The 144,179-nt window shown below is 36.0% G+C and overlaps 5 protein-coding genes and 7 non-coding genes across 13 annotated transcripts; 11 read left to right on the top strand and 1 right to left on the bottom strand.

The window, feature by feature from the left end:
• Nucleotides 1–1,791: 1,791 nt before the first annotated feature.
• Nucleotides 1,792–5,526, bottom strand: LOC105262094 (uncharacterized). Its single transcript, XM_011295943.3, has 5 exons — nt 5,242–5,526; nt 4,865–5,156; nt 2,698–2,771; nt 2,211–2,628; nt 1,792–2,150 (listed from the first exon to the last, which is right to left on the bottom strand). Exons 1-5 carry the CDS (start codon nt 5,469–5,471, stop codon nt 1,974–1,976), a joined length of 1,191 nt encoding a protein of 396 aa, XP_011294245.3. The 5' UTR covers nt 5,472–5,526; the 3' UTR covers nt 1,792–1,973.
• Nucleotides 5,527–9,395: 3,869 nt separating this feature from the next.
• On the top strand, nt 9,396–15,336 carry LOC105262101 (uncharacterized). Its single transcript, XM_020038482.2, has 5 exons — nt 9,396–9,648; nt 9,708–10,005; nt 14,376–14,449; nt 14,524–14,944; nt 15,025–15,336. Exons 1-5 carry the CDS (start codon nt 9,428–9,430, stop codon nt 15,214–15,216), a joined length of 1,206 nt encoding a protein of 401 aa, XP_019894041.2. The 5' UTR covers nt 9,396–9,427; the 3' UTR covers nt 15,217–15,336.
• Nucleotides 15,337–28,373: 13,037 nt separating this feature from the next.
• LOC101893397 (uncharacterized) lies at nt 28,374–37,945 on the top strand. The gene is made up of 5 exons (XM_005175884.3): nt 28,374–28,649; nt 28,750–29,074; nt 33,860–33,927; nt 34,014–34,428; nt 37,545–37,945. The coding sequence occupies exons 1-5, from the start codon at nt 28,426–28,428 to the stop codon at nt 37,860–37,862; spliced, it is 1,350 nt and encodes a 449-aa protein (XP_005175941.1). The 5' UTR covers nt 28,374–28,425; the 3' UTR covers nt 37,863–37,945.
• A 3,582-nt stretch (nt 37,946–41,527) lies between these two features.
• Nucleotides 41,528–108,064, top strand: LOC101893121 (uncharacterized). 2 transcript variants are annotated; one of them, XM_005175882.3, is made up of 3 exons: nt 41,528–41,869; nt 73,705–73,790; nt 106,695–108,064. In XM_005175882.3, the coding sequence occupies exon 3, from the start codon at nt 106,697–106,699 to the stop codon at nt 107,741–107,743; it is 1,047 nt and encodes a 348-aa protein (XP_005175939.1). In that variant the 5' UTR covers nt 41,528–41,869; nt 73,705–73,790; nt 106,695–106,696; the 3' UTR covers nt 107,744–108,064. The 2 variants fall into 2 exon arrangements, with proteins under 2 accessions (XP_005175939.1, XP_005175940.1); XM_005175883.3 differs by lacking the exon at nt 73,705–73,790.
• Nucleotides 108,065–117,775: 9,711 nt separating this feature from the next.
• LOC101892943 (uncharacterized) lies at nt 117,776–119,296 on the top strand. Its single transcript, XM_011295930.2, has 2 exons — nt 117,776–117,919; nt 117,977–119,296. Exons 1-2 carry the CDS (start codon nt 117,908–117,910, stop codon nt 119,147–119,149), a joined length of 1,185 nt encoding a protein of 394 aa, XP_011294232.2. The 5' UTR covers nt 117,776–117,907; the 3' UTR covers nt 119,150–119,296.
• An 8,269-nt stretch (nt 119,297–127,565) lies between these two features.
• TRNAW-CCA (transfer RNA tryptophan (anticodon CCA)) lies at nt 127,566–127,637 on the top strand. Its single transcript has one exon. It is a non-coding gene; the product is annotated as a tRNA-Trp (tRNA).
• Nucleotides 127,638–127,863: 226 nt separating this feature from the next.
• On the top strand, nt 127,864–127,935 carry TRNAW-CCA (transfer RNA tryptophan (anticodon CCA)). The gene has a single exon. It is a non-coding gene; the product is annotated as a tRNA-Trp (tRNA).
• A 219-nt stretch (nt 127,936–128,154) lies between these two features.
• On the top strand, nt 128,155–128,226 carry TRNAW-CCA (transfer RNA tryptophan (anticodon CCA)). Its single transcript has one exon. It is a non-coding gene; the product is annotated as a tRNA-Trp (tRNA).
• Nucleotides 128,227–128,441: 215 nt separating this feature from the next.
• On the top strand, nt 128,442–128,513 carry TRNAW-CCA (transfer RNA tryptophan (anticodon CCA)). Its single transcript has one exon. It is a non-coding gene; the product is annotated as a tRNA-Trp (tRNA).
• Nucleotides 128,514–129,943: 1,430 nt separating this feature from the next.
• Nucleotides 129,944–130,015, top strand: TRNAW-CCA (transfer RNA tryptophan (anticodon CCA)). Its single transcript has one exon. It is a non-coding gene; the product is annotated as a tRNA-Trp (tRNA).
• Nucleotides 130,016–131,210: 1,195 nt separating this feature from the next.
• On the top strand, nt 131,211–131,282 carry TRNAW-CCA (transfer RNA tryptophan (anticodon CCA)). The gene has a single exon. It is a non-coding gene; the product is annotated as a tRNA-Trp (tRNA).
• Nucleotides 131,283–132,527: 1,245 nt separating this feature from the next.
• On the top strand, nt 132,528–132,599 carry TRNAW-CCA (transfer RNA tryptophan (anticodon CCA)). Its single transcript has one exon. It is a non-coding gene; the product is annotated as a tRNA-Trp (tRNA).
• Nucleotides 132,600–144,179: the final 11,580 nt, after the last annotated feature.

The following is a 144,179-nucleotide window of genomic DNA, read 5'->3' as shown; positions in this document are numbered from 1 at the left end:
CCCATGAGAAACGGCTGCAGCCAGAATCTTGAAACTTCGTACGAGGGACAGTCTTGTCCCTAAGTTTCATAATAATATGATGATGTATCAAGTTTGCATCAAATCGGATATTCCCTTAGAGAGATATCTTACGCATCAGCCAGACAGACTGACAAACAACCCTAGATCGACTCCAAATGTTCTGAAACGGATTTGGTCCGAAGAGGTCTAGGATCTACACGCCAGGCACGTTTCAAGTTGTTATGATATCATAAACAATGTAAAATAATTTTAACCGCTAAGTCGATATTTAATAATTTGGTAATCTTAATGGAAACCAGTGTCCGTCCCATAATTTTGGTCCACTGTATCTGGACTATATCACGCTGCTCTTTCGTTTTTGTCAGAAACGTTTCTCCGTCATGAGCTGTTCATCTACAGGGTGAGATAATTTTAAATTTTACTGAATGAAATCAAAAAATGTCGGAAATAGCATCAAATTTTAGAATAAGTTTAGATTTGTTCGAATTGGTCACCTTTGGCACGAATTATGGCCTTCAAACGGCCAATGAAACCGTCACACGCTGCCCGAATGTTGCTCTGCGGTATTTTGACTCATTTCCGGCGAGGCACTTGCTTCAGGTGATCGATATTTTGGTCTTTTTTAGTGCCAACCTAGCTTTCTAAAATACTCCCGGCGAAATAGTCCAACAGATTGGTGTCCGGAGATTTCGGTGGCCATTGTGCGCTGGAAATGAAGCAAGGAACCACATTTTATAATCATTCTTGGGTGGGGCGTGCTGAGTCCTGTTGGAATGTCCAAGGTCTGCAGCCAAAATGTTTGCGTGCCCAAGGCTTTAATACACCATCCAGAATATTTTCGCGATAATATTCGGCATTTATTTTGATGCCAGGGTCGATTAATACAAGCGGAGAGCGACCATCGACAGTTATGGGGGCCAAAACATCATCATGGCCGGCGCTTGAGTTCTGGTGGCCAACCGAAGGTCCACATTTTCAGCTGACCTCTTTGACAAGTAAACACGATCATTTTGTTTGTTTACAAACTGCTGGACAACGAATGTTTTCTCGTCGGAGAAAACCAAATTCGGCAGTTCACCACTTTCGGCCAAGCGAAGCAATTCTTTATTTTTTTTTGAGTCTATTTTCTTTCTGTTGCGGTGTAAGTTCTAGCACTTTTTGGAATTTCAATTGTTTTACCCCGAGCTTATTTTTCAATATCTGCCGTATGGAATATTGAGATATGTTCAGCTCACGAGCCATTTTTCGGCCACTGCGATGCGGGTTTCGATCAAGTTGCTTCTCTACTTTTCGAACCCTTTCTGCTGATGTTGCTGTTTTCCATCTGTCTTCCGTCCACTTCCTTGACGTCGAGCTACGCTACCAGTATCACGGTAACGAGCGATGGTACGAGACACAAAAGATTTATTCACATTTAAATTTTGGAGTGCTCAAACGATAGCCACTTGTGGTTTTCCAGTCAAATATAAATAAATCACACTTTCACGCTTGAATTCCACCACGAATAACTTTTTTTCCGGAAAATTCTCACCAAAATGCTTTTGTATGCTTGTAAACAATCTAATGAGCTGTCACTGGAATAATTTTAACAGCTGTCGGACGAGTGGCTTAGAAATGACAGCAGTCTAAAGTTGGTTGCAGTTTTTTCATTTCACTCTGTATATATATATTTAGTTATATTTTTGCCTATGGGCCACAAATAAGTCAACATGTCAGACATATCCGTTCGTTTTTATCCCTCGAAGAAATATTAATTTTAGTCGCTCTCACTTGATTTTTGTAAATATTTATTGAATGTGCTTAAATATTATTCGAAAAATATATGATTTTTAATATAATATAGAGCTAATTCTCAACTATTTGATTTCATAAATATTGATTCCAAAAAATTATCATATTCCTCGTTGGCCCATTTCAAAGATCGCGGGCCGGAGTTATTTTCAAACATTTAGTTATTCCGATGCCAAGGGAAATCCTTCCAAATGGCTCGAACGTCTTACTTCATTGACATCACAACAGAATATCAGACCCATTGTCTTGTAACGGAACGTGGAACGAACCATTTTCAACCAATCGATTTGATGGCAAATGTCGGTGCAGAAAATCAAATCATTTTCATCGTTGTAGAACTATGAAAAATATTAAAAAAAAATGTTAAAAAGAAAAAAATACCAAAAAAATCTACTCACATCAATGAATGCCGAATTGACACCAATCACAACCAAATCTTTGCCATTTTCCCGCGGTGACTTCAAATAGTGCCACACATAGAGGGGCACCCTTTGATTATAGCCATAGAACATATCGATCATTGTGTAATTTTTAGGATGTATTTTGTTTTGAGAGGGTACAGTAACTGCTCCCGACACCCCAGCTAAAATATCATAAATTGCCTTGTCGTCTTCAATGTGCTGTCTCAGAGCCTTCTCGTAGAAATACCAATTGCCCAAACGTAAACTTGGCCACCAATCCATTTCCAATAGGCCACCAAATCTATCAAAATAATCTTTATATAATTGTGGATCCTGTATTACGGCATGATTTTCATATTTGGCAAATTGCATAAATTCTCGGGTTTCCTCGCTACTGAATTGGGAGGCATCGATGCTGGAAAGATCAACATTGTAGTTTTGTGAAATGAAGAATGAATCCGATATTGCATTCAATGCCACTCACCGACGAGGTATAAATTTTTTAGGTATATCCTTTATTTCCACTAACGGGGAATAGTTTTCAAGGCGTGATGGATGCTGAAAAATAGAGAAATTTTAATGTTACAAATGTTGGTGAATTTTGCACAGTTTAATACAATATTTTAAGAAATATGGACAATTTTCAATATTATTTTATAGTTCTTTTAAAAGAGAATCTTTCAATTTCTCTAAAACTGGAAATGATTTGTTTAGCACAAAAAAAAACAGGTCATAATGTCCGACAAAACCAAACTAGATTTCTGACCGAATCGGCTACACTAAAATCTTTAAAATTTTGAAGTTCCATTATAAGAGGGCTGTACATACCCATATAAAATATTCTTAACTTTTCTTTAAATTGAGAATCAATACAAATTTCGTGCTACACCTCTACAACTGGGAATGAACTTTTTAGTAGAAAATAGAAAAAAAATAAAAGTTCGGCTGGACTGAACTTAATTTTTGGCCAAACCTAAAAATTTGTAAATTTCATTATTTGAGGACCACACATACTTATTTCAATATTCTTTTCAGGATACATTAAATCTAACCGAAAGAAACACACAAAATGCTGGAAATCGTTTCCGAAGCCTCAAAAATCAGGATATATTCTTATGTTGAGGCAATGTACAATATACAATGTAATACTACACATCTTTGATCTGGAGGGACTGGAGCTGAATTTTTTCCTTAAAGAAAAATATACCCCTAAACGGAAAGGGGGTTGAGTTTTTTCTATAGCCCCATTGAACTGATGTTTAACTTTTTCTATAGAAAAAAATCAAACCCCCGTTCTATCTGGGACAATTTTTGTCTATAGAAATAAATTGATCTTTAGTTCATTGGGGCCATAGGAATAACTTCAACCCTAGGAAAATTTATTTAGGAGAAACAAGTGAAAAGCTGTAAGTTCTGCCGGGCCGAACTTTGAATACCCTCCACCATTTGGAACGAATTTGGCAATTCTCAAAAATATCTGTTAAAATCTTAAGAATAGCGAATGTAGCTGTTATATGTTGGTCTATATGACGACATAGACCTGCATGGTATTACTTGTCGTAAGCCATTACAATATTCAAATGTGAAAAAAATGGGTAATAATATAACTTAAATCTTCAAAATACCGAATATCGGGAGGTACCGATATATGGGGGCTATACGAAGACGTGGACCTGCACAGACAATTTTCCGTCTTAGACTGTAGTATCCATTAAGAATTTCAAATATCAAATTTGAAACAATTCCGGTGAATAATGTCGCTAAAATCATTAAAATGCCGAATATCCGGGGGTACCGTTATATGGGAGTTATACGAAGACGTGGACCTACACGGCTCATTTTCGTTTTATGCTGTAGTATCTATTACGAACTTCAAATACCGAATTTGAAATAGTTCCGGTAAATAATGTCGGTAAAATCATCAAAATACCCAGTATCGGGAGGTACCGTTATATGGGGTCTATACGAAGACGTGGATCTACACGGCCCATTTTCTGTTTTATGCTGTAGTATTCATTACGAACTTCAAATACCAAATTTGAAATAATTCCGGTAAATAATGTCGCTAAAATTATCAAAATACCGAATATCGGGAGGTACCGTTATATGGGGGCTATACGAAGACATGGACCTACATGGCCTATTTTTAATACCAAAAGTCCCGCAGACATGATACACATTTGAATAAAATTTTATCAACCTACTTCATTTCGTTCGGAAGCTAGAGTGATTTCCACAGAGGGATAGACGAACAGACGGAGGGAAATCGTTAAATCGTCATAGAATTTTATGCAGATCAAGAACATATATATACTTTATGGGGTCTAAAATGTATATTTCGAAGTGTTACAAACGGAGGAGGTTGTACAAATTGTACTATGGTGGAGGGTATGGAAAATGCGTATGCAGGTCCACATCTTCTTATAGTCCCCATATAAAGATACCTCCTGATTTTCGGTATTTTTTTGATTTTAAGAACATTATTCACCGGAATTGTTTCAAATTTGGTATTTGAAGTTCGAAATGGATTCTACAGCTATGACAGGATTTTATTATTCTTGAGAATTGCCAAATTCGTTCCAAATGGTGGAGGGTATTCAAAGTTCGGCCCGGCCGAACGTACCGTTTTTTACTTGTTATTTCTAATTTACCTTATATTTTGAAAACTGGTAGCCGGCAGCATTATATAATGACTGGATTTGTTGTTGCTCAAAGTTGTAACAAACACCGGCTAAATATTCGTAGACATTATCCAAAGGTCGGGCCAAAAGATACGATGACATCGGCGGGGGGCACCAGTCAAAGTGTTCTGAACTTTCATATAAATTCCATTTAACCGAATCGCACCAAACCTTGATATTGCTAACCGGATAACCGAATACTGGCATGCGGCTGTCGGTACAATTTAAGTCAAAACTTCGTAGGCCTTCGCCTTCAATGGGACTGAAAGATGAAGAATTTTTAATTTGAATATTTTTTTCAAGATTTGGGTGAACGGTTCTGATTCACTTCAATTCCAAAAACTTACCTGAGAATACGCGTCTCACAATCAATGGTTATTACCTCGCCATCATTTATATCATAACGAGACAATCCATCGGTGTGTATCAAAGTCTTACGACTACCGATTTTCTTATACAATACCGGTCTGTTCGAATCATTTTTGGGAAAACTGAAATAACAATCACCGGAGACATGGGTTACAGCGCAAAAGTAACAACCAAGGATGGCGATGAGAAGGAGCGATTTAAAATCCATTTTTTTGACAACTTGTTTTTCTAAATGTGAACTAGGAAATGATATGCCATTGAAGACCTGCAACATTATTTATATAGCTAGACATTTTCTCTAGGAAAATATGTAAATATCAAAATTAATAGAAAAAGAGGCAAAGTAAGTAGGTGACAAACAATGAAAGAAAAATCCAAGAAAAATACCTTGGGGAAAGCCAATCAGTCGGTTTTAGGGTATTATGAACCGGTACTGGATTGAATGACAATTATTAGCAGATTAGGAATGGAGTCTTAGAAGGACAAGGGCTCAAATCCTAAAGAATTATCACATCTACATGGATAATCATTTGAAAAAATAAAATTTTAAAATCCGTTTCTGGGTTCGCCATGGGTTAATAAGTTTACATCTGCTCAAATACACCCAAAAAAATGCAGATATGCGGATAAGTAATCTCTAAATTAATGATACACAAAGTTGATGAAGATTCTCCAATTTGTACGAACATTTTTTTCTGAGTGTAATCGCTGTGGTCGCTCTAATTCAAACAAATCAAAATTAATTAAATAAAAGTTACTTTTTTTTTTCCTTGGCAATGGGGCATGGAAAACCCTCTGAACACTTCTGGGAATTTAATCAGGGAATAAAATTCGAAAATTCGATGCAGACCAATGAAAAGTTAGAAGGAAGACTGGAAAACATAAATGAATTAAAGAGGCGGGAATTTCTCATTAGCGTTAAGGAATGACATCAGTATAGGCACACGCCGGCCCCCAAATAATTTGTATAGGTGCGGCAAAGAAATGGATCACCTTGGTAACATGGATATGAGGAGTGGACCTTAGGTAACACTGGACAACAAAATTCATTTTTTGTTTTCAATAATTGAAGGAAAGATCCCAGAGATTAAGAAATTAGAGCTAACAACTAAAATAGTAACTGTCGGTTTTGTCGACAGATTTATACCCCCAGCCTTGAGTTATACCCTCCACCAAACATTGTATGGAGGGTATGTTAAGTTCGTCATTCCGTTTGCAACACATCGAAATAATCATTTTAGACATGACAAAGTATATATATTCTTGATCAGCGCAGGCAGGTCAAGTTCGAAGATGGGCTATATCGGTCCGCGATATCATATAGCCCCCCGATATTCGGTATTTTGATAATTTTAGCGAATTTATTCACCGGAATTGTTTCAAATTTGGTATTTGAAGTTCATATGGGTACTACAGCCTAAGACAGAAAATAACGGTGCCACCCGATATTCGATATTTTAATAATTTTATAGACATTTTTTCACCAGAATTGTTTCAAATTTGGTACTTAAAGTTCGTAATGGATACTACAGCCTAACTTAGAAAATTGTCTGTGCAGGTCCACCTGTACCTGTAAAGTACCCATATAACATTACCTCCCGATATTCCGTATTTTAATGGTTTTAGTGATATTTGCAGATAGATACTTGCAGCTTTTTTACTTGTTTTTTCAATTTTCGTAGTGCCTATGTCTTCGTATAGACGCCAATATAACGTCCATATTTTAAGATTTTAACAGAATTCTTGGCGAATGTTTTTTTTTTTTTTGAAAATTTCCAAATTTGTTCCAAATGGTGGAGGGTATTCAAAATTCAGCCCGGCCAAACTTACTGCTTTTTTACTTGTGCTTATTCAAACTTTTGACCCTTTATGGGGGGTTTTTCGAAGCAGGTGGCCAATATTAACCACTTCATATCTGACCGAAGACCGATAAAAATAAAACTATGTGCCAGATTTCGACTATACCGACTACTTCCTATACTTTATAAGAAATATGTGCAAATTTTTGAAAATGTGGAAATGTGCGTGAGTTACCAGATATAGCGGCCCGAAGTATTCCATTTTCATAATTCGTCTAATACAGATAAAAATTTTGGTTTGTGCAACATTTGCAGGAAATCGAACATATATCCATTTTTATGCGAATCCATAAATTTCGATTAATAACATATTCATATCAGATTTGTGGTTAAGAGAAATATTAAAACACAGAAAATTGTGACCCTTTGTGTGTGAGGTAAGAGAAGGCAGATATATATCATCTTCGCAACAGCTCTTGCGATAGCAAAAAATATTTGGATGTGTGAAATTTGAAAAAAGTTGGATGTTTATTTCGTTTTTTTTGCGCATTATTTTAAATCTTGAACCCCTTGTGGGTGAATTATCAGAAGAAATGGTGCGACCTGTAACGTCTTCATACCAAATCTTGTGTTGATGGAAATATTGAGATGTACCGAGTCTGAATGGAATCGGATGTACATTTCGCGTTAGGAGCTTCATGGATACTCCAAATTTTGGCACCTTGTGGATGAGGTACAAGCAGGAGTCACGTCAGACCTTTGGTTGATAAAAATGTTGTGATGTGTACAATATGAAGAGAGTGTAATGCTTATTTCGGATTTTATAATGGTTTAGGTTATTCAAAATGTTGGCCCTTTGTGGTGGAGGTACCAGAAGGAGCGGACCGAAGTACAGGGTGAGATAAAAAACTGCAACAACGTCAAACGCCATACTTTTACATTTTTTATACCCTACACCACAAGGTGGTCAGGATATTATGTCTTTGTGCATTTGTTTGTAACAGGCAGAAGGAAACGAGATAGACCCATAGTTCCTTTTGATGATCTGCATAGAATCACATTCTGAGTCGTCTGTCCGTCCGTCCGTCTGTCCATGTATTTTTGTATTGCCCGATCCAGATGAAATTTTGCAAAGATCTTTTATTTTGCCCAAGGACGAACCCTATTGAAATTGGAGATAATCGGTCAAAATTTAGATATAGCTCCCATATATATCTTCGTCCGATTTGCCTTTTATTGTGCACCAAACGTGTAATATCAGCCAGAATTGTATGGGATTTTGCATATACACCCAAATTAGGCCTGGAAATATGTATGCCAAATTTGATCGAAATCGGTTCAGATATAGCTATAGCTCTCATATATATTGTTCATCCGATTTGTTATTTTTGTCCACTGCCGCCGTAGTATGCACTCTGCAACAACAATATCTGGGGAAATATATCAAATACAGCTCAGAAATACATTTGCTAATTTTTATCGAGATCGGTTCAGAATTGGATATAGCTCCCATATATAACTTCGTCCGATTTACATTTTATTGTGCACCAAACGTCTAATATTTGCCCAAATGGGATGGAATTTGGCACATACGACCGAATTGAATCTAGAAGCTAGTATGTCAAATTTGGTGAAGATCGGTTCAGATATAGCTATAGCTCCCATATATATTGTTCATCCGATTTCTAGTATTTGTTACCCACAGCCGTAATATCCACTCCGTAACAACGATATTCAGGGAAATATATCAAATACAGCTCAGAAATATCTTTGCCAAATTTTATCGACATCGGTTCAGATTTGGATATAGCTCCCATATATATCTTTATCCGATTTCAAATTAATTGTGCACCGAATGTCCGAATTTAAAAGATACAAATGCTTCGGCATATTTAGTCCTTTGAATTTTAAATTATAATTATAATCATAGAGTGTATGATTGAATTCTCCCATAAAAACTTTTAATTGTTATGTGGAGCTCTACTAAATTTAGCGGCCCCGCCCGACTTTAAGGCTTTCTTTACTGGTTTTTATCTCACCCTGTACATCTGTCAGCAAATACTTTTAAACTGCTTTTAATTTCTATTACCCTAAAGTGGTATTTTCAACCAATTTCTAATTTAACCTGAATTCCTTTTATGCTTGTTATTCAAGTTCATTCTCATCCCCAAGTAGGTTTTCCCTAAATCGTACATCATGGATTTCCCTCGCATTAATTCCTAAATTTTTTCTTCTAAAAAAATTGAATGAAAATACCCTCTTCTTCAACAAACAAAAGGCAATATATAAATATGAATAAATGTTCGGCACACTTCCAACAGTAAATCATTTCTATTTTCGCTTTTCCGCCGACAAGTAGTTTGAAATGGATTTGAACATTGTTTTACTCATTGTTTGTTGTAGTTGTTATATTACGACAAATGTGTGCGGCTATTGCACATATTACTACTCTCACTACGAGTCCAAACGACCCAAATTGTATCGGAATTTGGGTGATCGTAAAGAACTTATCCCTATCGAAGGTCTTGAGTATCGAATCGAAGAAGGTGACTTGATAACGGCTGATTGTGAGACACGCATTCCCAGGTAAGATTGGTATAGCGAAAAGAAATTAAAATATGAAAAAAAACATCTCTTCCCCACAGCATCAATCAAGGCAAGGGCAAAGGTAGTAGCATCAATTTGACTTGTTTCCGCAGAGACCTCTTTGCTGATGGCACTAAACTACGTACTATACTACAGACCTACTGCGAACCAATATATTGGAATTTATTTGAATCGTCAAGACCATTTGACTGGTGTCCCACGCCACTGACGTCATATCTATTGGCAAGACCTTTGTACAATCTCTATGAGTATTTAGCTGGTGTTTGTTACGATGCCGAACGACAACAAATCCTGACAGTTCTGTATGCGGAGGCTCATCTTGGGTCGAAACATAAGGTAAGTTTTAAGAGATCTAAAATGATTTTGGAATGAGGTTTGAGTGTGGCAAAATTTTGAATACTCATACTGGTACCACCTCCACAAAAGGTAAAAATATTGAATGTTCAAAAGTGGTTTCTTTTATACTTCTGGGAGGCTGGAACCGTCACTCCAAATTTTCAAACAGCCCCCATATAACGGTACCTCCCGATATTCGGTATTTTGATGACTTTAAAGACTTTATTCACCGGAATTGTTTCAAATTTGGCATTTGAAGTTCGAAATAGATACTACAGCCTGAGACAAAAAATTGTCAGTGCAGGTCCACGTCTTTGCATAGCCCCCACATAACGATACCTCCCGATATTTGGTATTTTGATGATTTTAGCGACATTATTCAGCGGATTTGTTTAAATTTGGTATTTGAAGATCGAAATAGATACTACAGCCTGAGACAGAAAATTGTCTGTGCAGGTCCACGTCTTCGTATAGACCCCACATAACGTAACTCCCTATATTCGGTATTTTCATGATTTTAGCGACATTATTCACCGGAATTCTTTCAAATTTGGCATTTGAAATGCCACAGCCTGAGACAAATATTGTCTATGCAGGTTCACGTCTTCGTATAGCCCCCACATAACGTACCTCCCGATATTCGGTATTTCGATGATCTTAGCGACATTATTCACCGGAATTGTTTTAAATTTGGCATTTGAAGTTCGAAATAAATACTACAGCCTAAGGCAGAAAATCGTCTATGCAGGTCCATGTCTTCCAATAGCCCCCATATAACGGTACCTCCCTATATTCGGTATTTTGATGATTTTAGAGACATTATTCACCGGAATTGTTTCAAATTTGGTATTTGAAGTTCGAAACAGATACTACAGCCTGAGACAGAAAATTGTCTGTGTAGGTCCACGTCTTCGTATAGCCCCCATATAACGGTACCTCCCTATATTCGGTATTTTGATGATTTTAGAGACATTATTCACCGGAATTATTTCAAATTTGGCGTTTTAAGTTCGTAATGAATGTTACAGTCTAAGGCAGAAAATCGTCTATGCAGGTCCACGTCTTCCTATAGCCCCATCTAACGGTACCTCCCGATATTCGGTATTTTGATGATTTTAGCGACATTATTCACCGGAATTGTATGAAATTTGGCGTTTGAAGTTCGCAATGAATACTACAGCCTAAGGCAGAAAATTGTCTATGCAGGTCCAGGTCTTCGTATAGGTTCCATATATCAGTACCTCCCTATATTCGGTATTTTAATAATTTTAGCGTCATTATTCACCGTAGTAGTTTCAAATTACGTATTTAGCGTTCGTAATGGAAACTACAGTTTGTGGCAGAAAATTGTCTAAGCAGGTCCAGGTCTTCGTATAGGTCCCATATATCAGTACCTCCCTATATTCGGTATTTTGACAAATTTAGGTACAATACTCTACTAATTTTAGCTACATTATTCACCGTTTATTTCAAGTTTCGGCTTATAACAAACTATGCCTATGTAGGTGCACGTCATACAGACCCTAATATAACGGCTTTATTCGGTATTTTTAAGATGTTAGCAGAATTTTTGGCGAATGTTATCTTTCTCTAACATTTTCAAACTCGTTCTAAATGGTGGAGGGTATTCAAAGTTCGGCCCGGTCGAATTTACAGCTTCTTTTACTTGTTTAATTTATGGGAGGATCCAGAAGGCTCTCAGAACGAGATATTTTATAATAGTTTCTAAATTAATCAAGAGGCCTGGATTTTTGATTATTTTTTGAGAGGATCCAAATATTTTTGGGCTCTATGAAATTGGGTTTTAAATACTTTTGCTGGGATCCGAGAGGCTGCCTTTTTTAACAATTTTCGGGAGATAAAATAAAAGTGGATTTTCAAATATATTGGCCGGAATTTAAGAGGCCCAAAAAAGTGATTTTTTTTTAATATTTCAAATTCAAAGGAGCTCTATAAAAGTGAATTTAACCGCCAGGATTCAAGAGGTGAAATTTAGGTGATTTTTAAATATTCAATTTTAGGGTTCAAAAATCTAAATAATTCTAGATTTTTCTTTTAAATTTTTAATTTTTTAATTTTGTCTTCAAATTGTTTGGAAGTACTCGAGAGGTCTTATAAGAGTGGAAATTAAAGCATCCATGGAAGTATATGAACGTGAATTTGAAATAAGTTTGCTAGGATCCCTGTGGCTCTTTAAATGTGTCTTTTTATACCCTACACCACATAGTGATAAGGGTATTATGTCTTTGTGCATTTGTTTGTAATAATGAGAAGAAAGAGTGATAGACCCATAGCTACTTTTGAGGATCTTCATAGAATCACTTTCTAAGTCGATTTATGCATGTCAGTCCGTCTGCCCATGTATTCTTGTGAATATCAGGTTAAGCTGAAATTTGCCAAACAATAGTTGTTTTGCCGAAGGACGAACCCTAATGAAATTGCTGATAATCCGATAAGATTTAGATATAGCTCTCATATATCTTCAACCGATTTCGGGTTAATTATACTCGAAATGGCCAAATGACCTGAATTTTTTCACATCCGACCGAATTCAGTCTAGAAGTAAGTGCATCGAATTGCGAGAAAATCGGTTCCGATTTGGGGTTTTAAGTCCTTTCAATGAGATAAAAAAACAGCAACAAAGTCAAACGCTTAATTTTTTTACATTTTTTTTAAATTTTACTGAATGAAAGCAAAAAATGTCGGAAATAGCATCAAATTTTAGAATAAGTTTAGATTTGTTCGAATTGGTCACCTTTGGCACGAATTATGGCCTTCAATCGGCAAATAAAATCGTCACATGCTGCCCGAATGTTCCTCTTCGGTATTTTGGCCCATTCTCGGCGAAGCCCTTTCTTGAGGCGATCGACACTTTGGTATTTTTCAGTGCCAGCCTTGCTTTTCAAAATACTCCAGACGCAATTGTCCAACGGATTGGTATCCGGAGATTTTGGTGGCCATGAAATGCGCTGGAAATGAAACGAGGAACCTCATTTTGTCACCATTCTTGGGTGGCGCGTGCTGAGTGTGATGGTGCTGAGTCCTGTTGGAATGTTCTAATATCAGCCCATATGAAGTGAAATTCGGGACGTACTTTTCCGTTTTGTGGAACAGTTTTTGCCACATCTTTCTTTAGAATTATTTCAAATTCAAAATTTCGAGTACACAGTGGCTACTACTTCCTATGACAGAATATTTGATATTTTTTTTTTTTTAATTTTTTTCATACCCTTTGCAACCGAATAATATTGAACTTTGTATTTGGAGTTCGTCGTAGGAATCTCCTTTTCTGGCAGATAATTGGCAGATAAGAATCCACGTTTTAGCAAAGCCCAATACAAACTCAAAATCTGATATTCAGAGTTTTCAAAATTATAGCGGCATTTTTTAATAGATTTTTATACCTTCCACCATAGTATGGAAGGTATATAAAGCTTTTCATTCCGTTTGTAACACATCGAAATATACATTTTATGTCGATTTAGCGATGTCCGTCCGTCTGGGGAAATCACTCTCCGAACGAATTGAAGTAGATTGATAAAATTTTACTCAAATGTATATTATGTCTGCAGGACTTTTGGCATTGAAAATGGGCCAGGTTTTTGTATAGCCCCCATATAACGGTACCTCCCGATATTCGGTATTTTGATGATATTAGCGACAATATTCATCGGAATTGTTTCAAATTTGGTATTTGAAATTCGAAATCCATGCTACAGCCTACGACAGAAAATCGTCTGTGCAGGTCTACGTCTTTGTATAGCCCCATATAATCCCTATGTAGGGTATTTTGATGATTTTAGTGACATTATTTACCGGAATTGTTTCAAATTTGGTATTTGATGTTCGTAGTGGATACCACAGCCTAAGGCAGGAAATTGTCTGTGCAGGTCAACGCCTTCGTATAACCCCCATATAACGGTACCCCCCGATATTTGTTATTTTGATGATTATTCACCGATTTTATTTAAGTTTCGCATTTGAATATTGTATGCAGGTCCATGTCGTCGTATTGACCCTAATGTAACAGCTACATTCGGCATTTTTGAAATTTTAACAGAATTTTTTATTGGATTTTATTGTTTTTGAAAATTGCCAAATTCATTCCAGATGGTGGAGGGTATTCAAAGTTCAGCCCGGCCGAACTTTCAGCTTTTTTACTTGCTTTTTTTTTTTTTATTTTGCAAGTTCCTCCCGAATGGTGGTGGTAAATGCAAAATATTTAAATATTTTGGGAGTATTTAAGAAACAATAGAAATACAAAATTTAGTTTAATACTTTTGGGAGAGGCTCTACTCGGCTTGAATCGAATGCATTTCAACCTGAAAGTCGTTAAATAGGACAACACTTTCACTTTTCTTTTTTTTTAGTATCCGGCTTCCCTTCAGTACTATAGTCCTAAAGTGGAAATTCTCGATGTACCCACGAAATTTGGAACCCGCCGGTGAGTGGCATCTATCCCCATATTGGCTTTATAATTTTAATTTTTTTTTCTATTTCATATTCTCCATTTATTAGCATCAACGCAACGCATTTCAATAATTCGGAAATTCGAGAATGGATGCAATTCTACCAATATGAAAATCATTCCTTAATACAAGATGATATTTTATACCGACAGTTTTATGATAAATTTGGTGGTCTATTGGAGTTGGATTGGTGGCCAAATTTCCGTGCCGGGAATTGGCTTCTCTATGAGCAGGCTCTGAGGGAGCATATTGAAGCAGATGGGGCGACTTATGATATTATGGCAGGTGCATCGGGAACCGTTGCTGTGCCCTCCCATGAGAATGCTAGTCGTCGTGAGAATTACGCCATGCTTAATGTGATCTATGGTGAAAATCAGCAAATCCCTCTGTATGTATGGCACTATTTGAAGTCACAGAATGAGAATGGCAGCGATGTGGTGGTGATTGGTGTTAATTCGCCATTCGGTGATGTTAGTGTTGTCATTATTATTTCAGAAAAATGTTTTTCTTATTATTGTTTTTTTTTTTTTTTTTTTTTTGGTTTTTGCAGTTCTACAAGGAAACCGATTTGATTTTCTGTACCGACATCTGTCATCAAATAGATTGGTTGCAGGCAGTTCAATCCACATTCCGCAACGAGTCGATGGGTCTAATTTTCTGTTGTGATGCCAATGAGGTGAAACAGTCGAAACGTCTGCACGGATTTCCATTAGGTTCCAGCAAAATGTGTAGTGTAACATAACTCATGTCACTGTTTGGGCAGATGGTCGGAAAGAGACAATAAATCTAGACAAACGAAATTTTAAACTGAACCCTCAAAAAAAAGTTTTAAAGAAATTAGAAAACTGTGAATAAAATTTTATTATTTATCAAAAAAAAAAAAAAAAAAAAAAAAAAAAAAAAAAAAAAAACAGTAAAGAAAGTCCTAAAGTCGGGCGCGGCCGATTTTATGATACCCTACACCACTTTGCTAATTTAGTTGAGCTCCACATAACAATTAAAAGGTATTATGGGAGAATTCAATCATACAAGCTATGATTATAATTCTAATTTAAAATTCAAAGGATTAAAGATGCCGAAGCATTTATATATTTTAAATTCGGACTTGGATTGCCCATTTGGTGCACAATTAATTTGAAATCGGATAAAGATATATATGGGAGCTATATCCAAATCTAAACCGATCTCGATAAAATTTGGCAAAGATATTTCTGAGCTGTATTTGATATATTTCGAGGAATATCGTTGTTACGGAGTGCATATTACGGCTGTGGGTAACAAATACAACAAATCGGATGAACCGATCTTCACCAAATTTGGCATACTATCTTCCAGACTCAATTCGGTCATATGTGCCAAATTCCATCCCATTTGGGCAAATATTAGACGTTTGGTGCACAATAAAATGTAAATCGGACGATAATACATATGGGAGATATATCCAAATCTGAACCGATCTCGATAAAATTTAGCAAAGGTATTTCTGAGCTGCATTTTATATATTTCCCCAAATATTGTTGTTACAGAGTGCATATTACGGCTGCGGAGGACAAAAATAACAAATCCGATGAACAGTATATATGGGAGCTATAGCTATATCTGAACCGATTTCGATCAAATTTGGCATACTTATTTTCAGGCCTAATTTGGTTGTATGTGCAAAATTCCATACTATTCGGACTGATATTACACGTTTGGTGCACAATAGAAGGCAAATCGGACGAAGATATATATGGGAGCTATATCTAAATTTTGACCGATTATCTCCAATTTCAATAGGGTTCGTCCTTGGGCCAAACAAATGATTTGTGCAAAATTTCATCTGGATCGGACAGTAAATGCGAACTGTACTTTGTTTACAAAAATACATGGACAGACGGACTGGCATGCATAAATCGACTCAGAATGTGATTCTATGCAGATCATCAAAAGGAACTATGGGTCTATCTCGTTTCTCTTTGCCTGTTACAAACAAATGCACAAAGACATAATACCCTGACCACCTTGTGGTGTAGGGTATAAAAATCTGTTTAAAATGTAGCTAAAGTCATTAAAATACCGAATATAGGGAGGTACCATGGGGGTTATAAAACGTGGACCTGCAGAGACAATTTTCTGTCTTAGGCTGTAGTATCCATTACGAATTTTAAATACAAAATTTGAAATAGTTCCGGTAAATAATGTCTGTAAAACCATCAAAATACCGAATACGGGGAGCTACCGTTATATGGGGGCTATACGAAGACGTGGACCTGCACAGACAATTTTCTGTCATAGGCTGTAGTATCAATTACGAACTTCAAATACCAAATTTGAAAGAATTTCTGTGAATAATTTCGCTAAAATCAACAAAGTACCGAATATTGGGAGCTACCGTTATATGGGGGCTTTACGAAGACGTGGACCTACATGGCCCATTTTCTGTTTTATGCTGTAGTATCTATATCGAACATAACGATATACCAAATTTGAAACAATTCCGGTAAATAATGTCGCTAAAATAATCAAAATACCGCATATCGGAAGGTACCGTTATATGGGGGCTATACGTGGACCTACATGGCCCATTTTCAATACCAAAAGTCCAGCAGACATAAAATACATTTGAATAAAATTTTATCAATCTACTTCAATTCGTTCTGAAGCTAGAGTGATTTCCACAGACGGACGGACATTGATAAATCGACATAGAATTTTATGCTGATCAAGAATATATATATACATTGTGCGGTCTAAAATGTATATTTCGAGGTGTTACAAACGGAATGACGAACTTAATATACCCTCCATACTATGCTGGAGGGTATAAAAATAGTAGTGTTTTAAGGAACTGTAAATTGTAATTCTACCCTCAGCCAGAATATGGCTCGAGAGGGTATATATCATTTGATACGTCCAAAACGTGCCTCATCGAAATAAGGCGTTTTTGACCCTCTTTATGCCAAATCCCTCCGACCGTCTGTGTATCTGCTGGTTGGTGCGCACTATAACTCTCGAAATATTATTATCAAACGTAGATCGAGTTCGGTGATGGGCAATATCGGTCCACTCCTTCTGGTACATACCCCACAAAAGGTCACAACTACTAAATCCGTTCGTTCGTCTGTCTGTCTGCTGCTTGGTGCGCACTATAATTCTCGAAGGGAGTATCCAATTTGGCCAAAACTTGGTACATCGAAACATAATTATCAAACTTAGATCGAGTTCGGAGATGGGCAATATCGGTCCACTCCTTCTGCCACATTCCCCAAAAAGGTAAAAATCATCTAAAGAAAATGTTTTACTTCATCAAAAGAGAAGAGATCACCCGATTTGGCTCAAACATTGCAAATCTTAATATTTAAATCAATGGTAGGTTAGGTGCCAAAATGGACAATATCGGACCCCACTAAGGGTTAAAGTTTTAAATAATTATCTATGAAAGAGGAAAATCTTTGTTTGTAGTTTATGGACTCGAAAACCGCTGTAGAGATTTTCCTGGAAATTTCCAAGTTTACTACAACATCGCCTGAAAGTAACATAGGCTATAAAAAGTTTTAAAATTCCACTTGGAACTGGAGATATAGCATCAGCAAAAAGGAGGTACCTACCAAATATTTAGATTTTATTTTTTTCTATACCCTCTACCATAGTACGGAGGGTATATTAAGTTTTGTCATTCCGTTTGTACCACCTCAAAATATAAATTTTAGACCCCACAAAGTATATATATTCTTGATCAACATAAAATTCTATGTCGATTTAACGATGTCCGTCCGTCTATCCATCTGTGAAAATCACTCTAGCTCCCGAACGAATTGAAGTAGATTGATAACATTTACTGAAATATATATTATATCTGCAGGACTTTTGGTATTTAAAATGGGCCATGTTGGTCCACGTTTTCATATAGCCCCCATGTAAGGGTACCTCCCGATCTTCGGTATTTTGATGATTTTATCGGCATTATTCGCCGGAATTATTTCAAATTTCGTATTTGAAATTCGTAATGGATACTACAGCCTATGACAGAAAATTGTTTTTTGCAGGTCCACGTCTTCATATAGCCCCCACATAACAGTACCTCCAGATATTCGGTATATTGATGATTTTAGCGAAATTATTTATCGGAATTGTTTCGAATTTGGTATTTGAAGTTCGTAATGGATACTACAGCCTTTGGCAGAAAATTGTCTGTGCAGATCCTTGTTTTATAACCCCCATGGTACCTCCCGATATTCAATATTTTGATGATTTTAGCTACATTATTCACCGATGTTTTTTCAAGTTTCGCATTTGAATATTGTAATGGCTTGTGACAAAAGTTACCTATAGCTACAGTCGGTATTTTTAAGATTTTAACAGAATTTTTAACGGATTTTATTGTTTTTGGGAATTGCCAAATTCGTTTCAATTGGTGGAGGGTATTCAAAGTTCGGTCCTGCCGAACTTACAGCTTTTTTACTTGTTTTATCTCACCCTGTATTATACCACTCCATACCTTCCTCCCCCTGCAAAGGCTCTTAATTTTAAATAATAAAATCTCTCATGAATAGAGAAATAACCATAACGATTCTCTTTAAATTTCACACACCTATTTCGAAGATCGAGTGTGAATATGGAATATATCGGACTACTTCTTCTGGTACCTCCCCCACAAGGTGTCAAAAATTTTAATAATTAAGTCTCACATTTAACGAGAAATAAATATCCCATTCTCTTCAAATTTCACACATCTCAATATTTCTTTGAACGCAAGATTAGTTGTGAAGATGGATAATTTTGGCCGACTCCGTTTGGTACCTCTCCCATAACGGGTCAAAATTTTGAATAACCATGAAGCTCTTAAAATTTGAAATTAGCATCCGATTATATTCGAACTTAACACATCTCAATATTTTTATCAACACAAGATCTGGTAAGGAGATAGAATATGCCCTACCACTTCTTCTGTTACCGTGATATTGGTATCGTAGGCCGGCGTCAAGAAAGTGGACGGAAGAAAACAACAACATCAACAGAAATAGTTCGAAAAGTAAAATATCGCAATATTCCATTCGGGAAATATTGAAATAATGAGCTCGGATTAAAGCTATTGAAATTCCAAAAAGTGTAAGAACTTGAAAGAAAATAAACTCACAAGAGCTAAAGAGTTGATTCGCTTGGCCGAAAGTGGTGAACTGTCGAATTTGGATTTCTCCGATGAGAAAAGATTCGTTGTCCAGCAGTTTGTAAACAAACAAAATGATCGTGTTTACTTGCCGAAGAGGTCAGCTGAAAGCGCCGGCCATGGTGATGGTGTGGGCTGCCATAACAGCCGAGGGCGCTCTCCGCACGTATTAATAGACCGTGGCATCAGAATAAATGCCGAATATTATCACGAAAATATTCTGGAGGGTGTATTAAAGCCTTGGGCACGCAAACATTTTGGCGGCAGACCTTGGACATTCCAACAAAACTCAGCACTATCGCACTCAGCACGCGCCACCCAAGAATGGTTATAAAATGAGGTTCCTCGCTTCATTTCCAGCGATACCAATCCGTTGGACTATTGTGTCTGGAGTATTTTGGAAAGCAAGGTTGGCACTAAAAAATACCACAGTGTCGATCACCTCAAGCAAGCGCTTCGCCGGGAATGGGCCAAAATACAGCAGAGCAACATTCAGGCAGCGTGTGACGGTTTCATTGGCCGTTTGAAGGCCATAATTCGTGCCAAACGTGACCAATTCGAACATATCTAAACTTATTCTAAAATTTGATGCTATTTTCCGATATTTTTTGCTTTTATTCAATAAAATTTAAAATTTTTTTTTTGAGTTATGACTTTTGACTTTGTTGCAGTTTTTTTATCTCATCCTGTATATCACCCAAAAGAGTCAAGTCAAAATATTTTAAATAAACGAAACTTAGCTGAGGGCCATTATTACATCCCAGGTAACGAGACTGCAGACGAATTGGCCAGACTGGGACCCGAATCAACTACAATTGAAGTAGACTACTCGGTTAAACCACCACTGTGCCATTTCCTACAGGTCAGTCACAGACATTACTCTGAGAGAATCAAAAAAAAAAAAAAAATGGCTGGACGAAATGGGATGCACCATCTCCAAAAGAATCTGGCCCACACTCTCAGAGAAGAGAACAAGGTCGCTGATGTCATTGTCAAAACCTGATTTAAAACTTGTGGTGGGTATCATCACAGGTCATTGTAAGGTGAGGGCTATGACCTCGAAATGGAACAGCGAGGACATTGACTACTGTAGGATCTGTCAAGATGAAGAAGAAATCGAGACATTTGAACAATTGCTCTGCCACTGCCTAGCACTCATTAATGCGAGACACAGGCTAGTGGGAGAACTAGTGTCACATGATCTGTCTTCGTTTTCTAACACTGACCCTATAGTAGTCCTTCAATTAGCCAGAAGATTCAAGTGGCTAAAGACGACACGGCAAACTCCTCAGCCGTAGATCACACTCTACAATTTTATCTCTTATCTTAACCTCTTCTACCAACCACTTTTTCCTCTTTTCTCAACATTCTTCTAGGATGAACACAATGGACCTATAGGTCTCCGAGTTGAGCCGTTGCCATATGGTAATCGCGCGTCCTTTAAAGTAACCGATACTTTTTAACTGGTTTGTAATGGAAATTATTTTTAATATCTGTTTTGTTAAAATCTATTTTGTAGTCATAACATATAGTGTGGAAAGGTGGATCTTGTGGGTGCGACTGTGGTATTGTCCCAGGAAAATAATGAAAAAACAAACTTTTCTTAATGGGGAAATCACCGTTTTCATAGTCGCGAATCTTAATCTCAGTCATTGATTGAATAATTGTCAATCCATTTTTTTCTTTATTTTTTTTTTCATTATAATTTTATACTTTGTATTTAATGAGATTAAGACCCAGTCAATTCTGCTGATTACAGCACTTCATTCTTATGGAGCATAGCAATGCCTATGAGAGTTAAGTAGGGACGAGATGAAGCTGCACTCCTACAACATTCAAACGTACCAATGCACCTAGAATGAATGAAATTCTTATCATTGCAAATGCAAACTCTGCAGACCCTTTGCCTCAAGGAACAAAAAACATATGTCAGCACATAGCATGGATTCAATAACCTTATCGCTTGTTTACATTCCAGTGTAATGTGATAGCTTTATATGGGGCATTCCATATTTAATTACCAAAAAATCACCAACTTTTTTATAAATTCAACAAAGCAAATAAATAAACGCACAGAACAAACGGTTTTTACAACAAGTTAAAAAGTATCAGTCGATTTGGCCTACAGATGTATACCCTCGGCCAATGTTCGATAAGAAAAAAACTGCAACACAGTCAAAGGCCATAATTTTTACATTTTTTTTAGATTTTATTGACTGAAAGCTAAAAATTACGGAAATAGCATAAAATTTTAGTATAAGTTTTGATTTGTTAGAATTGGTCACCTTTGGTACGAATTATGGCCTTCAAACGGCCAATGAAACCGTCACACGCTGCCCGTGATGGTTGCTCTGCGGTATTTTGGTCCATTCCCGGCAAAGCGCTTGCTTGAGGTGATCGACACTTTGGTAATTTTTAGTACCAATCTTGCATTCCAAAATACTCCAGACACAAAAGTCCGCAGAATTTGGTAGCCATTGTGCGCTGTAAATGAAGCAAGGAACCTCATGTTGTAACCATTCTTGGGTGGTGAGTCCTGTTAGAATGTCCAAGGTCTGCGGCCAAAATGTTTGCGTGTCCAAGGCTTTAATACACCTTCCAGAATATTTTCGCAATAATATCCGGCATTTATTATGATGCCACGGTCGATTAATACGAGCGAAGAGAGACCATCGGCTGTTATGGCGGCCCACACCAATACCGTGGCCGAAGGTGCACATTTTCAGCTAACCTCTTCGGCAAGTAAATACGATCTTTTTATACCCTCCACCATACTATGGAGGGTATATTAACTTTGTCATTCCGTTTGTAACTCCTCGAAATACTCATGTTAGACCCAACAATGTATATATATTCTTGATCAGCGTAAAATTCTAAGTCGATTTAGCCATGTCCGTCTGTCTGTCTGTCTGTCTGACATAATTCACCGAAATTGTTTCAAATTTGGTGTTTGAGATTCGTAATGAATACTACAGCCTATGACAGAAAATTGTCTGTGCAGGTCCAGGTCTTCGTATAGCTCACATATAACGGTACCTCCCAAAATTCGGTATTTTGATGATTTTAACGCCATTATTCACCGGAATTGTTTCAAATTACGTATTTAGAGTTCGTAATGGGAACTACAGTCTGTGACAGAAAAATGTCTATGCAGGTCCAGGTATTCGTATAGCCCCCATATAACGGTACCTCCTAAAATTCGGTATTTTGACGAGTTTAGGTACAATACCCACTAAAATTGTTTGAAATATTGTATTTGACGTTAGTAATGGATGCTATAGCCTGTGACAGAAAATTGTCTATGCTGGTCCAGGTCTTCGCACAGCTCCGATATAATGGTACCTCCCTATATACGATATTTTGATGATTTTAGCCATATTATTCACCGTTTATTTCAAGTTTCGAATTTGAATATGGTAATGGCTAATGGCAAACAATACCTATGTAGGTCCATGTCGTATAGACCCCAATATAACGGCAATATTCGGTATTTTTAAAATTTAACAGAATTTTTTAAGGATTATATTTTTTTAAATTTCCAAATTCGTTCCAAATGGTGGAGGGTATTCAAAGTTCGGCCCGGCCGAACTTACTGCTTTTTAACTTGTTTTTTTTTTTTGTTTACAAACTGCTGGATAACGAATGTTTTCTCATCGGAGAAACCCAAATTCGGCAGTTCACCACTTTCGGCCAAGCGAAGCAACTCTTTAGCCCTTTTGAGTCTATTTTTTTCTGTTGCGGTGTAAGTTCTTGCACTTTGTGAAATTTCAGTTGTTCTACCCCAAGCTCATTTTTAAATATTTGCCGAATGGAATATTGCGATATGTTCAGCTCACGAGCCATTTTTCGGCCACTACGACGTGGGTTGCGATCAAATCGCTTCTTTACCTTTTCGAACCATTTCTGCTGATATTGCTGTTTTCTTCCGTCCACTTCGGGCTACGCTACCAGTATCACGGTAACGAGCGATGATAGTTCGAGACACAAAAGATTTATTGACATTTAAATTCTGGAGTGCTCTAACGATCGCCACCTTTGGTTTTCCTGCCAAATATTATGAAATCACACTATCACGCTTGAATTCCATCACGAATAACTTTTTTTCCGGAAAATTCTCACCATTATGCTTTATGTATGCTTGTAAACAATATAATGAGCTGTCACTGGAATAATTTTAACAGCTGTCGTACGAGTGGCTTAGAAATGACAGCAGTCTGAAGTTGGGTGCAGTTTTGTCTTCTCACCCCGTATATCCACTGTAGCTATATGACTGAGGGCATAAACAGATTGTGTGGAATTTCTTTAAGGAATGACCCATATGCAATGTCTGTTGTGATAATGAAAATATGTCTGGACACCAAAAAAGCAGACTATGTGATCACTGACATATATACAGTCTCGAAAAATAAATAGCACTATATGAAGCAAAAAAAAAAATGGAAATATAAACAAAACCGCAATATATATCAAAAAGAAGGATCCGGACTGATTTCGTTCGGAAATGTCACACTTCACTCTATTTGACCAAGAGAGACCATTAAACGTGGATCTTTAAAAAAAAATTTTTTAATGACCTTTTGAACAAAAAACGTGGATTTTTTAAAGTTTTTTTTTTCAAAGACCAAGAGACCTATAAACGTGGATCTTTTAAAGATACCAATAAATGTTGATTTTTAAATATTTTTTTCAAGGACCTTTAGAATTTTGTTTTTCAAGGACCTTTACAACAATAGACGTGAATTTTTTAATTTTTTTTTTCAATGACCTTTAGAACAATAAACGTGGATTTTCTAAAAAAAAATTTTCAAAGGACCTTTAGAACAATAAACATGGATTTTTTAAAAAAAATTTTTCAAGGACATTTACAACAATAAACGTGGTTTTTTAAAAAAAATTTAAGGACCTTTAGAAAAATAAACGTGGATTTAAAAAAAAAAAATTCAAGGACATTTACAACAATAAACGTGGTTTTTTAAAAAAAATTTAAGGACCTTTAGAACAATAAACGTGGATTTTTTAAAGAATATTTTTCAAGGACCCAATGTGCAATAAACGTGGATTTTTTAAAGAATATTTTTCAAGCACCTAATGTCCAATAAACGTGGATTTTTTAAAGAATATTTTTCAAGGACCCAATGTCCAATAAACGTGGATTTTTTAAAGAATATTTTTCAAGGACCCAATGTCCAATAAACGTGGATTTTTTAAAGAATATTTTTCAAGGACCCAATGTCCAATAAACGTGGATTTTTTAAAGAATATTTTTCAAGGACCCAATGTCCAATAAACGTGGATTTTTTAAAGAATATTTTTCAAAGACCCAATGTCCAATAAACCTGGATTTTTTAAAGAATATTTTTCAAGGACCCAATGTCCAATAAACGTGGATTTTTTAAAGAATATTTTTCAAGGACCCAATGTCCAATAAACGTAGATTTTTTAAAGAATATTTTTCAAGGACCCAATGTCCAATAAACGTGGATTTTTTAAAGAATATTTTTCAAGGACCCAATGTCCAATAAACGTGGATTTTTTAAAGAATATTTTTCAAGGACCCAATGTCCAATAAACGTGGATTTTTTAAAGAATATTTTTCAAAGACCCAATGTCCAATAAACCTGGATTTTTTAAAGAATATTTTTCAAGGACCCAATGTCCAATAAACCTGGATTTTTTAAAGAATATTTTTCAAAGACCCAATGTCCAATAAACCTGGATTTTTTAAAGAATATTTTTCAGGGACATTTAGAACAATAAACGTGGATTTTTTAAAGAATATTTTTCAAGGACCCAATGTCCAATAAACCTGGATTTTTTAGAGTATATTTTTCAAAGACCCAATGTCCAATAAACCTGGATTTTTTAAAGAATATTTTTCAAGGACCCAATGTCCAATAAACGTGGATTTTTCTAAAGAATATTTTTCAAGGACATTTAGAACAATAAACGTGGATTTTTTTAAAGAATATTTTTCAAGGACCCAATGTCCAATAAACCTGGATTTTTTAAAGAATATTTTTCAAGGACCCAATGTCCAATAAACCTGGATTTTTTAAAGAATATTTTTCAAGGACCCAATGTCCAATAAACGTGGATTTTTTAAAGAATATTTTTCAAGGACCCAATATCCAATAAACCTGGATTTTTTAAAGAATATTTTTCAAGGACCCAATGTCCAATAAACGTGGATTTTTTAAAGAATATTTTTCAAGGACCAATGTCCAATAAACGTGGATTTTTTAAAGAATATTTTTCAAGGACCCAATATCCAATAAACCTGGATTTTTTAAAGAATATTTTTCAAGGACCCAATGTCCAATAAACGTGGATTTTTTAAAGAATATTTTTCAAGGACCCAATGTCCAATAAACGTGGATTTTTTAAAGAATATTTTTCAAGGACCTTTAGAACAATAAACGTGGATTTTTTAAAGAATATTTTTCAAAGACCTTTAAAACAATAAACGTGGATTTTTTAAAGAATATTTTTCAAGGATGGATTTTCTAAAAAAATTTTTTCAAGGACCCTTAGAACAATAAACGTGGATTTTTTAAAAAAAAATTTTTCAAGGACATTTACAACAATAAACGTGTTTTTTTAAAAAAAAATTTAAGGACCTTTAGAACAATAAACGTGGATTTTTTAAAGAATATTTTTCAAGGACCCAATGTCCAATAAACGTGGATTTTTTAAAGAATATTTTTCAAGGACCCAATGTCCAATAAACGTGGATTTTTTAAAGAATATTTTTCAAGGACCCAATGTCCAATAAACCTGGATTTTTTAAAGAATATTTTTCAAGGACCCAATGTCCAATAAACGTCGATTTTTTAAAGAATATTTTTCAAGGACCCAATGTCCAATAAACGTGGATTTTTTAAAGAATATTTTTCAAGGACCCAATGTCCAATAAACGTGGATTTTTTAAAGAATATTTTTCAAGGACTTCCAGAACATTTTTAAAAAAATATTTTTCAAGGACCCAATGTTCAATAATCGTGGATTTTTTAAAGAATATTTTTCAAGAACCCAATGTCCAATAAACGTGGATTTTTTAAAGAATATTTTTCAAGGACCCAATGTCCAATAAACGTGGATTTTTCAAAGAATATTTTTCAAGGACCCAAAGCCCAATAAATTTTTCAAAGAATATTTTTCAAGGACCCAAAGCCCAATAAATTTTTCAAAGAATATTCTTCAAGGACCCAAAGCCCAATAAATTTTTCAAAGAATATTTTTCAAGAACATAATTTTCAATAAACAAGGATTGTTTTAAAAATTTTACTTCAAAGACAAAAACACGAATAATCACGGATTTTTCAAAGACCTTCAGAACAATAAACGCAGATTTAAAAAAAATCCAAGCACCAAAAGGGAAATAATCTTGAATTCTTACAGAATATTTTTTTCAAGAACCAAAAGGGAGATAATCTTGAATTCTTAAAGAATATTTTTTTTTCAAGGATCGAAAGGGAAATAATTTTTAAGAATATTTTGCAAGAACCAAGAGGAGTTTCCACTCATTCGGCAGCTGAAAAAGAGCTATTCGTAATGGAATTCAAGCTGAAAAACCACAAGTGGCTATTGTTAGAGCACTCCAACATTTAAATGTGAATAAATCTTTTGTGTCCCGTACCTTCGCTCGTTACCGTGATACTGGTAGCGTAACCCGAAGTGGACGGAAAAAACAGCAACATCAGCAGAAATGATTCGAAAAGTAAAGAAGCGACTTGATCGAAACTGGCGTCGCAGTGGCCGAAAAATGGCTAGTGAGCTGAACATATCGCAATATTCCACTCGGCAAATATTGTGAAAATGAGCTCGGGGTAAAGCCATTTAAATTCCAAAAATCAAGAACTTACACCGCAACAGAAAGAAAATAGAATCCGATGGCAAACAAAAATGATCGTGTTTACTTGCCAAAGAGGTCATCTAAAAATGTGGACCTTTGGTTGGCCACCAGAACTCAAGCGCCGGCCATGAAGATGGTGTGGGTCGCCATAACAGCCGATGGTCGCTCTCCGCTCTCCGCTCGTGGCACCGTCGCATCAGAATAAATGCCGAATATTATCGTGAAAATATTCTGGAGGGTGTATTAAAGCCTTGGGCAAGCAAACCTTTTGGGCCGCAGACCTTGGACATTCCAACAGGGATCAGAACCATCGCACTCAGCACGCGCCACCCAAGAAAAGTTACAAAATGAGGTTCCTCGCTTCATTTCCAGCGCACAATGGCCACCAAAATCTATTGGACTATTGTGTCTGGAGTATTTTGGAAAGCAAGGTTGGCACTAAAAATACCAAAGTGTCGATCACCTTCGCCGGGTCAAATTACCGCAGAGCAACATTCGGGCAGCGTGTGACGGTTTCATTGGCCGTTCGAAGGCAATAATTCGTGCCAAAAATGACCAATTCGAACAAATCTAAATTTATACTAAAATTTGATTCTACTTCCGACAATTTTGGCTTTCATTCAATAAAATTAAAAAAAAATGTAAAAATTATGGCGTTTGCCGGTATGGGTCCACTGCTTCGGGACCTGGCCTATAACGGTACACATAATACATTAGAACATTTTTTTTTGAAATTTTGAATCAAATAATCAAATAAGTGTGAATTTTGGTGCTATTATTTTTTCTGCAACTGTACCTGCCAATCTACATCCAAGCTTATACATATATATTTCTAGTAAGAAATATATGTTTATTTTTCCAACAGAACACAAATAAATATCCGTTAGTCGAGCAGTTTCAGATTAGTCTTATTTTGAGCTTTGACAGATCTACATTGCCATCGGTGCAGCATGAACTGGAATATAATTGTTCTAAGTGCAGTTATAGCCAACTTTGCTATAGCTGGTGTTGAAAGTTCCTGTTCTATACAATTACCTACAGCGGATGTTTCGATTCGACCAAAAATACAGAAAAAAATTGGTACCCACTATGTTGATGTATTGGACGAGTCGGAACGAATTTATCTTACAGTTGGTGAAGAAATTGCAGCAAGTTGTGACACCCGATTTGCCAGGTGAGTTACAATTTTGATGCAGATTTTAAGAGAAATTCGCATCGGGGTAAAATCGATAATATGAAAATCTCTATATGGCAAAATAACTATTTCATTTCAGTCCCAGTTTTGTAGATAGCTACCTAGCGCACAATTTCTTATGTGAGGATAGTGGCTTCTTGGCGCCGACTAGCGAGAATTATCGCAATTATTATGGCGATCAATATCATAATGATTTCCTACTTTCATGCGAGGCCGTTAAATGGAATCTATATGAATCATCATTTAACTATTCGTGGTGTGAAAATTCTTTGGTGTCATATATTTTAGCTCGACCCACACCAGACGGCAACAATGAATACTTGGCAGAAATCTGCTACAATTTGAGAAAACGTCAAATTGTATCGATGATTTATTTGGCTACAGCAAATAAAACAAATCATCCGGTAAGTTATGACCCAAAAAGGGGAAACAAAATCAACAAGTAAAAAGACAGTAAGTTCGGAGCGGGCCGAACTTTGAATGACACACCCCCCCTCCATTTGGAAGGATTTGCAAAAAAATCTGCTGGAAAATACTGATAAAATTCAAACAAAGAAAAAAGCAACTAAGTTCGACCGGGCCGAACTTTCAATGCTCTCCACCATTTTGAAGGATCTCTAATAGTTAAATATCTTGAATAATTTATGTGTGGGCTTTATCAAGATGTGGACCGGCATAGACAAATTTCGGGCTCATTACGAGCTTCAAACTTTAAATATGAAATTTAAAACCAGTCCGGTCAAAAGTGTCGCTGAAGTCTTCAAAATGCCAAATATGGAGACGAGACTATCGTGGAGACTATCGTGGACCTATATAGATAATTCTCTTAGAGGGGGTAAAGTAGCCAGAAGGAACTCTTTGTGTGGATATTCAGACGAGTTCATTGGGAAATTTGGCTAAAATTAACAAGTAAAAAAACATTAAGTTCGGCCGGGCCAAACTTTTAATACCCTCCACCTTACGGTAAAGGAAACATTAGAAGAAATGTGGCAAAAACCATTAAAATGCCGAATATCGGAAGGTACCGTTATATGGGAGCTCTACCAAATCATGGACCTACACATGCAAGGTTCCGCCAACGGAGCTAGAACCCATTATGACCTACAAATACCAATTTTCAGACAAATACGTGAAAAAAGGGGCAACAATAATCAAATTACCGAATATCGGGAGGTACCGTTATATGGGGGCTATACCAAAACGTGGACCTATAATTACAATGACTCGCCACACGAACTGGGACCCATTATGATCTACAACTACCAAATTTTTAGTGAAATTCGTGAAAAAATCTGTCAAAAATCATCAAAATACCGAATATCGGGAGGTACCGTTATATGGGGACTATACCAAAACGTGGACCTATACATACAATGTTTCGCCACACGAACTAGGACCCATTATGACTCACAAATACCAATTTTTACACAAATCAGTGAAAAAATGTTGCAAAAACCATCAAAATACCGAATTTCGGGAGGTACCGTTATATGGGGGCTACACCAAATCATGGACCCATACATGCACTGTTTCGCCACCGGAGCTGGAACTCATTATGACCAACAAATACCAATTTTTAGACAAATCCGTTAAAAACTGTGGCAAAAATAATCAAAATATCGAATATCGGGAGGTACCATTATATGAAGGCTATACCAAAACGTGGACCTATAAATGCTATGTTTTGCCACACATACAGGGACCTGTTATGACCTACAAATACCAATTTTCAGACAAATCCGTTAAATAATGTGGCATAAATCATCATAATACCTGATATCGGGAGGTACCGTTATATGGGGACTATACCAGAACGTGGACCGATATATCTCATTTTCAATACCAACCATCCTAGACACAATACCAATTGCTCTGCTAAATTTTGGCGCTCTACGTCAAATAATGTGGGCTGTATCGTGATTTCAACAGACAGACGGACAGACAGTCAGACGGACAGACAGACAGACGGACATCGTTAAATCGACTTAGAATTTTATGCTGATTATGAATATATATACTTTATGGGGTCTACGACGAATATTTAAGGATGGAACAAACCTCCAAGGTGGAGGGTATAAAAAAGACCGTTATATGGGCGATATACGATATCGTGGACCTGTATGGACAATTCTCTTCCATGGAGTAAAGTACTGAGAGGCAACTCCTTTTGTGGAATTTCAGACAATCCCATTAAAAAATGTGGCTACAATTATCAAAATACAGAATATCGGGAGATACCGTTATATGGGGGATATACGATATACCGGAGGAACTCCTTCTGTGAATTTTCAGACAATTTCATTAAAAAATTTGGCTACAACCATTAAAACACCGAATAATGGGGGGATACGGGGGGCTATACGATATCGTAGACTGATATAGCCCATCTTCGAACTTGACCTGCCTGCACACAATAGACTAATCTGTGCAAAATTTTAGCTTCCTATCTAAATTCGTTTTTACTCGAGCGTGATTCCAAACGACAGACAGACGGGCGAACGGCCAGGGCTAAATTATTTAGAATTTAGGATATATATACTTTGTTTGGTCTAAACTTATTATTTCGATGAGTTCCAAACGAAATGACGTAATTAATATGCCCTCCGTACTATGTATGGTGGAGGGTATAAAAATACGGAATATAGGGTGTTACTGTTATACTTTGGGCTATGCGAAAACGTGGACCTGCATTGGGAAATTTTATCATAGGCCTCTACAATAATCCAATACGAAACTTGAAAGAATTTTGTTGAATAATTTCGTAAAATCATCAAAACGCCGAATATAGAGAGGTACACCTATATGGGGGCAATACCAAGACCGGGGCCTGCATAGGTATTTTTTTTTTTGTCACAGGCCCACAGTACCCATTACGAATTTAAAAATGCAAATCGAAGACATGGTTTTAGACCCTAGGACCTCTTTCGACCAAATCTATTTCAGAACATTTGGAATCGATCTAGGGATGTCTATCCGTCCGTAACGTAAAGGGAGTATCCGATTTGATCCAAACTTGGTACATCGTAATATTATTTTTATACTAAGATCGAGTTCAGAGATGGGTAACATCGGTCTACCCTCAAAGAAATTAGGTTACCCCATAGAATGAGAAATGATAATTCGATTTCGTACAAACTTTGCAAATGCGAATATTTTTGTGGGCCCACCATATCAAGTAGCTCCTCCACAACTGGTCAACATTTTGAAGAATTATAAGTCTGACAAAATGTGAAACATGAGTCCGATTGTCTTCCAGTTTCGTACATCCCAATATCTTTAATAACCCAAGGTCTGGGGTAAAGACGGAATATGTCGGTCCACTACTTCTGGTACCTCCCACACAACGGGTCAAAATTTTGAATAATTATAAGTCTTACAAAATGTGAAATAAGTGTTCGATTGTCTTCAAACATCTCACTTCCCAATATTAAGTCCAACGCAAAATGTGGTGTGTAATTGGGATATATCGGTTCACGCCTTCTGGTGCCTACCCCACAAAGGCTTAAAGGTTTATTTTGAATATCCAAGAAGCTCATAAAACGCGAAATTAACATCCGATTCCATTCAGACTTGGTACATCTCAGTATTACCATCAACACAAGAATCTGTTATAAATTTGGTACAGATGGGACCATTTCTTTTGGTACCTCCCCCACAAAAGTTTTAAATTTTGAACCACCAAAACGATTATAAAATCCGAAATAAGCATCGGGTTCTTTTAATATTTCACACATCCCATTACCGCTACTAACAAAAGATCTGCTGTGAATATGGTATATATCGATCCACACCATGTGGTACCTCTCCCACAAAGGGGTTAACATTTGGAATATCCATGAAGTTAATAATCTGTCGGCAAAACCGACCGATACTTTTTAAACTGTTTTTCTTATACCCTCCACCATACTATGGAGGGTATATTAACTTTGTCATTCCATTTGTAACTCCTCGTAATGCTCATGTCAGACCCAACAAAATATATATATTTTTGATCAGCGTAAAATTCTAAGTCGATTAAGCGATGTCCGTCTGTCTCTCCGTCGGTCTGTTGAAATCACGCTATCTTTCGAACGAATTGAGATAGAAGTCTAAAATTTTGCACACATGTTTATTTTTCCAGCAGGCAGGTTAAGTTCGTAAATGCGACATTATTTACCGGAATTGTTTCAAATTTGGCATTCGAAGTTCTAAGTGCATACTACAGCCTAAGACAGAAAATTGTGTGTGCAGGTCCACGTTTTCATATAGCCCCCATATAACGGTACCTTCCGATATTCGGTATTTTAATGATTTTTAGCGACATTATTCACCGGAGTAGTTTCAAATCTCGAATTTGAAGTTCGTAATGGATACTACAGCTTATGACAGAAAGTTGACTGTGCAGGTCCACGTCTTCGTATAGCCACCATATAACGGTACCTCACAATATTCGGTATTTTAATGATTTTTAGCGACATTATTTACCGGAATTGTTTCAAATTTGGCATTCGAAGTTCTTAATGCATACTACAGCCTAAGACAGAAAATTGTGTGTGCAGGTCCACGTCTTCGTATAGCCACCATATAACGGTACCTCCCAATATTCGGTATTTTAATAATTTTTAGCGACATTATTCACCGGAGTAGTTTCAAATTACGTATTTAGAGTTCGTAATGGGAACTACAGTGTGTGACAGAAAATTGTCTATGCAGGTCCAGGTCTTCGTATAGGCCCCATATATCAGTACCTCCCTATATTCGGTTTTTTGACGATTTTAGTTACAATACTAATTGCAATTGTTTGAGATGTCGTATTTGAAGTCGCGTAATGGATGCTACAGCCTGTGACAGAAAATTGTCTATGTAGGTCCAGGTCTTCGTATAGCCCCCCTATAACGGTACCTCCCGATATTCGGTATTTTTATGATTTTAGCTACATTATTCATCGTTTATTTCAAGTTTCAAATTTGAATATGGTAATGGCTTATGACAAACAAAGCCTATGTAGGTTCACGTCGTAGAGACCTGAATATTACGGCTATATTCGGTATTTTTAAAATTTTAACAGAATTTTTAACGAATTTTATTTTTTGAAAATTTCCAAATTCGTTCCAAATGGTGAAGGGTATTCAAAGTTCGGTTCGGCCAAACTTTTTATCTGTTATTGTTTATTTATTTTACTAGTTCTGAATTTATTTGATTTCTTGCAGTCTTTTCAACGTTTTATACATTCCATGGTTGAAATCAAGAATATTGCCGGAAATTTCCCCTTGCATGGGTATGTAAAAAACAGAATTTGGAATTTTTAAAATTTCCGAACTGAAAAAAAATATATATATGTGCATTTGATTTGATTCCCTACAGCACTGTCTCAAGCAGTGATAATCAACACCAACATTGGATTGACTTTGCGAGATACGAGCCCGATACAATCGTACAAAATCCCAAATTGGCACAAAACTTCAAGGATGGTGAATTTGGTGGACTATTTAATGTGGCCTGGTGGCCTGGGCTACGTTTGGGCAATTGGTTATTTTACGAGCAGGCATTTGGTCAACATCTTGAGGCGGCAAACACCGACTATATTGTATTTGCTGGTGTTTCGGATTCAGTTTCGGTACCAATTTACGAGAGCGACTGCCACAAGAATCGTTCTTTGGCTGAGGTAGTCATCACAAATCAGAGGCAGATACCACTCTACGTCTGGCAATATCTCAAACCGAAAGGTGCAGATAAAGGATCGGTTGTTATCATCGGTGTTAATTCACCATTTGCTGAGGTAAGTTTTAATGAGAGACGATTGGCTACTCACACGCCTGCCATCCAATGACGCTCAGCAATAATAAAATGATAAGAGATTTTTTTTTTGAGACTCTTACATCCTTTCACTCTCGTTATACCCTACACTACATAGTGGTAAGGATACTATGTCTTTGTTCATTTATTTGCAACATGGAGAAGGAAGCGAGATATACCCATAGTTATCTTCATGAAATCTGTTTCTGAGTCAGTCCGTCTGTAAATGTATTTTTTTGAACAAAGTGCAGATCGCATTTATTATCCGATTGAGATGAATATTTCCAAACAATATTTGTTTGGCCCAAGGACGAATCCTATTGAAAGTGATGAGAATCTGTTCAAATGTAGATATAGCTCCCATATAAATCTTCAACCGATTTGGGGTTAATTGTGCACCAAATTGCCGATATAAGTCCAAATGACCTGAATTTCGGTACATCCCACCCAATTTGGTCTAGGAGCAAGTTGATAAAATTTGGAGAAAATAGGTTTAGATATAGCTATAGCTCCTTAATGTAGGTTTCATCCGATTTGGTGTTTAAGTCCCCTAATATGCACCCCACAAAAATGATATTTGATACCAGATAACTTATGAAGCTCAAAACCTCTGTCAAATTTTATCGAGATCGGCTCAGATTTAAGGTTTATTGTGTACCAAATGGCTAATATCAACCCAAATGGACTTAGTTTTTGGCACCTCCGACAGAATTCATACCAGAATCAAGTGCTTCAAATTTTGGTGAAAATCGGTTCAGTTATAGCTATAGCTCACATATATATGTTTCATCCGATTTGGTGTTAATGTCCCTGACATGCGTAATATGCACTCCACAAAATTGATATTTGGTACCAAATATCAGATACTGTCCAGAAATACCTCTGCCAAATTTTATCAAGATCGGTTCAGATTTGGATATACCTCCCGATTTCGGTTTAATTGTTCAAATAATGCCCAATATCTGTCAAAAAGTCCAGAATTTTTGGTGCATCCAACCGAATTCATTGTAGAAGCAAGAAGATCAAATTTGAAGAAAATCGGTTCAGATATAGCTATAGCTCCCATATACATGCTAGATCCGATTTGGGGGTTTACGTCCCTCACATGCGTAATATGCACTTTACAAGAGTGCAAGATAACTTATGGAGCTTTAAATACCTCTGTGAAATGTTATCGAAATTTATATTTACCCAATATAAGGTTCATTTTGCACCAAATGGCTAATATCAACCCAAATGGATTTAATTTTTGGCACTTCCGACAAAATTCATACCAGAAGCAAGTGCTTCAAATTTTGGTGAAAATCGGTTCAGTTATAGCTATAGCTCCCATATTTATGTTTCATCCGATTTTGAGTTTTACGTCTCACAATGCGTAATATGCACTCCACAAGAATGATATTTGGTACCAGATATTAGATACCAGCCCAGAAATACCTCTGCCAAATTTTATCAAGATCGGTTCAGATTTGGATATACCTCCCGATTTCGGTTTAATTGTTCAAATAATGCCCAATATCTGTCAAAAAGTCCAGAATTTTTGGTGCATCCAACCGAATTCATTGTAGAAGCAAGAAGATCAAATTTGAAGAAAATCGGTTCAGATATAGCTATAGCTCCCATATACATGCTAGATCCGATTTGGGGTTTTACGTCCCTCACATGCGTAATATGCACTTTACAAGAGTGCCAGATAACTTATGGAGCTTTAAATACCTCTGTGAAATGTTATCGAAATTTATATTTACCCAATATAAGGTTCATTTTGCACCAAATGGCTAATATCAACCCAAATGGATTTAATTTTTGGCACTTCCGACAAAATTCATACCAGAAGCAAGTGCTTCAAATTTTGGTGAAAATCGGTTCAGTTATAGCTATAGCTCCCATATTTATGTTTCATCCGATTTGGTGTTTTACGTCCCTCACACGCGTAATATGCACTCCACAACATTGATCCTTGGTACCAGATATCAGATTCAGCTCAGAAATAAGTGCCTTAAATTTTATCAAAATCGGTTCAGATCAAGATGTAGCTCCCATATATACACCCCATTTAAGGTTTATTGTGCGCCAAATGGCTAATATCAGCCCAAATGAACTGAATTTTGGCAATTCCGACGGAATTCAGTCTAGAAACTATATCTGCACCGACTTTGATATATATATACTCCTCAGCAATGATTTATAACACTCGAAAATACCTCTGCCAAATTTTATCGAGATCGGTTCAGATTTTTATATACCATCGATATACAGGGTTGCCCATATTCGACCTTTGGGCCCATTCCAATCGACGAGGCTTGTCCGCAGGCAACATTCTTTGCGTCAATTGAATTTTGTACGGGAACAAATGCAAATCAATGCGAATAATCCGTTGTAAAGTGGACCGAGCCATGCCCAACTGCTGAGAACGGCGTTTTTGGGATGTTCTTGGGGACCTCTCAACACTGGCTCGTACGGCAGCGATATTCTCGGCCGATCGCCTTGGTCGACTTTTATATGGCCTCTACGGATTAGAAAGAGCCTTACCAGTCGAAAATTTTTCGTATAAACGCTTAATGGTGTTCTTAGAAGGCGCACTTCTCACATTTTTTTTTCACAATTGACTTCTTCTGTTGAATGTAAATTTCAATTATTTCAGAGCGCTCGCGTGGCGTGTATTGGTTCATGGTAAAAATCTGCTTGGACTGACGCTTCAAACGCGGTATGTCATTAAGCGATGTGACATCTCTGTCAAAAGTTATGGCGTTGCCAGATGGGTCCGTCGAATATGGACAACCCTGTGCATCTTCATCCGATTTTATGGTTATTGTCCTCCAAATACATAATATCAGTCCAATTTGAATATAAATGTTTTCATATTACATCTAATTTTACCCTTTTTGAGACTCGGTCCGGTGTATCTGATGCCCCAATAAATATTTTTTTGTAGGGTATCATATAGTCGGTCCCGCCCGACTTTTGACCTTTCCTTACTGTTTTATTTTATTTTTTTCTTTTTGTCTAATCTTATTTTGGTGCTCTCAGACTTAGGTTAAACACATTTCTCTCACAGCCTCTCTCTCTCTCTCTCTCTCTATTTCTCTCCCTATGTAGTTCTACAAGGAAAACGATCTGATATTTTGCACGGATATATGCCATACTATTGAGTGGTTGAAAAACGTCCGCTACACGTTCGGTTATAAAAATTTGGGTGTAGTTTTCTGTTGTCAACCTGAAGATGTTGCCTACTCAAATCGCTTGGAGAGCTTTGTATTACCAGCGGAAATTGAACATCTACGAGAAACAAAAAGAATAGAAATCGAACAGAAGGATTATGTAAAAGACGTGATGCTGACCAGCACAGAACGGGAGAATGACAATACCAATGACTACAACGAGGAGCAGAACAATTATGAAGAGGACCTCTACTAATAGTTGCCATTAAACAACTCACAGTTTTACTAACGATAACCATTTTATTCTTGCAAATCAATAAAGTTTTGTAGCTGCATAAATTTCCCAGATTTTTATTTTCATTGCGGTTTAAGTTCAATCGCTGTTCGGGGTAACTCATTTTCCGATATTTGCCGAATGGAATATTGCGATATGTTCAGCTCACGAGCCATTTTCGGCCACTGCGATGCGGATTTTGATCAAGTTGCTTCTTTACTTTTCGAACCATTTCTTCTGATGTTGCTGTCTTCTTCCGGCCACTTCCTTGACGTCGGGCCGCGCTACCAGTATCATGGTAACAAGCGATGGTACGAGACACAAACGATTTATTGACATTTAAATGCTGGAGTGATCTAACGATCGCCACCTTTGGTTTTCCTGCCAAATATAAAGAAATCACAGCATCACGCTTGAATTCCATCACGAATAACTTTTTTCCGGAAAATTCTCACCAAAATGCTTGTGTACGCTTGTAAACAATATAATGAGCTGTCTCTCTGGAATTATTTTAACAGTTGTCGGACGAGTGGCTTAGAAATGACAGCAGTCTGAAGTTGGTTGCAGTTGTTTCATCTCACCCTGCATAGCGCTTAAAAACTAAAATTTGGTATTGGGATCTCTGTTCATGTGTAGCCTGGAGATATGGAGGTGGTTTCGAAAATGTGTACTACAATTGTACGAATTGGTACTAAATTAAGTATTGGGTGAAGGAACACATTGATATTGAAGTCTCTTGATATCTGGAATTGAGGTATGGGGGTGGTACAGAAATGTGTAAAAAAGGTACACAATTTGAATCACATTGGGCGTCAAGGTTAGGAAGATGTAGATTGTTTTGTCAATTGGGTGAAGGAATGCAGATGGAATTCTTAAATTTGATATTAAAAGTCTCTCTTGGTATCTAGCGTTGAAATCTGGAGGTGATTTTGAAAATGTGTATTTAAATCATTCGAAAATAACAAAATGCTACTTAATTTTGTATTGGTTGAGGGGATGGAGCTGAAATCCTGAAATTTATATGGATGTCACTGTTGGTGTATTTTATGGGGTGGTACCTTAGCCAGTTATTATGTTGCAAAAATTCTTGGGATGTATGAGTTTTGAAGATAATCGGATGCTTATTTCGCATTTTATGAGCGCATATTATTCAAAATTTTCGCCCCTTTAGAGAGATACCAGAAGTAGGGAACCGATATCTACCATCTTCACAGCAGTTCTTGTGTTAGTGGAAATATTGATATGTGTGAGAATTTTGAAGAGAATCGAATGCCTTTTCGCATTTTATTAGCGTTTTGGTTATTCGCAATTTTCTTCCTTTGTGGGGGAGGTACTAGAAGGAGTGAACCGATATCTACCATCCTTAGATCAAATATTGCGTTGATAGCTCGTCGTTACCGTGATATTAGTAGCGTAGCACGACGCAATAAAGTGGACGGAAGAACACAGAACATCACAGAAATGGTTCGAAAAGTAAAGAAGCGACTTGATCGAAATCCGCATCGCAGTGGCCGAATAATGGCTCATGAGCTGAACATATCGCAATATTCCATTCGGCAAATATTGAAAAATAAGCTCGGGGTAAAGCCATTGAAATTCCAAAAAGTGCAAGGACTTACACCGCAACAGAAAGAAAATAGACTCAAAAGAGCTAAAGAGTTCCTTCGCTTGGCCGAAAGTGGGGAACTGCCGAATTTGGCTTTCTCCGATGAGAATGCATTCGTTGTCCAGCAGAGTAGTTTGTGAACACACAAAATGTTCGCGTTTACTTGCCGAAGAGGTCAGCTGAAAATGTGCACCTTCGGTTGGCCACAAGAACTCAAGCGCCGGCCAAGGTGATGGTGTGGGCCGCCATAACAGCCGATGGTCGCTCTCCGCTCGTATTAATTGACATTGGCAGCAGAATAAACGCCGAATATTATCGCGAAAATATTCTGGAGGGTGTATGAAAGCCTTGGGCAGGCAAACATTTTGACCGCAGACCTTGAACATTTCAACAGGACTCAGCACCATCGCACTCAGCACGCGCCAACCAAGAATGGTTACAAAATGAGGTTCCTAAATACGTTGGACTATTGTGTCTGGAGTATTTTGGAAAGCAAGGATGGTACTAAAAAATACCAAAGTGTCAATCAACTCAAGCAAGCGCTTCGCCGGGAATGGGCCAAAATACCGCAGAGCAACATTCGGGCAGCATGTGACGGTTGCATTAACCGCTTGAAGGCCATAATTCGTGCCAAAGGTGATCAATTCGAACAAATCTAAACTAATTCTAAAAATGCTATTTCCGACATTTTATACCCCCCACCTTGGAAAGGAGGATATATTAACTTTGTCATTCCGTTTGTAACATCCTTAAATATTCGTCGTAGACACCATAAATCAGCATAAAATTCTAAGTCGATTTAACGATGTCCGTCTGTCTGTCTCTCTGTTGAAACAACGATACAGACCACATTATTAGAGCGTCAAAATTTAGCAGAGCAATTTGTATTGTGTCTAGGGTGATTGGTATTGAAAATGAGATATATCGGTCCACGTTTTGCAATAGTCCCCATATAACGGTATCTCCCGATATTCGGTATTTTGATGATTTTTGCCACATTTTTTCACGAATTCCTCTGAAAATTGGTAGTTGTAGGTCATAATGGGTCCCAGTTCGTGTGGCGAATCATTGTAATTATAGGTCCACGTTTTGGTATAGTCCCCATATAACGGTACCTCCCGATATTCGGTATTTTGATGACTTTTGACACATTTTTTCACGAATTTGTCATAACATTGGTAGTTGTAGGTCATAATGGGTCCCAGTTCGTGTGGCGAATCATTGTAATTATAGGTCCACGTTTTGGTATAGTCCCCATATAAGGGTACCTCCCGATATTCGGTATTTTGATGATTTTTGTCACATTTTTTAACGAATTTGTCTGAAAATTGGTATTTGCAGGTCATTATAGGTTCTACCTCCTTTGGCGAAACATTACATATATAGGTCCACGATTTGGTATAGCCCCTATATAACAGTACCTCCCGATATTCGGTATTTTAATGGTTTTTGCCACATTTCTTTGCGGATTTGTCTAGAAATTGGTATTTGTTGGTCTTAATGGGTTCTAGCTCTTTTGGCGAAACACTGTATGTATAGGTCCACGTTTTTTATATAGCCCCTATAGCCTTATTTCCCGATATTCGGTATTTTTATGATTTTTGGCACATTTTCCCATGAATATGTCTAAAAATTGGTATATGTGGGTCATAATGGGCTCTAATGTTCCCTTTACCCTAAGATGGAGGGTATTAAAAGTTTGGCCCGGCCGAACTTAATGTAGTTGTACTTGTTTGCTTTCATTTAATAAATTTTAAAAAAGAAATGTAAAAATTATGGCGTTTGATTTTGTTGCACCCTGTAGACCAATATCCTTTTGTTCCTGATTCCACTTAACATTTAATAAATGCTCTCAAGTGAATTTCTTGTTCCGCCAAACAACTCTCTAAGTCGAAGCACACAAAACCGAAACCAAACCCGACTTAAGTACTTGTGCGCTCATACACACACACACATTTATTGCACCTAACTTCGTTTTAGTCGAGACCAGACAAGAAAACAACAGCAACAAAACACAACACAACAATCAAAAGAAGTCAACATCCATCCAGTTCAGGCACTTGAGTCGGACGGTCGCGAACTACATTTGCAAAGTAATGCAGCCCAACTGATTCAGTGCATCGGCATACGTTGATGGATTAAAACGCGCCGCGTTGTGCTGCGGTTAAGTGAACGTATTCTCGGTCCAAATAACAACAAAATAAATTAGGAATTCTAAAACGACTTGGCGAACAAATAAAAAACTAAAAATTAATTGAAAGGAATTTAAAAAAAAATTAAAACTAGCAAATATTTTTTGTTTAAAAATATTAAAAAAAAGACAGAGGATAAATTGTATTATCGCGTCAATTACATTTTGGATAAATAATCCCAGCATTTAACGGTAAGTGTGGAAATGATTTGAGAATACTAAAAATGTAAGTTGGTGAAATTTTCTGTTCAGGACGAATTAATAAAGAAATGTGATGTTTTAAATATTGAACTTTGTGTTGGGATATTTGAAAAAAATTCTAATCAAAACAGAATTTTTTTTGTTTTAGTTATGTTTTTAATGTTTTTAGTTATGTTTTTAACGTTTTAAATTGTGTTTTTGTTTTAAATTGTGTCATGTAAGGATAAAATGTGAACATAAACAGAAGAGATATACATTTAGAAAAAAAATCTTCTCAAATGTTAGATATAAACTGCAAATTATGAAATATTTAAAAAAATATTTCATATTCGACAAGAAAAATACTAAAAATAAAAAGTTTTGACTGCAAACTTATGTGAATATTTAAAAATGTGACTAAACACAAAACATAGCAAAAATCTTTTTCTTTGACTATATTAAAAATATAATAATTTTTTCACAAAGAATATTCTATACAAAATAATGTAAAATAAATAAACAAAAAAATGTAAAATAAAAAAAAATATTGTTTTAAAATCCAAGACGGAATAATTGAACAAAAATGCACGATAGTAACTCAAAGGATATGAAAAACAATATCATTGTGTGATGATTTCAAATTTTTTTAAATTTTTATCCAAATCCAGTAGATTAAAAATTAAAGACACAAGTATCGGCGTTTTGTAATTTTACATACCAAAGTAACCTAAATAGAGGGGACAGGTTCCCTTTTCTACATTCTTCGAAATTTTCGAATAAAGATTCCTGGCCATTGTAAAATATTTACAGAGAACAATACAAGGATTATATTTTTGTTTTAACATTTTTTCTTTCTTTACAAAGAAAAAAAAAAACAAGTAAAAAAGCTGTAAGTTCGGCAGGGCCGATCTTTGAATACCCTCCACCATTGGGAACGAATTTGGCAATTTTCAAAAAAAAAAAAAATATTTATAATCTGTTAAAATCTTAAAAATACCGAATTCAGCCGTTATATTAGGGACTATACGACGACGTGGACCTGCATATCCAACTTTTGTCATAAGTCATTACAATACTCAAAAGCGGAACTTGAAAAAAAAAATCGGTGAATAGTGTCGCTAAAATCATCAAAATACTGAATATGGGGCTATACGAAGACGTAGACCAGCACAGACAATTTTCTGTCATAGGCTGTAGTATCCATTACGAGCTTCAAATACCAATTTGGAAACAATTCCGGTAAATAATGTCGATAAAATCATCAAAATTCCGAATATCGGGAGGTACCGTTATATGGGGGCTATACGAAGACGTGGACCTACATTTTCAACACCAAAAGTCCTGCAGATATAATACACATTTGAGTGAAATTTTATCAACCTACTTCATTTCGTTCGGAAGCTAAAGTGAGTTCCACAGACGAATAGGCGGACGGACACACGGACGGACATTGTTAAATCGACATAGAATTTGTTATAGCGTAGTCCCTACTCCAAGGAATGGACCGACATGACCCCTTGATTAATGGAAAAATATAATCTCTTTATACATTTTCCAATTTGATGGGTCCAAACGGACCTCGTCCTCGTTTGTCCAACATGTATAGGAAGGTGTGTCAAAAATGTTTCTTTACAACTACACGATCTATTTTTTTTAGAGTTACTTCATAATGTGTAAAAAAAAAGTTAGGAAAGGCTATAGCCTTGTGATACCCAACTACGCTACACTACAATATGGTAGAAGTCCCCTTATGTCCAAATCCATTTTGGAAGATTTCGCTTTTGAAATTATGTCATAGAGCACAACCCAGATATTACCAGGGACATTTGCACAATATTTAAGCACTCCGTCATGCATTTGTATCTTTTAAATTCGGACTTGTATTGCCCATTTGATGTATATAGGAGCTATATCCAAATCTGAATCGATCTCGGTAAAATTTGGCAAAGACATTTCTGAGCTGTATTTTTTATATTTCTCTGAATATCGTTGTTGCGGAATGCATATTACGGCTGTGGATAACAAATATGAACAATATGATATATATAAAATATATATGGGAGCTATAGCTATATCTGAACCGATCTTCACCAAATTTGACATACTAGCTTCTAGACTCAATTCGGTCGTAAGTCCCAAATTTCATCTCATTTGGGCAAATATTAGACGTTTGGTGCACAATAAAAAGTAAATCGGGCGAGATTATATATGGGAGATATATCCAAATCTGAACCGATCTCGATAAAATTTAACAAATGTATTTCTAAGCTGCATTTGATACATTTCCCCAAATATTGTTGTTACAGAGAGCATATTACGGCTGCGGAGAACTAAAATAACAAATCGGATGAACAATATGTATGGGAGCTATAGGTATATCTGAACCGATTTCGAAATTTGGCATACTTATTTTCAGGCCTAATCTGGTTGTATGTGCAAAATTCAATACCATTCGGCCTGATATTACATGTTTGGTGCACAATAAAAGGCAAATCGGACGAAGATATATATGGGAGCTATATCTAAATTTTGACCGATTATCCCCAATTTCAATAGGGTTCGTCCTTGGGCCGAAGAAATGATTTGTGCAAAATTTCATCTGGATCGGGTAATAAATCCGAACTTGTTGTTCACAAAAATGCATAAATCGACTCAGAATGTGTTTCTATGCAGATCATCAAAAGGAACTATGGGTCTATCTCTTTTCCTTTTGCCTGTTACAAACAAATGCACAAAGACATAATACTCTAACCACCTTGTAGTGTAGAGTATAAAAACAAAAAAATTCCCTAATTTTTTGATAATTTTTTCCCGGACATTTTATCGAGTTGTCTGTATGTCTGAATGTCTGAATGTAACATAAAATTTCTTTTTTTCGGCTTATATGTATATTTGATCATATAAAGGAAATGGATCCGGGGGTTTGAGTAAACATTGATTACCGAAAGTATGGAAAAGGTTTTCCGCCTTAGACTGACTCCAAGTCTCGTGAAACGGATTTCTTCCAAAGAGACCTAGGACTTAAGACTCTTATTTTGATAAGGCACGGCTTTGATGTTCTGTACCCAAAAGAAATAATTAAAGCCAAAGAACGAAATTAGAAATTTTGGCAAAAACCTTCATAATACCTAAAACCGGAAAAAGCTTCATATGGGGACCAATTAGTAGGCCTGAGTCGAACATCTTTCACAAGGAGAGAACAGACCTACCCAAAACCCCAATTGTCAAGTTTCATCTAATTTGGTTGAAAATTGTGAAGGAAACCTGAACGGTGAATAGAAGAATTCAAAACGTCTTCAGCCAAACGAAGACTATTAAGAGGTCTTCAGTAAAGAGCAGATATTTAAAAGGTCCTGAATCGATAGAACGCCTTCAAAAGATTTCGGTCAAAAAAGGCCTCCTGTAAAAGAAGACCTTTAAAAGATCTCCCGTCGATAGAAGTCCGCTTAGATCAAAAAAAAAAATACCTTCATAAGGTCCTGAGTCGATATGAACCCTTCAAAATTCGCTCAATAGAATAAACTTCTGTTAACAGAACACCTTCAAAACACCTTCATGTTCCCGCTTTAAAGAAGGAATTCGTTTAGAAGAAGACTTTAAAAAATTCTTGGTTCCTTAGAAGATCTGTTAGAGGCTTCGGTTTTAGAGGTCTTTTTGAGGTCTCCAGTCTACAGAAGACCTCTTAGAAGTCTTTGGTGTATAGAGACCTCTTAGGGGTCTTCGGTATAAAGAACCGCTTCAAAATTCGGTCAATAGAAGACATTAATTTATGTCAGAAGAAGGACTTCTCTTAACAGAACACCTTCAAAAACTGTCTTCGGATTAAAGAAGACTTTCAATAGGTCTTCCATCAAAAGGGGCTCGGTCAGCTCATCAAAGGTTCCGCTGTAAAGAAGGCATTCGGTTAGAAGAAGACCTTAAAAAAGTCTTGGGTCCTTAGAAGATCTTTTAGAGTCTTCGGTTTTAGGTCTTCTGTAGACAGAAGACCTCTTAGAAGCCTTTGGTGTATAGAAGACCTCTTAGGGGTCTTCGGTCTAAAGAATACCTCTCAGACGTCTTCGACCTATAGATAACCTCTTAGAGATCTTCGGTCTATAGACGACCACTTAGAGGTCTTCGGTCTATAGACGACCTCTTAGAGATATTCGGTCTATAGACAACCTCTGACAGGTCTTCGTCTACCTAGACGACCTCTTAGAGAGCTCCGGTCTATAGACGACCTCTTAGAGGTCTTCGGTCTATAGAAGACCTGTTAAAGGTCATCGGTCTAAAAAAGACCTGTTTGAGGTATCCTGTTTATAAGAGACCTGTTGTAGGTCTTCGTGCATTAGTCATTCAGTAGAAGACCTCTTCGTTCAATAGCCAGATGGACATTGCTAGATCTCATTATTATTGTATTCTAATCAAATTTAATATACTCTCCTTGGTATGGTGGAAGGTATAAAAACCAATAGAGACATTTACAACGATTTTTTCCCCTGCTGTAGTGTAATCCAATATTTAGCCCGGTCGAACCTAAAACCCTGTTACTCATCTATTAATTCTGAAATTTCCATCAGATTTTACTCTGCCTTTAGAGTGGTTAATCACACAAAAAAACTGCATTACACTTTCAAACTTCTTTACCATTCTTTGGATTGCAACCTCTTCGTCTGCAACGTGTTGCGGTTGCTTAACCATGCACTCACAGCGATTGTTGCAGAAAATTCTGCAAAAATTGCTGCACCTCCACTGGCTGCCGTCGCGAATAGAATTTGGCCAATGAAGTGAGAAACGAAAAAACTGAATGTTAATACGATCGAATATAAATCATTTAAGCGTAAATAATAAATAATTCATGTGTGGCAGATAATTTGTTGGATAGTAAATATGCTGCGCTTAAAATTGATTTACATATTTCATGTGTGCAATGGTTCAAAACGTGTTCGGGTGGAGTCATCCAAGTGTTGACAGTAATTGAATATTTAATTTCGAACGTTTAGTGCGAATGTACAAATTAGTGGGAGCTTACGACGATTTCAAACGGTCCGCAAGACATATTCTAGCCATTATAATTTAAAAATTCAAGAGATAATTAGGAAAAAGTAAAATCGGGTATTACCGATTATAAACCGATATATTCCTTAATAAGTAAGACGGACGCACGGATATGTGTAAATCGTTTTAGAATTTTAAGTGAATCAGAAATATTTACTTTTACAATAGAATCTAAATTGAAGAAAAGCTTAGAATATTTCAAATAAAAACCAGTAAGGAAAGGTCTACACCACTATGAATATTTTGTAGAGCTCCAGTAACAAGAAGATTATATTAGGAATTTATGTGAAGTAGATCATACCTGAATATGAACAAGTAAAATAGCTGTAAGTTCGGCCGGGCCGAACTTTTAATACCCATTTGGTACAAATTTGACAATTTCCAAAAAAATAAAATCCGTTAAAATTTCTGTTAAAATATTAAAAATACCGAATGCCTATACGATGACGTGGACCTGCATAGGCGACTTTTGTCATAAGTTATCACAATATTTAAATGCGAAACTTGAAGAAAAATCTGTTTATAATGTAATGTAGCTTAAATTATCAAAATGCCGAATATAGGGGGTACCGTTATATGGGGGCTATACGAAGACGTGAACCTGCACAGACAATTTTCTGGCATGGGCTGAAGTATCAATTACGAACTTCACATGCGAAATTTGAAACAATTCCGGCAAATAATGTCGCTAAAATCAGCAAAATACCGAATATCGGCAGGTATCGGTATATGGGGGCTATACGAAGACGTGGACCTATATGGCTCATTTTTTGACTTAGGATGTAGTATCCATTACGAACTTCAAATCCCAAATTTGAAACGATTCCGGTAAATAATGTCGCTAAAATCAGCAAAATACCGAATATCGGGAGGTACCGGTATATGGGGGCTATACGAAGACGTGGATCTACATGGCTCATTTTTTTGACTTAGGATGTAGTATCCATTACGAACTTCAAATGCCAAATTTGAAACAATTCCAGTAAATAATGTCGCTTAAATCATCAAAATACCGAATATCGGGAGGTACCGTTATATGGGGGCTATATGACAACTTGGACCTACATGGCCCATTTACGAACTTAACCTGCCTACTGGCAAAATATACATGTCATGTCAAATCGTCTTAGAATTTTACGCTGATCAAGAATATATATATGCTTTGTTGGGTCTGACATGAGTATTTCGAGGAGTTACAAACGGAATGACAAAATTAATATACCCTCCATAGTATGGTGGAGGGTATAAAAAATTTATTCAATTTAGGCTGATATTACATATGTGGTGAGCAATAACCGGAAAAACGGATGAAGATGTATATCAAAGCTATATCAAAATCTGAACCGATGTCGGTAATATTTGGTAGAGGTATTTTCGAGCTGTATTTGATATCTGGTACCAAAGATCAATATTACGCATGTGAGGGACTTCAAACCCCAAATCGGATGAAACATATATATGGGAGCTATAGCTATATCTGAACCATTTTTCACTAAATTTGAGGAACGTGTTTCTAGGATGAATTCAGTCGAAACTGCCAACATTCAGTCGATTTGGTGCACAGTAAACCTGATGTTGGATAAATATATGTATGGGAGCTATATCCAAATCTGATCCGATCTCGATAAAATCTGGCAGAGGTATTTTTATCTGATATCTTTTACCAAATATCATTCATGTGGAGTGCATATTACGCATGTGAGGGACTTCAAACCTCAAATCGGATGAAACATATATATGGGAGCTATAGCTATATCTGAACCATTTTTCACCATATTTGAGGTACGTGTTTCTAGGGTGAATTCAGTCAGAATTGCCAATATTGCGTTTATTTGGGCTGATGTTAACCATTTGGTGGACAACAAACCTGATATCGGATAAAGATATACATGGGAGCTATATGTATATCTGAACCGATTTTCTCGGATGAAACATATCTATGGGAGCAATAGCTATATCTGAACAGATTTTCTCCAAATTTTAAAATACCTGATTTAAGGCTAAATTCCGTCGGAAGTGCCAAAGTGGCCGGAAGAAAACAACATCAGCAGAAATGGTTCGAAAAGTAAAGAAGCGAATTGATCAAAGCCCGCGTTGCAGTGGCCGATAAATAGGTCGTTAGCTGAACATATCGCAAAATTCCATTCGGCAAATATCGAAAAATGAGCTCGGGGTAAAGCCACTGAAATTCCAAAAAGTGCAAGAACTTACACCGCAACGGAAAGAAAATAGACTCAAAAAAGTTAAAGAATTGCTCCGCTTGGCCGAAAGTCGTTAACTGCCAAATTTTGGTTTTCTCCGATGAGAAAACATTTGTTGTCCGGCAGTTTGTAAACAAACAAAATGATCGTGTTTACTTGTCAAAGAGGTCAACTGAAAATGTGCACCTTCGGTTGACCACCAGAACTCAAGCGCCGCCATGGAGATGGTGTGGGCCGTCATAAAAGCCGATGGTCGCTTTCCGCTCGTATTAATCGTGACATCAGAATAAATGACGAATATTATAGCGGAAATATTGGGGAAATGTATTAAAGCCTCGAGCAGCAAACATTTTGACCGCAGACCTTGGAATTCCAAAAGATTCAGCACCATTGCACTCAGCAAGCGCCACCCAAAAATAGTTACAAAATGAGGTTCCTCGCTTAATTTCCAGCGCACAATGGCCACCAAAATCTCCGGATTCCTGTCCGTTGGACTGTTGTGTCTGGAGTATTTTGGAAAGCTAGGTTGGCACTAAAAAATACCAAAATGTCGATCACTTCAAGCAAGCGATTCGCCGAGAATGGGCCAAAATACCGCAGAACAACATTCGGGCAGCGTGTGACCATTTCATTTGCCGTTTGAAGGCCATAATTCGTGCCAAAGGTGACCAATTGAAACAAATCTAAACTTATTTTAAAATTTGATGCTATCTCCGACATTTTTTGCTTTCATTCAATAAAATTTAAAAATATGTTAAGATTATGGCATTTGAGTTTGTTGCAGTTTTTTTTATCACCCTATATGACCATACGAATGGACGGACAAAGGGACAGACATATAAAAATCGACTCAGAAAGTGATTCTATGAAGATCCTCAATAGTAACTATGGGTTTATCTCACTTCCTTCTCCATGTTACATACAAATACACAAAGCCATAACACCCTTAGCACTATGTGGTGTAGAAAATAAAAAAAGAAAAATATATTTATTCGAATCCGCTTAAAACACTAAAAATTTTGACCAGGAAAAAAACCTGTTGAATCAGTCTTCAGTCATATTTTTATAAAGACAAGACGTCGATTTGTTACAAAATGTTATGTCAATAACATAAACACGTCATATGACACAATAAAAAACATTGTTATGAGGAACTTTATTCTGAATGGAGAATGCCATCCCATGATTGTAACTCAGTTAAAATGTCTTCCTGTGTCCAGACATGCTTTTACAATCTAATCCGAACTTTATTCTTAAACCCCATTCCCAACCTACTTATTTTTTTTCTAATTGCACATAATAATCTAATCTTTCGGGATTATAAATAATTAAAAATAATTCGAACACACACACAAAACACCTATTTGTCACACTCCCCGTTGATGATCGAATCCCAGCTCAAATCGCTTTAATTAAATCCGATCATCTCATTAATATGCCAGTACACATACGTAATACACGATTTGTTGCGGCCCAGAGCTGGTTTGACTACAAGAGATGCTTTCATTAATTTGAAATGTTTAGAACATTGGCGTTTAGACCAACAAACAAAGGGGCAAAAACAAAAAACAAAAGACTTAAGACACAAACGTTATGTGAATATCTGACAAAATTCACTTTCATCGAAATGTGAAAAATCATGTTTTTTTTGTTTGTTCTTTTTCGTTTTTGTTGTTGTTGTTGTATAAACAAAATCAAAACCAAAACTTGTTTTCGATTTTTTTATATGAGTAGGTTATATGATCATGTTGATGCTAAAAATATGTGGAGAAATGGGATATTTACGGTTGTCAGTAAAGTACCGATAGAATTGAGATATTTGAATAATTTTTTTAGTTAGAAATTGTATTTATTAGTAGCCTTGCTGAAGCTACAATAATAATCTGCATATATGTATCAGAAAAATAAAAAAGGTTAAGTTCATAAATGCACCATGTAGGTCTACGCACAGCCCCCATATAACGGTAACTCTATATATTCGGTATTTTAATGATTCTGGGGACATTATAGACCGGAATTGTTTCAAATTTCGTATGTGATAGTTCATAATGGATACAACAGACAATGGCATAAAAAGACTTATGCAGATCCACGACTTCGTATAGCCCCATATATTCGGCATTTTGTTGATTTTAGTAACCGTTTTCATCGAAATGGTTTCAAATTGTGTATTTTAAGTTCGTAATTTGGACTACAGCCTGTGAAAAAAAATTGTCTATACAGGTCCAGGTCTTCGTATAGTCCCCATATAACGGTGCCTCCCCGTAATCGATATATTTATGATTTAAGCGGCGTTATTCAAAGGAAAATTGTCTGTGCAGGTACACGTCTTCGTATAGCCCTCATATAACGATGCCTCCCTCTATTCGCTATTTTGATGATTTTGGCGGCATTATTCGCCGGAATTGTTTCAAATTTCGTATTTGAAGCTCGGAATCGGTAATACAGCCTATGACAAAAATGACATATGATAGACCAAGTCTTCGTATAGCCCCCATATAAGAGGTTTTATTTGGGAGGCATTTTACCCTACACAACAAAGTGGTAAGGGTATTATGTCTTTGTGCAATTGTTTCTAAAAGGGAGAAGGAAGCGAAATACACCCATACTTAGTTTTGAGGATCTTCATAGAATCACTATCGCCCGTCCGTCCATGTATTCTTGTAAATAAAATGCAGGTCGCATTTATTATCCGATTGAGATTAAATTTCACAAACAAAATTTTTTTCGCCCAAGGACCAACCATATTGAAATTGGTGATAGTCGGATCAGATATAGATATAGCTCTCATGTATTTTTAACCGATTTCGAGTTAATTGTGCACCAAATATCCAATATCAGTCCAAATGATCTGAATTTTGGCACATCGGACCGAATTCAGTCTCGAAACAAGTGTGTTTCATCCGATTTGGGGGTTTAAGTCCCTAACATGTGTAATATGCACTCTACAAGAATGATATTTGGTACCGGGCATCAGTTACTGCTCGAAAATACCTCTGTCAAATTTTCTGAAGATCGGTTCAGATTTGGATATAAGTCCCATATATATCTTCAACCGATTTCGGATTAATTCTGCACCAAATGACGAATATCTGTCCAAAAGTCCTGAATTTTGGTACATCCGACCGAATTAAATCTAGAAGCACTTACATCAAATTCAGAAAAAATCGGTTCAGAGATAGCTATAGCTCCCATACATATGTTTCATCCGATTTTGTGTTAAAGTCAGTAACATTCGTAATATGCAACAATGCAAATATGAGATATCTAATAAAGCTCGGAAATACCTTCGCCAAATTTTATCGAGAACGGCTTAGATCTGGATAAAGCTTCCGTATATATCCTTATTCCGATTTCAGGTTTTTATGTGCAAATAATGGGTAATATCAGCCCAAATGGAATGAATTTCGGGACGTACGTTTCCATTTTGTGCAACTCGCCTCCGACATATATTTTATACCCTCCACCTAAGAAAGAAGGGTATATTAACTTTGTCATTCCGTTTGTAACATCCCTAAATATTCGTCGTAGACCCCATATATTTATAATCAGCATAAAATTCTAAGTCGATTTAACGATGTCCGTCATTCCGTCTGTCTTTCTCTCTGTTGAAATCACGATACAGCCAACATTATTCGAATTATAGCATCAACATTTAGCAGAATATTTTGTATTGTGTCTAGGATGGTTGGTATTAAGAATGAGATATATCGGTTTTGGTATAGTTTTTTTTAAGAATTTTCGAATACTTCTTCTAAATACTTCCTAACAAAATCGTGGATCTTGCACTTTTTCACAGACTTGCATTAGGGCTCAGAAATAGAAATGATTTCAAATTATAAGTAAAAAAGTTGTACCTTCGGCCAGCCGAACTTTGAATATCCTCCACCATTTGGTACTAATTTGGCAATTTGTAAAAAATTAAAATCCATTAAAAATTCTGTTAAAACCTTAAAAATACCGAATGTAGCCGTATGTTAGGGTCTATATGACCACGTGGACCTGTATACGCAACTTTTGTCAAAAGCCTGCACAGACAATTTTCTGTCATAGAATGTAGTTTCCATTACAACTTCAAATGCGAAATTTTGAAAAAATTCCGGTAAATAATGTCGGTAAAATCATCAAAATACCGAATATCCGGGGGAACCGTTATATGGATGCTATACGAAGACGTGGACCTAAATGGCCCATTTCTTGTCTTATGCTGTAGTATCCGTTACGAACTTCGAATGCCAAATTTGAAACACTTCCGGTAAATAATGTTGCTAAAATCATAAAATTACCGCTTAACGGTAGGTACCGTTATATGGGGGCTATACGAAGATGTGGACCTACATGGCCCATTTTCTGTTTTAGGCCATTACAAACTTCTAATACCAATTTTGAAACAATTTCGGTAAATAATGTCGCTAAAATCATCAAAATACCGCATATCGGTAGGTACCCTTATATGGGGGCTATACGAAGATTTGGACCTACATGGCCCATTTTCAATATCAAAAGTCCTGCACATACATACAGACATAACACACATTTGAGTAAATTTTTATCAACTTACATCATTTCGTTCGGAAGCTAGAGCGATTTCCAGAGACGGACAGAAGGATAGACGGACAGATGGACAGACGGATAGACGGACGTACATCGCCAAATCGACGTAGAACTTTATGCTGATCAAAAATATAAGTATATACCTTGTGGGATCTAAAATGTATATTTCGAGGTGTTACGAACGGAATGACAAACTGAATATACCCTCCATACTATGGTGGAGGGTATACTAAAAACTATACAGAACTCCATTCTTCCCGGGCGCCCTACACGTCTGTTCAGGAGTTTAGTTTTATGTTCAATTAAATTATGTGGCGTCTCATCGATCCTCTTTTTAAATCGCCTCTTTGGTCTTTTGCTACATGTTAGGTCCGCCATAAAACTAATAGGAAAGCTATTAATCTCTTTCCAAATCACATTCACAAAAAAAAAAAACAATTTTTTTCATTTCCTTATAAGTTTGGTTATTCATATGAATGCTTGTATGTTCGAACATATATCTAGTTTAGGTAACTGTTGCAACCATTTATGGGCCTAACAATTGTCACAGGTATTTATGTGTGTTATAAACAAAAAAAAAAACAACATACATACCTGTAACAATCACAAAACAATTTTATGGAACCTTGTTAATCAACTTAAAAGTGGATACCTTTGATTTTTATATCCCTCCGCTACGCTACCCCCTCTCTAGAGGGAAGATATACGGTAGTTTAAGTAAACACAAAATTAACGTAATTTTATTATGGCTTTTAAAAATATAAGTGAATGGTCGTCTCTAACTGATCTCAAGGAAAACCTTAATATTGTCTTCAGAAACAAAAAATTATAGAAATGTTAATAATTGGCTGCCAAAAGTTTTACAACCTGACTTCAATGCTTAATTCCTTCAGAAGATACCAATAACGCCACAAAAAAATAGTTTAGGCCTCCAAATAACAACAATCAATGTAAATGTTATAACTCTCGACGCTAACTCGTCTTGCTGCAATTGCGAATGTTCGTCGGAGTTGGATCAAACATGTATGCCAACCATTGTGGCCGACACATTGTTGTGTTGGCAATTTTTCGTTCATTGGTCTCAGTATGGCCTATCACGAAATGGGCTTTTATTACCATATCCACCACCATTCATTTTTAGTGGCCATAAAGAGAGCACCATCCCAGCACACAGCCACCGTACAATTACCCGGCAGCACCAGCCATAAACGCCACAAGACCAAATCGAAAAAAAAAACATGTAGCGTTATAGCCATAAAAAATAAACAAAGTATTTAGGAAAAAAAATTATTTAATTTATTTAAGGGAGGTAAAGTGATCGCTACAATGGGCTAAACTACACGAGCCACATCGACGCGGTTTTCGCTCAAGTCGTTTCTTTAATTTTCGAACCATTTCTGCTGATGTTGCTGTTTTCTTCCGTCCACTTCCTTGACGATTTATTGACTTTTAAATGCTGGAGTGTTCTAACGATAGCCACTTGTGGTTTTCCACCCAAATATAAAGAAATCACACTATCACGCTTGAATTCCATCACGAATATTTTTTTTTGGAAAATCCTCCCCAAAATGCTTCTGTACGCTTGTAAACAATATAATGAGGTGTCACTGGGATAATTTTAACAGCTGTCGGATGAGTGGCTTGAAAATGACGGCAGTCTGAAGATGGTTGCTGTTTTTTCCTCTCACCCTGTACAATATCATTTAAGCATGATATTTTCTATAAGCCGTGGTTTTCGGTTTATGGCAGACCTTCACAAGGTATGCTGTCTATGGCAGACCTTTACCAAGTCTTCTGTCTATAGGAGAGCTTCACAAGATCTTCTGTCTATAAAAGACCTACAAAAGGTCGTCTGTCTATAGAAGACCTTAAAAGGTGTTCTGCTCATAGAAAACCTTAAAAGGGGTTCTGCCCATAGAAAACATTCAGTAGTTATTCGGACTATAGAATACCTTCACAATGTCTTCTGTCTATAAAAGACCTTTACATGGTCCTCTGTCCATAGAAGGCGATCATGATGTCTTTCGTCGATTGAAGAACTCCTAGAGGTTCTCAGTCTATATAAGACCCTGAAAAGGTCTCCTGTCTATAGAAGACCTTGAAAATGTCTTCGGTCTATAGAAGACTTTGAAAAGGGTCTTCGGTCTCTGGAAGATCTTGAAAAGGTCGGTCTATATAAGACCCGGGAAAGGTCTTCGGTTTATAGAAGTTTCTGAAAAGGTCTTCAGTCTATAGAAGACCTTCAAAAAGTCTGCTGTCTATAAAACCCCTACAAAAGGTAGTCTGTCCATTAAATACCTTCAAAGGGTCTTCTGTCCATAAAAGGCCTACAAAAGGTCGTCTGTCTATAGAAGACCTTAAAAGGTGTTCTGCCCATAGAAAACCTTCAGACATTATTCGGACTATAGGATACCTTCACAATGTCTTCTGTCTATAAAATACCTTTACAAGGTCCTCTGTCCATAGAAGACCATCAACAGGTTTTTGGTCTATAGAAGACCTCATCAGGCGCCCTTCAAAAGGTCTTCGGTCTATAAAAGATGTTTTCTGTCTTCTCTTTCGAAAACTGTAACAAGTTAAATAGCAGCAAGTTCGGCCGGGCCGAACTTTGAATACCATCCACCATTTGGAACGAATTTGGAAATTTTCAAAAAATAAAATCCTTAAAAAAATTCTGTTAAAATTTTAAAAATACCGAATATAGCCGTTATATTGGGGTTTTTACGACCTGAACCTACATAGGATTTGTTTGTCATAAGCCATTACCATATTCAAATTCGGAACATGAAATAAACGGTGAATAATGTAGCTAAAATCATCAAAATATCGTATATAGGGAGGTACCGTTATATCGGAGCTGTGCGAAGACCTGGATCAGCATAGACAATTTTCAGTCACAGGCTGTAGCATCCATTACGAACTTCAAATGCGACATCTCAAACAATTTCGGTGGGTATTGTACCCAAAATCGTCAACATACCGAGTATAAGGAGGTACTGATATATGGGGCCTATACTAAGACCTCGACCTGCATAGACAATTTTCTGCCACAGGCTGTATCATCCATTACGAACTCTAAATACGTAATTTCAAACTACTACGGTGAATAATGGCACTAATATCATCAAAATGCCGAATATCGGGAGGTACTTATATATGGGGCCTATACGAAGACCTCGACCTGCACAGACAATTTTCTATCTTAGGCTCTAATATCCATTACGAACTTCATATACCAAATTTGAAACAATTACGGTGAATAATGTCGCTAAAATCACCAAAATACCGAATATAGGGAGGTACATATATATGGGGCCTTTACGAAGACCCTGACCTGTATAGACGATTTTCTGTCTTAGGCTGTAGTATCTACTACGAACTTCAAATACCAAATTTGAAACAATTCTGGCGAATAATGTCGCTAAAATCATCAAAATACCGAATATTGGGAGGTACTGTTATATGGAGGCTATACGAAGACGTGGGCCTGCACAGACAATTTTCTGTCTTAGGCTCTAGTATCCATTACGAACGTCAAATACCAAATTTGAAACAATTCCGGCGAATGATGACGCTAAAATCATCAAAATGCCGAATATTGGGAGATACCGTTATATGGGGGCTATATGAAAACGTGGACCTACATTGCCCACTTTCAATACCAAAAGTCCTGCAGATATAATAAACATTTGAGTAAAATTTTATCAATCTACTTCATTTCGTTCGGAAGATAGATTGATTTCCACAGACGGATAGACGGACAGACAGCCGGACATCGCTTAATCGACATAAAATTTTATGCTGATCAAGAGTAGTAGCTGATATTTCGAGGAGTTACAAACGGAATGACAAAGTTAATATACCCTCCTTTGAATGGTGGAGAGTACGAAAAGTCATGTTGCAGTGGACATTTCTTAAAAAAATATTTTTTTTTGCCGGGTGTAGGGTATCTATATCAGCTTACACACAATCCCATTTCATATCACGTACAGTTTCTATTGCTCTTTCAGTTTTATGTCCTCAAGGTAAATTGGGCTGTCTTGTGGTAATAAATCTCCACTAAATAGTCATCCTAAATATCAGTTTAAAAATGATTTATGATAATCTACAGAATATCATAATAATTTTTTGGTTAATCCACCGAGCCGAGATTCATGTTGATATATTTATAGATGCCACGAGATAAATATCCAATAAATAGCCCATAAGCAAATAGTTTTTATTATTTACAGCTAAGCGAATTTTTATTTATTTTTATTTAACGATTTATTGTTACGATTCTCCATTCCCATCCGAGTTTGAAAAACGTGATTTCAAAGTTTAAGGGCCTTTTTGAGCGTGTTCAATATTCCCAAATTCAAATGACCTCTGACCGTCCGACTAGCCAAAATGTATGCTTGCTTGTTTCGTTAATTCAAAGTTACCTTCTAAGCCGAGCTGTGACGTTAACTAAATCACGCTTATCAATGTGAGAAATCTCAAGTTGAACACTCATTAATTGTACCCTGCTGATGTTGCGATTCAAATCGCAGAGAGTTTGAAGTGTTTTATTGTTGTTGTTGAAATCATTGATTCACAAATAGCAGTTGAAATAATAGGACATTATTCATTAGCATTTAACAATTGAATGGATTTTATCGGATGGAAGTTATTTTTTTTCTAGTGTTAATGAATTGGCATGTGCTAGAGCTTTAAGGAAGCGATGACATTTGTAAATCTGCAGGTCGAAATGTTGGCCCGATTTTTACGACATTTTGCATAAAGTTTGAGTCAGGGTGAGAATAGAAGGCTATTGGTTTTGGGAGCACAATTATTTACCAATCGACGCGTGAGAGATTAAGACAGGGCAGAAGCCTACCAATTTCGATGGTCCTAGGATAATGTTTAGAGGGTAAAATGGACTTTTGTGCTTTGTATATCAACATTTCTATTAAGCCGCGAATTTTGTTTGCCCTGGCAAAATTACATTAAAGCTTATAGCCACAGTTGGGATATATATAGATAATACAGGGTGAGATAAAAAAAAAAACTGTAACAAAGTCAAACGCCATAATTTTTACATATTTTTAATTTCATTGAATGAAAGCAAAACATGTCGAGAATAGCATCAAATTTTAGAATACGTTTAGATTTGTTCGAATTATACACCTTTGTCACGAATTATGGCTTGAAACGGCCAATGAAACTGTCACACGCTGCCTGAATGTTGCTCTTCGGTATTTGACGAAGCTCTTGCTTGAGGTGATCGACACTTCCGTATTTTTATACCCTACAACACTATGTGTTGGGGGTATTATAAAATTAAAAATTATGTAACAAATCGAAATATTGGTTTCCCACATAGGATGGTATATATAGATCTTCCTATCTCGCCGAGCTGAGGCGATCTAGCTATCTGTCCTTCTGCCCATGTTAATTTGTAATCACTCTACAGGTCACATTTATGGCCCGATCTTCCCGAAATTTAGAATGTAGGTGAGGCTAAAGCCAGAATAGAACCTTATTGCTTTTGGAGATGATCGCTTGATATTTGGGGGTTGAAATGGATCAAAAACTGAAAATTTCCTGATTTTGCTCTACAGATCGCAATTATAGACCAATAATGGGGCTAGAGCTTAGGGCTTAGAGCCTTCCAGTTTTGATGGTTATCGGGAAATATTTAGTGGTGAAATAGACCATAGCATTTGTGTTAAATACAAGTCAAATTTTCCATTAAACCCCGAAAGTTTTTTAATCCCTGCGAAATCACAAATAGACGAACAGGTAATTCTGACCGTTATGTAAATTTCGTTAGTAAATATATCGGATATATATAGCGAAATATAAACAATGTGTATATGCAAAGGAAGGGGATGTTAGCTAGAATGCTTATATCTCAAGAATGGCTGTATCGATTTTGACAAAGTTTTTTTTTCAATTCAGGATGCCCTCTTGGCATAAAAGGATAAAATCTAAAAAATTGAAAAAACGACGCCTATGATGATGTTAATATCGATTTTGTAGTATTTTGTGACATTTTTTTATTTTTTTCGTATTTTTTATCGCATGCGATTTTTTCAATTTGACTTATAATATTGAAGTGTATATTTTGAAATATTTTTTTCACCTTACAACACAGGTTGGGGTTGTTACATACAGACTCCAATTATTGCCCGATCCTCACGAAAATATTTATAAAGGTAGGGTTAGGCTCCGAATGGCTAGGCCTATTGTTTTCAAAGATGTCCGCAATATATGAAGGGGTTAAAATGGGCCAACAACTTAAAATGTTCCTGATTTTGCAGCCGTTATAAAGGTCACAAATAGAAACCAAAGGACACGAAATCTAGCATGAAGTAAGAATTTAGGACAGCGGGTAGAATGGATCACTACTTTTGTGTGAACAAAAATACCAAAATTACATACAGACGATATCCGAAATACACAAAAGGCGAACTTCTGGCTTTTTTATGCTGATTTCGCCAAATATCGTAGACAAGCAAATCATATAGATGAGTGTAAATTTGAAGATACAAAGGGGCCACTTGCTTTTGGAGATGATCACAAAATATTTAGTGGTTCAAATGACAGAAAAAAATTCCTGATCACACAATTGAAGCCAATCGAAGCGCCTGAGAAGAGAGTATAGGACAGGGAAGAATTCTAGCATTTTGGATGTCCACTGGATTATATTTTGCTGTAAAATGGACCACAACAACTAACAGTACGACGAAGAGCGTAAATATTGGGCAAATGTCCCTTGTCAAAATTCTAAAGGTAAGATCTGGGCAGTGCTCCTCGATATAATTTTAAAAGCGAAATATTCCAAAATGGATTTGGACATAAGGGGGCTTCTAACATATTGTAGTGTTGTAGGGTATCACGTGGTCGACCCCGCACGACTATAGCCTTTGCTTACTTGTTATATATGCAGAAAATGTATGTTACTTGCTACGCTTATAACTCAAAAAAGGGCTGAAATGACTTTGACAATTCTCACCAATTCAGAAAAGCCTTTTGGCAGCAAAAAAAACCTTAAAAATCGCTAAAGAATCTATACATAAAAAATATTGGAAATTCGTATTAAAAGATTGGTACGAAATGAGGTGGAATTATGAACAGAAGAATGGCAGTCACTGATGGACGATAGATGTAATAAAGGATTTTTGGAAATTCGAATTTTTAGAAAATATCTGAAATTGTACTAAATTTTTAAAATGGTACCTTGTGATTTTATGTGAACCGATAGAGCTAAAACCAGTAAAAAAGTCAAAATTCGGGCGGGGCATATTTAGTAGAGCTCCCGTAAAAAAAATAATTTATTTCAAGTAGATCATTCTGCTTATCAACCTTTGGTTTTAGAACAATTATAATTTGGTTTCAAAGGGAACTAATATATGGAAGATATATCAAATTCTGAACTGAATTTCACCAAACTTGACGGAAACATTTTTATCTTTTACACCAAACAAAATTTCTATAGAGTGCATGGTATCACTTCGGACCCGATTTCCACCAAATAGTAGCTAAGGTCCCGGAATGCACTTCATTTGCGCTGATATAAGCTAATTTTTGCACAATAAACCTGAAATCCGATTAAGGATATATATGAGAGCTACATCCAAATCTGAACCGATCTCGATAAAATTTGACAAAGGAGCTGTATTTGATATATTTCCCCGAATGTCGTTGTTACGGAGTGCATATTACGGCTGTGGAGAACTCATTTAAGAAATCGGATAAACAATATATATGGTAGCTATAGCTTTATCTGAACCGATTTTCACCAAATTTGTCTAGACTCAATTTGGTATATAAGTGTCAAATTCCATCTCATTTGGGTTAATATTACACGTTTGTGCACAATAAAAGGCAAAACGGCCGAAGATATGTTGGAGCTATATCCAAATCTGAACCGATCTCGACAAAAATTTAGCAAAGATATTTCTGAGCTGTATTTAATATATTTGCCCAAATATCGTTGTTACGGAGTGCATATTACGGCTGCGGAGAACAATATATATGGGAGCTATAGCTATATCTGAACCGATTTATGTCAAATTTTGAATACCTATTTTTAGGTCAATTTTGGTCGTATGTGCAAAATTCCATACTATTTGGTCTGATATTACACGTATGGTGCACAATAAAATCAAATCGGACAAAGATATATAGAGGAGCTATATCTAAATTTTTACAGATTATCTCCAATTTCTATAGGGTTTGTCCTTGGGTAAAACAAAGGATTTGTGCAAAAGTTCAACTGGATCGAGAAATAAATACGACCTACACTTTGTTTACAAAAATACATGGACAGACGGACGGACGGATGACATACATGAATCGACTCAGAATGTGAATCTATGCAAATCATGAAAAGGAACTATGGGCCTATCTCGTTTTCTTTGGTCTGTTACAAACAAATGCACAAAGACATAATACTTTGACCACCTTGTGGTGTAGGGTATAAGAATTTGATATGAGAATCAAGGTTGAACAGTAAGTTTGATATATGAAGGTGGTTTTTGAAATGTGTACTAAGTGTGAGCACTGTACTAAATTTGGAACAGTTCGATTTTGGGTAAACGAATAAGGCTGGAATGAACATTTTATTCTTGAAATCTTCAATTTGGCATTATGGTCACTGTTTATGTGTAGCCTGGACATAAAAAACTTGTTTTGGAACCATGTATTTTAATTGTACGAAATGTACTAAAAAAATAAAATAAATAAATAGTACTAAATTTAATATTTTTTGAAGGAATAGATTTGGAATTCTGAAATGTGATATGGATGGAGGTCACTGTTGGTGTCTGTGGATGAGAAATTGGGGGTGGTTTCATAAATGCGTACTATAATTTTTTTCAAAAAACTAAAATCCGTTAAAAAATTCAGTTAAGATCTTAAAAATACCGAATGTAGACATTATATTAGGGTCTATACGACCTGCACCTGGACCTGCATAGGCAACTATGGGCATAAGGAATATTGAAATGCGAAACTTGAAAAAAATCGGTGAATAATGTAGCTAAAATCATCAAAATACCGAATATAGGGAGGTACCATGGAGGTTATAAAACGTGGACCTGCACGGACAATTTCCTGCATAGGCTGTAGTATCCATTACGAACTTCAAATACCAAAATTGAAACAATTCCGGTAAATAATGTCGCTAAAATCATCAAAATACTGAATATCGGGAGGTACTGGGGGCAATACGAACACGGGGACCTACATGGTCCATTTTGTGTCGTAGGCTGTAGTATCCATTACGAACTCTTAATACATAATTTGAAGCTTGTCCGGTGAGTAATATCGCTAAAATCATCAAAATACCGAACATCTGGAGGTACCAGGCAATATGAAGACGTGGACCTACGTGGCCCATTACCAAAAGTCCTGCAGACATAATACATATTTGACTACAATTTTATCAACTTACTTCATTTCGTTCGGAAGCTAGAGTGATTTCCACAGACGGGCAGACGGAGGACATCTCTAAATCGACATAAAATTTTATGCTGATCAAGAATATATACGTATCTCGTGGGACCTAAAATGTATATTCTGAGGTGTTACAAACGAAGTGACAATCTTAATATACCCTCCATACTATGATGGAGGGTATAAAAAGGCCTAACACAAACTGTTGGAACGAATCAAAAATTTCAAGTATTTAAAGTTTATAATAAAGTCTTTGTATAGCCCCCATATAATTGTACCTCCCCATATTCGGTATTTTGACGATTTTCCTATGGCATGGATGTTCCTAATAACAGAATGCTGGATTATAACGAATAACGTATACTGGAATTTCAGTATTTTCAAACATATTTTTAAATAAGTTCCTTCCACTTTCCTATACCTCATAAATCCCCTTTCTGTCTCCGGGCAATCAGATGAACATTATTTCAATTTGTAAGCAATTGAAACTGTTTTGTTTCGGGTTTTTTCTTCTATCATGAAAATATCACAACAGTCATTATTAACCAAGAAAAACAGAAAAAATGGAAATAGGTGCAGTTTTTTGGTAGTTCTAACAGTCAATAAAGTTTATGTCAGACTAAGTACTTCACACCTTGTTATTTTCGCCCAAATTCGGTGTTAAACGACACCAATTAAATTCGAAACTAAGAATTCGCAGCAACAGTCAACAGACAATGTCAATTGTTTAGACAAAGAGATAAGTTGGACAAAAAAAAGAGCTGACAAACAAATTCATTCAATTCATTGACTTGATATGTAACAATCTTTAATTGTTTAACAAATCAGGTGGTGGTTGGCAAAAATGCCAAAGCAACGTCAAAAAAAAATGGGCAATAAAATTACAATTCGATTGATCACAAGAATTTGTTTGTTGAATTTTTTATCTTGGTGTTTTTCATGTTGTTGTTGTTGTTGTTGCATTTTATGTTTGTATTGTTTTTGTTAATATCTGAACATCTCTGTAACCATGAAAAATGTTGCTTTAATGTCGTTGAGATTGTTGATGTTGTTGCTTTCTTGTTTTGCATAAATTAAATGCCAAACAAGATAACCAAAGCAAAATAAAAAAATATGCTTTGCATATTTCAGTGGTTAACAAATTGGTATGAATTTTCTGGGGTTGAAATTTTCAGATTGACATGATTGAAAGGTGGGAAAATGATATTTACTTGGCACATAAATGAAGACATAGAAAATAAATAAAAGAAGAAGACATTTAAATTGTATTGTATATTAGGATTTGAAAATCAAATTGGGCTCTCCTATAAAGAATCAAATTAAAAAATTTTAATTTTTTTGACAATATATCTCAAAAAATCAAGAACCCATGGCAAACATTTTGTAAACTCAATTTAAATGTATAGCTATAAAAATGATTAGAAATAAATCGTATCTCCCTAAAGATTATCAGCCTTAGTTTGATTAAAACAATTGTTTCTATTCAAATTCAAAATTTTGTATTGAACTTAACAGCAATAAACAATAAAGCAATTGTTTTAAGCTGATAGATATCAAATAATTACAAGTTTATGTATCAAGGTCGGGGGTATTTGTCGTAGCAAATGTTTGACATTTTATTAGCCAAGTTAATGGCAATACTAAAATAAAATAAATAAAAAGGGCTTTAAATTTAGTCAACACCTTGCTGAGATTATATAGCTTAATTAGCAAGTGCCAACTGAAAATTTTAGATTGATTCCAAAAGATCGTGCTAAGCTTTTTAGAACTCAAAATGCACAATTTGTTAAGTTTCACAAAATTTTTTAATCGAAACATCATTCATCCCACTAAATTAATTTTTTTTTTCAGATTTTTAACGATTTAAATGTTTGTCAAGTTCTTCCTTTTTATACCCTCAGCCATATGGCTACAGAGGGTATATATCATTTGATACGGCCAAAACGTGCCTAGTCGAAATAACGGTTTTAGACCCTAGGTCTCTTTGGACCAAATCCGTTTCAGAACAATTTGAATCGATCTAGCGATGTCCGTCCGTCCGTCCGTCCGTCTGTCTATCTGTCTGGCTGGCTGGTGCGCACGATAACTCTCGAAGGGAGTATCCGATTTGGTCCAAATTGGCTACAACGTAATATTTTTGTCAAACTTAGATCGAGTTCGGAGATGGGCAATATCGGTCCACTCCTTCTGGTACCTCCCCCACAAAAGGTCGAAATTTTCAAAAAATATATTTTTTGCACAGGAAGAGAAAGGATAATCCGAATTTGCTCCAACTTTGCAAATCCTAATATTTGCGTCAGTGCTAGGTCAGGTGTGAAAATGGGCAATATCGGTCCACTCCATCAAGTACCTCCCCCACAAATGGTCAAAATTTTGAATAATTACAACTCTTATAAAATGTTATGTAAGAGTCCGATTGTCTTCAAATTCCACACATCCCAATATTTATATTAACCCAAGGTCTGGTGTTAAGATGAACAATATCGGTCCACTCCTTCTGGTACCTCCCCCACAAAAGGTCGAAATGTTCAAAAAATATATTCTTTGCACAGAAAGAGAAAGGATAATCCGAATTTGCTCCAACTTTGCAAATCCTAATATTTGCGTCACTGCTAGGGCAGGTGTGAAAATGGACAATATCGGTCCACTCCATCAAGTACCTCCCCCACAAATGGTCAAAATTTTGAATAATTACAACTCTCATAAAATGTTATGTAAGAGTCCGACTGTCTTCAAATTTCACACATCTCAATATTTATATTAACCCAAGGTCTTGTTTTAAGATGAACAATATCGGCCCACTCCTTCTGGTACTTCCCCCACAAAAGGTCGAAATTTTCAAAAAAAAAAAAAAACAGTTTTTTTGCACAGAAAGAGAAAGGCTAATCCGAATTTGCTCCGACTTTGCGAATCCTAATATTTGCGTCGGTGCTAGGACAGGTGTGAAAATGGACAATATCGGTCTACTCCATCAAATACCTCCTCCACAAAATATTGAAATTTTGAGTACCCATGAAGCTCATAAATCGCCAAATTAACATCCGATTCCATTTAGACTTGGCACATCTGTCGAAATATTTATATCATATTTTGGGTCCGATAGGAAATGGGCAATATTGGCCCATTCCATCGGGATCTGCTCCATAGAGGGTCAAACGTTTGAATAACCTTAACACTAGTCAAAATATGTTTAGATAATCGAACATAGGCTGAGGGTATATCTCTGGCGGCAATACCGACTGATACTTTTTAACTTGTTTGAAAAAAAAATAGTAGGAAATTGTTTACCGTTAACACCAAAAAATGTACAAGATCTTTCATTTTGAAGCTTACCGAGGAGGATTTTATTGAAACCGTTGAAGAATGGACCCACATCCTATTTTTCGGCCCAATACTATTCCAACGTCTCCGTATATAAACTCTAGACACCAACAGTGACCTCAATATCAAATTTCAGATTTCCATTTCAATCCCAACTCCCCAATACAAAATGTTGTAACAATAAGTACTTTTCGTATAATTTTAGTACACATTTCCAAAACCACCTACATATCTCAATCCCAGTTACCAACAGAGACCACAATATCAAACTCGAGAAAATTGCAGTTTTAACCCAAGTAGTAATGGAACTGCACAAAGATATAACAGCTACCATTCACAGAAGTCAAATTCAAACGATCGCAAATATCTCGGGATTTAAGCTCTATTCCTTCATCCAATACTCAACTTAGTACAACTATGTACTTTTCGCATAATTTTAGTACTCATTTGCAAAACTGTTCCATATATCAATCCCAGACACCAACAAAGACCTCAACATCAAATTAAGGGATTCCAGCTTCATGTTTTCACCCCATACCAAATTTAGTACCACATAATACCTTAGGTATTATTTTATTATGCATTTCCAAGACCACTACCATATCTTAACAAGAGGCACCAACAGTTACGTCTATATCATATTTCAGGACTTCAGATCTATTCTTTAACCCAATACCCAATTTAGCAATTTTCGTACAATTATATAGTCCACATTTCCAAAATTCTGGATTTTAGCTCTATTCATTCACCCAAAAGCCAATTTAGTACCACTTAGTACTTTTGGAACATTTATAGGACGCATTTCCAAAAATACTCCCCATATCGTAACCAAAAACACCACTAGTGACATCTATGACAGATTTCAGATCAATATCTTCACCCAATACCAAATTTAGTACCACTTAGTACAAATAAAGTACGCATTTGCAATACCACCAACAGATACCTACAGAAACCTCAATATCCAGTTCTATGCCTTCACCCAATAACCAAATTACATTTTCTTACGATTTAGCACACATTTCCTAAACCACCTCCATATCTTAACCAGAGACACCAACAGTCACATCTATATCGAATTTCAGGATTTCAGCTCTATTCCTTCACCCAACACCCAATTTAGTAGCATTAAAAACTTTACGCACAATTGTAGTACATATTTCCAAGCCACCACTAGATACCAACAGAGACCTCAATATCACTTTTCAAGATTCCAATTATATCCCTTCACCCAATAACCAATTTAGTACCCCATAGAACATTTCAAATAATAATAGTTCGCATTTCCAAGATTTCATCTCTATTCCCTCATCAACATTTTGGACTTTTCGAACAATTATTGCCCATTAAAATATATCACTATTCAAATTGTGTAATATTATTCTTTAAAAGTATTAATAATATTCATTAATAAAATCAACATTTATAGATAATTCTCTGGACCAATAAAAAATTATCTTCATTATGTTAAATCAATTAAAATTCCCCAAAATATACGGCTATCAATTGCAATGACAACACCACATGATAACTGCAAAGAGAAAAAACACCCAAGCAATTAAATCAAAAGACTTAAGACACATGCGTAAGCCACAAACCGCTTACGCCATCAAATGCGTAATACACCCCAGCAGCGGCAACACAACGCGTGCTAATTACAAACCAAAGATAAAAACACACAAACTCGCACAAGGCAAAACAGGAAATTGAGATAACGATTGTGGTTGGGAAAATCAAGCCAGTGCTGGCTATGATTGAATGAAAAGTTAAACGATTTTCCAGTGGCAATTTCTTTTCTGGCACGTTCAAATGATGTAACAACACCCATAAAACAACAACTTCCAATATTTTCCAACAGCCACCAAAAAAAAATGTTATTTCCAAAGCCACCAATTTGCCTGAGAACGAAACGTTGTTGGCTGGCTGGCTGACTACTAATGTAAATTGTGTTGCGTATGTTCCGAAAATAAATTAAAAATCAACGACATGTTCTGCCTTGGCGTTTTTTTTCATTCGTTTTAATTGCCTTCATTTATTGCTGTTAGAATTTATCCTTTCTTATGAAATTGTCCTAACGTAAAAATAAAGTACAAAAATATATAAATTAAAAAAAAACATTATATAAATTGTTGTGCTTGAAAACGCACGCTCTAACAACGCCTTAGGATGTTATCTTTTTTATTTTTTTATTTTTTTTTTGGTTCGTTTGCTGCTCATGTTCGGTTGTGCCCACTGCGAACAAAGTTACCAGCACGATTTGCATGACTAGGTTGACAGATAAATGTGCAGAACTTTGTTGTTACGCATAAAAGTGGAAGCGGTTGAGGTGGCTGTGTTGGACGAGGTTGGTATGATATGTGAAAGAAGAGGGGAAGGTACTTTTCTATAGAAGGCCACAAATTCTTCTTTTTATAGAAGACCAGAAATTTATTTCCTAGATGACCTGAAAGACTTCTTTAATTGAAGACATCTCAGAAGACCAGGTAGCCCATAGAAGACTTGGAAGTCTTTTGCCATAGGAGACCAGGAGGTCTTCTATAATAAAAGATCGTAAAGTTTTGTGCCATACAAAACTATAAGGTGTTGTGTCATAGAAGAATATGACTTCTTCCATAGAATACCTGAAGGGCTTCTTCCACAGAAGACCTGGAAGTCTCCTTACATATAACACCAGGAGGTCTTCTGCAATACAAGACTTGAAGGTCATATATCTAATACCTAAAGGCCTTCTTCTTCTTCCACAGAAGAAGACCTCAAGGTCTTCTCCCATAAAATCCTGGAGGTCTTCTTCCATAGAAGACTTGTAGATCTTCCTCCATTGAAGACTTGAATGCCTTCTTCTGTATGTTTTCTTCTTTTTCTTCCACGGAATACATGCATATTTTCTTGGATTTTCTTCTTCCACAGAAGACCTGGGGGTGTTTTTCTTCTTCTTTCGCAGAAGACCTGAAGTTCTTCTCTTTCTTCTGCAGAAAACCTTTCTTCCGCAGAAAACCTTCTTCCTCGAGGTATTCTTCTTCCACAGAATATCCGGAGGTCTTCTTCTTCCGCGAAGAACTTGATGTCTTTTTTCATAGAAGACCATAAAATACCTAGAGGTCTTATCCCAAAGTAGACCTGGACGCCTTCTTCTTCCATAGAAGACCTGGGGTTCTTCCTTTGCCATGTAAGACCTGGAGGTCTTCTTTTGCAATAGAAGGCCTGGAGGTTTTCTTATGCCATAGAAGATCTGGAGGTCTTCTTAGCCCATAGAAGATCTGAAGGTCTTCTTATGCCATAGAAGAACTGGAGGCCTTCTTCTGCCATAGGACACCGAAGGTCTTCTGCCATAGAAGATCTGGATGTCTTCTTCTGCCATAGAAGACCTGGAGGTCTTCTTCTGCCATGGAAGACCTGGAGGTCTTCTGCCATTGAAGACCATGAGGTTTCCTACCAGAGAAGACAATAAGATCTATTGCTATGGAAGACCTGAAGGTCTTCTTCTTCCATAAAATACGACGAGGTATTTCTCTTCCATAAAAGACATGGAGGTCTTCTTCCATAGAAGACCTCAAGATCTTCTTGTTCTTCCACAGAAGACCTGGAAGTCGTTTTCTTCTTCCATAGAAGACTTGGATGTCTTCTTCTTCCATGGAAGACCTGAAGGTCTTCTTCTTCCAAAGAATACCTTCCGTAGAAGACTCGAAGGGCTTCTTCCATATAAGGCGTGGAGGTCTTCTTCCCTAGAAGGCCTGGAGTTATTCTTCCATAGAAGACCCGGAGGTCCTCTTCCCTAGAAGGCCTTCTTAGATAAAAGGCCTGGAGATCATCTTCTTCAATAGAAGATATTGTGATCTTATTTTTTCCCATGGAGACCTGTGGGTCTTCTTTTTCCATAGAAGACCAGGAGGTTTTCTTCCATAAAAGACCTGGATGTCTTATTCCATAGAAGCCCTGGAGGTCTTCTTCTTCTTTCACAGAAGACTTGGAAGTTTTCTTCCATAGAAGACCTGGAGGTCTTCTTTTTCCATGGAAGACCTGGATGTCTTCTTCTTCCACAGAATACCTTCATGCTTTCTTCTTCTTCTTCCACAGAAGGCCCGGGGTTTTTCTTATTCATATTCCACAGAAGACATCGAAGTGTTTTTCTTCTTTCACAGAAGACCTGGAGGCCTTCTCCTTCCTTCGCGGAAGACCTGGGGGTTTTCATTTTCTTTTACAGAAGATCTGAAGGTCTTCTTTTCCTTTAACAGAAGACCTGGAAGTTTTCCTCTTCTTCCCCAAAGGCTTGGAGGTTTTTTTTTCTTTTCCACGGAAGACCTGGAATTCTTGGTCTCTTCATGCTCTTCTTTCTGGGGAAGACCATAAGGTCTTCTGCCATAGAAGACCCTAAGAATATAAGGTCTTCTCTTGTCTTCTATGCCATCTTCATGTCAAAGAAGACCATAAGTTACTCTGCCATAAAAGACCATAAGGTTCTCCACCATAAAAGACCATAAGGTCTTCGGAAATAAAAGACCATCAGGTCTTCTGCCATAGAAGACCGTGATATGACAAAGAAGACCATAAGTTTTTTTCTGATGGTCATGATCTTCTATGGAAGGCCTTTTGCCAAAGAAGACCACGAGGTATTCTGTCATAAAATACTAAGGTCTTCCGCCATAGAAGACCATATGTTTTTTGATGTAGGAAACTTGGTCTTCTGTCATAAAAATATATTTTCTGGTCCCAAAATTTCAGTTACTTCTTTTTTTTGCAAATTATTCAATTCCCTTTCCAATCAAACCACCCACTCCCAGCATCTTTCTTGGCAAAAAAAAATGCAAATGCTAATCTCAATATCCCCACATTACCATGTGTATGGAGCAGCAAATGTAGCAGACTAACCACACCTTTAGATATATTTCAGATATTCTGCTGTTGTTGCTTTTGGTAGGCCTTTAAAACAACACATCTTTCAATGCTGCAATGCTCTGCATGGTATGCAAACATACACATGCACACAACCAGACAATCACCCATAACATAACGAGTAGCGTCAAAAATCGTAACAATCATTTTTCTTAGTAGGCCAATTGTCTCCATGTTCGATAGTGTGTCGCTTGCTGGTAATTAAATGCTTTTCATATGCTCCGATATATGGCCCAAAGGCAAGCAGAATACAAAAAAAAATATTGCCATTACCATTTGAAAAAACACAGAAAAGAGCCTTGTTAATGGTGTTAAATACGACACACATTACACTGCGCACACATACACATATATATACACTTGGTGACAGGCAACGGCTGCTGGCCGATGTTGCAGCAGCTAAGCCTAGATTGCAAGCTATTTGTGGCGTTGGTGAAGTGAATGCGTGTATTGGCCAGGCTTGGCATTTAAAAAATCGAAGCAACAGAAAAAAAGAATGTTGGTATTTTAATCTTCGGCCAGGTATTTGAGTTGCCGGGTTTTCAAATCCTATTTTGAAATTTAACTCGAAGCTTCGAAGCGTTTTTGATTGATCAAGATATCATTCTTAGCAAATAATTTTTAAGAAACATAAAAATTATGGGCAAAATATTCAAAAATATATTTTATAAGAAAGTCCTATAAATATTATATGAAGGTGTCCAAAAACGTCATTTGGGGCTCACATCACGGGGGCTATACGAAGACGTGTTCCTGCACAGACAATTTTCTGTCTTAGGCTGTAGTATCCATTACGAACCTCAAATACCGAATTTGAAACAATTCCGGTGAATAATGTTGCTAAAATCATCAAAATACCGAATATCGGGAGGTACAGGGCTATACGAAGACGTGGGCCTGCATAGACAATTTTCTGTCTTAGGCTGTAGAATCCATTACGAACTTCAAACAAGAAATTTGAAAGAATTCCTGCAAATAATTTCGCTAGAATTAACAAAGTACCGAATATCGGGAGGTACAGTTATATGAGGGCTGTACGAAGACGTGGACCGGCAATGACAATTTTCTGTCATAGATTGTAGTATCTATTACGAACTTCAAATACCAAATTTGAAACAATTCCGGTTAATAATGTCGCTATAATCATCAAAAGTACCGAATATCGGGAGGTGCCGTTATATGGGGCTATACGAAGACGTGGACCAGCATAGACAATTTTCTGTCTTAGGCTGTAATATCTATTACGAACTTCAAATACCAAGTTTGAAAGAATTCCCCTGAATAATATCGCTAAAATCATCAAAAAATACCGAATATCGGGAGGTACAGTTATATGGCGCTATACGAAGACGTGAACCTGCACAGAAAATTTTCTGTCATAGGCTGTAGTATCTATTACGAACCTCAAATACCAAATTTAAAACAATTCCTGTGAATAATTTCGCTAAAATCAACAAAGTACCGAATATCGGGAGGTACAATTATATAGGAGCTATACGAAGACGTGCACCTGCACAGACAATTTTCTGTCTTAGGCTGTAATATGCATTACGAACTTTAAATACCAAATTTGAAACAATTCCGGTGAATAATGTCGCAAAAATCATCAAAATACCGAATATCGAGAGGTACCGGTATATGGAGGCTATACGAACACGTGGGTCTGGACAGACAATTTTCTGTCTTAGGCTGAAATATCCATTACGAACTTCAAATACGAAATTTGAAAGAATTCCTGTAAATAATTTCGCTAAAATCATCAAAATACCGAATATCGGGAGGTACAGTTATATGGGAGCTATGCGAAGACGTGGACCTGCGCAGACAATTTTCTGTCATAGGCTGTAGTATGCATTTCGAACTCCAAATACCAAATTTGAAACAATTCCTGTAAATAATATCGCAAAAATCATCAAAATACCGAATATCGGGAGGTACCGGTATATGGGGGCTATACGAAGACGTGGACCTGCACAGACAATTTTCCGCCTGAGGCTGTAGCATCCATTACGAACTTCAAATACCAAATTTGAAACAATTCCGGTGAATAATGTCGCTAAAATCATCAGAATACCGAATATCGGGAGGTACCGTTATATGGGGGCTATACCAAAACGTGGATCTACATGGCCCATTTTCAATACCAAAAGTCCTGCAGACATAATATACATTTAAGAAAATTTTTATAAATATACTTCAATTCGTTCGGAAGCTAGAGTGATTTCCACAGACGGACGGATATCGCTAGATCGACATAGAATTTTATGTTGATCAAGAATATAATACTTTGTGGGGTCTAAAATATATATTTCGAGATGTTACAAACGGAACGACAAACTTAATATACCCTCCATACTGTGGTGGAGGGTATAAAAATGCCCCAAACATAATTCTAATAATTTTCATCTACATTTATTTCAGATTTCTAATTTTGTTGCTGTTTTGAAGAGAACTTGTAACAGTAGCCAGCGAATAATTGTCACAAATTCGCAACAAACCCCTAACAAGTAAGTTCCGATTTTTTTCAAACCCAATTCCCAAAGATATGATCTCATTTCCATTAGGTAAGCTCATTTCCACTTTTCACAACAAATTACCTGTCATCAACTTGGTTGAACTAAGAAAATACATTCTCGTATTACCAACTTAGCTAAGAAGTTGTATTAATCTTGGCAAACAAGTTTTTTTTCCACCGCAAAACGAAAGACTTAAGCCACAAACTTGTAAAACAGACAAATGACCATAATTAGTCATAAGTAACCGAGTTCATTCATAAATTGAACAACTAATGCGACATCTCATCGCCATATCCAAGTGGTTTTGGTGTCCATGGCGGCAACAATGTTTGTACAAGACAAATCTAGATAATTTTAGGATATTTCGTTTATAGAAACGTCAGAAGTGAGCTAATGTGGACACTAATGAATGATAAGTCCGTGAGACAATTTTCGATCATTAGAACTTCTCAATTTTTATTCATCCAAGGGCATTGTTTTTTATACAATCCTTAATCTTCATATTTAATGATGTCCTTCTGTCTGTATGCAGTTTATGAGAGGTACGTAGACTTGGAACTGTGCTATAAACTGAAAATTGGGCTGGGAATTCAAAATACTTACACAATACGATTATCTGCACTTAGAATTTCTAAAACCCCAGACAATATTGGTTTGGGAAGGTGGACCTGATAGGTATGGCTATATCAGACCTACATCATAAATTTGGCCTGAGAATTATACATCCTCCACCTCCAAAGAAGCCTAAATACAAATTGTCCAATTGATTGGAAAGTGTATTCAAGACCCTCAAAGTAGGTAAAATAAAAGGATACCTTGCATACTCCGAAGCTTTGACTTAATTAGAAAAATGTTCTACAAAGAGGTTTTCAACCCCCTTAAAAACCATGTTCACAAATAGGGACCAAATCAATTGAAAAATGTGTCCAAAGCCACGAAAACATATCTGAAATTAGAAAATTACTTCATAAAAGGGTTCTACCAAAACGTGGGCCTATTTTGATATTTTTATACCCTCCACCATGGGTAGGAGGGTATATTAACTTTGTCATTCCGTTTGTAACACCTCTAAATATTCGTCGTAGACCCCATAAAGTATATATATTCATAATCAGCATAAAATTCTAAGACGATTTAGCGATGTCCGTCTGTCTGTCTGTCCGTCTGTCTGTCTGTCTGTCCGTCTGTCTGTCTGTCTGTTGAAATCACGATAGAGCCCACATTATTTGACGTAGACCTTTGAAATTTGGCACAAGTGTGTGTATTGTCCCTAGGATGGTTGGTATTGAAAATGAGATATATCGGTCCACGTTCTGGTATAGTCCCCATATAACGGTACCTCCCGATATTCGGTATTTTGATGATTTATGCCACATTTTATCACGGATTTATCTGAAAATTGGTATTTGTAGGTCATGACGGGTCCCTGAGCGTGTGGCAAAACATTGCATGTATAGGTCCACGTTTTGGTATAGCCCCCATATAACGGTACCTACCGATATTCGGTATTTTGATGATTTATGCCACATTTTTTCACGGATTTGTCTGAAAATTGGTATTTGTAGGTCACAACGGGTCCCTGAGCGTGTGGCAAAACATTGCATGTATAGGTCCACGTTCTGGTATAGTCCCCATATAACGGTACCTCCCGATATTCGGTATTTTGATGATTTATGCCACATTTTTTCACTGATTTGTGTAAAAGTTGGTATTTGTGGGTCATAATGGGTCCTAGTTCGTGTGGCGAAACATTGTAATTATAGGTGCACGTGTTGGTGTAACCCCTATATAACGGTACCTCCCGATATTCGGCATTTTAATGTTTTTTGCCACATTTCTTCTAATGTTCTTTTACCCTAGGGTGGAGGGTATTAAAAGTTTGGCCCGGCCGAACTTAATGTTTTTTTACTTGTTTTGCTTGGATTGTTTCTTCTTATAGAGATCATAAATTACCAAAATTTAGCGAAGTTAGTATAGCAGATTAAAAATTATCCGACCAAAAAATATACCCTCAGCTTATGTCTGACAATAAAATATATTTTGACTGGATTATTCCAGATGTTTACCTTTTATTGGGATAGCAATATAGCTAGAGGGGATACAGGTTGAGATGAAAAAACTGCGACCAACTTCAAACTGCTTTCATTTCTAAGCCACTCGTCCGACAGCTGTTAAAATTATTCAAGTGACAGCTCAGTATATTTTTTACAAGCGTACAGAAACATTTTGATGAGAATTTCCCAGAAAAAAAACTATTCGCGATGGAATTCAAGCGTGATTCCATTCGGCAAATATTGAAAAAATGAGCTCGGGGTAAAGCTATTGAAACTTCAAAAAGTGCAAGAACTTACACCGCATCAGAAAGAAAATAGACTCGAAAGAGCTAAAGAGTTACCTCGCTTGGTCGAAAGTGGCGAACTGCCGAATTTGGTTTTCTCCGATGAGAAAACATTCGTTGGCCAGCAGTTTGTAAACAAACAAAATGATCGTATTCACTTGCCAAAGTGGTCAGCTGAAAATGTGCACCTTCAATTGGCGACCAGAACTCAAGCGCCGGCCATGGTGTGGGCCGACATAACTGCCGATGGTCGCTCTCCGCTCGTATTAATCAACCGTGACATTAAAATAAATGCCTAATATTATCGCTAAAAATATTCTTGAGGGTATATTAAAGCCTTGGGCAAGCAAACATTTTGGCCGCAGACCATGGACACTCCAACAGGATTCATCACCATCGCACTCAGCACACGCCACCCAAGAATGGTTTCAAAATGAGGTTCCTCGCTTCATTTCCAGCGCACAATGGCCACCAAAATTATCCGGAGAATCCATTGGACTATTGAGTCTGGAGTATTTTGGAAAGCAAGGTTGGCACTAAAAAATACCAAAGTGTTGATCACCTCAAGCCAGCGCTTCACCGGGAATGGGCGAAATCCATTGGACTATTGAGTCTGGAGTATTTTGGAAAGCAAGGTTGGTACTAAAAAATACCAAAGTGTTGATCACCTCAAGCCGGCGCTTCACCGGGAATGGGCCAAAATACCGCAGAGCAACATTCGGGCAGCGTGTGTCTGTTTCATTGGCCGTCTGAAGGCCATAATTCGAGCCAAAGCTGACAAATTCGAACAAATCTAAACTTATTCTAAAATTGGATGCCGTTTTTTGCTTTCAATCAATAAAATTTAAAAATTATGGCATTTGACTTTGTCTCGCCCTGTATATACCCTTTAATACGACCAAAACGTGCCTCATTGAAATAACGATTTCAGACCCTTGGTCTCTTTGGACCAAATCCGTTTCAGGGCATTTGGAGTCGATCTATCGATGTCCGTCCGTCTGTCTGGCTGATACACACAATAACTCTCGAAGGGAGTATCCGATTTATTCCAAACTTGGTACATCGTAATATTATTAGATCGAGTTAGGAAATGTACAATATCGGTCTACTCTTTCCGGTACCTCCCACACAGAATGTCGAAATATTAACAAAAATCAACTTAAATTAGGTTTTGCCGACAGATGTATACCCCCAGTCCTGAGTTATGATTATTGTAACCCTATATGGAGGAGGTTCCGAAGCAGTTGGCAAATTCATATCAATTCATATCTGACCTAAGCCTGATATAAATATTACAACGCCCCATATTTGGACTATATCGTCTACTTCCTATACTTTATATGAGATTTGAGCACATTTTTAGAAATATGGAAGTATGCGTGAGCTACGATATATAGCGGACCAAAATATTGCACTTCATCTAATACATATCAATATATTGGTACGGGAAAAATTTAAAGGCAATCTTATGCAAAATCATAAATTCCGATTAATTACATATTCATATCAGATTTCTGGCTAAGGAAAATATTTAAATATAGCAAATTGTAAAGAATCGTCGACATGTTTTGTAATTATGACAGATACAAGTAATGGAAATTGTGACTCTTTGCGGTTGAGGTACCAGAACGGGTTGGCAGATATCTATCATAGGTTTAACGTTAGCAAATATGTTTGGTTGTGTGAAATCTGTAGAAAGTTGGATGTTTATTTCGCGTTTTATGAGGGTTTTTTTATTTTTCAAAATGTTTAACGCTATGTTGGGGAAGTACCGGAAAGAGTGCGCCGACACATCCCATCTTCACAGGAGATCTTGTATTAGTAAAAATAATGGCATGTGTGAAATTTGAAGAGAACCGAATGCTTATTTCGGATTTAAAAATAGTTTTGGTTATTCGTAACTTTGACCCCTTTGTGGGGGAGATACCAGAAGGAATGGTCAAATCTCTAGTCTGAATGGAATCGGATGTTAATTTCGCGTTTTATGAGCTTCAGAGATATTCAAAATGTTGACCCTATGTTGGGGAAGTACCAGAAAGTGTGCGACGAAACATTCCATCTTCACAGCAGATCTTGTGTTAGTAAAAATAATGGCATGTGTTAAATTTGAAGAAAACCGGATGCTTATTTCGGATTTAATATTCGTTTTAGAAGAATGTGGAAATGTTCCAAGTCTGAAGTAAATCGGATGTTAATTTCACGTTTTATGAGCTTCATGAATATTCAAAATTTTGACCCTTTGTGAGGAAGGTACCAAAAGGAGTTATGCCATCTTCACACCAGACCTTGCTTGGGCTTATAAAAATATAGTGATGTGTTTAATTTGAAGATAATCTGACTCTTACATCACATTTTATAAGAGTTAAAATTATTCAAAATGTTGACCCTTTGTGGGGGAGGTACATGAAAAAGTGAACCGATATTCTCCATTTTGGCACCTGACCTAAAGCAGACGCAAAAATTAGGATTTGCAAAGTTGGACGAAAACCGGATTATCCTATCTCTCCGTTTTTTTTTCGAAAATTTCCACTTGTTGTGGGGAGGTACCAGAAGGTGTACCGATATCTGCCATTTCCGAACTCAATCTAAGTTTCCCTTTCGTATTAAATTATGATTTCACTAAGACTATTTTTTTTTCACAAAATTTATGATCAGTTCACCATTAACACATTATCCCATGACCATTCAACCTCGTGCAAAATTCTGCTTAGATGCAAAAAAGGACATATTTCTATTCTTGGTCCATTTAAACCCCTAACTACTGCCCTTAACCCTAACCCCATGCTAAATTTCATAAAGTTTGGGCCATAATTGCGACCTGTAGCGTGATAACAAATAAACATGGATAGACGGACGGACTGACACACATAGCTAGATCAACTCAACTCGGCGAAATAGGAAGATCCATATCTAACAGGTCTATACCCCGGTCTATAATACCCCGAACACATAGTTTCACGTTTTCAATAGACTTTGAATATTTTAAACCATGCCAAGAGAATATATATCCTTTAGTAAAGTTGAGATACATTTAGCCGTGTGAGCAAACATGAATTGCACTGATTCTCCACATGCAGCGTACCTTTTTGGTAACTTCGATCCTTTTAGTCAACATTACAAAAAAAAAAACCTGTTGCCGCCTATTTTGCCGGGGCAGTTGTTAGGCTGGCTGGAATGATCCAAATTGTTACGTTTGGACAAAGTAAAAGGCAACTCCAAAAAGAAAAACACACCACAAAATCTGGTGCGTAAAAAGCTCTACACACATACACACGGACTTGTCTCTGCTTCTTACAAATGTTGACATTTTAAATGTTTTTTTTTTTTTTTTTCTGAGGGAAAAATTATTGGCTGCGTGCCATAATTTGTTGGTTTCTTTCTGCTGCTGTTTTTTTTTTTTTCGTTCCATGTAATATGGGTCAGTATGAGCCTTATGTGCACCGCAGCTATGAAGTTTGTTAATCCAGTTGACCAAGTATTCCAGTCAATAAAATTCAAACTCCTTGTTTACCCAATTCCATACGGTGTTGAGATAACATACGATTTCACATGAACAGCAACGATTTCGCTGGCTGTTAAAAATTTCTTTAATTACAGGAAATGGAAAATTGCCTTTTGGCATTTTTTTTTGTGATTTTATGTCAAACGATAAGAGTTTTGAGTTTTCGCCACTCATTGGATTTTCTATGGGTTTTAATTTATTAACATGCATTTCAAATTTGTTTCAAATTTTATTAGTACTTGGCAAATGAGTTGAAAACTAGTTAAGCATTGAATTTGAAGAGAACCAATTGCAAATATTCCTCCTTGGGCAATAGTTAGAGTGAATGATTAATTTGTCATGGACTGGGAATTGGTTTACGAAACTGTTTTAAACGGCGTTTTGAACAAAAAAATAAATTATAAATTCGAAAAAAAAAGGGAATTGAAATAAATACTTGAATACTTTAGTAGTTTCTATATTGAGCCATAAAATAATACGATAATTCTTCCAGCTAGTGATAATCTCTTGCCAATGAATTCCCAAAATGACTTTCTTTAATGCCGAGTTCATTCAGAGGGTATACAGGGAATTTCAATTAATCCAGAAAACGTTTCCAACTTTTGGAAAAGGGATTCACAACTACCAACTTATAATTGGAAAACCGGGCCAAATGTCTTAAAAGTTTTAAGCGTGCACGGATTTTATTTTTTATACCTACATCACATAGTGGTAAGGGTATTACCATTACAAATGCACAAAAATTTGTTTGTAACATGGAGAAGGAAGCGAGATAGTTCCATAGTTACTTCATGTATTTTTGTAAATAGAATGCAGATCGCATTTATTATCCGTTTGAGATGAAATTTTTCAAACCATATTTGTTTGGCCCAAGGACGAACCCTAAATTTTTGAGAATCGGTTCAAATTTAGATATAGTTTCCTTATATATCTTCAACCAAATTAGGATTAATTGTGCATCAAATAAACAATATCAGTGTAAATGACCCGATTATGGAACATCCGACCATAAAGTCCCTCACATGAGTAATATGCACTACACAATATTAATCTTTGGTACCAGATATCAGATACAGCTCAAAAATAAATGGTTAATATTTTTCAAATTTAGATACATCTTCTATACATATCTTTATCCGACTCCAGTCCCGACTTTTATATATCTTCGATATACGGTGTTGCGATTATTACTTACCATATATAATATCAGTCCAAATTGAATATAATAATTTTAGAATCATTTTAGATTTGTTCGAATTGGTCACCTTTGGCAAGAATTATGACCTTCAAATGGCCAATAAAACCGTCACACGCTACCCGAATGTTGCCCAGCGGTATTTGGCCCATTCCCGGCTTAAGGTGGTCGACACTTTGGTATTTTTTAGTGGCAACCTTGCTTTTGAAAATACTGCAAACAGTTGCAGTTTTTTCACCTCACCCTTTAAGCATAGTTGTGTAGGATATTTAACCTTTCCTTTTTTTGTTTTGTATAGATGACTTATTGAGAACCCCGAATAATGTTAGAGAGTGTAAAAAAAATCAGACTACCTGAAATCCGACAATAGTGTTATGCGTGCATATACCGGAACTGTAGAAAATGTACTTTTATCACAAAGATCTGTATAAAATATAATTTTTGGTGTCTTGCGTAATTGGTGTCCGAATTTTTATACCCTGCACCACAAGGTGGTCAGGGTATTATGTCTTTGTGCATTTGTTTGTAACATGGAGAAGGAAGCGAGATAGACCCATAGTTACTTTTGAGGATCTCCAAAGAATCACTTTCTGAGTTGATTTATGCATGTCAGTCTGGCTGTCCGTCCGTCCGTCTGTCCATGTATTCTTGTGAACAAAATGCAGGTCGCATTTATTATCCGATTGAGATGAAATTTTCCAAACAACATTTGTTTGGTCCAAGGACGAACCCTATTGAAATTGGAGAAAATCGGTAAAAATTTAGATATAGCTCCCATATATATCTTCGTCCGATTTGCTTTTTATTGTGCACCAAACGTCTAATATTTGCCCAAATGGGATGGAATTTGGCACATACGACCGAATTGAGTCTATAAGGTAGTATGCCAAATTTGGTTCAGATATAGCTATAGCTCCCATATATATTGTTCATCCGATTTGATACTTTTGTCATTGACCCACATTTAAAATTTTAATATTCTAGACGACGGAAGACGGTTTACGGACCTCATATATACAGTACATGGTTAACTGAAAGTAGACTTCCAAGACCATTTTCAGGTTTTCTTTATATAGATCTTGTGGATGAAGATTTTTTGCGGTTATATAATGGGAAGTCCTCTTTGGGTAGACAATATTTAACAATCATCTATATAGACAGAACATCATTAACAAACCTTTTATAAACAAGCTAAGCTAAGCTAAGTTCTATGTAACAAAGAAGAACTTTGAATACGAAATTTGAAACAATTCCGGTGAATAATTTCGCTAAAGTCAACAAAACACTAAGTATAGGAAGTTGCTGTTATACTGGGGCTATACGAAGACGTGAACATGCATACGATTTTTTGTATGGGCTATAGTACCCCTTACAAACTTCGAATACGAAATTTGAGATATTTCGGGTAAATAATGTCACTAAAATCATTAAAATACCGAATATCAGGAGGTGCCGTTATACTGGGGTTACACGAAAACGTGGACCGACATGACCCATTTACGAACTTATCCTGCCTACTGGCAAATACCCATGTGTGCAATATTTTAGCCTTCTATCTCAATCCGTTCGAAAGATAGTGTGATTACAACAGACAAACGGACAGACCGACATACATCACTAAATCGTCTTAGAATTTTACGCAGATACAGAATATGTATACTCTGTAGGGTCTATCATGAAAATATAGAGAAGTTACAAATGAAATGACAAAGCTTATTTACCCTATATGGAATGGTGGAGGATATAAAAAGTAGACCTAAAATACCATAAAAAGGCTTATAGCCAAGTCTTTTTCGAATTAAAGATCTTGAAATTTATACATAGAAAAGGAATTCTATAGAAACATCATTTGTACTGCTATTCTGTGGAAAAAAGGCCTTGAGCAGATCTTCCATAAATCAAACACCTTTACAAGTTTTCCATTTTAGATTCGTACCTTCAGTCTACTTTTCGAACTACCACAGCCACAAACTCAAAAACAATCTAATTCACCTTTGGCTTAAATGTTAGAATGTTATTGCATATATGGAATTTTTCTAAACAGACAGCTATTGCAAAACATTTCGAATTCATTGTAAATAAATAACTCCAAAATCTGCCATGTGATGTAATCATCTCTTGCGGCCAATATAATATGGCCAAAATAGTATCGGACATAAAAAAATGCGTCTACGTTTTTTTTTTGTGCCCCATTTAAGTCAACTATGAAAACTAAGCCTAACTACAGAGCAAAACTAGTTTTGCGATCAGCATAAAGCCTCCCATAAATTAAACGCATTTTTGTGTGGATTTTGTTTTATTGAATTTGCGTATGCAAAATTGCAAGTGAAAAAAAGAGTGGTGGACGATGGCGATTATTCAACACACTACACCACAATTCTGCGGAAAGGTTCAAAACAATCAAAATTACGAAAATTTATTTGTTTTAATACAAATGACGTGCTGACGACCCCTAATTGAATGTATTCTGAATTTTTGATCTAAACATTATTGCCATCTTCCAAATTCACATGTAGTGTGAATTAAATCAAGTTATTTTTTAGAACTTGTATCGAATGTAGCATACAATTTTTGCCTAGCTCTCCTTTGGTCCGCCAGTTCATTTTTGGTTGCCTATCTTTGGCCGCCATTTAATTTAAGTCAAACCAAACCTCTCTGGGGACTTTATAAAAATTGAAAGACAGAGCGGCATTTGTGCGTTGCTTTTTAGGCGAGAGCGTTTTACCTTAGAAATTTGCCATTAGATGCCGTTGGGACAGCCTGTTTAGTTATGTTTTTTTTTTTTTTTCATTTTTTTCTTGGCTTAACTTGAGATTTGTACTGATTGCTGCTGGACAGTGTTCGAACATGAGTTGCATGAGTCCGAAATGCAGATTGCAATCATTTTTGCATATGTTGCAACAGCATAGAAAACAATTTGGCCAACAAACAAGAATATCAATAACGTGAGCGCGTATCCATTCACCTATCATACGCACAAAAATATTTTGGGGGCAAAAGATGCCAGATATCTGCATTTGTGTGTGTTGGTAGATATCTATGAAAAGATTTGAAAAATATTGAATGAATACATATTGTATTGAATTTTACTGCACGCATATGAAATTATAAATTGTGCAGATCAAAAGTCTTTTTCGGCTGGTATCTATTACGAAACATCGTGGGTGCGTATTTGGAAAGACTTATATGATATTATATTATTGATTTTTATAGTATAAAAAAAGAGATTTTCTGTCCTTTCAGGTAAAACATAAAGACTTGTGGATTTATTTATAGAAGACATATGAGATTGTTTTTCTTATCGAGAACCTATAAAGTTGTCTACCCTATGGATTACCTATTTTAAGTAGACCTACAATATCTTCTATTTTTAGAAAACAATGAGCATTTCTGCTCTGTAGAAAACCTACAACGTCTTCAATTGCATAGAAATCTTTTGAGGTCAAATTTTCTAGAGAATATCTATGAGCTATTTTAACTGGTACTGTGTCAAAATCCCCACGGACATTATACCCCATAATACTGGAGATTATGTCCACAGCCATTGTCGACACAAACCCCATTATGGGTTAGATATTTTAACCTAATTAATTATAATTTAGCCTATAAGTTACCTTGTTATTCGATCCGAAAGTTCTTGTACAAAATCCGGGTTTTATCCGGTTCTACAAAATGGGTGTCATTTGAAAGCATATGGAAATACCTTAGAAGTGGTCATATGATGGGGTTGCGAAAATGGATCCACTATAGGGTATTACAATCTGCAAACCACATTATAGCCATTATTGCCTTTTCAAAATGGTGCCAAATATGCTGGTATCTCTTGAGGTTCCAAAGATTTTAGTGATAAAAATCAGGACTTAAGATTTTCTCCTCTGGGGTATGTCCCAATTGAAAATACGAACATAAAATGTTATTTATGGATTTTCCTATCCCGCCGAGCTGAGTACATCTAGCTATGTGCCTCTGTCCGTCCGTCTGTCCATGTTAATTTGTAAGCATACTGTAGGTCGCTATTATGGCCCAATGCTCACGAAATTGCATGGCAAGTGGGGTTGGGATCAAAATAGAAACCTATTGTTTTTGGAGATTATCCCAAAATATTTAGAGGTTGCGATGGACCGAAAGGGAAACATTTTTTGGTTTTTCAATTGCTGTACCGGTCGCAATTATGACCAATCGATGTGCAATTCACCATGGGGCTAGAGTTTAGGGCTGTGTAGAATCCTAAAATTTTATTTGGTTATCGGACAATATTTAGCTGGTAAAAATACGACATTTTCACTAAACCTTGAATATTCTTAAGCCAATATTTTTATGTCCGTCTCTCGATGGAGCTCAAAGTCTGTTCTTCTTTAATAATTCAACATTTTTGAATTGTGCACCAAATGGCCAATATCAGTCCAAATGACCTGAATTTAGGCACATGCGACCGAATTCGGTCTAGAAACAAGTACATCAAATCTGTTGAAAACCGATTCAGACATAGCTATAGCTTCCATATATATGTTTCATCCGATTTGGTTTTTAAGTTTTGTGAAGAACGTAATATGCATTCGACAACAATGATATTTGGTTCCAGATACAGCTCAGAAATAAGTGTTCAGATTTGAATGTAACTCTCATATATATCGTTATCCGATTTCAATTTTTTTTGCACTAAATGACTAATATCAGCCCAAATGAACTGAATTTTGCCACTTACGACGAAATTTTCCCCAGGAACAACTACTTCAAATTTGGGTAAAATCGGTTCAGATATAGCTATAGCTCCCATATATATATATTTCAGCCGAATTGGGGTTTTTTAAGTCCTTTACATGCGTATTATGCACTCCACAGCAATAATCTTTGGTACCAGATAACTTATGGAGTTCAAAAATGCCTCTGTCAAATTTTGTCAAGATCGGTTCAGATTTGGATATAGCTCCCATATATATCTTAATCCGATTTTAAATTTATTGTGCACCAAATGGCTAACATCAGCCCAAATGGATATGAATTTCGGCACATCCGACCGAATTCAGCCTTGAAGCAAGTACATAAAATTTAGAGAAAATCGGTTCAGTAATTCTATGGCTCCCATATATATGTTTCAGCCGATTTGGGGTTTTAATGCATTCCACAGCAATGATATTTGATACCGGCCATCAGATACTGTTCGAAAATATCTCTGACAAATGTTATCGAGATTAGATCCGGACTTTTATATATTTTTATATAGCTTCGATATACATCTTCATCCGATTTTAGGATTAATGCTCACCATACACGTAATATCATATGGAATTCATATAAGTTGTCCGTCGTAAGAAGTTCCCCTTTGATTTTTTATTTTTCACTTCCTCAAATACTTTTTAGACAAAAAAAGAAACATTATTTCCACTTAGCATGTAGGCTATAATTAATTTAAACTTCAACTTAGACGTTAAACACTTCTTATCGCTCAAATCATAGTTGACAGCGTCACAGGAACAAAAACAACATTTAAAATGCGAATTTGCGAACAAACGAATGAAAAAACGGTGGCAAAAATACACAACAGAAAAACGCCAAAAAAACGGTAGCAGCAAAAACCTTAAAGATGCTTATCGTCATTTGTTAAAGCTCAACGAGACAACAACAACAATAAATAATGTTAATGTTTTTAAGCATGAGATTTTTTTTTTTCAGCTGCACAATTCCTTCAGTACTCGCCGGAATGAATGGGATTTTCGAATGTTTATGTTGGCGGTAAAGTTTCGGTCTCGGCTGTTTTTATTTTTTATTTTATTTATTTATTTTTTTTTTTTGAGGTTGTGTGTGTTATTCTTGAAAGCTCACCTGAGTTGGGTGTCTACAGTTGTGGCGTTGATTCAACCCCATTTTTGAGAAGGAAAAAAAGGGTATTTTTATGATCGATAAACTTTGGTCTCTCGACAATGCCACCGACAAAAAAAAACAGGGAGTTACCGTGCCAAAAAAGTAAAGCAAATAAACACCAACGCGTGTTGTTGAGATTTAATGATGCAGGTTTTTTTCCTCTATTTTTAGCTGAAACTAAATTAAGATGTTAGAAAATTTAATTATCAAATGTGTTTATGGAGTCAGAAAAAAAAGAAAGAAAAAAAAAATAACAAGTAAGTAAAGGCTATAGTCGTGCGGGGCCGACCATGTGATACCCTACAACACTACAATATGTTATAAGCTCCCTTATGTCCAAATCCATTTTGGAAGATTTTACTTTTAAAATTATGTCATAGAGCACTGCCTAGGTATTACCCTTAGCATTTGGACCAGGGACATTTTCCCAACATTTACGCACTCCGTGGTGCTGTTAGTTGTTGTGGTCTATTTTACAGCTAAATATAATCCAATGGCCATCCAAAATGCTAGAATTCTTCCCTGTTCTTAACTCGCTTCTCATGAAATATTCCATTCCTCAGCTCTATAAATTTAGGCTCATGTATATGATTTGCTTGTCTACGATATTTGGCTATATTCGTCAACGGAATCAGCATAAACAAGTTAAAAAGCAGTAAGTTTGGCCGGACCGAACTTTGAATAACCTCCACCATTTGGAACGAATTTGGAAATTTTCAAAAAATAAAATTATTAAAAAATTCTGTTTAAATTTTAAAAATACCAAATATAGCCGTTATATTGGCGTCTATACGACGTGGACCTACATAGGCATGGTTTGTCATAGGTCATTACCATATTCAAATTCGAAACCTGAAATAAACGGTGAATAATTTAGTTAAAATCGTCGTATATAGAGAGGTACCGTTATATCAGAGCTGTGCGAAGACCTGGACCTACATAGACAATTTTCTGTCACAGGCAGTAGTTCCTATAACGAACTCTAAATACGTAATTTGAAACAATACCGGTGAAAAATGTGGCTAGAATCATTAAAATACCGAATTTCGGGAGGTATCGCTATAGGGGGCTTTAAGAAGACGTGGACCTGCACAGAAAATGTTCTGTCTTAGGCTGTAGTATCCATTACGAACTTCAAATATCAAATTTGAAACAATTCCGGTGAAAAATGTGGCTAAAATCATCAGAATACCGAATATCGGGAGGTACCGTAATATAGGGGCTATACGAAGACGTGGGCCTGCACAGACAATTTTCTGTCTTAGGCTGTAGTATCCATTACGAACTTCAAATATCAAATTTGAAACAATTCCGGTGAAAAATGTGGCTAAAATCATCAGAATACCGAATATCGGGAGGTACCGTAATATAGGGGCTATACGAAGACGTGGGCCTGCACTGACAATTTTCTCTCTTAGGCTGTAGTATCCAGTACGAACTTCTAATGCCAAATTTAAAACAATTCCGGTGAAAAATGTCGCTAAAATCATCAGAATACCGAATATCGGGAGGTACCGTAATATAGGGGCTATACGAAGATGTAGACCTGCGCAGACAATTTTCTCTCTTAGGTTGTAGTATCTATTACAAACTTCAAATACCGTTGAAAAATGTCGCTAAAATAATCAAAATACCGAATATTGGGAGTTACCGTTATATGGGGGCTGTACGAAGATGTGGACCTGCATAGAACATTTTCTGTCATAGGCTGTAGTATCCATTACAAACTTCAAATACCAAATTTGAAACAATTCCGTTGAAAAATGTCGCTAAAATCATCAGAAAACCGAATATCGGGAGGTACATTAATGAAGGGGCTATACGAAGACGTAGACCTGCACAGACAATTTTTTGTCTTAGGCTGTAATATCCATTACGAACTTTAAATGCCAAATTTGAAACAATTCCGGTGAATAAATTCATTAAAATCATCAAAATACCGAACATCGGGAGGTACATATACGGGGCCCATACGAAGACGTGGACCTGTGCAGACAATTTTATGTCTCAGGCTGTAGTATCCATTATTGACTTCAAATATCAAATTTGAAACAATTCCGGTGAAAAATGTCGCTGAAATCATCAGAATACCGAATATCGGGAGGTACATTAATGAAGGGGCTATACGAAGACGTAGACCTGCACAGTCAATGTTCTGTCTTTGGCTGTAATATCCCTTTGGAACTTCAAATACCAAATTTGAAACAATTCCAGTGAAAAATGTCGCTAAAATCATCAAAATACCGAATATCGGGGGGTACCGTTATATGGGGGCTATATGACAGCGTGGACCTACATAACCCATTTTCAATACCAAAAGTCCTGCAGACATAACATACATTTCAGTAAAATTTTATCAATCTACTTCAAGTCGTTTGGAAGCTAGAGTGATTTCCACAGACGGATAAACGGACAGACAGACGGACATCGCTAAATCGACATAGAATTTTATGCTGATCAAGACTATATATACTTTGTTGGGTCTGACATGAGTATTTCGAGGAGTTACAAACGGAATGACAAAGTTAATATACCCTCCATAGTGTGGTGGAGGGTATAAAAATGTATGATAAACCTGCAAACAATGAGACATGCAAAGTGTGAAATATTTTGATGATGGCTGTAAAATTTTGAATACAATCTCTACACCCACTGGTGATTTTTCTGAAAATTAAAAGAGAGACACAATAGGAAGACATAAACAAGACATTTGAAATTAAAAAAACACAAATTAACAAAATAATTTTGTACTTGGCTACGAAAACAAATATGAAAGCCATACAACTTTTCAAAACCTCATTTTCCTACTGTTTTAATAGTTGGGACATGGCTTTGCAAATTTATTATTAGATAATAAACTCATATCAAAAAGTAAATAAAAAATGCATTAGTTTTCAAAAATAATAAGAAAAATATATATATTTTTTAACATTATTCAAGCATGCTTTATTTTATGAATGAGAGGTTGTTGCTATATTTTTTTCAAACGGATTATAAACAACGAAATTAATTATACAAAGTTCGTTAAATCTACATCATACAAAACCAGAGTTGAAGATAATATAATTTATTGTCCTGATAATATCAGAATATTTCACAAAAAGATTTATGACCATGCAAATATCTAGGCTGTTACCCTTGGGTCAATTTCGAGTCATCGTTTCAGGTTAGGTGCTCATCACACATGTTAGATTTTTTGATTTGAAGCCAATTGTTTTTTTATTTTTTTGCGAAATTAAACTGGCGAAATTGAAAAATGCAGTGAGCAAAGAACAAAAAAAATGGGGCCATAATCTTGACATTACCGATAGTCGGGGCTTTCGTTATGTACAGGGTGAAATGCAAAAACTGCAACCAACTTCAGACTGCTGTCATTTCTAAGCTACTCGTCCGACAGCTGTTAAAGAGCAAAATTCGAGCAGCGTGTGACGGTTCATTGACCGTTTGAAGGCCATAATTCGTGCCAAAGGCGACCAGTTCGAACAAATCTAAACTTAATTTAAAATTCGATACTATTTCCTACATTGTTTGCTTTCATTCAATAAAGTTTAAAAAAAATGTAAAAATTATGGCGTTGGACTTTGTTGCAGTTTTTTATATCACCCTGTATATCCCCAGTATTTGATCACTTGCTGATGCATATCCTTTTAACAGAACGTACCTACAAATTTAAGCTACACATCCCAACTATATATTGGAACAAGTAAAAAAGCAGCTATGTTCGGCAGGGCCAAATTTTTAATACCCTCCACAATTTTGAAAGAACTTGAAAAATTTCAAAAAAAAAAAATCCGTCGAAAAATTCCGCTCAAAGGAAACCCATTATATGAGAGCTATTCATTTTTTTGTCATAGGCTGTAGTAGCTATTACGAACATAAAATACGAAATTTGAAACAATTCCGATAAAAAAATGTCTCTAACACCATCAAACTGGAAACAATTCTGGTAAATAAAATACAATATAATGGGAGGTGCAGTTATATGTGAGCTACATGAAGACGTCAACGTACATAGACAATTTTCCGACATAGGTTGTAGTACCCATTGCGAGCTTCAAACATGAAATACAGAATATCAGGAGGTATAGTTATAGTTTTATGGGGCCATACGATATTGTGGATCTATATAGACAATTCTCTTCCAGAGGGTAAAGTACACCGAATGTATTCCTTGTGTGGATTTTCATACAATTCCATTGAAAAATGTGCCTAAAATTATCGAAATACCGAATATCGGGGGTTACCATTATATAGGGGCTATGCGATGTCGTGGACCGATGTAGCCCATCTTCTTGTAGACAAAAGACTGGTCTATGCAAAAATTTTGCTTCCGATTTTAATTCGTTTTCAGTCTAGCGTGATTACAACAAACGTACAGGCGGTCAGACGGATATGATGGGGTTGTTTGAACCTGTTTAGGACCAATACAAGAAAATTGATATTTTTGTACCGGTACTTTTCGAAAAACACCTAAAAAGTCGAAAATGGACCCATTATGTAGTATTAAGATCTACATACTATAATATAGCCTAAACTCTTGACTTAACAAAATGGTGTCACATTTTTTGATATCTCTGGTAGTTCCAAAGATATTGAATTTAAAATCGACTATGTAAAAAAGTTATAAAACAAGTAAAAAGCGGTAAGCTCGACCGGGACTAGCTTTGAATACCCTCCACCATTTACAACGAATTTAACAATTCTCAAAAACAATAAAATCCGTTAAAAATTCTGTGAAAACTTTGAAAATACCGAATATATCTATTATATTAGGGTCTATATGTCGACATGAACCCGCATAGGTAACTTTTCTCATAAAATAGGTAAATAATGTAGCTAAAATCATCAAAATACCGAATATAGGGATGTATCGTTATATAGGGGCAATACGTGGACCTGCACAGACAATGTTCTCTCTTATGCTGTAGTATCCATTACGAACATCAAATACCAAATTTGAAACAATTCCGATGAATATTGTGGCTGAAATCATCAAAATACCGAATATCGGGAGATACCGTTATATGGGGGCTATACCAAAACATGGCCCATTTCCATTACTGCAGACATAATATACATTTCAGTAAAATTTAATCAATCTACTTCAATTCGGTCGGAAGCTAGAGGGATTTCCACAGACGGATAGGCGGACACACGGACGACATAGAATTTAATGCTGATCAAGAATATATATACTTTGTGGGGTCTAAAATGTATATTTCGAGGTGTTATAAACGGAATGACAAACTTAATATACCCACCAAACTATGCTTTCCCAATTTGAGGATTCCAGCCTTATCCCTTCCCCAGTACCAAATTTAGTACCACTTAGTACCTTTCGTAAAAATATTGGACTCATTTCCAAACAACTGCCGAATCTCAAACACAAATGCCCTCAGTCATTTAAATATTGTATTTCAGAATTTTATCTCTTCATCCATCTCCATTTTCGTACAGTTAAAATACTTATTTTCAAAATAATCCCTATATCTACACCACACGCACCAACAGTGGCATCCATATCAAATGTCGGGATTTCTCCTCTTTAATTTCCTCCATTCCCAAATTTAGCACCGTTTAGTACAATTGTAGTAAGCTTATTCAAAACCAGCTCCTTCTCTCAACCACAGTCACAAAAACGGTGACATTCACATACAATTTCCGGATTTCAGCTTTATTCCTTAACCCAATAACAGACTTCTTTCTATTTAGTACTTTTCGAACAATTTAAAACACATTTCCGGAAACCACTTACATATCTCAATTCCAGATACCAAGAGAGACCTCAACATTAAATCTGAGAAATGCAGCCCTATTCCTTTACCCCATACCAAATTTAGTACTTATCGTACAAATATATTACGCACGTTCAATACACCGCCAAATCTCAAACACAGATACAACCTATACCAAGCATAGTACCATTCAACACTTTCCGAATATTTCCGAAACTACCCCCCATATGTCCAGGCTACACATGAACACCGACCCTAATACTAAATTTAAGGTTTCAAGCACTATGGGTTAACGGAATACCAAATTGTACCAAATACATTTCGTACACTTGTAGTACCCATTTCCAAAAATCAGCTCTTTATCGCAAACATACCATCATAGGGTCCTCGATACAAAGTTCCTGCAAATTTAGTAACATTTAGTACAGTTTGCACACTTATTACACCTTTTCGAAGCTATCTTCATATATCCTACCTCGATCCTCATACCAAAATTTAAGTTTTTAGCTCTACCCCATTTAATACTAAATGGTACCATTTTAGACCTTTTTGCAACATTATAGTTCGAATTTTCAAAAAACCCTTTGGTAAATCTATTCTGCCATCCATCCTGACTCTCACTCTTAATTTCAAAATTCTAGCTCATTCCACCAACGGGGAACCTCAATACAAAATTTTAAAATTTCAACTTCATCCGTTCTCCCCAAACCAAACTGATTCAAATTTAGTGTCATTTAGTACAGTTCGCACACTTAGTACAGACTTCCAAAGCCCCCGTCATATATCGAACTTAATTTTCAGTCATGATTCTCATACTAAATTTGAAATCTTGGCTTGACTGTATTGGCAGTTATTGCCATTATAGCGAATTTACTGTGCGTTAAGATATGTAGGGTACATGGTCTCATGTTAGTACTAAACCAGTTCAGTGCCACTGTGATTGCTTGAATTTTCGCCTGGAGAACCGTAGTGTTATTCGTTAAATGAGGAGAGGGATATTTCGGTCACCAGCTCTTCTATGAAGATGCCTAGCCCCGTTCCCTTCCATAACGTTGAGCTGTCCATGAAACAGCCAAATGTCCTAAAATGGATTTCGTCCAAAGAGACATAGGGTCACCAAACGTAATTTCGATGGAACATATTATGACCATAACAAATATACTCCCGTAAAAATTTCGTTTGGTACCTAATTGGCATTCCTGTTGCCCTTTGAAGAATTGCAATTCTTAATAAATAATCGCACCAATTTCATTATCAAACCTCATAAATGTTGATTCTTTCACCGACAATGCGTCATTTTTAGGATTATGCGTCACAAGTTTGTGTCTTAAGTCTTTTGTTTGGCCACTCCAAAATAAACTGTGTATTGACGAAATCCGAAAACCAAACATAACCATTAAACTTTGACCCGAAATAAATTTCAACTGTTCAAATTCATTAAAGCAGTCAGCCACCGAAAAACTCATAAAATCTCCATGGACCGTTATAATCGAACGCTGTAATGAAACGGCGGGGCGAAACAAATCAATAACTATAATCGGCATAGACATGAAAGGCATTGTGAATTGTAAATAAATAATAACAATAACGTCAACAAAAAGCAACAGCAACTGCAATAAAAAGTCGTATTAAATGGGGTGGCCATTATTTGTGTCACTTCAATTTAGTCTCTGGTCCATTGAAAACGGAACGGCAATGCAAAAAAAAAAGAAAAAACAAATTGACAAATCGTTAAAAACATGAAAAACAATGAATTAAAATGGGTTTGAATGAAAATATTAACTACACGCCTACCACCAAGCGGTTGTGTTGATAGGCAAATCTATGCTAAATGTTATGGTGCCATTCGGAATCAAGTTCATTGAAAGTGGAGTTTATGGCTTCATACGTAGTAGTATACTTTGTTAACTGCTAAATTATTAACTATTTATTTTAGTTGAAAATAGAAACAACAACAACAATTTTTGTAGGTCGTCGTTCTACCTATTCCTGAAAGCAAGGCGACTATGTGGGGAGGACATGATTAGTTTGTTTGAAACGGAACTGTTTAACACAATGGGAGAATGGCCTGTGTATAGCTAACATAAGCTATACACAGAGACTTGTAGCTTTACTTTTCTAACCCTGTAGTCTGTCCGATTTACAATATTGAAGTGTTCATGGCTACAGAGGATATACAGGGTGAGATAAAAAAAACACGCAACAAATTCAAACGTCATATTTCTACTTTTTTATACCCTCCATGATAGTATGGAGGCTATATTAAGTTTGTCATTCCGTTTGTAACACCTCGAAATATACATTGTAGAATCCACATAGTATATATTTTCTTGATCAGCATAAAATTCTATGTCGATTTATCAATGTCCGTCCGTCCGTCCGTCTGTCCGTCAATCCGTCTATCCGTCAATCCATCTGTGGAAATCACTCTAGCTTCCGAACGAATTGAAGTAGATTTATAAAATTTTACTCAAATGTATGTTAAGTCTGCAGGACTTTTGGAATTGAAAATAGGCCATGTAGGTCCACGTTTTGATATAGTCCCCATATAAAGGCACCTCTCGATATTCGGTACTTTGTTGATTTCTGCGACATTATACACAGGAATTGTTTCAAATTTGGAATTTGAAGTTCGAAATGGATACTACAGCCTAAGACAGAAAATTGTCTGTGGAAGTTCACGTCTTCGTATAGCTTCATATAAGGGTACCTCGCGATATTCAGTATTTTGATGATTTTAGCGACATTATTCACCGGAATTGTTTCAAATTTGGTATTTGAAGTTCATAATAGATACTACAGCATAAGACAGAAAATTGTCAGTGCAGGTTCACGTCTTCGTATAGCCCCCATATAACGGTACGTCCCGATATTCGGTATTTTGATGATTTTAGTGACATTATTCACCGGATACTACAGCCTAAGACAGGCGATTGTCTGTGCACGTCCACATCTTCGTATAGCCCCCATATAACGCTACCTCCCGATATTCGGTGCTTTGTTGATTTTATTCACCAGTATTCACCGGAATTCTCTCAAATTGGGTATTTGAAGTTCGTAATGGATACTACAGCCTAAGACAGGAGATTATCTGTACACGTCCACGTCTTCGTATAGCCCCATATAACGTTACCTACCGATTTTCGGCATTTTTATGATTTTAGCAGCATTGTTGCCGATTTGTTTTAAGTTACGCATTTGAATATTGTAATGGCTTATGACACTGTTACCTATGCAGGTCCATGCCGTCGTATAGACCCTAATATAATAGCTACATTCGGCATTTTTAAGATTTTAACAGAATTTTCAAATGTTGGAGGGTATTCAAAATTCGGCCCGGCCGAACTTACAGTTTTTTATTTATTGTTTTCTTTTTTTAATTTTATTGAATAAAAACAAAAAATATCGGAAATAGCATCAAATTTTAGAATAACTTTAGATTTGTTCGAATTGGTCACCTTTGGCATGAATTACGGCCTTCAAACCGCCAATGAAACCGTCACACACTGTCCGAATGTTGCTCTGCGGTATTTTGGCCCATTCCCGGCGAAGCGCTTAATTGAGGTGATCGAAACTTTGTTATTTTTTAGTGCCAACCTTGCATTTCAAAATACTCCAGATACAATAGTCCAACGGATTGGTATTCGGAGATTTTGGTGGCCATGAAATATGCTGAAAATGAAGGGAGGAACCTTTATTTTGTAACCATTCTTGGGTGGCGCATGCTGAGTGCTATGGTGCAGCGTCCTGTTGGGAGGTCTGCGGCCAAAATGTTTGCGTGCCCAAGACTTTAATACGCCCTCTAGAATATTTTCGCGATAATATTCGTCGTTTAATACGAGCGGAGAACGATCATCGGCTATTATGGCGGCCCACACCAATCACCATGGTCGGCGCTTGAGTTCTGGTGGCCAACCGAAGGCGCACATTTTAAGCTGACCTCTTTGGCAAGTAAACACGATCATTTTGTTTGTTTACAAACTGCTTGAAAACGAATGTTTTCTCATCGGGGAAATCCAAATTCGGCAGTTCACCACTTTCGGCCAAGCGAAGCAACTCTTTAGCTCTTTTGAGTCTATTTACTTTATGTTGCGGTGTAGGTTCTTGCACTTTTTGGAATTTCAGTGGCTTTAGCCCGAACTCATTTTTCAGCTCACGAGCCATTTTTCGGCCACTGCGACGCGGGTTTCGATCAGCTATCGGACGAGTGGTTTAGAAATGACAGCAGTTTGAACTTGGTTGCAGTTTTTTCATCTCACCCTATATATATATTTTGTAGGGTCTATCTTGAGTAAAACCTTCTAATTTATATTCATCTTTCATTATTTTTTGTATCCTCCACCATAGTATGGAGGTTATATTAAGTTTGTCATTCCGTTTGTAATACCTCGAAATATAATATTTGACAATTGAAGTTCCTAAAAGAGAAAATTGTCTGTGCAGGTTCACGTCTTCGTATAGCCCCCATACAACGGTACCTCCCTATATTCGGTATTTTGATGATTTTAGCTACATTATTCACCGATTTTTTTTAGTTTCGCATTTGATCATTATAATAGCTTATGACAAAATTTACCTCTGCAAGTCCATTTCGTCGTATGGACCCTAATATAAGAGCTATATTCGGTATTTTTTAAGTTTTTATCAGAATTTTTAACGGGTTTTAATGTTTTTTAGAATTGCCAAATTCGTTCCAAAGGGTGGAGGGTATTCAAAGTTCTGCCCGGTCGAACTTACAGCTTTTTTACTTGTTTCTTTTATCATTATTCTTTGTTTTTTTTTTTTTTTTTAATTGTGTCTAGTGGAACTAAGCAAACATTTAATTATCCAGCAAAAGTGTTTATTTGTGCAAAATTAACACATTAGCTGACATAAATGGGTGACAATTAAAATTAAACAAAAATGTGGTTGTGTTTTTGCAAATGGCATGATGAAATTTTTCTCGAAAGAAATATGCAATTTTTTATCATTCTAATGAAATTATTTCTTACGGTCTCCTTCGACGCCCATACCCAAAATAAATAATTACAAGCTTTGCATTACAACTCATTTATATTGCCGACAATAATGTCCAGACAATGACCGTAAGCAGGGTGAATTCACGCTAAAGTATGTAAATAAATCTAAATGGTCTGGTGATTTTTTGGAAATATGATCGTAATTACGTTTACGTTTTTTTAAGTATTTATTAATTATTTTTAGAAATATTGGAAGTTAAAAAATTGTAATTTAATGAGATCTTCCATAAAATAAAATGGGATATCAAAATATAGATTAAAATGACATTTAACATTTAATTATAGAGAGGTATTCATAAAACAGTTCGAAAACGGCCATTGTTAATTGATCAATAAAAAATAAATTTTAAATATAACCGAAATAAAACCGAAAATTTTCCTGCCTTTGCAATTGCTCTACAAATCAAAATTTGGCATGGGGTAAGAATTTGAGACTAGTCAAAAGCTTACTAATTTGGATAGTCATCGGATAACATTTAGAGGATGAAATGGATCATAACTTTTGTGCGAAAAATATCAAAATTACAATTAAACCTCTAATATTTTAAACCCCGTAAAATTAAACATACGCGTAAAGGTCACCTCTGACCGTTACTTGATGCTGGTAGCCAAAATATCGGGTATGTAGCAAAATATATGCAATAAATATATAAAAGAAAGAGTGGAGAAATAAGTGACTCAGAACGGCTGGATTTCTTTCTAGAAATTCGTACTAAAAAGTACGAAAAGTACTAAAAGTTTTTTGTACTAAATTTGGAACGGTTTGGTTTAGTGTGAACAAATGAAATTGGAATTTTGAAATTTTATATTGGGGTCCCTCTTAATGGTAGGTATGTGATAGAGACCGGTTTTGGAAATGTTTACTACAAGTGCACGGACAGTACTAAATAGTACTATATTTGGTACAATTTGTAATTGGGTGAACAGATAGTGCTTGAAATCTGAAATAAGGTCGCTGTTCATATGTAGTTTGGACATAAAGGGTGAGATAAAAAAACTGCAACAGAGTCAAACTCCAAAATTTTTACATTTTGTTAATTGTATTGAATGAAAGCAAAAAATGTCGGAAATAGCATCCAAATTTAGAATAAGTTTAGATTTGTTCGAATATGTCACCTTTGGCACGAATAATGGGCTTCAAATGACCAAAGAAACCATCACACGCTGCCCGAATGTTGCGCTGCGGTATTTTGGCCCATTCCCGGCGAAGCGCTTGCTTGAGGTGATCCACATTTCGGTATTTTTTGCTTTCCAAAATACTCCAGACACAATAGTCCAATGGATTGATATCCGGAGATTTTGGTGGTCATTGTGCGCTGGAAATGAAGCGAGGAACCTCATTTTGTAACCATTCTTGGGTGGCGTTTGCTGCGTGCGATGGTGCTGAATCCTGTTGGAATGTCCAAGGTCTGCGGCCAAAATGTTTACCTGCCCAAGGCTTTAATTCACCCTCCAGAATATTTTCGCGATAATATTCGACATTTATTCTGATGCCACGGCGGCCCACACCATCACCATGGCCGGAGCTTGAGTTCTGGTGGCCAACCGACGGCGTACATTTTCACCTGACCTCTTTGTCAAGTAAACACGATCATTTTGTTCGTTTACAAACTGCTGGAACGGACGAATGTTTTCTCATCGGAGAAAACCAAATTCGGCTGTTCACCACTTTCGGCCAAGCAAAGCAACTCTTTAGCTTTGTTGAGTCTATTTGCTTTCTGTTGCGTTGTAAGCTCTTCCACTTTTTGGAATTCCAATGGCTTTACTCCGAGCTCATTTTTAAATATATGCCGAATGGAATACTGCGATATGTTCAGCTCACTAGCCATTTTTTTCGGTCACTACGACGCGGGCAATGCTACCAGTATCACGGAAACAAGCGATGGTACGAGACACAAAATATTTATTCACATTTAAATGCTGGAGTGCTCTAACGATAGCCACTTGTGGTTTTTCTAGGCAAATATAAAGAAATCACACTATCACGCTTGAATTCCATCACGAATAATCTGGAAAATTTTTTGCTGAATCCTTGATGAATGCTTGATACTGAGGTCTCGGGAATTAAGATATGGAGGTGGCTTTGGTAATCTGTGCCATAATTGTAAGAAAAGTATTGAATGGTAATAATTTTGGATAAATGTTGCTGTCTGAGATATAGAAATGTAGATTGTTTTGGATATGTGTACTAAATGTTACTAAATTTGGTATTAGACCCGAACTTCTGACATTTTATATTGAGGTTATTGTTGGTTTGTAGGGTGTACACATGTAGACGTTGAAATAGTTTTGGACAGAACAATTGGATGTGGGTCTATTGTGCATTGGTTTTACTAACATCCTTCTCAGTAAACTTCAAAATGAAAGATTTTGAAGACTTTTTGATGAAGAAGGCAAAACATGTTTTGAAGATGATCGCAAAAAAATTAGGGGTTGTGGATCAAACACTGAAAATGTTCCTTATTATGCAGTGGATCAAAAGGTTACAATTAAAAACAAATTGACACTGAATTTCGCACGAGCATAGACTTTATGACAGGACTGAAGCTTAGCATTTCGAATAGCCTACTATCCGATGACCATTCGAAATGCTAAGCCGATTTAATAGACTACAACTTTTGTGTGAATTTTGGTTACTACCTATCAGAACAAAATAGTGGTCGTAAATGTAGGGCAAATTCCAAAAATAACAATTTTGCAGGAGTGCATGGTATTATTTCCCGAAATGGACCAAATTGGGATTGCACCTAATTACACACCTCTAAATCTCCAAACAAGTCAAAATCTTTCTTAAACAATATTTTTTTTTTGTAAATTGTCAAATTGAGAAATATTCTAGATTAACTCGAATTTCAAATTCATAAATAAACCGAGAGGAGTACACGATATAGTCCATAATTGGTAATAATTTTAATATTTATATCGTTAAAGTGACGTGCAGGAATGGACAGTTTTGGACCACTCCTTCTGATCCTACCCTAAAACATGTTCTGGTCTGGTCCTTAAATTAATTTCCAATTTTCTTCAAATTATTGAATAAAAATATGTTTGTCAATATTAGAGGAAATGTAAAAATGAAAAATATTGGTTCACTCCTTCTGGTACCTCCCCCACAAAAGTTCAATTTTTTGAAGCAAGTTATACATGTTACGTGATAATATTTATGTACATCCGACTTATGTCGATAGCGAACATAGAAAATATTAGACCACTATTTTTCCTTACTCGTCCTCTCATCAAAAAATCTAACTTTAGGTTTGGGACTAAAAATCGAGTGAATTGTAGAAGATTTTTTGTAGATTGTAGATTTTAAAAAGCCTAAAATGCCTTCGGAACCCAATTCCTTTCATTTCTAGATGAAATGTTTATTTTAATAATCGAGACTCTTAGAACACATTCTTAAAAAAATCTTAAAAATTAAAACCAAATAAATAGAAACAAATAAAAGGCCCCCAAATAAATGCAGTGCTATACAATCTTTATCAAACATTATTTGCAATTGAAACACCTGTAAGATTCCCAATTACAGTATATAGTATAGTAAACTTGAAATTGTATTGAATTTATGACATTAATAAATTTGATTAGTAGCAAAATCGATTTTTTCAATATTATCGTTTATTTTAGATGCAAATTACACTTTATTATGTAGCTGATAGATGAGCAAACAAACAGGCAATACAAGTATTCGAAACGCGAAAATAATAATAAATAAACTTATTAAAAGTGAAATATTTTCTCTTTATAAATTTTAATTCAACATTTTTAATTTTGAACTAATTACTCTCAGGAGTGGACAATATCGAAATTATATAACAGAGATAAAATGATTCTCTCACCTTATAATCATTAGTTTTTGGCACACTATTGATAGTTTTTACACCGTACACCACATAGTGGTAAGGGTATTATGTTTTAGTGCATTTGTTTGTAATATGGACAAGGAAACGAGATAGACCCATAGTTGCTTTTGAGGATCTCCATAGAATCACTTTCTGAGTTGAGTTATGCGTATCAGTCCGTCTGTCCGTCTGTCCATGAATTCTTGTGAACAAAATGCAGGTCGCATTTATTATCCGATTGAGATGAAATTTTTCAAACAACATTGGTTTGGCCCAAGGACGAACCCTATTGAAATTGGAGATAATGGGTAAAAATTTAAATATAGCTCCCATATATATCTTCGTCCGATTTGCCTTTTATTGTGCACCAAACGTGTAATATCAGCCCGAATGGTATGAAATTTTGCACATACAACCAAATTCGGACTGAAAATAAGTATGCCTAATTTGATCGAAATCGGTTCAGATATAGCTATAGCTACAATATATATTGTTCATCCGATTTGTTATTTTTGTCCTCCGCAGCCGTAATATGCACTCTGTAACAACAATATTTGGGGAAATATATCAAATGCAGCTCAGAAATACCTTTGCTAAATTTTATCGAGATCGGTTCAGATTTGGATATAGCTCCCATATATAACTTCGTCCGATTTAACTTTTACTGTGCACCAATCGTCTAATATTTACCCAAATGGGATGAAATTTAGCACTTACGACCGAATTGAGTCTAGAAGCTAGTATCTCAAATTTGGTGAAGATGGGTTCAGTTATAGCAATAGCTCCGATATAAACTATTCATCCGATTTCTAGTATTTGTTACCCACAGCCGTAATATGCACTCCGTAACAACGGAGAAAAAAAAGTATGCAAAGGTTATAGTCGTGCGGGGCCGACCATGTGATACCCTACAACACTACAATATCTTAGCAGCCCCCTTATGTCCAAATCCATTTTGGATGATTTCGCTTTTGAAATTATGTCACCAGGGACTTTTGCCCAATATTTACGCTCTCCGTCGTGCTTTTAGTTGTGTGGTCCACTTTAAAGCTGAATATAATCCAATGGTCAACAAAAATGCTAGAATTCTTCGCTGTCCTTAACTCTCTTCTCAGGCGTGTCGATTGTCTTCAATTGTGTGATCGGGATTTTTTTCGGTTTTTGGTTCATTTGAACCCCTAAATATTTTACGATAAATCTCCAAAAGCAAGATACCCCTTTTTATATCCAAATTGAGACGCATCTATATCATTTGCTTCTCTACGATATTCGTCAAAGAAATCAGCATAAAAAAGCCTGAAGTTCGCCTTTTGTGTGTTTCGGATATCGCCTGTAAGTAATGCTGGTATGTTTCCACACAAAATTAGTGGTCCATTGTACCCGCTGTTCTAAACTCTAACTTTATGCGAGATTTCGTGTCCTCTGGTTTCTATTTGTGACCTTTATAACGGCTGCAAAATCAGGAAAATTTTTAGTTGTTGGTCCATTTCAACCCCTAATATATTGCGGACATCTTTGAAAACAATAGGCCTAGCCCTTCTGAGCCTAAACCTACCCTTGCGAAAATTTCCGTGAGGATCGGATAATAATTGCAATCTGTATATAATAACCCCAACCTGTGTTGTAAGGTGAAAAAAATATTACAAAATATACACTTCAATATTATAAGTCAAATTGAAAAAATCGCATGCGATAAAAAATATGAAAAAATAAAAACATGTCACGAAATACTACAAAATCTATATAAACATCATTATTGGCATATTTTTCTGCGATTTTTTTAGATTTTATACTTTTATGTCAAGAGGGCATTCTGAATTGACAAAATTTGTCAAAATCGGTCCAGTCATTCTCGAGATATAAGCATTCTAGCTAACATCCCCTTCCTTTGTATATATGCATTGTATATATTTCGCTATATATATCCGATATATTTACTATCGGCATCTACGTAACTGTTGGAATTGGAAGGCTTCTGCCCAGCCCTAAGATCTAGAGTCATGCTAACTTTCGCATCGATTGGTCTATAATTGCGACCTGTAGAGCAACTGTAAATAAGGAATTTTTTCAGTTTTTGGTCCATTTCAACCCCTAAATATTATGCGATCATCTCCAAAAGAAATAGGGTTCTATTCTGACCCTAGCCCCACCTCCATTCTAAATTTCGTGAAGATCGGGCCATAATTGCGACCTGTAGAGTGATTACAAATTAACATGGACAGACGTACGGACGGACATACATAGCCAGATCGACTCAGCTCGGCGAGATAGGAAGATCCACACATACTTTCATATGTGGGAAACCAATATTTCGAGGTGTTACATAATTTTTGGCCCAATCAAACTTATAATACCCCCAACACATAGTGTTGCAGGGTATAAATATGATATAGGGAAGCTATAAGGGTTGAAACTGTGAGTTATACAGGCTGATAAAAACACAGCTGCCTTCCAGCCAAAAAAAAAAACTCATTACAAATCGGTTAGCCAATCCTTTATTTAACATGGACCCTTCCTACGGAATAAGGAGCTCTTATCTAGTCATTAAAAATCAACAAATAACGGGTTAACTGATTTTCAGTGGCCTGCTACGAATACGGATTTTGTGCGGGTTTTAAACCAGATTTGTGGGTTTGTAAACCGGTTTGTAATAAGGATTTTTACGGAGCTCTTAATTTTAAATCGGTGATCCGTCGTTAAATGGAATTTTTCTACTAACCAACCTGAAAAATGCTTGAGGTTTGAATTTTGTATATTTTACCTCGATTTTATATAAATCATCACATTTTGAGGAAAAATTCCCCGCCTCGAAACCCCAAACAGGAAAAGCCCAAATTATTTTAACGTAATTATTCCCATGTACCCCACCAACAAAAATACCAGAATAAATAATTTTATAATTTTTATAATTTTTTTTTTATAATTTTTTTTTTTGTTTGTTATATATTAACAAGAATATAAAAAACAACAGCAACAAACAAAATAACCATAGACCAGTTTTTACGCCCCATCGGCAGTTGCCATCCAGATGTTAGACGAGCCCATCTACTCTGGCGATGGCTGCACGCGTTGTATAATCATCTAAAAATACAGTTAAATGGCAATTATTGGTATAATGAGTATAAGTATTTACCGAAAATAAAATTAAAAGAATTTTGCAATAATTGAAAACAAAACTTTAAATAATAATAACAAGTTTATGAGGGAGACTTGTGACTTGTGATATCAATTATAGGGTGAGATAAAAAACTGCAACAAAGACAAATGCCATCATTTTTAAATTTTTTTTTAAATTTTATCGAATGAAAGAATGAGAAAATGTCGGAAATAGCATTAAATTTCAGAAAAAGTTTAGATTTGTTCGAATTGGCACGCATTATGGCCTTCAAATGGAACGGAAATTTCAGACTTGTATATCTATCCCTTCATCCAATACCAAAAACATCTGCATAATTCAATTTCAGATACAAACAGAGACTTCCATATCAAAATTCGGGAATCCAGCAGAGTCCCTTCACCCAATTCGAATTTTAGGATTTCAGCTCTATTCCTTCACCCAATACCAAATTTAGTGTCATTTAGTAGTTTTCATACAAATATAAGACGCATTTTCAAACCACGGCCTAATCTCAAACCTGATACCTTCAGTAATTTAAATATCAAATTTCAAAATTTTATCTTTTTCCCTTCATCCAATACCAAATAAAGTACCATTGAGTACTTTTGGTACAATTATAGTACACATTTCCAAAACCATCTGCATATTTCAATTTCAGATACAAACAAAGACGTCAATATCAAAATTCGGGATTCCAGCACAATCCCTTCACCAAATACCCAATTTAGTACCAATTATTCTTTTTCGAACAATTATAGTACAAATCTCCAAAATCACTTCCATTTTCAGCTCTATTCCTCCACCCAATACCAAATTTAGTACTATTTAGTACTTTATAGTACGCATTTCCAAAACTATCTGAATAACTCATTTCCATTTACCAACAAAGAGCTCAATATAAAAATTGAGGATACCAGCCCTATCCCTTCACCCAATACTAGATTTAGTACTTTTCGTACAAATATAGGACATATTTCCGAACCACCGCCAAATCTCAATTCCAGATATCTACAGAGACTTAAATATTAAATTTGATGATTTCAGATCTATTCCTTCACCCAATACCAAATTTAGTACCATTTAGTACTATTTAGTACTTTTCGTACAAATATAGGAAGCATTTCCAAACCACCGCCAAATATCAATCCATGATAATATCAGTAATCTAAATGTCAAATTTTAGGATTTTCAGACTTATTTCTTCACCCAATACCAGGTTTAGTACTATTTAGTAATTTTCGTACAATTTTAGTACACATTTCCAGAACCACCTCCATATCCCGATTCCAGATACCAACAGACCCCTCAATATCAAATTTGGGAATACGAACCCTTCGCCCAATACCGTTTTTAGTCCAATTAGTACTTTTCGAAAAATTATAGTACACATTTCCAAAACCACCTCCAAATCTTAAACCCAAATACCATCAAAGACCTCAATATCAAATTTGAGAATTTTATCTCTAGCCCACCCATTTCTAAACATAATACCAATAAATACTTTTCGTACCATTATAATACACTTTTCCGATACCACTTCCATATGTCCATCCAGCACATAAACAGCTACCCTAATGCCAAATTTCAGATTTAGAACACTATCTGTTCAGCCAATACCAAATTGTACCAAATATAGTACGATTTAGGGAAGAACTCTAGTTTAGTAAAAACTTACGCATTCTTTTTTTTATTTTTTCCTGGAAGTAGATATTTGTTCCCTAATTCTGTTAAAGTATTTTTTTCTTGGGAGACGGACCCGGATAACCAGATTTTTGCGCCCGAAAGTCTGGGTTCAAGTCCCGTATCTGCAAAATCGATATGAATAATATATAATTTAAAAGCTATTAAAAATCTTTATTTAATTTAATTTGATGGGGTTCGGAAATTATATTAAAATTATCAATTTTTTGTCCCAGTTTTTTTTTAAGTCCTCCAAAAATAGGAAAATTCCCCGTTTTTGGAGTTCACGAAATATGTTTTCATTATTTTCATATTTTTCAAATGGTATATAGTTCATATCGGTTTTATAGATCCGGGTCTATATCCAGGGTATCCAGATCTGTCCCAAGAAAAAAATACTTTCCCGGGAGAGTAAATATATCTTTCTCCAAACTGACTTTTGCTTTAAACTACTCTTTTATATATAGATAGTCATAGGCAGAGAGAGAGAGAGAGAGAGTATATCTCTCTCAAAACCTTCAAACTCGTTTATTTTTTTCTCCAACAATGTTTAAATTTTGAACCAAAAAAATATTAACAATAAAATTATAATTCTCTCTTTACAGATATGACACGCCATATGACGTATTCGCTTGTGGTACTCAGCAGCTTGTTGGTGGCTGTCAATTCCCAATATAGCTATGACAAACCAGTCAAACTTATCGACGATGGTTATGCATATGCCAAACCCGCTGCCACCGGACATTTCTTTCCACCGCTGCCAACGGTAAAACCTCTACCAGCTGTGCCAGATCTTCCGCCACTACCCACAGCTCGGCCAAAGGTAACACTTACCCAACAGGCACTGTATCAGACGCATCCAACCCCGGGTCATGGTGCTCCCCACACGACTCTATTGCCGGCCACCTTCAAGCCAACGGACATTGATAAGATTGCTCAACAATATCGTCCATCATCGGCACCAACATCAACAGGTGGCACTTCGGGATATGGTGTGACGGGAAGTGGCAACGGCGGAAGCTATTCACAACCCACTGCTCCCAGCGGTGGTGGCGAAATTTTGTTGGGCACCTTTGGTCCACCAACTGGCAGTGCTGCCCTGGATCCCAATGCCCCGGCACAACAACCTTTGCGTATTCCCTTCGGCAAGACCGCCATTATTCATCCGGCCGGTACCGGTGGCGGAGAACGACCATTGAAGCAATATTCCGTAATTGAGATTATTGACAATGATATTGCCCAGAATAACCAACCCTTCTTGCCACCCTTGGTCCATGATGATTTCCGTGCTTTGATTGGTGCCACCGGCACGGGAGCGATTGCTCCCCTCACCACTGGATTCCAGTTCGAATCGAAGGCCAATTCAAATGTTGTGGCCCAACAACAACAGCAAGAGTATCACACATCGTTCCGTTCAAGCGGCCAAATTGCTTTGGGTTCTGGTGGTTTGGGTTTGGTCCGCCTACCCGATGGAAAAATCCATTTAGGTTCCGGTTCCTTGGGCTATATTAGCAATGACATGGTACGTCACAATGCCAATGAGGCCCGCACACGTTCCGAAATGGCCAGAGCGAGTGCCCTGCACTTTGGTCATGGCTCCTTGGCCCAGGCGCAGCAGCAGCAGTTTGGTGGGGCGCGCACTTTTAGATTTTAATTACAATTTTAAGTAACTGCAGATGAGAGGAGAGAATTTAAATTTAATCCGTTACGAAAAGATAACAACAACTACAGCAACAACAATAACAATAACTGAAAATGTAAACTTTTGTAAAGTAAATCGAAGAGACATCGTGCACAATGTCCTGTTTTTTATTCCTGATTTATTTTTTGTTTTTTTCTTAAGTATCGAATGCTTTTTTAAGTTTCGTTTTAACCTATGTACATATTTTTTATTATCAATATACATACATATATATCTACATTTGTTTTATCATTGCGATGTAAATAAAATAATAATTACGACAATACAAACATATGATGACGTGTTTTTAACTCGAAAATTAGAAAAGGCTACAGTGTTACCACATTTCAATGTGGATAGGTTTGTGCCTAGGATATTTTATATTTAACTATTTTTCTTAGACACAAACACACATTAGGTGGGGCATTGTTATGAATGATGTTGCCACTGGAAAAACTTTACAATTGAAAAATATTTTTGAAAAATTTAGGTCACAATTTGGGACAGCCAATTATTTTCAATTATTCAATTCAATTACACAAACTGTTTCGTGTTTTTACCCTCCACCATAGATGGAGGGTATTTAGACCCCACAAAGTATATATTTTTTTGTCCGTCCGTCTGTGGAAATCACTATAGCTTCCGAACGAAATGAAGTAGGTTGATAAAATTTTACTCAAATGTGTATTACGTCTGCAGGATTTTTGGTATTGAAAATGGGCCACGTAGGTCCACGTTTTGCTATAGCCCCCATATAACGGTACCTCCCGATATGCGGTATTTTCATGATCTTGCGACATTACTTACCGGAATTGTTTCAAAATTGGTTGAAGTCCGTATTGGATACTACAACATAAAACAGAAAATGGATCATGTAAGTCCACGTCTTCGTATAGCCCCCATATAACGCTACATCCCGATATTCGGTTTTGATAATTTTACCGACATTCTTTAACGGAATTGTTTTAAATTTCGTATTTGATGTTCGAAATAGATACTACAGAATAAAACAGAAAGTGGACCATTTAGGTCCACGCCTTCGAATAGCCCCCATATAACGGAACCTCCCGATATTCGATATTTTGATGATTTTAGCAACAGTATTTACCGGAATTCTTTCAAATTTGGTATTCGAAGTTCGTAATAGATACTACAGAATCAAACAGAAAATGGATCATGTAAGTCCACGTCTTCGTATAGCCCCCATATAACGGTACCTCCCGATATTCGGTATTTTGATGATTTTAGCGACATTACTTACCGGAATTCTTTCAAATTTGGTATTTGATGTTCGAAATGGATACTACAGCCTAAGACAAAAAATTGTCTGTGCAAGTCGACGTCTTCATATATTCCCCATATAACGGTACCAAGCGATATTCGGTGTTTTAATGATTTTAGCGACATTATTTCCCGGAATCGTTTCAAATTTGGTATTTGAAGTTCGTAATGGATACAGCCTATGACAGAAAATTGTCTGTGCAGGCCCACGTCTTCGTATAGCCCCAATATAACATATATTCGGAATTTTGATGATTTTAGATACATTATTATTAATTTTTAACGGATTTTATTTATTTATTTATTTATTTTTTTTTTTTTTTTGAAAATTGTCAAAATCGTTCCAAATGGTGGAGGGTATTTAAAGATCGGCCCGACCGAACGTACCGCTTTTTTCCTTGTTTAAATTTTAAATTTTAAATGTTGTCAGATAGTTTTTACCGGTCACTAACAAACAGTTGAAAAATGCGTGATTGAGGATAATAGAATCCAGTCGATGATAGAAATTTTCCGAGGATGTGTTCTAAACTTCTAAAATGGTACCATTTGCTATTATGTGAATGGATAGAGTTAAAAACTTGAAATTTGATACGAGAATCAAGGTTGGAAAAAAAGTTTGGTATATGAAGGTGATTTTCGAAATGTGTACTAAGTGAGCGAACTGTTCTAAACTATACTAAATGTGGAAGAATTTGTTATGCGGATTAAACTGGAATTTTAAAATGTTGTATTGGGATCCCTGTTGGTGGCAGGTTGATGATAAAAAGGTGATTTTGGAAAAATGTACTAAATAGTACTATAATTGGTACAATTTGGTATTGGGTGTACAGACAGTTTTTGAAACCTGAAATTTGGTATTAGGGTCACTGTTCATGTGTAGCCTTGACATATGTAAGTGTGTACGAAAAGTACTAAATGGTACTAAATCTGGTTTTGCTTGAAGGGATAGAAAGAAAAATGTAAAATTTGATATTTAGGTACCTCTGGGGGTCTGCGGTTGGGGTATGGAGGTGGTTTTGGAAATATGGACTATAATTGTTCGGAAAGTACTAAATAGTACTATATGTGGCTATGTTATGAAGGTGGTTATGGAAATATGTAGTATAATTGTTCGGAAAGTACTTTATAGTACTATATGTCGTACAATTTCGTGTTGGATGAACACAAAGTGCTTGAAATCTGAAATTTGGTGTTAGGGTCGCTGTTCATGTGTAGCCTTGACATATACAAGTGGTTTCGCAAACGCGTAGTATAATTGTACGAAAAGTACTAAATAGTACTACATTTGGTCTCAGTTAAAGGAATATAAATAATAAATAAAACTCTGAAATTTAATATTCAAATGGTTGTTTGTATCTGTGGTTATAGTATGGAAGTAGTTTTGGAGATGTGTGTATGTGTATAATTGTTCGAAAAGTACGAAATAATACTAACTTTGTTATTGGGTAAAGGGACAGGCCTGAATCATCAAATTTGATATTGAGGTCTATAATGGTATCTGGAATTCAGATATGGAGGTTGTTATGGAAATGTGTACTACAATTGCACGAAAAGTACTAAATAGTACAAAATTTAAAACAATTTGGTATTGAATGAACAGATAGTGCTTGAAATCTGAAATTCGGTATTTGGGTCGTTGTTCATGTGTAGCCTGGATATATGGAGATTGTTTCGGGATAATTGAACGAAAAGTACAGAATTTTACTATCTTTGATTTTGGGTGATGGGATAGAGGAAAATTTGATAATTAGATAGCTGATAATGTCTGTCTTTGAGATTTGGCGGTGGTTTGGAAATGTGTCCTATTATGTACGATTACAATTCACGATCGATTTTAACTTATATTTAGCATTAATACCTCCGACATGTTGAAACGTAAAAGTTGGTGTAACGGATCATTAGTGAAACATTTCTACATCTCAGGCATTTGAAATATTATTTATTGACTATTAAAAAAAAAGCGAAGTTCATTTTCATCCGATTGTCTCCTGTAGACCAAAAGTTCAGGTTTTAGAGTATCACCCATAACAATGTAAACCCTGCTTGTTATCGAGGATTTATGGTGCATTATGGTCAACGCCTTTTGAAACTTGTGGTTACAAAATGAGTTTCGTTAACCTTTAACTTGTGAGGTGACATATTTTATAACGTGGTGGTAAATTGTACCCCTCTAAATTTTACAGAAAAAAAAACTTTGTTAAAAATTTTATTTAATAATAATTTGTTTTTTAAAAGTAAAGTTGTATGTTAAAGTTGTATGTTGTATGTTTTAACAGGTCTCAATTTTCAGGGAAAAACTCCGTGGAATTAAGCCTGGACCGAAAGCACATAGACAAGTTTTTAAGATCGTTGGACATCATAAGACGCCTCCCTTGCAAAAACTATCAATTGATGGAGCAACGCTTACTAATGAGGCTGAATGTCTCAACCGTTTAAGATTGTTCTTTTCAAGTATTTATAATATGCCAGTACACCAACCTTCTGAAGAAGAACTCATTAACGGTTTCATTGCCAACCTTCCTCAACATAGTGTTTCATTTTCAAATGACGTGGATTCCAGAAATAGAGAAGGATGCGAAAGTCTTACAACCTTAGATGAAGTGATGGCCATTTCAGCAGCTATCAAGAATAAAAAGTCTTCCGGACTCGATGGTCTTTCGAATTTTATTATTCGCAAACTTCCCGTCAAAGCTTTCGAGTATTTAACCATTATATTTAATAATTGCATTTCTAATGGGTATTTCCCTGATTCTTGGAAAATTTCCAAGATTATTCCCATTAAGAAAAAAGCCAACAGCGAAGAAATTTCAAATCTTAGACCTATATCTTTACTTTCAAATTTGGGCAAACTTTTCGAGATAGTTATTCGGAAAAAATGGATAACGGAATATCGTTGCCATATATTCCAAATTCACAATTCGGGTTTCAGAGGGGCCATTCAACAGTTGATGCAATGACAAAATTTCATAATGATATTGTTCTAAATTTAAGGGATAAAAAATGTACTGTCGCTGTTTTTCTTGACGTAGAAAAAGCTTTTGACCATGCTTCTCATTATGGAATATTGACGAAAATGATAAACATTGGATTTAATCCTCAGATCATAAAGCTGATTAAAAGTTTTTTCACAAGAAGACAGTTTTGCGTGCAGTTTAAACACAAGTTGTCAGAGCTTTCAGATGTGAACTGTGGTGTCCCTCAGGGTTCGGTTTTAGCTCCCCATCTGTACAATATTTTTATGAGTGATTTCCCCCACGATCGTGAACACTCCAAAAGTATTTTGTATGCTGACGATTCCTTGCTATATTCGCACCACGAATCGCCTGTTGTTGCTTTGGCAGATATCTCGCAACATCTCCGCGTAGTAAATCAATATTTTGATAAATGGGGTATCAAGATAAACCCTTCAAAATGTGAAGCCATTTGCATAAGGAATGCTTCTGGGAAATGCAAACGGTTTGTTGTTCCCGAAAGTAAGACATTAAAACTTGTTTTGAATGGTACAGAAATTCCATTCAAAGACTCTGTCACATATTTAGGTATTGAGTTTAATAAACTTTTTAAATTTAATGTTCACGTGAGAAAAGTTCGAAATAAAGCTCTAAAAATCTTTAATTCTTTTCTAAAACTTTTTTGTAACAACTTTTTACCATCCAACACCAAAATTCTTTTGTACAAAACCTGCATAAGACCAATAATTAGTTATGCATTTCCAATTTGGTTCAATATATCACCGACGATAATGAAGGAACTTGAGATGCTGGAGAGAAAAATTTTAAGGTTGTGTATAGGGAAAAATTTTAGCAGTAGAAATAAAAGATATTCAAATAACTATATTTATTCCAAATCAAAGTTAAAGCGTTTTTCCACCTACGCTTTTGATATTTTGGATAAGTTTAATTTAAGATTGGAATTTCATGAAAATGCTCATATGATAGAGGCAATTAATAGTCAGAGAAACTTTGGGTTGTCAAACACACAATATCTCTCTCCTTTGGGGTTTTCAAATGAGGATCAGGCAGGCATTACCTGCTTTTATGAAAAGGCGCTCGCCGGGACTCATCGTGGGTAGCTATTGCGTACCTTTTTATTATTATTATTGTTATTTTATTGTTTTGTTCTTTTTCATATGTTTTTATTTTTAGATGTAAGTTTTAGTTTTAAGTTTTAAACCCTAGATTTAAGATTTTCTCTTTTATGTAAAAGTCCCGGGAGCAAGGGCGTCCATTAACACACCAGATGTTTACATTTTATTGTCTTTTTATTAAATGAAGCATGATGCTGTATAACTTTTCTTGACATTAGGATAATACATTATAGTCTTAAGGATTCCTTTATATTGTTTTTTTTAATTGTAATCTTATTGATAAAAAAAAGACTCAATAAAATATAACTTAACTTAACTTATAAGTAAAAAAACATGTTTTTTTTTTTAATGTAAACAAAATTTTTATTCATTGTAATAGAATAGAGAATTTTAAGAAAATGTGAAGGGAGGGTAAAATTTAACACCACCTCAGGAGTTAAAGGTTAAAGCATTTTGGAGACCACTACTAAATTACATCTTTCGATCCACAATTTACATGACATCGGATGAAGTTATGTATAGTAGCTATGGCCACGTCAGAGCCGATTATCAATAAAATCAATACAAAAACAAATAATTTATTTAAAGAGACAGGGTCACACAATGGGTCGAACACTATCGTTTGTTTTTTTTTTTTTTTTTTTTCGAACACTATCGTTTGTTTTTTACTCTGTCATGATTGAAACATCAATCAGCAAATATCAACAGAAATTTTCAAAACAGTTGTTCTTAAAACTTGGTTTTTAATCGGTTTTTGATATTCTTATTATTTATTGTTGTTGTTGTCTCGTTGAGCTTTAACAAATGACGATAAGCATCTTTAAGGTTTTTGCTGCTACTGTTTTTTTTTTGTTTTTTTGGAGTTTTTCTGTTATGTTTTTGACACTGTTTTTATACCCTACAACACTATGTGTTGGGGGTATTATAAGTTTGATTGGGCCAAAAATTATGTAACACCTCGAAATATTGGTTTCCCACATAGGAAAGTATATATGGATCTTCCTATCTCGTCGAACTGAGTCGATCTAGCTATGTATGTCCGTCCGTCCGTCTGTCCATGTTAATTTGTAATCAAGCTACAGGTTGCAATTATGGCCGATTCCCACGAAATTAAAAATAGAGGTGGGGTTAGGGTCAGAATAGAACCCTATTGTTTTTGGAGATGATCGCAAAATATTTAGGGGTTGAAATGGACCAAAAACAGAAAAAAATATTTGATTTTGCAGTTGCTCTACAGGCCACATTTATGGACCAATCGGCGCAAGGTTTTGCATGTAGTTAGAGTTTAGGACTGGGCAGAAGCGTATAAATTTGGATGGTCATTGGACCACATTTAGCGGTTAAAATGGACCATAACTTTTTTTGTAAAAAATACGAAATTTTCCACTAAACCGCTAATATTTTTTGTCCTGGCGAAATCACAAATATACGGAAATGTCACTTCTGACCGTTACATTGATGCGCATAGCCAAAATCTCGCATATATAGCAAAATATATACAAACTCATATATCAAAGAAGGGAATGTTAATTAGATCGCTGATAAGTCAAGAACCGCTAGACTGATTTTCACAATTATCATCTATTCGGAATGGCCTCTTGCCAGGAAAGGATAACATCAAAGAAAATCGCGTAAAAATGTGCCAATAAAAAAGTGAATATTTTTCGTTACATTTTTCCAATTGTTGTCATATTTTTTATCGCATGCGATTTTTTCAATTATAAATATATACTACAACTCTATTTAGAATTTAAATTCGCACCTACACATCTGGGTTTAAGTTCGTTTGATTTACATAAGCAAATAGATATCTGAACTACCATCGCCATCTATATTTCAGAACAATAGTTACTTTTTAAATCCAACCTTATTTGTTTTGTAATTCCCTCTTAGTTCTTGTCTGTGCTCAAAATATTCAGCCAACTCCATAAAATATGCACTGGTTTATTTCTCTTATTGTTGACAATAGAAAGTATATTTATCGATGACACAAACCTGACAAGTAACGTTTCTGAGACACTGATGCGTTAGTAAAATGTTCAACAAATTCAAACTGTTGACCTATGGCAATGTGAAAATGTACCCAATTTCTTTGTTTGCCAGCTTTTTTACTTTATATATATATATGTATGTATGTATATATATATATATATATAAAGTAAAAAAACTGTAAGTTCGGCCTGGTCGAACTTTGCATACCCTCCACTGTTTGCAACGATTTTGGCACTTCTCAAAAACAATCAAATCCATTAAAAATTCTGTTAAAATCCTAAAATACCGAATGTAGGCGTATATTAGGGACTATAAGACAACGTGGACCTTCTGGCTTCCATAACACGGCTTTTACATTTCTTGTTGCAGACTCGATGACGTTTTCGGCTACAACATTATCCAGTCGATAACTGGTTCGTGTCGCAATCCCTCGATGGTCGCACAACGATACAGCATGGATCCGTATTTTTATAACCCAAACCGAACTTTCCTCCCACTCTGGACTTGGCAACCTTTTGATGCAAATTCACTATATTGTCGTTATTGAGGGTTACATTGCAACCATTTTCTTCGATTGTGTTGTGTATTTGGTTCGTCAGCCGAACCACGTTCGTCATATTAACGGATCCGGACAAATTGGACATCTCTTCAGGCAGGTCACAACATCCTTATCACCCAGACGGGCCTGCTTGCATTTGTCACTTTTTTCGTGACACTCTACGTATTCCTTCAAAGTAGGTAGGTCATAATTTTCCAGTTGAGTACGGATGACAATTGGATTGACAGGGATAGTATTTCGATGGGTGGTGCTACCTCCATCTGCGATCAGTTGTTTGTCTTCGGTCGCACTTAGAGACCTGGTGACCAGTAAAACTGCCAACAAGTTGAAAAGTACCCAAAGGGAAGAGTGAATCATAGCGTTTTTTTTACCTTTGACATTGTTAACGTACCTGAACGGTCATTTGGTGAAGTTTCTTCCTTAGCGAGTACTAACCACTTTGGCTGCTACCTTGTGGATAACCAAAAAAAAGTATCGACTGAATTTATTATGAAATTCATTTTGAAAGCTTTTCGATATCAGCATGCATTAGTCAAAAAAAATCGGAATGCACATAATTTGCAAAGAGTTGTTGGAAGTACTTTTCCGATAATACATCAATTAATATCGAGTAAACAAGCTGTAAGGCCGAACTTTGAATACCCTCCATCATTTGGTACAAATTTGGCAATTTTCGAAAAATTAAAATCTATTAAAAATTCTGTTAAAATCTTTAAACCCCAATGAAGCCGCATATTAGGGACTATACGTCGACGTGGACCTGCATAGACAACTTTTGTCACAACCTATATAGGAATAGGTTGCAGTATCCATTACGAACTTCAAATACAGAATTTGAAAAAATTCCGATGAATATTGTCGCTAAAATCATCAATATGCCGAATATCGGGAGGTACCGTTATATGGGGGCTATACGAAGACGTGGTCCTGCACAGACAATTTTCTGTCATAGGCTGTAGCATCTGTTTTGAACTTCAAATACCAAATTTGAAACAATTCCGGTGAATAATGTCGCTAAAATCACCAAAATACCGAATATCGGGGGTTCCGTTATATGGGGGCTATACGAAGACGTGGACCTGCACAGACAATTTTCTGTCAAAGGTTGTAGTATCCATCACGAACTTCAAATACCAAATTTGAAACAATTCCGGTAAATAATGTCGCTAAAATCATCTAAATGCCGAATATCGGGAGGTACCGTTATATGGGGGCTATACGAAGACGTGGTCCTGCACAGACAATTTTCTGTCATAGGCTGTAGTATCCATTACGAACTTCAAAAACCAAATTTAAAACAATTCTGATGAATATTGTCGCTAAAATCATCAAAATCCCGAACATCTGGAGGTACCATTGTATGGGGGCTATACGAAGACGTGGACCTGCCCAGACAATTTTCTGTCACAGCCTGTAGTATCCATTACGAACTCTAAATACGTAATTTGAAACCACTCCGGTCAATAATGACGCGAAAATCATCAAAATACCGAATATTGGGAGGTGCCGTTATATGGGGGCTATACGAAGACGTGGACCTGCCCAGACAATTTTCTGTCACAGGCTGTAGCGTCTGTTTTGAACTTCAAATACCAAATTTGAAACAATTTCGGTGAATAATTTCGCTAAAATAATCAAAATACCGAATATCGGAAGGTACCGTTAATGGGGGCTATACGAAGACGTGGACCCATTTTCTATATAAAAAATCCTGTAGACATAATATACATTTGAGTATAATTTTATCAATCTACTTTAATTCGTTCGGAAGCTAGAGTGATTTCCACAGACGGATAGACGGACGAACATCGCTAATCATTATCTTCATACCCATAGCGATCCTTACAACAAACAATTCAAAACTAAATTCAATTCAAAAATTTTGAAAAAATTTTAAACATATGATTGCATGGCCTTACCTTCTTAATTCTACCATGCATTCCATAAAGTTGTATTTTGTTTTTGTTGTGAAAACAAAGTCGAATAAAAATTTTTATTTTTTGAGATTAGATTTTTATTAATTTATGTATTATCGGAAAAGTACTACCAACAAATCTTTGCAAATTATGTGCATTCCGATTTTTTGATTAATGTATGCTAACATCGAAAAGCTCTCAAAATGAATTTCATAATAAATTCAGTCGAAACTTTTTTTATTGGTTAGTCAAAAGGTAGCAGCCAAAGTGGTTGGTACACGCTTAGGAAGAAACTTCACCAAATGGCCGTTCAGGTAGGTTAATAATGTCAAAGGTTAAAAAATCGCTATGATTCACACTCTTCCCTTCAGGTACTTTTGCACTTGTTGGCAGTTTTACTCGTCACCCGCTCTCTAAGTGCGACCGAAGACAAACAACTGATCGCAGATGGAGGTAGCACCACCTATCAACATACTGTCCCGGTCAATCCAATTGTCATCCGTACTCAACTGGAAAATTATGACCTACCTACTTTGAGGGAATACATAGAGTGTCACGAAAACAGTGACAAATGCAAACAGGCCTGTCTGGGTGATAAGGATGTTGTTAAGTGCCTGAAGAGATGTCCAATTTGCCCGGATCTGGTAAGGGGTGACCACCTAGTGCAGGGTGTGAACGATACTCTACTGACCCAGCCGAGATCCGTTAATATGACGAACGTGGTTCGGCTGACGAACCAAATACACAACACAATCGAAGAAAATGGAGGCAATGTAACCCTCAATAACGACAATAACGTGAACTTGCATCAAAAGGTTGCCAAGTCTAGAGTGGGAGGAAAGTTCGGTTTGGGCTATAAAAATACGGATCCATGCTGTATTGTTTTGCGACCATCGAGGGATTGCGAGACGAACCAGTTATCGACTGGATCACGTTGTAGCCGAAAACGTCATCGCGTCTGTGGCAAGAAATGTAAAAGCCGTGTCATGGAAGCCAGGAGGATAACTGTCTGTGATTCTAATTCAGATTATACGGATCAGTATGGCTCTGACAGTTGCCATGAAACTGTGAAATATGTACCAGTCCAACCAAGAAGATATTTGCCTCAATCAAGACCAAGCAAATGTTCATACACTCCGGCATGGCCATTTGTAGCTTGTGGAACGCAAAAAGTGTCTCCTCAACCTAACTGCGACTACTGTCTCCATTTGCCATACGTATACATAATGCGAAACGGCGTTCCACGGCAATGTGGGCACTGCCTAAAAATCTATAACGGCAGGTCGAATACCTACAACTATCAGCAACAATTGCCGATTGATAGGCAGCCGTTTATGCAATATCCACTAAGCAACTATCCCGCCAATGGAGGTGATTTCGAATTTGATATTCCCGAAGGCTGGAGAGAAGAGCCGAAGAAATTCCTCTTGCCTGATGGCGATTATTACAATAACAATGTTATTGAAAGCGATAACTTCAACCCATACGAGTATGCACCGGTGGAACACACGAATGATTATTCTGATTACGACAACGGATATTAAGCTTAATTTGGCCTTCCGAACGGTCGTAAATACAGATAGCTATGTTTTTTTTTTTCTTTTTTTGAAACCTTAAATTGGATTGGATGATTTCAATGTTCTGAATCATGGTACAATGAAATAAAGGTATCCTCATTTCAAAGCAGCATTCCCAGCTCGGCATTTTCTGTAATTTACCTTGTCAAATTTCCATGCATAAATATACAGGTCACATCTCTGATTTTGTGTGTCAACAATTTATTTAGGAATATGGATTTTGACTGTCTGTCCGTCTGTGGAAATCACTCTAGCTTCCGAACGAAACATTATAAACAGATTTTTTTCAAGTTTCGCATTTGAATATTGTAATAGCTTGTGACAAAAGTTGCCTAGGCAGGTCCACGTAGTCATATAGATCCCAATATACGGCTACATTCGGTATTTTTAAGATTTTAACAGAATTTTTAACGGATTTTATTTATTTTTATACTCTACACCACAAGGTGGTCAGGGTATTATGTCTTTGTGCATTTGTTTGTAACAGGCAAAAGGAAACGAGATAGAACCATAGTTCCTTTTGATGATCTGCATAGAATCACTTTCTGAGTTGATTTATGCATGTCAGTCCGTCTGTCCGTCTGTCCGTCCGTCCGTCTGTCCATGTATTCTTGTGAACAAAATGCAGGTCGCATTTATTATTATATTATCCGATTGAGATGAAATTTTGCAAACAACATTTGTTTGGCCCAAGGACGAACCCTATTGAAATTGGAGATAATCGGTAAAAATTTAGATATAGCTCCCATATATATCTTCGTCCGATTTGCCTTTTATTGTGCGCCAAACGTGTAATATCAGCCCGAATAATATGGAATTTTGCACATACAACAAAATTAGGCCTGAAAATAAGTATACCAAATTTTATCGAAATCGGTTCAGATATAGCTATAGCTCCAATATATATTGTTCCTCCGATTTGTTATTTTTGTCCTCCGCAGCCGTAATATGCACTCTGAAACAACAATATTTGGGGAAATATATCAAATGCAGCTCAGAAATACCTTTGCTAAATTTTATCGAGATCGGTTCAGATTTGGATATAGCTCCCATATATAACTTCGTCCGATTTACCATTTATTGTGCACCAAACGTCTAATATTTGTCCAAAAGGGGTGGAATTTGGCACATACGACCGAATTTAGTCTAGAAGGTAGTATGCCAAATTTGGTGAAGATCGGTTCAGATATAGTTATAGCTCCCATATATATTGTTCATCCGATTTATTGTATTTGTTACCCACAGCCGTAATATGCACTCCGTAACAACGATATTCAGGGAAATATATCAAATACAGCTCAGAAATATCTTTGCCAAATTTTATCGAGATCGGTTCAAATTTGGATATAGTTCCCATATATATTTTTGTCCGATTTCAAATTAATTTCGCACCAAATGGGCAATACAAGTCCGATTTTAAAAGATACAAATGCTTCGGCATATTTAGTCCTTTGAATTTTAAATTATAATCATAGCGTGTATGATTGAATTCTCCCATAAAAACTTTTAATTATAAAGTGGAGCTCAACTAAATTAGCAAAGTGGTGTAGGGCATCATAAAATCGGCCCCGCCCGACTTTAGGATTTTCTTTACTGTTTTTTTTTTTTTTAAGTGCGAAATTTGTACCAAGTGGTGGAGGGTACTTGCTTTGGGTTACTTGTTTTCTATACAAAATACCAAACTTAGTAACATTAATTACTTTACGTACACTTCATAGTACGAATTTCCAATTCGACCTCCATATCTACTAAGCCTTTCATTCTCAAAATGAACATCCAGAATGCTAGTTCTTTTCCTATATTATATATCAAATTTAATATTTTGGTATACAACACTACTACGCATTTCCAAATCCCCAGCCTTATCTAGAAATTATACACCTCTAGCGATCCTGATACCAAAATGTAAAAGTCTTATGCTATTCCTACACTCTATGCCGTATTTAGTATTTTTGGTATTTTTATACCCTCATCCATATGACTACAGAGGGTATATATCATTTGATACGGTCAAAACGTGCCTAGTCGAAATAATGGCTTTAGACCCTAGGTCTCTTTGGACCAAATCCATTTCAGAACAGTTGGAGTTGATCTAGCGATGTGCGTCCGTCTGTCTGTCTCTCCGTCTGGCTGGTGCGCACGATAACTCTCGAATGGAGTATCCGATTTGATCCAAACATGGTACATTGTAATATTTTTGTCAAACTTAGATCGAGTTCGGAGATGGGCAATATCAGTCCACTTCATCAAGTATCTCCCCCACAAAACGGCGAAATTTTCAAAAAATATTTTTTTTTTGCGCAGAAAAAGAAAGGCTAATCCGATTTTGCTCCATCTTTGCAATTCTTAATATTTGCGTCAGTGCTAGGTCAGGTGTGAAAATGGACAATATCGGAACACTCCATCAAGTACCTCCCCCACAAATGGTCAAAATTTTGAATAATTACAACTCTCATAAAATGTGAGGTAAGAGTCCGATTGTCTTCAAAATTCACACATTCCAATATTTATATTAACCCAAGGTCTGGTGTTAAGATGGAATATATCGGTTCACTCCTTGTGGTACCTCCCCACAAAAAATCGAAATTTTCAAAAAAATATATATATAATCCGATTTTGCTCCAACTTTGCAAATCCTAATATTTGGTCAGGTGTGACCATGGACAATATCGGTCCACCGTTTCTTGTACCTCCCCCACAAAGGGTCAAAATTTTAAATAGTTAAAACTCTCATAAAATGTGAGGTAAGAGTCCGATTGTCTTCAAATTACACACATTTCAATATTTATATTAACCCAAGGTCTGGTGTTAAAATGGAATATATCGGTCCACTCCTTCTAGTACCTCCCCCACAAAAGGGCGAAACTTTCAAAAAATATATATTCTGCACAGAAAGAGTGAGGATAATCCGATTTTGCTCCAACTTTGCAAATCGTAATATTTGCGTCAGTGCTAGGTCAGGTGTGAAAATGGACAATATCGGTCCACTCCATCAAGTTCCTCCCCCAAAAATGGTCAAACTTTTGAATAATTACAACTCTCATAAAATGTGAAGTAAGTGTCCGATTGTCTTCAAAATTCACACATTCCAATATTTATATTAACCCAAGGTCTGGTGTTAAGATGGAATATATCGGTTCACTCCTTTTGTCAACTCCCCCACAAATGGTCGAAATTTTCACAAAATATATTTTTTGCACAGAAAGAGAAACCATAATCCGATTTTGCTCCAACTTTGCACATCGTAATATTTGCGTTAGTGCTAGGTGAGGTGTGAAAATGGACAATATCGGTTCGATCCTTCTGGTACAAATCAATGAAGTCTGTTATGGTTGGAACCTAAAAAATCAAATATAAAGCCAATACATACCTCCATTCAGAATTTATATTTAATCTATTTCAAAGGCATTATATGTTATGTAATGAGAGGTCACATGCAGCGGAACAAAAATCTCTCTGTCCAATTGTCCAATGGAAATAGATTCAGATTAATATATAGCCTCCATATATTTGCTCCAAGCGATTTTAAATTAAGGTATCTCCAAAGCTATGGTTAGCTAAGCTAAATATGTATTATAAAGGCGGAAACCCCAGGTTTTAATATGTTTTCACTAAATTTCATGTGATAACAAGTGAAAAAGCACAAAGTTCCATCGAGACGAACTTTTAAAACCCTCAACCGTTTGGAAGAAATTTTCAAAAAAAAATCCATTGAAATATACTGCTAAAATTATAAAAATACCGAATTCAGGGAGTTACCATTATATTGGGGACTATACGAAGGCATAGGTCTGTATATGCAATTTTTGTCATAGGCCATTACAATATTCAAATACGAAACTTGAAACAATTCTGGTCAATGATGTCCTTAAAATCATCAAAATATAGAATATAAAGAGTGAGATGAAAAAACTGCAACCATCTTCAGACTGCTGTCATTCCTAAGCCACTAGTCCGACAAATGTTAGAATTATTCAAGTGACAGCTCATTATATTATTTACAAGCGTACAAAAGCATTTTGGTGAGAATTTTCCAGAAAAAAAGTTATTTGTGATGGAATTCAAGCGTGATGGTGTCCTTTACTTATATTTGGCTAGAAAACCACAAGTGGCTATCCTCAGAGCACTCCAGCATTTAAATGTGAATAAAACTTTTGTGTCTCGTACCATTGCTCGTTACTGTGACACTGGTAGCGTAACCCGACGTCAAGGAAGTGGGCGGAAGAAAACAGCAACATCAGCAGATATAGTTCGAAAAGCAAAGAAGCGACTTGATCGAAATTCACGTCGTTTTGGCCGTAAAATGGCTCGTGAGCTGAACATATCGCAATATTCCATTCGGCAAATATTGAAAAATGAGCTCGGGTAAAGCCATTGAAATTCCAAAAAGTACACGAACTTACACCGCAACAGAAAGAAAGTGGACTCAAAAGAACTAAAGAGTTGCTTCGCTTGGCCGAAAGTGGTGATCTGCCGAATTTGGTTTTCTCCGATGAAAAAACATTCGTTGTCCAGCAGTTTGTATACAAACAAAATGATCGTGTTTACTTGGCAAAGAGGTCAGCTGAAAATGTGCACCTTCGGTTGGCCACCAGAACTCAAGCGCCGGCCATGGTGATGGTGCGGGCCGCCATAACAGCCGATGGTCGCTCTCCGCTTGTATTAATCGACCGTCGCATCAGAGTAAATGCCGAATATTATCGCGAAAATATTCTGGAGGGTGTATTAAAACCTTGGGCACGCAAACATTTTGGCCGAAGACCTTGGACATTCCAACAGGACTTGGCACCCGCCACCCAATAATGGTTACAAAATGAGGTTCCTTGCTTCATTTCCAGCGCACAATGTCTGGAGTATTTTAGAAAGCAAGGTTGGCACTAAAAAATACCAAAGTGTCGATCACCTCAAGCAAGCGCTTCGCCGGGAATGGACCAAAATATCGCAGAGCAACATTCGGGCAGTGTGTAATGGTTTCATTGGCCGTTTGAAGGCCATAACTCGTGCCAAAGGTGACCAATTCGAACAAATCTAAACTTATTCTAAAATTTGATGCTATTTTCGACATTTTTTGCTTTCATTCAATAAAAATTAAAAAAAAGGAAAAAATTATGGCGTTTGACTTTGTTGCAGTTTTTTTATCTCACCCTTTATATGGGAGCTATCTGAACCGATTTCGATGAAATTTGCCAGAGATATTTTGTGGAGTACATATGATATCTGATTTCATATAACATTGTTGTGGAGTGCATACTACGAATGTGGGGTACTTAATATATGAACCGATTATCACTAAATTTCAGGTACTTGAATTCGATTGGAAGTACCGGAATCCATTGTATTTGGACGAAAATTAAACATCCGGTGCATAATAAAATTCAAATCGGAAGAAAAATTATATATAAGCTATATCTAAATATGTACCGATATTCAGCAAAATTTCCGGACATACATCTGGACTGAACCTGACCGTGTGCGCCAAAAAAATTGATTTGTTTCGGATTGATATTATGCATTTTTGTGCACAATACTTATGAAATCGCTCGTATTAATCGACCGTGGTATCAGAATAAATGCCGAATATTATCGCGAAAATATTCTGGAGGGTGTATTAAAGCCTTGGGAACGCCAACATTTTGGCCACATACCTTGGCCAGCATTTTGGCCAACAGGACTCAGCACCATCGCACTCAGCATGTGCCACCCAATATACGGGATCCAATGAACACCAATTTCGATAGGGTACGTCTTTGGGCCAAGCAAATAATTTTCATATTAATCAGAGAATGAATGCGACCTGTACTTTGTTTAAAAAACACATGGCCGGACATGCATAAATCGACTCAAAATCCGATTCTATGTAGATCATCAAAAGAAACTATGGGTCTATATCGTTTCCTTCTGCAAATGCAAAACAAATGTACAAAGACATATGACAGGATATTATGTCCACAGGGTAGGATATAACAAGTAAATAATATTAAGTTCGGCCAGACTTTTAATTTCCTCCCCCTTAGCACAAATTCCAATTTTAGACATATTCGTGGGAAAATGTGGCAAAAATCTTCAAACTACGGCATATCGGGAGGTACTGCTATATGAGGGCTATACAAAAACGTGAGCCTATACATGCAACGCTTTGTCACCGGAGATAGATACCATTACGACCAACAAATACCAATTTTTAGACAAATCCATGAAAAAATGTGACAAAAACCTTAAAAATACCGAATATCGGGAGGGGGCTATACCAAAATGTGGACCTATACATGTAATGTTTCTCCACACGAACTAGGACCCATTATGACTTACAAATACCAATTTTCAGACAAAAACCATAAACATACCGCATATCAGAGGTACCGTTATATAGGGGCTATACCAAAACGTGGACCTATATATGCAACGCTTCGCCACCAGAGCTAGAACCCATTACGACCAGCAAATACCAATTTTTAGACAAATCCGTGAAAAAATATGGCAAAAATCATCAAAATACCGAATATCGGGAGATTCCGTTACATGGGGACTATACCAAAACGTGGACCTATACATACAATATTTCGCCACCAGAGCTAGAACCCATTACGACCACCAAATACCAATTTTCAGACAAATCCGTGAAAAAATGTGGCAAAAATAATCAAAATACCAAATATCGGGAGGTGCCGTTACATGGGGACTATAAAAACGTGGACCCGTCCCGTCTACGGTAAGGTAGAGATCAAATTAATATAGACATATAAAAACACCTCCCATACCTGTACATGTTTTATCCGATTTAATATCAAAAACGTAATATGTCATCTATAGCAATGTTAGAAAGGGGCAGAACACAAATCCCTCCGTCCATCATTTAGTGGAAATTGATTCATAAATTATTATAGCCCCATATAGCGTATCATCCGATTGCAAATTGCAAAGGCGTATTAGGGCTTACAATAAAAATTCTAATTTGTATAATTATTTTCACACAAAACATTCATTTTTTATGGGCAGATCTGCTATACGCCCATTGGATTCGGCACTAATTGATCCCTTCTCAAGCATATGTTGATTTAATAATTCTATTGTGTTAATCAATCTTTTTATACCCTCCACCATAGTATGCAGGGTATATTAAGTTTGTCATTCCGTTTGTAACACCTCGAAGTATACATTTTAGGCCCCACAAAGTATATATATTCTTGATCAGCATAAAATTCTATGTCGATTTAGCCATGTCCGTCCGTCTGTGGAAATCACTCTAGCTTCCGAACGAAATGAAGTAGATTGATAAAACTTTACACAAATGGGTATTATGTCTGCAGGACTTTTGGTATTGAAAATGGGCTATGTAGGTCCACGTCTTCGTATAGCCCCCATATAACGGTACCTCCCGATATTCAGTATTTTGATGATTTTAGCGACATTATTTACCGGAATTGTTTCAAATTCAGTATTTGAAATTCGTAATAGATACTATGACAGAAAATTGTCTGTGAAGGTCCACGTCTTCGTATAGCCCTCATATAACGGTACCTCCCGATGTTGGGTATTTTGATGATTTTAGAGACAAATTTGAAGTATGTAATGTATACTACAGCCTATGACAGAAAATTGTCTGTGTAGGTCCACGTCTTCGTATAGCCCCCATGTAGCGGTACCCCCCGATATTCGGTATTTTGATGATTTTAGCGACATTATTTTCCGCAATTATTTGAAATTTTGTATTTGAAGTTCGCAATGGACTAAAGCCTATGACAGAAAATTGTCTGTGAAGGTCCACGTTTTATAACCTCCATGGTACCTTCCTATATTCGGTATTTTGATGATTTTAGCTACATTATAAACAGATTTTTTTCAAGTTTTGCATTTGAATATTGTAATAGCTTATGCCAAATTTGCCTATGCAGGTCCACGTCGTCGACCTTAATATACGGCTACATTGGGTATTTTTTTAAGATTTTGACATAATTTTTAACGGATTTTATTTTTTTTGTTTTTTGAAAATTGTTGAATTTGTATCAAATGGTAGAGGGTATTAAAAGTTTGGTCCGGCCAAACTTAATGTTTTTTTTTTTAACTTGTTCAACAGTATCTTATCTCAACAAAAACACACACAACTGATTTATTTACTAAATTTTAATGATGAATGCTATAGATTAATACAAATTCATAAAATAAACAAACACCAGAGACATGTGGTTGACCATAGCCAATGCAAAACGTATTGAACGGGAAAGAACCTGCAATTAACAACAACAACTACAACAGTCCCAATAAGCGTTTGCTAAGAATAGCGACCAGTCAAACAAAGTCAACGCAAAGAACCCACAGCGAGCGACTAAATTGAATGACTACAGATTGGACAAGCGACACTTGTTGTTTGCGCCAAACAACGTTGGACTCCGTGGCGCAACGGTAGCGCGTCTGACTCCAGATCAGAAGGTTGCGTGTTCAAATCACGTCGGGGTCAAAATGAAAATTTTGAAAAAAATAGTTTTTTCTTAAGTTTTTAAATAAAAAAGAATGGAATTGGGAATTTTTGCGTAAAACCAAACATGTTTCCTTACAAATTTGTTAATTCCATTAAAATGAAAGGGAAATTGGAAAAAGTAAACCTGCGGTTTTCGTATGATTTTTAAACCGAGTTTTGTTGTTATAGATTAATAGGGCAGCGTTAAGTGCAGTGTTTTTTGTACGACTCCGTGGCGCAACGGTAGCGCGTCTGACTCCAGATCAGAAGGTTGCGTGTTCAAATCACGTCGGGGTCAATAGAATTTCTTTTGAAAAAATATATCTTTTCTTTCTTATATAAATATTAATAATTAATGAATTTGGGAATTTATGTATAATTGCGAAATATTAAGGTTTAATTCCCACTAAATGAAAGAAAGTGGCAAATTTTCAATTTCAGATTTCTATTAAATTCTAAAACTAAGTCTTGTTGTTACAAATTAATGGGGTAGTATTAGGTGCGACGTTTTTTATAAGACTCCGTGGCGCAACGGTAGCGCGTCTGACTCCAGATCAGAAGGTTGCGTGTTCAAATCACGTCGGGGTCAATAGAATTTTTTTGAAAAAATATTTTATTTCTTTTCATATTTAAATAATAATTAATAAATTTCAGAATTCTTATATAATTGCGAAATTTGCAGTTTAATTTCCGCTAAATGACATGGAAGTGACAAATTTTCAATTTCAAATTTTATTAAATTCTAAACCCAAATTTGGTTGCTATAAATTAATAGGGTTGTATTAGGTGCGGCGTCTCTCATAAGACTCCGTGGCGCAACGGTAGCGCGTCTGACTCCAGATCAGAAGGTTGCGTGTTCAAATCACGTCGGGGTCAATTAGGTTCAGAAATTCCGTACTTTTTTGTTTTAACTATTTGTTTTATACCCTCCACCATAATATGAGGATATATTAAGTTTGTCATTCCATTTGTAACACCTCGAAATATACATTTTAGACCCCACAAAGTATATATATTCTTGATCATCAATGTCCGTCCGTCTATCTATTTGAAGTTCGTAATGGATACTAAAGCCAAAGACAGAAATTTGTCTGTGCAAGTCCGCGTCTTCGTATAGCCCTCACATAAAGGTACCTCCCGATATTAGGTATTTTGATGATTTTAGCGACATTATTCACCGGAATTATTTCAAATTTGGTATTTGAAGTTCGAAATTAATACTACAGCCTATTACAGAAAATTTTCTGTGCAGGTCCACGTCTTCGTGTAACTCCTTATAGCGGTACCTCCCAATATTCGGTATTTGGATGATTTTAGTGTCATTATTCACCAGAATTGTTTCAAATTAAGCATTTAGAGTTCGTAATGGGATCTACAGTCTGTGACAGAAAATTGTCTATAAAGTTCCAGGTCTTTGTATAAGCCTCATATATCAGTACCTCACTATATTCGGTATTTTGACGATTTTAGGTACAATACTCACCGAAATTGTTTGAGATGTCGTATTTGAAGTTCGTAATGGATGCTACAGCCTGTGACAGAAAATTGTCTATGCTGGTCCAGGTCTTCGCACAGCTCCGATATAACTGTACCTCCCCATATACGATATTTTGATGATGGATGCAGCTAAACATTATTGACCGTTTATTTCAAGTTTCGAATTTGAATATGGTAATGGCTTATGACAAACAATGCCTATGTAAGTCCCCGTCGTATACATCCCAATAAAACTACTATCTTCGGTATTTTTAAAATTGTAACAGTCTTTTTATGGATTTTATTTCTTTGAAAATTTCCCAATTCTTTCCAAACGGCGGAGGGTATTCAAAGTTCGTCCCGGCCGAACTTACTGCTTTTTAATTTGTTTTTAATTTTCATTGTAATAACCTATATGTAAATATAAAATAAACATATTTAAAATTCAAGAAAATATTTGATTAATTGTCTGTACGTTTTTTTAATATTTACAGGAAAAATCCAGTAGGTTAAGGATGTAGATATGAAAATTAGAAATATGTGTTTACATCGAGAAACAGCCCGAATATGGGGTCAAGATTCTTGGAATCTTAGTAATTTAGGTATGTAGTGTCTTCTGCAATATAGCTGATAACAATATGCGGATTATTTCGGTCGAAAGTTTTAAACCTTAAGCGAGTTATCAGGATCGTCGGAGGGTCGTTTTGATCCTTCCCTCAAAATATGGATGAAAACTCTTAAAACTGGATCATAGTAAGACAACGGAAGTCAAATAAAAATGTTTATTGGTAAACATTTTTTATTTATGTACTTTTAAGCACCGCCCATATGACTCCGTGGCGCAACGGTAGCGCGTCTGACTCCAGATCAGAAGGTTGCGTGTTCAAATCACGTCGGGGTCAACCTGGATAATTTTTTTATTTTTTGTAAAATAGCAAAAACAAATTGGAACAGCTGTAAGTTCGGCTCGGCCGAACTTTGAATACCCGCCACCATTTAGGACGAATTTGGAAATATTAAAAAAATAAATTCCGTTAAAAATTCTGTTAAAATTAAAAAAAAAAACGAATATAGCCATTGTATTGGGGTCTATACGAAGACGTGGACCTGCATAGGTAACTTTTGTCAAAAATCATGAAAATACCGAAAATAGGAAGGTACTATTATATGGGGTCTTCATCAAAACCTGCACAAACAATTTTCTGACATAGGTTGTAATATTCATTACGAACTTCAAATACGAAATTTCAAACAATTTCGGTAAATAACGTCGCTAAAATCATCAAAATACCGAATATAAGAAGGTGCCGGTATATCGGGGCTATATTAAGACCTGGACCTGAAAAGACAATTTTCCGTCACAGGCTGTAGTATCCATTAAAAACTTCAAATACCAAAATTTGAAACAATTCCGGTGACCAATGTAGCAAAAATGATCAAAACACCGAATATCGGGAGGCACCGTTATATGGGGGCTATACGAAAACCTGAACCTGCATAGACAATTTTCTGTCATAGGCTGTAGTATTCATTACGAACTTCAAGTACCAAATTTGAAATAATTCAGGTGAATAAAGTCGCTATTATCATCAAAATACCGAATGTCGGGGGGTACCGTTATATGGTGGCTGTACGAAGCCCTGGCGCTGCAAAGACAATTTTTTGTTACAGGCTGTAGTAACTATTTGGAACTTAAAATACGAAATTTGAAACAATTCCGGTGAATAATGTCGGTAAAATCATCAAAATACCGAATATAGGGAGGTACTGATATATGGGGCCTATACGAAGACGAGATCCTGCATACGCAATTTTTTTGTCGGAGACTGTAGTACCCATTACGAATTCTACGAACAGGGCTAAAAGGTCATAGAATTTTACGGTGATCAAAAGTATATATATTCTCTGTTTCGTCTAAAATTATTATTTCGATGAGTTACAAACGGAATGACGAACTTAGTATACCCTCCAGACTATGTATGGTGCAGGATTAAAAAATTATATGGAAATTTCCAAAACATCCCAATTACGAGACATTCCATGTTTTAATCGATTTGTTGAATGAATTTAATTAGCTTAATATAGTTAACAGTACAGGACTCCGTGGCGCAACGGTAGCGCGTCTGACTCCAGATCAGAAGGTTGCGTGTTCAAATCACGTCGGGGTCAATTTGAATACTTTTATCATGAATAAAGTAAAATATTGAATTAATTCAAATCAGACGAGGAAGAAATGATTTTAGTTTGTACCCCATACCAACAACGAAAAAAAAATCTTCGGTCGGAAGGTGGCTACTCTGACTCACGAAGAAACTAAAATACAAATTACAGCTACATCGGTTTTAAAATTATGCCTAAAGACCTCGTAATAATTAAATTATGGAGTACCACCTTTATATGATGGCTGTTTTACAAACGTGAACTTATCATGATTTTTTTTATATTCTCCACCCTGGTATGAAGGGTATATTAAGTTGTTCCTGTTATATCCTTTTTATACCCTACAAAGTATATACAACTTTGATCACCATAAATTACTTTATCGATTTAACCATGTCCCTCGGTCTGTGCAAATCACTTTGGCTTTCGAACGATATGTGGAAGGTTAATGAAACTTCACTCAGATTTTCTAAATCTAAATATTATTCGATGGCGATTCGAATTTGTAGACTTCTGGCCGTCGATTGGAATATAATAACTTTAAAAAATTATATTCAGAGAAAATCTTAATTATATTGCAGAACCACAATAAAATTACAGATTACATTATTAAAAAAAAAGAACAAGTAAACAAAGGCTATAGCCGTGCGGGGCCGACCATGTGATATCCTACAACACTACAATATGTTTGAAGCCTCATTATGTCCAAATCCATTTTGGAAGATTTCGCTTTTTTCCGATGATCTCCCAAAGCAATAGTCTTCTATTCTGACCTAATCCCAGCTCCATGCTAAATTTCGTGAGAATCCATAATTGCTAGACTCAGTTCGGCGAGTTAGGAAGATCCATATATAAAACCCTATGTGCCACATAATTTTTGGTCCAATCATGCACCCCCAATACATAGTGTCGTAGGATATAAACAGGCCCCAAATTTATTTCCTCAACAAAAAACCATTACATCGTAGCTTGGAAACTTTATCCAAAAAGAAAGTTCTCACTTTCTAAACTCTTGCTGTAACTTGAAATAAAACTTGAGATCAAACACTTTGCTTGGTTCGAACACAGTGTTCATATTCTATTTTTCAACTGCTGATAACAGAGGTAGCATATAAATTAATTATTAACTTATTTAATTTTTGTTTTGAAATTTATGATAACTTAATTGGAAAAACATGTATTCAATAAATCAATGTTATTCAATGGAATGGCATTTGGAACCCCCGATTCGTGTATTCACTTGTTGCTTCACAAGACTCCGTGGCGCAACGGTAGCGCGTCTGACTCCAGATCAGAAGGTTGCGTGTTCAAATCACGTCGGGGTCAAGTTGGATAAATATTTTTTTTAATTTCTTAAATTTGTATTTTATTCGTTTAAAGAAAATTCATGAAAAGAGCCTTAAAGCAATGCTGAGCAAGAAGTTGTTCTAGCGTAAGGGGCCAATTCCCCTTAGTTTTTGTTAAACCACCAACAAATCGAGATCTATGAATTTCTTATTTAAGTCTTTTTAAAACAAGTTTCATTGACAATTTTAAACAACATTCGTTTTTAAAAAAGTTAAAATAATTTAGAAAAAAAAATAAAAAAGGAAATTTTAATTTTTTTATAAAAAATCTTATGTGATTTTGCTCAGCTCTGCCTTAAAGGCACTTCTTTGAATTTAGAGCAAGCAAGGTAGTCGATTTTTGCTTGTGGTTTGCAATTGATTGTTTGTCAATGAGTGAATTAAAGTTTTTATAAAGCAGGAATTATTCACCCAGGCAGAGTTGAACCTTTACTATAGGATAAGAAGCCAGGCTTCATTTTTAACCCTCTACCTTGGAAAGGAGGGTATATTAACTTTGTCATTCCGTTTGTAACATCCCTAAATATTCCTCGTAGACTCCATAAAGTATTTATATTCATAATCAGCATAAAATTCTAACCCGATTAACTCCGTCTGTCTGTCTGTCCGTCTCTCTGTTGAAATCACGTACCGCTCACATCATTTGATGTAGAGCTTCCAAATTTGGCAGAACAATTTGTATAGTGTCTAAGATGGTTGGTATTGAAAATTGGTTTACGGGTTGGGTATAGTCCCCATATAACAATACCTCTCGATATTCGGTATTTTGATGATTTTGCCACATTTTCCAACGAATTTGTCTAAAAATTAGTATTTGTAGGTCATAATAGTTTATAGGTAGTGTGGCGAAACATTGCATGTATAGGTCCACGTTTTTGTGTAGCCCCATATAACGGCACCTCACGATTATTTTTGACACATTTTCCCATGAATTTGTATAAAAACTTTTTTTTTGATAAGTTTTACTGCATTATCCAAACGGTTTTACCTGTATATGAAGTTTAAAGTGAAACACTCTTGAATTCAGATACTTTCATTTAAAAATGTTCGGCCCAGCCGAACTTAATTTTTTTAAACCCTACTATGTGTTGGGGGTATTATAAGTTTGTTTGGACCACAAATTATGTAATGATAGTTTCTGACATAGTTTCTGACATAGGAAACAATATATGGATCTTCCTATCTCGCCGAGCTGAGTCGATCTAGCTATATATGTCCGTCCGTCAGCCCATGTTAATTTGTAATCAAGCTGCAGTTCTCAAGTATGGCCCGATCTTCACATAATTGAAATAGAGTTGGGGATAGGGTCAGAATGGAACCCTATTATTTTTGGATATGATCTCACAATATTTATGGGAACTACAGTTTATGACAGAAAATTGTCTATGCCAGTACCTCTTCATAGTGCTTATATCAGTACCTCCTTATATTCGGTGTTTTGATGATTTTAGCTACATTATTTATGGATTTTTTTCAAGTTTTGTGTTTCAATATTGTAATGGCTTATGACGAATGTTGCCTATGCAGGTCCATGTCTCCGTATAGACCCCAATATAACTGCTATATTCATTATTTTTAAGATTTTAAGAGAATATTTGGCAAATGTTATTTTTTTGAAAATTTCCAAATTCGTTCCAAATGGTGAAGGGAATTCAAAGTTCTGCCCGGCCGAACTTACTGCTTTTTTACTTGTTTATGATGATTTTGTGGACGAAAATAGCCAAATATCTAGACAAGCAAATCATATATATGAGTCTAAATTTGGAGACACAGAGGGCCCTCTTGCTCCTAGAGATGATCGCAAAATATTTAGAGGTTCAAATGAACCAAAAATATAAAAAAATTCCTGATGACACAGTTGAAGCCAATCGACACGCCTGAGAAGAGAGTTGGATTATATTAGCTGTAAAATGGACCACAACAACTAACAGCACAACGGAGTGCGTAAATATTGGGCAAATGCCCCTGGTCAAAAATCTAAGGGTAATATCTGGGCAGTGCTCCATGACATAATTTCAAAAGCGAAATCTTCCAAAATGGATTTGGACATAAGGGGGCTTCTAACATAATGTAGTGTGGTAGGGTATCACATGGTCGGCCCCGCACGACTATAGCCTTTGCTTACTTGTTTTATTATACCCTACACCACAAGGTGTTCAGGGTATTATGTCTTTGTGCATTTGTTTGTAACAGGCAAAAGGAAACGAGATAGACCCATATTTCCTTTTGATGATTTGCATAGAATCGCATTCTGAGTCGATTTATGCATGTCCATCCATCTGTCAGTCCGTCCGTCTGTCCAAGTGAAATTTTGCACAAATCATTTGTTTGGCCCAAGGACGAACCCTATAGAAATTGAAGATAATCGGTAAAAATTTAGATATTGCTCCCATGTATATCTTCGTCCGATTTGCCTTTTATTGTGCACCAAACGTGTAATATCAGCCCGAATAGTATACAACCAAATTAGGCCTGAAAATAAGTATGCCAAATTTGATCGAAATCGGTTCAGATATAGCTATAGCTCCAATATATATTTTTCATCCGATTTGTTATTTTAGTCCTCCGCAGCCGTAATATGCACTCTGTAACAACAATATTTGGGGAAATATATCAAATACAGCTCAAAAGTATCTTTGCTAAATTTTATCGAGATCGGTTCGGATTTGGATATAGCTCCCAATATAATTTCGTTCGATTTACTTTTTTTGGGCTCCAAACGTCTAATATTTGCCCAAATGGGATGAAATTTGGCAATTACGACCGAATAGAGTCAAGAAGCTAGTTATTGAATTTGGTGAAGATCGGTTCAGATGTGGCTATAGCTCCCATATATATTTTTCATCCGATTTGTTATATTTGTTACCCACAGCCGTAATATGCACTCTGTAACAACGATATTCAGGGAAATATATCAAATACAACTCAGAAATATCTTTGAAAAATTTTATCAAAATTGGTTCAGATTTGGATATAGCTCCCATATATATAAAATGGGCAATACACATCGGAATTTAAAAGATACAAATGCTTCGACATATTTAGTCTTTAGAACTTTAAATTACAATTATAAATATAGCGTGTATGATTGAATTCTCCAATAAAAACTTTTAATTGTTATGTGGAGCTCTACTAAATTAGCAAAGTGGTGTAGGGTATCATAAAGTCGGCCCGCCCGACTTTAAGAATTTCTTTACTGGTTATTTTATTTTTTTATTTATTTACTAGCTGACCCGGTCCGCGTTGCCGGCCCGTAGTTTTTGTCTATTATTCATATTTGCCAAAGCATAATTATTCACAGATATGACTGATATAAGTGTTCACGTACAGGTGGATTAAAAGTGTTTTAAAATACCTGTACCCATTTTTAAAGCCATGGGCTTCAATATTTAAACTGTGGGCTTCAACTGTGTGGATGTGCTATACGAATCTATTAAAAAGTATATATCAATCTTATTCCCATATAAGGGATAAAATTAATTTTTGGAATGGTAAAAATCTTAACAAAATTTCCCAGTCAAATGAGCAGTAATTCGGAATTTACTGTAATTTGTACACCTCATAAATGAGAGCTGAATGATTTAAGAATAGCCGAAGTTAATTACTTTTTTAAACCCATTAACACCTAAGATTGTGCATTAGAGTCCTCATAAGTCCCCCTAACCATGTCGGTCTGTTTGTCCGCCAAAAGGTGGACTTGAGGGGGTACTATTATATGGAAAATTTGTAGATGTGTTGAAATTTTTGTGAAGGATTTTCACCCCCAAATACACATTTTTAGCCAAATCCTTTAAAATATGGTAAAATCCGAAACATCGACCTACATTGAAAACCTTCTTCTACCCCTTATAATCAAAAATATAGCAGAACAACATAGCATGTCAAACTGAAAAAAATTTCGCGTGATTTAAATAAGTAAAAATAGTTTTATCCACATCATAATTGAGGGCAGAATAATTTCAGAATAGTCAAATATTATTACTATTTTACACCCATTACCGTAAGATGGGAATTAATTTTATTTGCCATTAAAATTGTAAGTTGGAGACCCCATAAAGTCCATATTTTTCATCATTGTATAATTCAATGACGATTTAACAAATATCCGGTCCCGTGTTACTTCCTTATATTTGTAATTTGTTCAGGTTTCCACAATTTATTTCATATAGATGTACATCCCTAATCCACGTTCCCAACCAATATCCTCTTGGGGGTTACAAATTCAATAGAATACAAAATTTTCTTTTCTGACCACACAATGTGGGGACTTTACTTAAATAAATTCCTATGTGGCAATTATCGGTATGATGGTTCCCTACCCCAGGGTAGCATAAATACAATTTTTTAGTCAAATCAATTGATGAATGTGGTCAAGACCGATATGGGCCCTAATCTGAAAATTTAAATTTTATGCGAAGAGGTTCTGTACCCTCTTAGAAACAAAGATGCCAAATAAGGGCCAAAAATGAAAAAAAGTGGCCACGACACCCAAAATACGATGGTTATATAAATATGAAATCGGGTTGTACCCTTATCCGTGAGTTATGATCGATATCATGACCTGCAAAAGCGATTTAAGGTATATTGAATATTTGAGAAGAATTTCGGGAAGGATAGAAATCCGGAAGGATAGAAGAATAACACATTGAAAAAATCTTCAACTTTTTTGCTGATTTTTTACAGCAAATGTTTAAAGATCCTTATATAGTTTGTCAATAGAATGTACTTCTATTTTAAAATTCGATTCCATTAAATTATTTCGACATCATCTATTCCGTTTCGCCACCACATATTTCGGTACTACACTTCCATGTAACTCGCCATCAATTTCATTTCTCAAGAAATCAAGTCAATCAAATAAATTGGTATTAATATTTGAATTCAAAAATAAAATATAAAAAACACCACAAATGTACATTAGAAAAAAGTAAGTCAAAATGGAAAAAAATCATGCAAAATAAAACATTACTATTGTACATTTCAAAAGTCAAAATAAAAATGTAAATATATCACATTTTTACGCGATTTTTTTGGATATTATCCTTTTCGGAGATGAGACAATTCCGAATTTGTATGGATCGTTAAAATCAGTCCAGCGGTTCTTAAGTTATAAGCGTAGTAACTAACACAACTTTCTTTTATATATATAGATACTAGCTGTCCCGGTCCGCGTTGCCGGCCCGTAGTTTTTGTCTATTATGCTTTTTTGTCAAAGCATAATTATTCAAAGATATTACTGTTATAAGTGTTCACGTACTGGTCGATTAATTTTTAATTTCTAGTCAAATGAGCAGTAATTTGGAATTTACTGTACTTTGTACACCTCATAATTGAGGGCTAATTGATTTAAGAATAGCCAAAGTTAATTACTTTTTTAAACCCGTTAGCGCCTCAGATTGTGCATTAGAGTCCTCATAAGTCCCGCTAACCATGTCGGTCTGTTTCTTCGCCAAAAGGTGGACTTGAGGGGGTACTATTACATGGAGAAAATTCTAAAATTTGTAGATATGTTGAAATTTTTGTGTAAGATACAAATACACATTTTTAGCTAAATCCTTTGAAATATTGTAAAATCAGGAAGTACCATCATATGGGCACTACTGCGAAACATGGACCTACATTGAAAACTTTCTTCACCCCTTATAATCCAAGATGACAAATAGAGGCCAAATCGAAAATATAGCAGAACAATATAGCATGTCAAACTGAAAAAAAAATCACGTGATTTAAATAAGTAAAAAAAATCCACCTCATAATTGAGGGCAGACTGATTCCAGAATAGTCAACTATAATTACTATTTTACACCCATTACCGTAATATGGGAACTAATTTTATTTGTCATTTAAATTGTAAATTGGAGACCCCATAAAGTCCATATTTTTCATCATAGTATAATTAAAAGACGATTCAACAAATATTCGGTCCCGTGCTACTTTCTTATATTTGTAATTTGTTCATGTTTTCACAATTTATTTCATATAGATGTACCTCCCAAATCTACGTTCCCAACCAATATTCTCTTGGGGGCTACAAATTCAATAGAATACAAATTTTTCTTGGGGAATCTCCAATGTGGGGACTTTACTTAAATAAATTCCTATGGGGCAATTATCTGTATGATGGTTCCCTACCCCAAGGTAGAATATATACAATTTTTAGCCAAATCAATTGATGAATGTGGTCAAGACCAATATGGGCCCTACACAAATTTTAAATTTTATGCGAAGAGGTTCTCTAAAAAGAAAAAAGTGGCCAAGACTCCCACAATAGCTTAAATCATACGATGGTTATATACATATGAAATCGGGTTGTACCCTTATCCGTTATCATGACCTGCAAAAGCGATTTAAGGTATCTTGAATGTTTAGGAAGAATTTCAGAAAGGATAGAAATCCTTTTCTTACTAAGCGTCCCATTCGCTCTACTATTTTCCACCCTTTATATTTGATGTTTTACTGATTGTACTCCCATTTTGAGCTCTCATTGGATGGATTATTGTCACATGAAAAAAGTGGTCCACGCTTTGAAATGAGCTCAATTAGACTTTTTCTGTAATTTTTGTTTGTTTAAATGTGTTCGCATCTTCTAGCTGAACCACGATGGAGTTGAAAGGTATTTAATTTCTTTGCTGAAAATTTGTATATAGTGAAAAATTATTCTTTATTTTGTTCACAAAAAATCCACTGAATTCAATATGATAATACAAATTGAAAAAAATTGACAAAATAAGAATAACAAATTGAAAAGAATCTTTAATTTGTTCGCTGATTTTTTACAGCAAATGTTTAAAGATCCTTACAAAGTTTGTCAATAGAATGTACTATTATTTTAAAATTCGATTTCATTGAAATTTTTTTTTTCGATTTTTTCCCGATTTGAGAATTTTTGCAATGAGATCTCTTTTTTGGTAATTTTTAGCAATTTTGAAAATGTAATTATCTTTTAACTTTGGTGTGACCGCGTTAAATAATTTCGATATCATCTATTCCGTTTCGCCACCACATAATTCGGTACTACACTTCCATGTAACCCGCCATAAATTTTAGTTCTCAAGAAATCAAGTCAATTAAATAAATTGGTATTAATATTCGAATTGAAAAATAAAATATAAAAAACACTACAAATGTACATTAGAAAAAAGTAAGTCAAAATGGAAAAAATCATGCAAAATAAAACATTACTATTGTACATTTCAAAAGTCAAAATGAAAATGTTAATATATCACATTTTTACGCGATTTTTTTGGATATTATCCTTTTCGGAGAGGAGACAATTTCGAATTTGTATGAATCGTTAAAATCAATCCAGCGGTTCTTAAGTTATAAGCGTAGTAACTAACACAACTTTCTTTTATATATATAGATTGTATAAAATTGTTCTCTCCAGTGTCAATCACAAGAAATTGTTTTACAAAATATCATTTACAAATTATCAATTCATATCAATATGAAAATAATATTCAAGGATAATAATACTGGCGATTACATATATTCTTTTTTTAATGAATAATATTAATTTACCCCCATATATTTGAGATTCTCAAAAACAAAGACACTGCAGCCAGCAACCCCTTTTTTGTGTTTGGGTTTTCTGAGAAAACCATGCATATGTTGTAATAACCCACTATTATTATTATTCTTATTGTTATTATTATTTTTGTATTGGAATAAATTTTCGTATTTTGGTAGATTGTCGGCTTTTTGTTTCGTTGTTTCGTTTCTTTCAAAAATTGATTCATGCATTAAATATTAACAATATCGGTGTCGGTGGCGGCGAGCAAAACGAGACACCAACCAACAACTGCTTGGAAAACTATAATCCCCTATAGTGGTTGGCAAACCAAGCGAATGAATGGTGGTCGTCTTTCTAACCCCTAAAAAAGAATAAATTGTGTATAAAAAAAAAATAAATTACGTTACATTTTTATTTTGCCCATCCAGCAGCAGAGAAGACGACAGCAAAGCAATTGTTTCGTATCAACCACATGAATGGAAACAATTGCAAAACTCAAGTACCACAATTTTAAGTGGATTATAGAACCATTTTCTATATAGAAAACGAAAACACACACACACACATAGGAACCCAACAGCTTGAATGGGAAAGTGGTGAAAAAAAATGAACGACAATTGTAATTATATGGCAAATAAATTGTGGCAAAGTCCTCCCTAATCGCAGAAAGAACGAATGCAACAACAGCTGGTAACCCTTTTCTTATAACTCTTGAAGGGAATGGGAATCGGAGGTAAAGTAAATAGCTAATAATAATTACAATACAAAGAAATATATTTATTAATTCAAATGACACAGTCTATGAGACAAAGGTTTTCTATAGGAAAACTCCGAATTGGGGTTTTCTGTAGGAAAAGTTTGATTCAGTCCGGCTGTATTAGGGTTTTCTATATTGGGGTGAATAATATTTTAATTTTCAATTAAATTTTTAACGTCCAAAATATTGTTAATACACAAAAAAATTAACTCAATAAAAGGTTTAATTTATGAAACACAATTTTTAAAATTAAAACTGAAAACCACAACACTGACATAAAAAACTATGTTTTGTTATAAATTTTTTAACTCGAAAAAGTGTATGTATATATATTTAATTAAAAAATTGTCAAAGTACTTTATGTTAATATGCAATAAATTAATTAAAATGTAAATAAAAAATAGTGTTCAATACCAAAGTATTTGCAACGAAAAAATTAACTTTAGTTGTGGCATGAATACCATGACCACATGGTGGAGGAAATATTATTTCATTTATTATTTAAATAAAAAAAAAATATTTATGTGTTATTGAAATGAACGTACAAGTAACATTAAAAAAAAACAAGTAAGGAAAGCTCAAGAGTCGGGCGGGGCCGACTATATGATACCCTACACCACTATGCATTTTTAGTACAGCTCTCGTAATATAAAGGTTTATATTGGGCATTTCTGAGCTCTATGAGATATCTGCTACAAAATATAATTATGTTATGAAACAATATATATGTGAGCAAATTTGAAATTCTTACTCCTATGCTAAATTCGGTTGAAGTGCGAAAATCAATTTGGACTAATATTAGCCATTTGGTGCACAAAAAAACCTAAAATCGGACGAAGATATATAGGGGAGCTATATCCAAATCTGTTCCGATCTTGATAAAATTTGAATCATGTATTGCTAGGCTGATTGTAATATCTGCTACCAAATATCGTTTTTATTGGGTGTATATTGCGAATGTGAGGGACTAAAACACCAAAATCGGATGAAGCATATATATGGCGAATCGATTTTCACCAATTTTTATGTATTAACTTATTGAAAGAATTCGCTTGGAAGTGCAACATTTTACTCAGTTTTGGATGAAATTAGTCATTTGGTGCACAAGAAACCTAAAATCGGATGAAGATATATATGGCAGCTATATCCGAAACTGAACCGATCTTGATAAAATTTGATCTATGAATTGCTAGGCTGTATCTGATATCTGGTGCTAAATATCTGTCTTGTGGAGTGCATATAATGAATGTAAGGGACTTAAACACCAAAATCGAATGAATATGTGAGTTATAGCTATATCTGAACCGATTTTCACAAAATTTGAAGCACATGCTTGTAGGCTGACATAATACCCTTACCAAAGTTATTCGATTACATAATGAAAGCGACATCATTCCCCTTAAGTTACTCTGAATTCGGCTAAATATAATCCCATGATCCTGCCAATATAAAAGATAGATATATGAGACCAAACACTTAAATTGAACATACTCCCACATATATGTGAGCCTAAAAGTATGCAACAAATTGCTGCATCAACATTATTTTATTGCTCGCATTTTTACAAGCTCTAATATAATTTCCGTCACCAAAATATATACCCGTCCCCAAAACGACTTACTGTTTGGTACGGATTTTTCTCCAGAGGCATAATTGGGTCAATTTTTTCGAAAATGAGCAATGAGAATTCAGGATGAAGGTCGCTAGTGGAGTGTGGGATACGCTAAACTTTTTTTTAATTGGAACTAAAATTACTAAAAACAATGCTATACATTCGGTACAATTTGATATTGGGTGATCAGATAGTGCTTGAAATCTGAAATTTGTTATAAGGGTCGCTGTGCATGTGAAGCCTGGACATATGGAGGTGGTTTCAGCAATGGGTACTATGATTGTACAGAATGTACTGAATGGTACTATATTTGGTATAGAGTGAGCGATAGAGCAAGAATCCCGTAATTTCACATTGAGGTCTCTGTTGGTATTTGGAATTGGGATATGGAGGTGTTTTCGGAAATATGGCATATGATAACTGTACGAAAAGTACTAAATAGTACTAAATTTTGTATTGGGTGATGGACTAGAGCGGAAATTTGGTACATGTATCACTGTTGGTGACTATGGTTGAGAAAAGTGCCAAACGTGACGTCGATTATAAGGGGAGAGATGAAGTCCCGAACTTTGGTATCGGCGTCACTATTGTTGTCTAGGGAGAAGGAGGAGGATATGCGTACCATGATTGTTCGAAAAGTACTAAATGGTACTACATTTGCCGTTGAGTGAATGGAATGGCTTGAATCCTAAAATTTGAAATTGAGAACACCGTTGGGATCTATTTAGATATGAATACAGGTTGAGGTAGAATTAGTTAAGATTTGTTCGAATTGGTCACCATTTGGCACGAATTATTGCCTTCAAATGGCCAATGAAACCGTCACACGCTGTCCGAATGTTGCTCTGCGGTATTTCGACCCATTCCCGGCGAAGCACTTGCTTAAGATGATCGACACTTTGGTATTTTTTAGTGCCAACCTTGCTTTCCAAAATACTCCAGACACAATAATCCAACGGATTGGTATCTGGAGATTTTGGGGGCCATTGTGCACTGGAAATGAAGCGAGAAACCTCATTTTGTAACATTCATGGGTGGCGCGTGCTGAGTGCGATGATGCTGAGTCCTGTTGGAATGTCCAAGGTCTGCGGCCAAAATGTTAAATGGCCAAGGCTGTAATACACCCTCGAGAATATTTTCCCGATAATATTCGGCATTTATTCGGATGCCACGTAGATTAATACCATGGCCGGCGCTTGAGTTCTGGTGACCAACCGAAGGTGCACATTTTCAGCTGACTTCTTTGGCAAGAAAAACGATCATTTTGTCTGTTTACAAACGAATGTTTTATCATCGGAGAAGATCAAATTTGGCAGTTCACCACTTTCGGCCAAGCGAGGCAACTCTTTAGCTCTTTTGAATCTATTTTCTTTCTGTTGCGTTGTAAGTTGGCTTTACCCCGAGCTCATTTTTCAATATTTGCCGAATGGAATATTGCGATATGTTCAGCTCACGAGCCATTTTTCGGCCATTGCGACGTGGGTTTCGCTTAAGGCGCTTCTTTACTTTTCGAACCATTTCTGCTGATGTTGATGTTTTCTTCCGTCCACTCCCTCGACGTCGGGCTACGCTATCAGTATCGGCTACGGTAACGAGCGATGGTACGAGACACAAAAGATTTATTCACATTTAAATGCTGGAGTGCTCTAACGACAGCCACTTGCGGGTTTCCAGCCAA

The sequence above is a fragment of the Musca domestica genome, unplaced genomic scaffold (assembly GCF_030504385.1).
Source record: "Musca domestica strain aabys unplaced genomic scaffold, Musca_domestica.polishedcontigs.V.1.1 3, whole genome shotgun sequence".
NCBI lineage: Eukaryota > Metazoa > Arthropoda > Insecta > Diptera > Muscidae > Musca > Musca domestica.
The sequence above is the reverse complement of the archived record's forward strand: the minus strand, read 5'-3'. Positions and strand labels throughout refer to the sequence as shown.

Coding starts and splice junctions, on each gene's coding strand:
- LOC105262094 (XM_011295943.3), bottom strand. CDS start 5,471: ATGGATTTTAAATCGCTCCTTCTCATCGCCATCCTTGGTTGTTACTTT. Junction 5,157..5,241: donor TGTGAGACGCGTATTCTCAG/GTAAGTTTTTGG, acceptor TTCATCTTTCAG/TCCCATTGAAGGCGAAGGCC. Junction 2,151..2,210: donor TCAATTCGGCATTCATTGAT/GTGAGTAGATTT, acceptor TATTTTTCATAG/TTCTACAACGATGAAAATGA.
- LOC101893397 (XM_005175884.3), top strand. CDS start 28,426: ATGAACTGGAATATAATTGTTCTAAGTGCAGTTATAGCCAACTTTGCT. Junction 29,075..33,859: donor CAAATAAAACAAATCATCCG/GTAAGTTATGAC, acceptor GATTTCTTGCAG/TCTTTTCAACGTTTTATACA. Junction 34,429..37,544: donor TTAATTCACCATTTGCTGAG/GTAAGTTTTAAT, acceptor CTCCCTATGTAG/TTCTACAAGGAAAACGATCT.
- LOC105262101 (XM_020038482.2), top strand. CDS start 9,428: ATGGATTTGAACATTGTTTTACTCATTGTTTGTTGTAGTTGTTATATT. Junction 9,649..9,707: donor TGTGAGACACGCATTCCCAG/GTAAGATTGGTA, acceptor TCTTCCCCACAG/CATCAATCAAGGCAAGGGCA. Junction 10,006..14,375: donor ATCTTGGGTCGAAACATAAG/GTAAGTTTTAAG, acceptor CTTTTTTTTTAG/TATCCGGCTTCCCTTCAGTA.
- LOC101893121 (XM_005175883.3), top strand. CDS start 106,697: ATGACACGCCATATGACGTATTCGCTTGTGGTACTCAGCAGCTTGTTG.